Source organism: Fistularia commersonii, chromosome 13 (genome assembly GCF_037954325.1).
Source record: "Fistularia commersonii isolate RoL2024-O1a breed Wild chromosome 13, RoL_Fcom_v1.0, whole genome shotgun sequence".
In the NCBI taxonomy this organism is placed as follows: Eukaryota; Metazoa; Chordata; class Actinopteri; order Syngnathiformes; family Fistulariidae; genus Fistularia; species Fistularia commersonii.
This window is the reverse complement of record NC_141296.1, coordinates 16,029,368-16,172,943: the sequence shown is the minus strand read 5'-3', so window position 1 is coordinate 16,172,943 and position 143,576 is coordinate 16,029,368. Positions and strand designations below refer to the sequence as shown.

At 50.8% G+C, this 143,576-nt stretch overlaps 3 protein-coding genes across 8 annotated transcripts; all 3 read left to right on the top strand.

Annotated features, from left to right (window-relative positions):
* The first annotated feature begins 49,505 nt into the window (after positions 1-49,505).
* On the top strand, positions 49,506-120,914 carry frmpd3 (FERM and PDZ domain containing 3). 5 transcript variants are annotated; one of them, XM_086158351.1, is made up of 17 exons: positions 49,506-50,084; positions 82,870-83,018; positions 101,443-101,555; positions 101,658-101,812; positions 101,918-102,020; positions 102,291-102,336; positions 102,868-102,972; positions 104,599-104,706; positions 110,254-110,385; positions 110,606-110,725; positions 111,078-111,214; positions 111,652-111,778; positions 112,305-112,394; positions 112,598-112,777; positions 113,136-113,271; positions 113,842-114,726; positions 115,512-120,914. In XM_086158351.1, exons 3-17 carry the CDS (start codon positions 101,515-101,517, stop codon positions 118,406-118,408), a joined length of 5,262 nt encoding a protein of 1,753 aa, XP_086014477.1. In that variant the 5' UTR covers positions 49,506-50,084; positions 82,870-83,018; positions 101,443-101,514; the 3' UTR covers positions 118,409-120,914. The 5 variants fall into 5 exon arrangements, with proteins under 5 accessions (XP_086014477.1, XP_086014473.1, XP_086014475.1 ...); XM_086158347.1 differs by lacking the exons at positions 101,443-101,555; positions 101,658-101,812; positions 101,918-102,020; positions 102,291-102,336 and having other exon boundaries at positions 49,506-49,717; positions 49,797-50,084; positions 113,103-113,271; XM_086158349.1 differs by lacking the exons at positions 101,443-101,555; positions 101,658-101,812; positions 101,918-102,020; positions 102,291-102,336.
* Positions 120,915-124,735: 3,821 nt separating this feature from the next.
* On the top strand, positions 124,736-129,513 carry prps1b (phosphoribosyl pyrophosphate synthetase 1B). Of its 2 annotated transcripts, none has more exons than XM_086158345.1 (7): positions 124,736-125,720; positions 126,003-126,192; positions 126,708-126,806; positions 126,930-127,054; positions 127,214-127,387; positions 127,515-127,674; positions 128,331-129,513. In XM_086158345.1, exons 1-7 carry the CDS (start codon positions 125,599-125,601, stop codon positions 128,421-128,423), a joined length of 963 nt encoding a protein of 320 aa, XP_086014471.1. In that variant the 5' UTR covers positions 124,736-125,598; the 3' UTR covers positions 128,424-129,513. The 2 variants fall into 2 exon arrangements, with proteins under 2 accessions (XP_086014471.1, XP_086014472.1); XM_086158346.1 differs by having other exon boundaries at positions 125,450-125,720; positions 126,003-126,186.
* A 7,186-nt stretch (positions 129,514-136,699) lies between these two features.
* Positions 136,700-138,579, top strand: LOC147227997 (solute carrier family 25 member 53-like). The gene has a single exon (XM_086158237.1). The coding sequence runs from the start codon at positions 136,854-136,856 to the stop codon at positions 137,697-137,699; it is 846 nt and encodes a 281-aa protein (XP_086014363.1). The 5' UTR covers positions 136,700-136,853; the 3' UTR covers positions 137,700-138,579.
* Positions 138,580-143,576: the final 4,997 nt, after the last annotated feature.

The window sequence follows — 143,576 nt, the reverse complement described above, 5'->3', positions numbered from 1 at the left end:
GTTGACACGGTCTCAAAACCGCCACGGTGATTGTTTGTCTACCGGGTTTCCTGTTCCGGTTATGCCGGAGCTCATCTGTTTGCCGTTGATCGTGTTACGTCACCGTAAGAAAATCAAATCCGTCAGATTTTACGTGTTTCTAGACCATATAGCATCTCTGGTCTCGCCGCTGTCTCCTCCACCTTTCCGTTCATTCTGGCTGGTAGTCCTCGATCTCTTCACACCCCGACACTTTTCTCCACCCATTCCAACCGCTGTTTGTGGACCATGCAGCATGACTGGTCTCACCGCTGTCTTGTACACCTTTCCTTTTATTCTGGCTGATACGATCCTGCAAGAACCTGTTTCTTTACCTCTTCTCCAAACTCTCCACGCTCTGGACGACTGACCCGCAGTGCTTAAAATCCTCAGCTTCTTGATCTCCACTCCCTGTAGCCTCACCGTTCCACCCGGGTTCCTCTCGTTCACACACATATACTCTGTCCAGCGCATACTCCGCCTCTTTAGAATGTCCTCAACCTGTTCCCTGCTCTCACTGCAGATCACAGTGTCATCTGCAAACATCCTTTCTGACCTCATCTGACAGCCCGTCCATCACCACTGCAAACAAGAAGGGGCTCAGAGCTGATCCCACCTCCACCTTGAACTTGAACACCGCACCACTATCTCACAGCTAGCATACATGTCCTGCACCAGTCTAACACACTTCTCTGCCACTCCCTACTTCCTCATACAATATACTGTACTTGTTCCGCATACCATTTGCATTTTAAACTTTGGTTTTAAATTTTCTTTGCGATATTTACATCTCATTGCAGAAATACACTTAATATTTATTGCTGTTTTTTTTTTTTCAGTCTTACCTTTACTTATCTTTACTTATCTTGCTTTACTGACAACAGCAAAAAAGCTCATTTAATTGTAGAGGGAAACAGCATACGGAGCTAGCATACATGTCCTGCACCAGTCTAACATACTTCTTTGCCATTCCAGACTTCCTCATACAACACCAGATTCCTCTCTTGGCACCCTGTCCTATGCTGTTTCTAGGTCTACCAAAGCGCAATGCAGCTCCCTCTGGCCTTCTCTGTACTTCTCTGTTAGCATTCTCAAAGCATATACTGCATGTGTGGTACTCTTCAACTCAAATTTTTTCGCAATGGCAATTGATAAATAGATTGAATTTTGAAAATGTGCACATGTATCTTGAAGGTCGAATTATCCGACACCAGCAGATACACGCCCCGATATGTCAACATAGGGCGGTGTGCGCCAGGTTTGTCCTCGTTTAGTCCAACACGGAGCGAGCCTTCCCCACTCGTGGCCGAACAAAGCATCCTTCGTTCCGACAAAGGCTCGGTTTCTGCAGCGCGATCCGGATGAACTGCACTCCCTCCGCTCCAACGCTTGTCACCGAGGAGAAAATCGAAATCTTCGCCTCGGCTTGTCAACGCCTCGCAGATGTTATCGGGCTGCCCTTTATTTTGTTTTTCTTAAAATCAAAAGAAAGCTCTAAATATGGGAAACGTACAAACCCTTTCACAATCGATAACACCGGAGCGCCATCATCGCAAGAGCGAAGAGTATGACAACAGCGGCCGTTAGGACGCATGGAAAGTCGTACTCGCTGTTGCGGACGGTGCTGCGGCGGCGTGGGCGGAGGAAGCCGAAAGTCAGAGGACGCAGAGGAGGCGGGAGGAGCAGATGCGACGCCGGGCGACGAAAGGGCGCCATTGTTTTTTCTCCCGTTCACAGCGACCGTTTCAAGGTCTCTGACTCAGAGGAGGAGGCCTCTCGTATTTTGTTCTTCCCAGCAAGATGGGCCGACTATTCAAGGAGACGGTTGGTCCGAGGCTAACTTTCTACGCCAAGATTTCGAGATAATTCTTGAAATACCCTTGAGAAAAAAAGGGAGGGGAGGAACGGGAAGACAAATAGACGAGGACCCGGAGGAGCGAAGTCCATCATTGTCGCAATTTAGATGTCCGATCACGTAAGGCTCAGCCGTGTCCCACTTATCTGCAACTTGACAGCGGATCAATAAAATGTCACCTATAATCAGAAGCGTGGTGTCTCATACCAACCCGGCAAACTCAGAGGTTACTCGTCACGCCCTCTCGCATACCATCTGCACACGTTTCCTCCACAAAAGTCAAATGTCATCCTACCTCATGCGAACCCGGGGCCTTTATTTGGGTCGCGACTTTGAAGGCGCGGTCCGAGCCGAAGGGTTCGAACCGCTTCGGACCACGTCAGTGCAGCCTGTGCTCTGCATGCACACCGGATTCATTGTGTCTACGTACTTCTTTTTCCTTCCGCAGTGTATCTAGAAAGTGTGTCGCTTTGTTCCCTCTTTCCATGCATGCCTTTTTGCAAAACATGAAGCGGGTTCACATATGCACCCTCTCGTTCACACCACGCATGAAAACACAACTGTTCCCTCTGTCGTTCGCACATCAGGGCAATTTCGGGTCACCAAAAAAACAAAACCCTGCGTGTTTTTGAACCGAGGAACCCGCAGGAAACCCAGGCAGACCGGACTCGGGAACACGGACACTCCGAGCACCTTCTTGTAGCGAGGCGGAGGAGCTCGCCGCTACGCCGCCGTATCGCCAACTGTCAGGATTGAAGTTGATCGAATGATTTCTGCGAGAAAGCGAAAGAAAAAACCCCGTTGTTGCTCCTTCAACACCACAGCATTCACTCTCAAAGTCCGTACATTGGAGGAAAGATGAAGTAGTGGACCGCAATGCTGCGGGAAGCGCCGCTGCACAACCGCTGCGCGACGCCGGGCTGCAGAAAAGCCGACAACCCTTAAAAGAAAAAATTAAAACAACGAAAATAAAACATAAGCGGCGATTAAAACGTTTAAGCGGTAGTGACTGCCTCATTCTGAGTGGGCGAGTGGAGAAATTTAATCCCGACATAATGGAACGATAAGTAATTAGGTACGACACATCGCGTCGTAGTAAATACCGGGTTTCTCGTGCCTGTGATCGGAGTCTACCGATATTTTCGGGGGAACACGCGGTCGTTACAGAGCGGAAGAAAGAGAAGGCGAAAGCTGCGGCTCTGGTGAGACCGGTGAGATAATTCGACTTCATCCGCTTCCTTTGACGAAACGCCACGGGCCGGCTCAAGAACAACACGGCGGCCGTTTGCGGAGAGGAACGTTCGATTCCCGTGACCTCCGGAAAAACTTTGCGTTAACCATCGATCGCGCCCGTCGGTGAGGACGCCAGTACCGAGAGACACGGGAACAAACTTTTATCTCGGGCGCCGTTTCGGCCGAAGGTCACAACTTCCGCGAATGGATCCCAGCAGAGCAGGATTTAAAGGGTTTGGAGCCGGCGCAAGAGGGAAAGTAAAGAAGTTCTGGAGCCGTAATGGATTCTGCTCCATCGGTTCCCCGTTTTAACATGATTGATGCTACATTCCGGCGCTTTTGATATCTTGAAAAGGGGGTATTTTAACAGGAAACTCCCGTGGATGAACAGGACTGTGAACAGGCAGTTTTGCACCTGGGGAGAAAACGATCAAAGCGAAATGAAGCGAGCGGCAGGCGGACGGGGCGTCCTATTAAAACCTCAAAGCAAAGTTCGAGCCATTATAATGAACCAAACATCTATTTTTGACCATTTTTACATGTCAGATTTGCGCAAAAGGAGCCAATTAATGAGTGAATCCAAACCCTATAGACCTTCCTCAAAATGGGATTTGACCACAGCGGGGCGTATAATTCTGGTGTGGAGGATAAGCGCCGAGCTCTGCGACCGCAAGCAGACTGTGAAATAGCAGGAAACCGAATGACGGTTTTCCGTTCGTACTGAATAATTATGAGGAACCGGCAATGCGCGTGCCACCGCGAGGTCAACCGTGTAAAAATGATATATTCCGTTTTCAAATGCACAGCTTAAATCCAAGAAATGACAGTGATGAAAACCTTTTTTTTTCTTATTGTACCGCTTTGACAGTCAGCGCTTTCGTTTCCACGGTTTGTTTTAATTTTCCCTTTTGTATACGGCTGCGCGTTGTTCTTGAGTGTGGAGTTAGGTTAATACGTTCAATAAAATGGATCAGTGTTATTACTAAAGCGGGTCCCAGAAATCTCATTTCATTAAGTCTTCTTAAAACCGGCAATAATTATGGTAATATTTAGGCAAAACACTGCCGGAGCGGCATTTTCATTCATTCGATAACAGAATGGATTCTAAAGAAGTTACGTGGTCGTGAACGTCACAAGAAAACACGTCTAATAAAAGCATTTTTTTAACAGTAGGCTTTTGTCCGACCTTTCGTGCCCTTCAGCCAGCGTGGCGCTCCTGCTCATAATGCATTGTTTCTCACACGCTGCTCCACAATAAAAGTTAAAACAAGAAGTGAGACTAAAGTTCAATATTCTGCATTAGATATGCCGTCATCCGAGAAGCAGACAAAAGCTTTTTACTGATTTATGGTTGCAGTTTGTGGCAAAAAGCACCTTTTTTTTAGGCTGCCATGAGAAACTATTGTGTGATTAATGATAGAGGCTGCTGGCGCTCAACCAGCCACGTCTGAACCAGATGAACACCGAGAGAAATTAAAAAGAATGAAGACAGAGTCGAGAGCGGGATTTTCCCCGAGGCCCGTAAGGCTGCTCTGACAACGGCGTTTAAAAACACCACCGCGTTTTGCGTGTCCGCGGCGACGCCAACATTTCATACGGGTTTGGCGAATCCGTGAGAAATCAGTTGATTTTACGGCGCGACGACTATTTCACTTCCTGCAAGTGCATCGCCTTCACCTTCTACCTCACCAATCGTCAAGACTCTTCCTCCACTGCATGCTTAACTGAATGAATTAATTCTTAAGTACTTCTTTTCATTGTTTCCTACTCTTATTTCTACTGGTATATTTTGATGGAAACGACAACAACAAAAATCATACCGATGATAGCGACAACGATAACAATAACAATAACAATCATCACCATCATAAAATGTTGATTCAGGAGCAGCCTTAATTTATTCCGAGTCATCTTTCAATACACCTAATATTTACCAAATGCAAATGCGCGCCTTATGCAAATTTGACCACTCTCGTTCCGGACAAGACAATCACCTTGAAATGTTCACACACACACATTACGCATTCCATCAGAGTACTGGGAATAAGGAATAAAAATAGCTTCCCGATTACATTTACGGTTCTATCTGAACAAATCGGCTACTTACAGGTGACTAAATTAAGGCGGACGTTGAGATTGCGCTTGATACCGGCAGCGACCGTGTGTTATAAATGTCGTAATGAGGGGCTCGGGTGACCGTTCACGTAAGGCACCATCTCAATGCATCAAGCGTTGAACTCTCCAACAGAGCACGCCTTCTTTGCGACTCTATTTAACCGCCTTGCAAATAGTTCACGCCGCCTCCTCGGTTACGGAGGAATGGACGGCGGCGATTTGTATTCGGAGTTGATTGGCCGCGGGCGGGAAATCAGCCAAAGCCAAATGGGCTCGAGCCGTCTCTTAGCGGCTACCTAGCCGCGGTCCTAGCCTAGCGTCGGTCCGACTCCCGGCTCCGCCCGACCGTCCGATCCTCGGGCAGGACGCCGAACCCCAGATGGTCCGGCCGAGGCCTTGCACGGCGGCGGCGGCCGTCGGCCCGTGAATGTGACATCCGGCGTAAAGTGCTTTGGAACAGCCGGGTGATAAAAGTGCCATAAGCAGGTAAGTGTAGACCGTTATATAACCCTCGAAACAATCTAAATGGCATTTCCTGAAAATGATCGAGCGTGAAATGACGTAAACATATAGCTGTTCTGCTTATATCAGTAGCCCGAGAAGTTGCTGTCCCAGATTAAAAGCCAGCGTTTTATCCTCCCTCGCAAGACAGGATCTTTACATCGCGACAAACCGCGTGTTAATGCAGGCGCCGTCGCGCGCGCGAGCTTCGTCAAGCGGTCCGAGTTTCGTTGGGATAAAAATGCGCCGAAGAAGTAAAGCCTGTTTACTGAAACACCACTTGAACGCGGGAAAAAAAAAAAGTCCGCCCATTGCTGGGATATATAAGTTGTAAAGACACGCATGCACCTTGGGATGGGGCTCAAGGCTCGCCTTCGCCGCTCGCTCGGGCACTTTTTTGCAGGAGAATTTCCAACCAGAACTCCTCCACCGACTAAAAAAAGGAGGGTAAAGCCTCTGACCTTCCCGGCTTTGGGAAACGATCACAGGTCCCCGTGGATCAACGCATATATTCTTCACCACGGCCGCGGGTCGGAGATCACACGGAGGAGCAAAATGTCCCGGGGATATCGGCTCACGGGGTCGCTGGAGGAATCCATGTGTCGGGCGAACCTCGAGGCCCCGCGTTACAATGCAAAGCTTCATATATATATAACTGCGCTTTTTCTGCCGCGCCCACGGTCAGTATTGAGAGAAAGGCGACAGGCTGATGTAGCCGGTACTCACTGTGACACTGGGGGACAAAGATAGACCCAATCAAATCACAGTCATATAATTGAAGAAAACCGAAGATGCTGGGAAGCGCCACGGCATCGAAATAAACCAACCACAGAGTCGGGAAAGAAAGGCCCGGAGAAGAGGAATTGTAACGACACAGTACGGTGCAGATTTTTAAAACACGCCGATGGAAAAACCAGAACAAAAAACACAAGAAATGATTCCAAGCACCCCGGAGATAGCGCGGCTGTAAAATAACAGCCGGGCGTTCAAACGGACGGTACGGAAAATACCGGATCCGCATGGAGACCAAGACGATCGGGAGGCTTGGTCCGGCTCCACCCTGCGGTCCCTCTCGAATCACCGAGGCCCGTGGCCGTTATTATTCTCAAGAGAGCTAAGCTTCGCGGTTGCGTCTGGGAACTTTACTGACTTAGCCAGAGGGCTTCTTCCTCGAGCGTGGATGGATCTCTGATGGCCGGTCGTCCGTCAGACCCGGAGGCTCTTCTGATTACACGGTCAAGCAGGTACTCTGTAGATAAGCTGCTCACCGGAGAAGATGATGGAGAAATGTCAAGTCTGGAACTTGGAGGAAAATGAACCTGAGAAATGTTTCGCCCCCGTGACAGATGTGTACTTCTTGCGTTACCCAAGAAGTCGCGATCGGCAGGATGGGGGTTAAGCGTAAGCTTGCCTGAGGGAACTTGTCAACCCGAGCGGCAAGTGCAGGTGAACCAGAAGCAACTGGGGAGGTGTTGCCCCATCCAAAGGGTATTTAAAGCTCCCGTCATTTGGGGTAGAGCTTCTGCCGGAGCTTCTGCCGGCAGAATCGGGAAAGATAAGTATGCCTCGGCCCGGTCGGGGTGAAAAATTAAAGAGGACAAAAATCTTCCGGTTAGTGGAATGAGCGCTTTGAGCAACTTCAAACTCCCTGATGGAGGTCACAGAAATTGCTCATGCCTGCGTGAGCGGACACCAGGCGGGGTCGGGATTCTTCCAGAGGTGTCGGAGGCTCGAGATGTGGTGAGGCTTTCTCGGACGTCTCCGGGTCCGGCACCTCTGAAGTGACGGAAAGGAGCTCGGCTCCCGTTTTCCCAAAAGGTTTGCCCGGGACCTAAAGATAGATTCAAGTAAGTACTGGCAGGCGGTGCTATGGGACAACGGCAAACCGGGCCCTTCGTCGGGACCCATCAAGTCTCCGTCGGACCGTCTTGAGAGTCGGGACCTGGGTGCAAAATCAAATACGATTTGACTCGTGGACTCCGACTTGGCATTTGGGATTTTTGAGGTCTTCACGGGCAGGATCCCGAGCACGGGAGCAAAAAGGCCCTTCACGGGGACGCGAGGACCCTCGGCTGGACGAACCGCTCGGTATTTTTTCGCTCCGCCGACGTGACGTTCGTTTAATTCGATAACGACCGATTTCAGGAACATGGTGGGAATGGCGTCCCGCTATTGGACTCGGCCGCCGATCAATACCGACGTGTATGAAACTGTACAAGATGGACGAAAACACGTCTTACAGATTTTTGAGAAAAAGGCGTATTTTCGGTATTTTGGAACGGTATTTTGGCAGGCCGCCGGCGCTCTCTTACTTCGCCCGTCACGCCAAGTTTTTCTTATTCCGACCGGGTTGAGGTCCTACCAGTCCCCCCCGGTCGAACGCTCGGTCTGCAGCTGTCGATAACGCCGCCTGGGAATTCAAAAATTAACTGATAGAAACCAGAGCAATTCGCATCGGCGACGGAGTCGGCATTTTCCGACGCAAATTGGCAATTTGTATTGACAAATTGCCAATTTGCGTTGTCATTCTGGCCCGGCACTGCCCAGCTAGAAACTCTGTTTTATCAAAAAACCAAGAGTTGTTTTCGACACAGACATGGGGATTACACAAGCGGACTGTGCTGTAAAAATGGATTTACGGTTCTACATAACCAACGCCGGGTGCATCTCTGGGTTTTGGCGGCTTGCTGGGGAGCCACACGACACCGCGAATAGGAACCGGTTTGCCTGTCGGACGCTCTGGTTTATCGCTTCGCCGACATCGAAATGGTCGTTGTCATCTTTATCTCTAAATATCCTCATAGAAACCTACACGTCAGTCCCGAAGGTGTAGAAATACACAGACGTTCTGCTCTCGCCGGCCTCCCTGCGATAGCGTCGAGGCCGAGAGAATCAGATAGGAGACGCCAGAAATATGACATTGTTAGCGAGAGTGGAAAGGCAGCGCCGCCTGCACATACCAGGAAGACGAGGCGGATAAATGTAAACCGCACTATAGTGCGGAAAGTTACCGTAGAAAATGCTTCAAATACGCACAAGTGAATTGTAGAAAAAAACAAAGAATGTATTAATTTGTGGAAAACAGTGGTTCTATGCGTTACATATGAATCATCAGGCGCGGAAAACGAAAATCTGAAAAGATCCTCGAAATCAATAATTCTATAACTCGTAAATTGACGGTTTTGTTTGTTGTTTTTTTTTAGCTGTAATATACAGTAGAACCCCGGCTCGCAAATTTAATTTGCTTTCAAACCGGAAAGTTTGCGAACCGGATCCATTTTTCCCGTTGAAATGAATATAAATCACTGCACGCTTTTGAAACATTTTCATGGGTGTATTTTTTGAAAAAATACGGATGACAATTAAAGATAACCTTTATGTGTTTCTTTTCTTGCTTGCACGTGCACCCGGCGTTTCCTTCCCTAAATCAGCAAGGGGACGAGTATCAAAACACACCAAACAATAACAATGACCGTGAATAGAGGCATCGAAAAGAAACAGACACAACAAGAGTTGGTTTCTGATGGCTTGATGGCGGTTCAGGGGCCCAGAAGCACCGATGATGTGGACCCCGAGGTTCTTGCACGATTCCACCGTCTTCGCCTTCTCACCCGAGTATCGGTCTCGTAACTCACAATCAGGCATCCGTCTCGCATGTGAGACCCTCGCCGAGGCGTTCTCCGGCACGCCTGTCTTTGATTAATCAAAACAAACACCTTTCTTGTAAGACTTGAGATCTTTGCGTCGTCATCGGAGTCGCCTCTTTAGCCACATCAGCCGTCTTTAGCGCTTTTTGTTCTCGGTGGACCGGTAGCGCTGGGCGAGAGCTGTGACGCAGAGGCCGATTTGTTCGTAATACGGGGCTATATGGGGTTCGACCGTATTATATTTACCTATTTTTGCCGCTATCTTCACTTCAGTTATTGAAGCTCTGTCATAAACAAGTATGTTTTTTAACTCCTTTTATTAACTTACTAAAGTAGTGAGTAACAAGACCTACAATGGGCAGATATTTGGAGGACAAGTGTGCTAAACCCCCGATAAAAAGAAATATATAAAATGATACAAAAAACCTGGATGGAATAAAGGGAATGAGTGACTCATTTGTCCTTCAGCAGCTCCCACAAACCTGGATTTGTCCTGAGAACAGCAGCGAGGCTGCAGCTCCCTTAACAAGCCTCCCGTGACACGCCTCCGTAGCGCCGGACCGCTATGAAGACCAAAACCGTAATCCCTGTACGGATGCAGGCGAGCGCCGGATGAAAATTGAGGACGAGGGACGACGGACGGGGGGCAGCCAGCCTCCACCTCACCCTCCGCCTCAACAATAAAGAAGCTACTTTATGCTGCCAAAGTGAGTCTCTGACAGTTTGATAAACTAAACTGCGATTGCTATGGGCATCATCGGGCAGGTGTCCTTTGGGGGAAAAAAGGACCGCGTACCGTTCCTTCAACAAAACGGTGGTGTCGTAGATCCGCTGCCAACAAATTGTACCCAACAGAGGCCATCTGGAAGCTTCCTCACAATCCCTGCAGCTCATATCAGAGGTCACGGCGCTGCATGTCCCTTTTGTTTTTTTTTCCTTTCGTCTCAATTTTCAAAGCCTCTCCCGAGTGTGAATATATTTCAAAACGACATAATGCCGAGACACATTTGGCAACTCTCGTCCTTTTCCGGCGTCTCTTCGTTAAGCCTGTAACGAGATCTTTGCGAACGGCTGTCGTGACAGTAACCCGCCGGCCTCTTCCTCTTCTTCTCCTTTCGGCTTTTCCCTTCGGGTGTCGCCACAGTGACTCCACCTTCTCCATCGAACCCTATTCTCCGGATCCTCCTCTCTCACACCAGCTACCTTCATATCCTCTCTCACGACGTCCATAAATCTTCTCTCTGGTCTTCCTCCAGACCTCTTGCCTGGCAGCTCCAACTCCAGCATCCGTCTACCAATATATTCTCTATCCCTCCTCTGTCCATGACCCAACCATCTCCGTCTGGCTTCTCTGACCTTCTCTCCAAAGCATCTGACATGTGCCGTTCCTCTGATGGACTCATTCCTGATCCTCTCCGTCCTGGTCACTCCCAAAGAGAACCTCAACATCTTCATCTCTGCAACCTCCAGCTCTGCCTGCTGTCTTTTGGTCATTGTAACTGTTTCTAGTCCATCCAGCTTTGCTGGTCTCACCATTGTCTTGTACACCTTTCCTTTTATTCTGGCTGAAAGTCTTCTATCACATAGCACCCCTGACACTTTTCTCCACCCATTCCAACCTGCTTGGACCCGTCTCTTCACCTCTTTTCCACACTCTCCGTTGCTCTGGACTGTTGAACCTAAGTGCCTGAAATCCTCCAGCTTCTTGATCTCCACTCCCTGTAGCCTCACCGTTCCACCCGAGTTCCTCTCGTTCACTCACTTATATTCTGTCTTGCTGCGACTAACTTTCATTCCTCTCCTTTCCAGAGCATACCTCCACCTCTCTAGATGTTCCTCTACCTGTTGTCTGCTCTCACTACAGATCACAATGTCATTCGCAAACATCATGGTCCATGGGGATTCCTGTCTCACCTCATCTGTCAGCCTGTCCATCACCATTGCAAACAAGAAGGGTCTCAGAGCTGATCCCTGATGGAGTCCCACCTCCACCCTGAACTTCTCTGTTACCCCCACAGCACACCGTACCAGTGTCTCACAGCTAGCATACATGTCCTGCACCAGTCTAACATACTTCCCTGCCACTCCAGACTTCCTCATACCATACCAGAGCTCCTCTCTTGGCACCCTATCAAATGCTTTTTCTAGGTCTACAAAAACGCAATGCAGCTCCCTCTGGCCTTCTCTGTGCTTTTCTATTAGCATTCTCAACGCAAATACTGCATCTGTAGTACTCTTCCTAGGCATGAAGCCATACTGCTGTTCACAAATGCTGACTTCTGCTCTCAGTCTAGTTTCCACTACTATTTCCCATAACTTCAGTGTATGGCTCATCAACTTTATCCCTCTGTAGTTGCCACAATTCTGCACATCCCCTTTATTCTTAAAAATAGGCTCCATCACACTTTGTCTCCATTCTTCAGGCATCTTCTCACTCTCTAAGATCCTGTTGAATAATCTAGTCAGAAAATCTACCGCTGCCTCTCCTAGACACTTCCACACCTCCACAGGTATATCATCATCAGGACCAACTGCTTTTCCGCTCTTCATCCTCTTCAATGCCTTCCTCACTTCACTTTTACTAATTTGTGCTACTTTGTGGTCTACAATAGTCACCTCTTCTACACTTGCCTCTCTTTCATTTTCCACATTCATCAGCTCGTCAAAGTACTCTTTCCATCTTCCCGTCACTCTTCTAGCATCTGTCAATACATTTCCCTCTCTGTCCTTAATCACCCGGACCTGTTGTACATCCTTTCCATCTTTATCTCTCTGTTTCGCCAACCTGTATAGATCATTCTCACCCTCCTTACTATCCAACCGAGCATACAAGTCATCGTACGCCCTTTGTTTTGCCTTTGCTACCTCTATCTTTACCTTACGTTGTATCTCCCTGAACTCCTGTCTGTTCTCTTCAGTCCTCTCAGTATCCCACTTCTTCTTCGCTAACCGCTTTCTCTGTATACACTCCTGCACTTCCTCATTCCACCACCAAGTTTCCTTATCTACTTTCCTTCGAGGTAACATACTAAGTGCTCTCTTACCTGTCTCCCTGATAATACTAGCTGTTGTTGTCCAATCATCTGGAAGCTCACCCTGACCACCCAGACCCTCTCTCAACTCCTCCCTGAAAACCATGCAACACTCCTCCCTTTTCAGCTTCCACCACTTTGTCCTCTGCTCTGCCTTTGTCCTCTTCATCTACCTTGTCACCAGAGTCGTCCTACAAACCACCATCCTATGCTGTCTGGCTACACTCTCACCTACAACTACTTTGCAGTCACTGATCTCTTTCAGGTTACCTCGTCTATACAAGATGTAGTCTACCTGCGTGCTCCTACCTCCGCTCTTATAAGTTACCCTATGTTCCTGTTTTTTCTGGGAAAAGGTGTTCACTACAGCCATTTCCATCCTTTTTGCAAAATCTACCACCATCTGTCCCTGTGCATTCCTATCCTGGATACCAAATCTGCCCATCACTTCTTCATCCCCTCTATTGCCTTCACCGACATGTCCATTGAAGTCTGCACCAATGACCACTCTCTCATCTCTGGGAATATTCTGCATCACTTCGTCCAACTCATTCCAGAACTTCTCCTTCTCTTCAGATTCACATCCCACCTGCGGGGCATAGCCACCAAAAACATTGAGCATCACACCTTTGATTTCCAGTTTCAGACTTATAAGTATATCAGACCTCCCTCTCACCCCAAGAACATTCTGAACAAACTCCTCCTTCAAGATAATTCCTACTCCATTTCTCTTCTTGTCAGTACCATAATAGTACAACTTAAAGCTGCTCCTAAGCTTCGAGCCTTACTACCTTTCCACCTGGTCTCCTGGACACACAGTATATCCACCTTCCTTCTCTGCATCGTGTCCACCAACTCTCTACCTTTTCCTGTCATAGTCCCAATGTTCAAAGTCCCTCCTCTCAGTCCCAGACTCTTTCCCTTCCTTCTCTCTCTGCTTCCGATCACCCCTTCCTCCACTTCTTCTTGTTCTTGTTCTTCGACCCACAGTAGCCCAATTTCCATGAGTACCCTGTAGGTCATCAGTACCAATGGCGGTCGCTGTTAACGCGGTCCGCGACCGATTCCGGTATGGTATAGTCATGGTTGACTCGCATGTTTGGTTTTGCCAAAAGTTTTACGCCGGATGCCCTTCCTGACGCGACCCTCTGCATTTATCCGGGCTCGGGACCGGCACAGGGAGACACTGAGGTAAACCAGGATATTTATTTCATCCACTGGCCTTCTCCTTTCATTACCGATGCCCTCAGAGCCGTCCTAGACCGTTGTTTTGGACGAACGCGATGTTCCTTCGGTCGGGTTTCACCCGTGCGGTCGGAACTTCGTAAACAGAGTTTCCCCGGTGGGCCGCAACGTCAGTCAGTCAAATCAGATAGTGCAGCTGTCTTGTTCCCGGCGTTACTCACACAGTAGCCGAGGGAGCCGCCGCCGCCGCCGCCGGTGATTGAGGGTTCCTCGCACTTGTCAGTCAAAGCGGCTGCACGCTTGCAAATGAAAATTGATGGCATATTTCCTGGCCGTGAGTAAATCTCTGGGAATCAAACCGAAACAGCGCTAAAATATCAAGGGAGGCCTCTGCGCTCGGAAAACAACTTCAAACGTAACCCGCGCCTTCCAAAACACTCCTTTTCCCGTATATTTTTCCGCAAATATGGCGGAGAATGAATTACGCTTGGCGCTTGTTGAATGATGAGGGCATTGAGAGACTTAATAGGAGTCGGCGGCGGTGAGCCTAAAACCAGAAGACTTCTCCGATTTTAAAAGCCGAGCTGCAAAACCATCATTGACAGGCTGCTTTTCCCTGTCCGATCCCCCTTTCGTACAGAGACTACGTTTGACACTCACGACGACCCCCAACTCCGAAGAGTACCGCAGGTGACAGGGTGAAATATCCCTGCGGCCTGATGACATATTTCACTATTTTTGCATTGAGATAATGGCAAAGTCGGCCATGCATACGGCACGCTGTAATGTGACGGTGGAAATGGGTTCTCCCCTAATGGTGTATGAGTGTGTGTGTGTGTGTGTGTCAGTGGGGGCAAAAAATAAAAGAAAAGAAATACGAGTAAATGATTCAGTAGCTCTCTGTGGCCGTGATAAAGGTGTTACGGCACAAGACAATCATGAAGGGTGACAAATTTTCAGCGCGGATTCTCCCTGCCGACGGGACTAAACCGATTAAACTCAAGTATCGACTCAGCGAGACCACACGAAAGACTCATATCTAGATTTTGAAAATAAAAATGACGCGATTGACACTTTTTTGTGGCCAATGGCAATGTTCCTCAAGTGTTCCACAGGGACATATAAACACGGGCATGTCAACTTTTGGCATGCTCTTCGATGTGTCTGCACGCCCCGGCTCCGATCGCGCATTTATTTATCCGCAGCTCGTCGCTGGCCTTCGTCCTGGTCGCTCTCGGTACCGTGATCGGTCGTAGAAGATGTTTCGCAGCGGTCGAACGCATCGAAACGATACGGAAAAAGCTGGGGACGGATTCATCTCCGTGTCAAGCTGGACCGCGGGCCAGGAGGCCAACTGTTCTCTCGACTCAAAAAAGAACGTGAAACCAAAATCAAACGGCGATATCTTCTGCGCCGTGCGTCCTTTAGCCAGGTTTGTTCGGGGACAATATCTGGCGAGTCCGGCAGCCGGCCATGTGATTCAAAAGGCACTCGCGAGGTGTGATTCTGTCAAAACAACACCTGTTTCTCAGCCGAGCGACGTCGTCACAGCACAACGCAGGACGACGCAAGGGGAGCTCTCTGCAGAACATCTGGGCGGAGGGAGTCATGAATAAGTTGGCATAAAGTTGGGATATTTAAAAACAGCTATTCTGGATCCCCGCGGGATCGAGGTTGTTTTTTAAGGGTTTGTCGACAGCGGAAATTTCCTCGGGTTTCGAGGAAAACGGTGCGCCGACTTTGGATCCGATGAGAAAAATGCCTCTATAAAGGTGCCGCAAGAAGAAACCGTGAGGCGGGTGAAACAGGAAGAGCCGGCCAGGATGATTTCAGTGGACCGGCAGCAATAGTGACACGGGTTTTAAAGCACTGTTTGACAAAATTAATAGCCATATCGACCAAATAAAAGTCTCATTTTGTTCCCTAAACCCTTCACAAAGACAAGGAACGGCCGGGAATGAGAGAGCACCGAGAAAAGCGAGAACAGACACAAATGCAGTCGCGATCACTCCAGCAAAGCCACCCGACTCAGAAAAGCCGCGCCGATGATGATCTCCTGATTTTACTTCTACCACGGGTCTCGTCATTATTGTTATTTTGGCCGACTACAAGTTAAAACAAAGGAAGCGTATTCAACGGGGTCACGCCGCCGTTCATCTCTCTTTGTCTTCCTTCCGGCAAACTTCGATGACCCCGAGGGGTCGGTGTTCTGAAGTGTAAATGGAAAGGATGTTATATTTATGCTGAGCACAGAGCCGTCCCATTCTAGATGAGAGGTGAGATTTCTGACTGCCAATTACTTCAAACCGCTGAGAGGTCAAGCATGGCGGCCAAGATCTGCCGGGCTCAGCCGGCTCTGTGCAAATGACCCCCGGGAATGTCTTTGCTGAGTTTCAAATCCAAGGGGTGCTTTGAAACACGGCACGACGGACGCTTTATTTTTTCCCTCATCGGACCGAAAATCCTCGCGCCCTCGCGCGAGGCTCGATCTCAGAAGCCGGAGCTGCTTTGAAGGGCGGCGTTTCTTCTCGTTTCTTTCGAGTCGTCATATACCGTGCCGATGTTCAAGGTGGCGGTCGACGTGGACGTGAACCGGGACGTCTGACGCAACGGCGCAGTCACGCTGGCTGTCGACAAATGATAGATAAAATCGAAGCCTTTTCAACAGTCGCGAGAGGTTCGACGATAATCCGAGAATCTCGGAGACCGAGACCGAGGCGGAACGAAACGTAGGATCGGATCGGACGTCTTTTATCTGCCCCAAACCGGAGGGGGTGCCGTCCGCCGTCCGAAGACAGAATATCGATATCCTTTCAGATTGAACCTCTATTTTAAATCCACGCCACAGGTTCCTACCCGGTGCTTTAAAATCCGCGCCCGGTCTGCTCTGCGCCGTGGACTTCGCCGAAACCGCAACGTCGCCGGAGACTCACTGACAAGTTAGTGTTTTGGCGTTGTGATCGCCGCTCAAAACAGGAAAGAAAAATCAGCCGACCGCACGGCCCCTAATTTGCATCGGCAACAGCGCGGGGTCTGCTCGGAGCTGGCAAAGAAGCATTAATGAACTGTCAGCGCCGCTTGAAGTGGCTGCCGCGTTGGTGGGTTGAACCACGGCTGCACTCAGCGGCCGCGTCTATTGTTAGTCGGTATCCGCCGTTTTTCCGAAAGTGAAAATTGCCGGTCGGAATGATGATCGGTTTTGTTTTTAGCGATCCAATAGGATTAAATAATTACTAATTCAATTTGGTATTCAATGTGATCATATCCGATTGTGTTCAAGTCTCATTCAATTTACAAAGCAGCCTCAGGTTGCCACCCTTCAGGGCACAGAGACGGCCAAATCGCCCAACCGCCTCCTATTAAGCCGAGTTTATCAATATATGCTCATCAGAAGCCGGAACCGTAATGACCGGATTCGGTATTTTCAATGGATTTACTTCAACACTTTGGGACCGTCCCTCACGGCTGAAGGTTGCGCGCGGAATGAGGCGTTTGCACGGACGTAAGGTATGTGACGAGACCGCCAAGTTTACACGTGAACGCGGACCGATCGTATCCGAAGGTTGGACTTGTTATGAAAGAGAGGGTCCTCTTCGGCGAGGGAACCGTCCTGCATACCGAGCCCGTCGATATCGCTCACCGGTCCGGGGTTTATTCCCCGAACACTGTCATTCAGCGAAAGCAGAAAAGAGAGAAGCCGTTCAAAGAACAAGACCGGAGAAGCGACCGACCGACCGACACTCGCGTCTCGGACCGAGGTTTTTTCCTTCCTGAGTAATTTGCGGTCGCTCGGACCGTCGGACATTTACCGGCCCTTCGTTCATCATCGATACCCGGATCCGTACGGCCGGGAAAAACGTCGACGTGTGATATGGGTTCAAATGAAAGTGCGCGACGAGGCCCCTCATGTCCGCATCGTGCAACTTTTAAACTTCTCAAACGTTGCCGGCGCCGCTCTGGACCGCAGCTTTGCCCGGATGCTGAGTCACAGGCCCGGCCGTGAGCAAGGTGGTGTTTGGAGGCCCCTGTTCGGCCAAAGTATAACGGACAGAGCCGCTGAAATATCCACAAAGATACAAAAAATCAATTGCATTTGAAGAAGATAGCGGTCGGGAGTCACGTGAACCCGAATAAACCGACTGAAAATGACAATACAAGGTAAACAACGTGGATGGGTAACAAATGCCACGTAAATCGTTTGTTTCGGCAGACGTCCGGCGTGGAGCTCCGTGCCGTCCGACTCAACGCTTTCCAATGTTGTTTGGTTTCTATTCGGTGTCTTTCCAAAAAAAAGTCTCAACCTTCACCGTGATTTACCCGTTCAGAGGCTCGCATTTGCAGACTGCTTTTAGCTGGAAACGAGGGCCACCTTCCCTGGTTACGGGGCGTCACTTGTCTCTACCTGAGCCTAATTCAGCCTTGACCATGAATTACAAGCATCCGGCCAGGCGTCGGTGACCTTCCTACCTCTACCTCTGGGAACCGCCGTCGCAGCCGCGGCGCGATTCAAATCAGCAAGCGATGAACGGCGCACACGATTAATTCGAACGGCAAATTCCCGTGTCCGCACACGGTGTCTGAAGATGCAATTACAAAGATAGATCGCGCTCTTCCCTCGGTGACGAGGAAGCACGCCGGTCACCCGCAACGCTCCACTCGTCTTCGGGCAAAACGGTTGTTTCTGTTTCGAGCGCCCGGCATTACATCAAGACAGGGAGCGAGAACACTGATTTTATCGATGACGATAGAGAGGATCGCATCCGAGCTTCGGCGGTGAGAAGAAGCGTCTATCGGCGCGTCTGCATCCCGTGTTGAAAACGCCTTCCTCTGTGAATTTCTGCCCCGAGACTGTGAGAACAAATCGCAGATGCGCCGGCGATGAATGGATTTCCTCTTTCCCGTCTTCATTTAAATCCATATGCAAAATTCATCCACCTGAAAGCCATGCGCGGGGATTATTTTCCTAAATCTGTTACTCACATAGCCGTTTCCCTTCATCGGGGTCACCTTCGGAAATAATAAAACCGGCCCCGGGCCGATAGTCTCGGCGGCAGCTATAATCCGAAAGACGGAGTAAAAGTCATCCGGAGATTCCTGAAATTAAACCGGGGACATCGTTACCGTGGCTTCGCTGCACCGAAGACATTTTCAACAGTACGAGTATGAGCCGGAGGAATGGCCAAAGTCAAACTCGTGTGTTTGAATTACAGCTGCCGCCTTCAATAAACCGCTGTCTGATCTGCCACTGGAGCCCGTCGGAGCCAACACTTCTTCCACGGTGGCTTCTGGACTCTGAAAAAGCTTCACGTGACAAAGATCCTCCGCGGCAGCGCGGCCGTAAACTCATTCATATTGGTTACTAACGCAGCCGTAAAGGAAACGACTCCTGCGCACCGGGACAGACGTCGTATCTGGAAACCCGCTCGTTTAATGGCCGATTTGAAGTCTTTAGCCACCCCGTCGGAGGATGCGGGTCGCTGTTTGTTTCGTCTTTTAAATACACCCGCAGGAAGATATCAAAAGTACAGATATGTTGGCGCTGATAGCGTACGCCGTCATTTTGCATCGCCGACATCTGCGGCATTTAATCAGAATATAAACATTTCTTCACCCCGGCGGCGCGCAGAGGCATCCATCAGATGAGGCGGCATTTATATGTTACAATTTCAGCGGCCGTGAATCAATTCTCGGAGGCTCGCCGCACCGCGGGGCAGTTGTTGGCCCTTCTGTCCAGAGAAAGCGTTTGACGCCCTCAGTGGCAACGAGCAGAGGCGGCCGTTCGTTCCTGCGTTCCCTCATAACGCGCCGTAATTTCTACTTTTCTTCAGATTTTTGTGCATCTGGATCAGTGCGTTTACCAACCCAGGTCGGTGAGTAGCTCTAGAATGGGTGCCGCCAGTCTTTTTTTGGGTGGTACGTATCACTGTTTACGATCGCAAAGCTGACATTTGCAAAACTGAAATGATTAAAATATACCCGAGGTCTTGCGCGTCAGCGGAGCGACTGAGCCACTTTATTTTGATAAGCATTGAAAAAGAATTCCTCCAGCTCAGGTGAAAAAGTGAAGTAGTTCAGGCGTTTTGCGACGGGCGCCGTCCCTCGGGGAAAGGAACTTGATTGATTTATATTCAAATCAAATTAAAGTTTTCCTTTCTCACGATACTTTTTAGCATATTAGGCCTTATATTTGAGTCTGAAGGGCGTACGACTCTCCACGTCAACTGTTTTTTTGTCTTCCAAACACATGCACGCCAAAGCATAGCCATTGAAACCGTGCCGGTTCCCTGTCCAGGGGAATCACAGCAGTCAGATGTTTGAAGGCACTTTCTCGCCGAAAACTGTTAATTACTGCGCAGGACGGACATGCCGCATCTCGGAGGCGTGGCGAGGGCGAGGAATTCTCTCAGAATTGACAAAACAATACCCGCTCTTCGGGTCGGGGTGTGACGCGGCAGGATTGAAGGCGAGATCTTCGTCCTGCCGGAGAGGCGTAACCGATGACTAGAAGGTTCATAAGAGGCGAGCGGGAACTCGCCTCGTCACGCAAATCCATCCTGTCACCGCTATTGGTCATCCTGAGCCGCACGGTAGGACGTCCGTCCTACCGTTAATCACAATGTCGGTATTTACACGCTAGCGACGCCGTTAGCAAGATAAAATGAGAGGCGGAAGGGCTGAGCCGATAAGAACATCAGATGTGCATCGTTACGTTTTAGCACTGAAAGACGACCCCGTTCTGTTCTTCGTCTTCACACCTGCCTGTCCCAAACTGTTTTTTGTTATTATCTATCCCGACGTGTGATGTGACGGTTTGCTCTCCCTCTTGTGAGGAAAGCAGTTTTACTCGTATTTAGTTTTTTCTTCCTATGAATGATAAAACGTATCACTCGAGCGGCACAAAACGTAACGACCAGGACGTCAAAAACTTTAATTCCGCCCCGAATGCTGCTGCTGCTGATTTCAAATCTAAAAGCACATTTATCTCAATTCGACAGCTAACGCATACCTATACACAAAGAACAGATTTTAAAGAAACGGCACAGAAAAAAAAACCAATAAAATTGTGATTGAAAGGATTTTTTTCAATGCGAGTGTTTTTGTCATTCAGGCCACCTGTGCCCTCACGTGAGAAAAGTTTGCATTTCTATTCCTCCCCTCTCTTTGAGAGCAGGAGGAAGGGGGTCGAAGCCGAACAGCCGCAGATCGCCGCCAGAAAATTGTGCAAAATTTTCGAGGGATGAGGGAAAAGGAATACGGCAACACATGAAGAAACACGGTGCGGTAATAGTAGTGTTTCTTCTGTTCATTTCCGTTCCCAGTGGTTTTTTGGCTATTTGCCTCGACTTCCCTTCATCAACGGACCCTTTTTATTTTAGGTTTCTGCATGTTCTGCAAGCTGATCCGGCGTCCGGGTCCGCCGCCCGCCCTCGTCTCCGCCGGACGCCCCGACGTTTGTAAAGTCCGGAGCCGCGGGACGAAGGGAGGGCATCGTTTCCAAAGGACCAAGAGGTTCTGATCTGTCTACTGAACCGCCCTGACGTGAACCGCTGACCTCCCGACGGCGCCGGGATGGCGTGTCGCTTCGGTGTCCCGAGGAGACTCTCCACGCAAGGCGTTATGAGATTGCGAAAACAACTTAACGAGCCGGGCGGAAAATCTTTTTTTAGTCCCCCCCTTTTGGAAGTAAATGTTGCCCGGAGGTTCGCAAACAGGGCTGAATATTGTCTGTAACCCAGAAGGCAACATCACCCAGTGAATTTCAATGTGAGAATTGTTTACGCCGGAGTTTGAGTGACTAAAACCTGTCCAGAGACCTATGCATCGCCATGGCAACCACAACCTGCTCTTGAGCAGCTCCAGATAGCGGTAAGAGATCTGAGTCGGGAAGCCGCCGCATATGTTTTTTCCCCCTCCTCCTTTCTACTCCCGCAACATTTCCATTTTTTCTCGCTCATCGCCTTTCACTTTGTCACGTTTTCATACCGAAACATGTTCCCGTCGCCAAATGCAGAGGAACAGCCTTTCGTACTTGTCGAACATCCGCGAACGTCGTCCACTCGTGTAGATTTGTGGATTTTTAGGGCGGTTGGGATGATGAAAAAATAAAAAATAAAAATAGCAGCTCTTCTCTCGCTCCGGCTCTTTGTTCACAATATAATGACCGTCTCTGTGTTTCGGGCCACTTTAAAAGAACATCGCGGCTACTCTCTCTGTTTACTGCCCTTTCCAGCAGGCGTGATATTGTAAGGATACGCGGACGATGACCTGTTTCACGACTGCACCGAGCTCTGGAAATCTCCGCAACGTCCAACAAAGGCATGAAATATGCATCGAGTCTCGGTGAAATCTACGACACGCCCGCCTCAAGGGAATACGTGAAGCGGCTTCGCCTCACGGCGAGTCGCTTCCCTCCGAGGAAACCTGAGATCGAACCGCATCGGATCGGACCGAACGCCGGAGTCGCCGGGAGGCGGCGGTGTTTGTCGCACGTCGGCCCGCGGATCTCAGAAAGGTACGTCAGCGTCGCCGCCGTCTCCGGAGTCACGACTTGTCGAGCTCCGGCTCCAGAAAGCAAAATGGCCGCGGGTCGGCGCCGGTTCCGTCACTCAGGCGCGACTCTGGGGAACGGGACTCGGAGAGGCGTGCGCGCTTCGTTCTGGAACTGGAAACGAGAGGATTCGTCCGATAAAAGACAGAACGCGCCCGGGAATCGAACGCGTTTAAACCGAGGAGTAATTGAGCTTCCTGCCCTGCCATTTTCACGCTTTAGGGGTTTTTCATATCTAATTCTAAAAGGTTGAAACCGCTCGTTGGCAGTCTGTCTAATGTAGCGAGCATCATCATCATCAATGACAATTCCCACCAGAGAGTAAAAGATAAAGGAGACTGATTTCCAGCCCGGTTAATACCGTGGTCCGTATTTTACTTTCACGATTGTCGAGCGCGCCGACAGCGACGGTCTTACCCAACGGAGGCGTCTCCTTGTTTTTCTGCCGCGGCTCCAGACATTACGAGGCAGAAATTCGGATATAAATAAGACAAACTGCACATTCTGTCACTGTCCGCTTACTTTTTCCAAAAACAGATTGGAGTGCTCCAGCACGTGTCAAAAATGCAAAAATTTATTCCAGTGTAATCGCGAAAAAAAGTCAAAATCCCATCTGCACCCGACCGAATCGGCGACGACATAAAAACCGTCGATGGCTTCCGAGGAAGGCGAAACTAATGAAAACAGAAGCTACCTGACGAGGGCTCCCCAGACGCGCTGTTTTTTAGCGGCCTGACATTTGGAAGCACCGAAATCTAAAAGGCAAAAATTGCTCGATAAACCGAGTTGATTGTGTTTTTCCGGCCGATCAAACTCCTCGCCGGTCGACGGCGGTCGGTCGAATGAACGAATGAACCGGACTTGGGGTGTCCACTGCAATACGCAGGTTTTCCCTCAGAAATAAAAAGTTTGTTTCTCTTCTCCGGTAAATTACACATCCAGACTGTTTAGTCTTAAACCCAGCGGGAGGAAAGACGATTCTTCCGAACATTGCCGAGATATTAAAATCAAGAGAATGCAGAACGTAAAGGGACCTCCGGCGACGGAATCCAATCACCGAACCCTAAAAACCGCTTCGGTCAAATTTCCTGAAGGCCCGGCTGAGATATTACATCGACAGCAAATGGAAAAAAAAACAGCCCGGAAATGGACTTCTCTTGTTAGAATTCAGTGAAAAAAAAATAATTCGCAAGAAACTCAGGACGTTAAAATCAATACAAGACAACTAGAAAACGTCTCCTCCGGCGTTTGTGAATTTCGACGATGTCGAACAAACGTCGCCGGGGTCGGGAATCCAGTTTTGTCATTTGTGTTTTTTTTACACGTGAATCTTTCACGGGGGCGAGCGTTGGGAAGAGAACACGATAAAAATAATGATAATATAAAAATTATACTTGTATTTAAGGCGCCTTACTCGACGCTCAAGGACAAATATTTACATAGACGCAGAAAGCTGATTAAAGAGAAACAATAAAAATCAAAACAATAAAAGCGACGATAGAGTGGCGATAGATAATTAATGAATGCAATGTCAAAAAAAGGTACAGTAAACCTAAAAAAAATCAAATTTATATATCATATTATACATTATTTAATATGTATTATTTAATATGTATGCACCGTATAGGTTTCTAATTATCTCCCTTGGTTTCATTTGTATTCAATTCAATTCGATAAACCAAATCCACTTACGGTTTACCCGGCAAAAACCTTGTCAAATAAAATGAAATAAAATGGTTTCTTACTTTGTGCCACACGTCTGGCGACGAGCTAGCTAGCTTTCAGTGCACGTTTAGAGTTGCCGGTCAGCGACGCCATCCATCTTTTCCGCATCTGCAGCCCATCTTCTTTTCTCTTGAAAAATTCCACCGGCTTTCCCACAAGCGTGGCATGCTCGGTCTCCAGGCGCCGCTGGAGTTTTGACGTTTTAAGTGCTTCGTTAGGCTGCGTTAACACACACTCCACACACTCCACACACTGGGCTCTCGCTACCTCCGTTTACCAAGCCCTACTTCATGAAGTCGGGATTGGACTTGCGCGAAAATTTCCTTTTTGGCGGGGGGTCGTCTTCATTTTGTCGTTTTAAATATTTCTCCGTCTTGTTTGCTTCCAGCCAGCTGAGTGTCTCCTTATTTATGGAGCTGGTTAAAGTAACAACTGACTGATGCATCAGCGCCACCACATGGTCGGAGGTTGTTATCGCGTCCCGCAACCCTACGGTTAAGAATCACTGTCGTAGAGGACACGGCCTCGCCGCCAAAAGGGGTTTTTGCCTCTGCTCAAGACCAAGAACATTCTTCTGTTAAAAAGGCGTCATTCAATCGTTCCTGTCACACAAACACACAGACTTCTTATATTTTTCCATCCCTTTACCTCGGAAGCGACATCGGTCGTTCCCGCCTCGTCCTTCCAGCGGCGCCCCTAGAGGCCGACCGCACCGGTGTGCACGGGTGTGCACCGGCGTGCACCAGTGTGCACCCCAACCCCCGCCAACTCCTCCCTGTGTTGAGAACCGGTCGGACTCACATTTTTCATTTGACAACGAGGGACAACAACTTGATTGGTGCCGTCCTCCGCTTTCTTCCCTCCTTTCACCATGTTTATCTTCATAAGTTGACCTGTCGCTATTCTCTACACACACACACACTCACACACACACACACTCACACACGCTCACTTTCCTGTCCGTCTCCCCCCCCCCCCCCCAAAAAATCTATAATTTCTAATAGATCCAGGCCATGATTGAGTGCAGGCATCAGTTTCCCACGGGCCGGAGGGGAAAGTATTAATCACTGAAAGTCTTTTTTATTATTTTCCACCATAGGAGCCTGTCGAGAGCCCGAAGCACAAAATGGTTAAGTGTGTGTATGTGTGTGTGTGTGTGTGTGTGTGTCATATGTCCGTGTCTGAACGCACAATTATTTGTCTCGCGAAATCCATTAAAAACTCCTATTAAAAACATGTTGAGCGTTAACACATGTAATCAGCCTTAACCGCGTTTTTGTATTCAAAATCAATATAATGATTTGAAAAAAAGATCGTCTAACGGCCTTGTTGCACGTGTGCACGTTATTCACGTTATTATTATTATCGTTATTATCAACGAAACGATTCCGTCACCCCTTTTCACACGAGCTTTTCTAAACACAGCCAGGCAGAGCTTTAATAGTGATAATTATAAATCACGATTTAAACCTTGACGACTCACTGTTCTGGAATAAACACGCGGGGCATTCATTGGACAGAGTATTTGTTTATTTGTCATTTTTTCCGTACTTGAACTGCACCTTTGTTTCATGACAACGTGACTGTCGCTTATTTGCCTGCAGAGATTTAATCCCCCGCCAATTAAAATGTTCGCGCCTCTCTGACCGTCATTCATTCACTATTGATGCAAACGTATTGGGGCGCCGCGGCCGCCACCGGGCGAGAGACGGGGTTCGCGGCATGAAGCCATTTGCCGGTGTCACAGGTGAGGGAAGTTCATGGTTACCCAATGACCTCTGCAAGAAACCGGAGAAACCCATGCCGACGCGGGGAAAACAAGGAAAGAATCCAACGCGGGACCCTGTTGCTGCGAGGGGAAGACCTTCGTCCAATCGCCAACAGACGGACAAATTAGAGTTGAAACGGCGGTCGAGCAAACCGCCTCCCAGCCTCCGAGCCTCCGACCCCGGCGGACGATATTCGGGCGAAGCCTGAAAACACTCTCCTTCCAATCGATCTGGTGATATGAGGAGGTTCGATCTTTAATTGTGGACGTACAACCGAGATGAAGCGGATGCGGCGACCGCAGACGACGGACGTGGCGTTAGATTCGAGGCCGACGCTTCAGCAGAGGCGAGACCGGAGAGAAAATCGAAGGTAAGTATCCGAATACGCCGACGATAATTTCACGGCAAAACTCTGCAACGCAAGTGAAGGTGCCGAAGCAGAGGACGCACAGATAAGCGTCGTGCGAGCCGGAGGCAACAGGAGTGGCAGGTTCTCCCGTTCCACAGGTTTCCACGGCGTGCGGCTCGATCTACTGCCCTGCGGGGCGCCGCAATTATCTCCTCCAGGAATATAAAAGCTGTCAGCAAGACCCGCGTACCCGTCAGCTCTGCTGTTATTATAACTATGAGATGATGAGTGCCTGTCCCTCACAGCCCTCCGGCGCACTCCATCCTTTTCTCTATTTTCATCCCGGCTAGTCGAGGCAGAAGGCCGACCGCATCCGGCCGAAGTTTCTGCACCGGCGAGGCGCTGCCGGGGGTCTGCGAAGAGTGCGGTTGTCAGACACGGCGAATCAAAAACATTTCCGGGTCAAAATTCAACGTCGGCCGGCGCGGCAAGACATAGAGAGGCGGGCGAAAGAAAGAGCTCACCGGTTGCGGGAAGAGGAAAAACAAAGACAAAAAAAAGAGAAGAACAAGCACTCTTGCGGCTCAGAATGAAACTGCTTTGAATAGAGTGAAGAAAAAAAAAAAAAAGAAGAAATAAATTGATTTAATCTTCTGGGCCCATTATCCACAGTTCACAGAAGCAGAATAAATCTCCCCGGCAAATGGGCGCTCGCTTCCCGGGCCGATCGCACACTTCAAAAGGGCATCAAAGCTTCGCGCAAAGTAAACGGTGCTCCAGAAACAAGCGGCGACCGGCAGACGCCGGCAGACCCGGATCAGATTAGCCCGGCGGGTGATCTCGGCCGCTTACGCCCGAAAAGGTAAAAAGGGCCGCGCCCCGCTCGAAGGCCCGTAAACACCATATTTCTTCCCTCTCAAGCCTTTGCCGGCCTTTTTGTTTATCTATGAAAATCAATGTACCGACGCTGAAATCCGAGACCCTTTGACAGGAGCGGCTACCTCCTGTTTGCAAACATGCCTCCGCGTTCCCAGGAGCATTCTGATTCCTTTGCGGCTATTAGCTCGTTCTTCTATTGAAAGCCTTCCTCTGTGCGATAACCGGTCGCGATTGTCTCGACAGAAATCGGACCGAATGTGACGGGGGGACGGATAGGGGTGGGGATTAAAAGGAGGATCCCCAGAAACCCCAGAAGGCAGCCCGCCGCATCTTTATTTTTTATTTCCCGAGCAAAAGTGACATTTTTCGTCAGCTCGCGGCTCCGGAACTTTCATTCTTTCATTATCTGTAACGCCCATCTGCCGGAGCGAGAGGCTGGGATCAGAATCAAAACAGAGAATTTGTTGCCGCGAGGCCGGCCGGGAGCGCCAAGAGCCGCCGCCGCCGCCTCCGGAGCTTCCAGTCTGGAACGGTAGATGACTCTTCGTCCTGTCGGTATCGTCCGTTCTCCTTCGGTCAAAACCATGCGATATCTTGGCATTTTTCAAAAAATTCCTTTTTTGGAGATTCATCTCTGTGAGAACTGAGATCACTCACCGGTTTACTACCGTCTTTGATTCACGATACAAACGGGCGATCGATTCCCCGCTCCGAAACCGTCGCTCGCCGTCCTGCCGCACCTCCACCGGCAGCTGCTCTTTGACTCGAAGGCCGACGCCGAAATGTCAACAACATGGCGGTATTTGTAGTTTCCCTCCGAGGGGATCGGTGTGGCCGACCCTCGCTCGCGGCACGACCGGATCTCAAACGTGCATTTTTTATCCTCATATTAGATGGACGGGCGATAAGGTCGTACGTCTTTATGTCTCAGAGACGGGGAATGTTTTTTTTCCTCCGTATCCTAACAATGATACTATTATCTGACAGTCTGATCGTGTCAACGAACGACATCGTCTTCACAAAGCGCCAACGAAAGAACGATCTCGATCGCCGTGCACGGGAGCGGAGAAGGCGGAGAAGAGTAAATGCGTGCACGTTAACGGTAAGGTGCGCCGTTACGTTAAACCGAAGACATTCAGCTACGAGCGATGAAGTGCACGCAGTTACAAACATTTGAGGGCATAAAGACTAAACTTAGAGAGCAGCAGCAGCAGCAGCAGCAGCAGCAGAGGGGTTTTGGCGCACGGTTTAGCACCGTTTGCTTTGTCTACCATAATTCCAGAACAAGTCTTTATTTTTGTTTTCAAAAAGATGCACTCCTACTCGTCTCTGAGCTCTCAACGCTACCATTCAGAAACCCCGCGATGAGATTACGAGCTGGTTTCACGTGACGGCAGATTCGGCCATCTAATTAAAAACTAGCGTTGTCCATTTGCCCACGCCGCCTTCAAAGACACCCAGTAAAAAGTGGTCCGAGGGTTGGAGGGCCTGAATCGAAACATCTCCAAACACCTCCTGTGCATGTTGCCTGACGCTTATCGCAGCAGGGCCGCAGGAGAGGGAGTTCAAATCATCCGCACGGCAAATCAATCAGTCTCACCACAAATCGGAGTCACTCTTAACCAGACGAACGGCATCCTCAGTGGCTCCTGCCAACATTGCTCATTACCCGCTGGGCGTGCATGCAGGGCACAAGGTTAAACTAACTGATCTGCTTGTCTCTCATCAAGCCTTGCTGACTAAACACATACAAACAGCCAGAAACGGCCGACGCCGCCATAAACCACGCCGTCAGCGAGCCCGCATAAATAAATCCACGCTACAAGTTTGATTGTCGTGCATTTTCAGCGCACGGGATGTCAAACAGATCGGGAGAGCCCGAGTTGCCGCTCGCATGTAAACAACTCCGTTGTCAAGCTGTCCCGGCGTTAGCGTTAGCGTTAGTGCCGCCGCCTCTGTGGGATGTCTCTCGGCGGTTCCGCCTAACCGCCGTTCTCTCCTCCATCATTTCTCATTTACGCTGCGCGAGAATGATTACAGGCTGTGGGGAGCTCGGTTGTTTTCCACGTCACCTCTCACGGAGCCACAGTAAGATGAGCATATTTTTCATTCCCCGACGTTTCTCCGAAAGTATGCTTCCTGCCCGTCTTTGCCTCATCCCATTCTCCCCTTCGATCGCTCGAACCCGGCTCTCGTATGAAGGGCGAAGGGTCGTACGAAGGAGGATACGAAGAAGGACACGGACCGGATACGAGGAAAGAAGACGAGAGACGAGAGCAAGAGCCGAGTGGATGAGCGGGCGAGACACGTAAAGAGACCAAAGATAAATTACTTGAATGGAAATAAAGTCACCCATTTTCATGTATTTGTCTGTAAAGTCGTCCGTATCTCTGAAGACCACTGAAAATGTTGAGGCATCTTCGGAGTCACAGTTTGAATTTTCTTTCCGACTGTCTTGCAAACATCGGAGGTTACTTCGTGTTGTCACGTTGCTTCATCATGAGATGAGATGAGACGAGAACAACTTTATTAATCCCGAAGGAAATTGTTGTGCCAGAGTTTCAAGTAAAAGCATAACAGTAATAGATAATAGTGGAAAGGAGGAAGAATAAGAAATATAATGAAATATGAATTGTCTTGGCCGTTAGCAGTAACTACAAAGATTGAAGATTCCCTGCGGCTGAGGGAAGAGGAATTAAAAAGTCTGATAGCCTCAGGAAAGACCTCCCGTGGCGTTCAGTGGAGCTCCTCGGTGGTATCAGTCTACGACTGAAAGAGCTCTGACAGGACGTCAGTGTCCGTGCAGGGGGTGATGGACGTTGTCCATGATGCCGAGGAGCTTCTCTGACACCTGCACCACAGACTCCAGCTCCACTTCCAGGACAGATCCAGCTCTCCCGATGAGCTTGTCCAGTCTGTCGGTGTCAGCTGTCTTGATCCTGCTGCCCAGCACACAATGGCGTAGAAGATACCAGCGAGTGGTAAAACATCTGCAGCATGGTCCTGCAGACGTTGAAAGATCTGAGCCTCCTGAGGAAGAACAGGCGGCTCCGACCCTTCTTGAAGATGGCATTGGTGTTCAAGGTCCAGTCCAGTTTATTGTCCAAGTGGACACCCAGGTATTTATAGGTGTCCACCATGTCCACATCATGAGCACCTTCATTATTTCAGCTGCAGACCGCAGCGAAAAAGGATCTGCCCAGTCCTTACTGACAACCAAAACAGTGGAATATATCAGAGGGACAAATGATAAATAAATACAAATATTTACGTGTTTGTGCAACCACGGATTTCAAAGCCTTGGTGCACAACGGCGCTACTTTTGCAACAGCGGCAGATATCGTTACCGGGGGAAACGTCTTATGCACGGCGAGCCGGGGAAGCCTCCGAGGCGCCGTCTTTAAGGTGCGTCCAACGGAGCGGATCCCGGTCGGCGGCGCCCGAGGTGGAGGCGGGGATGCGGGCGGGAGGCGTGTACCCGTTTGAGAAACGAGTCACGCCGTCTCTGCGATCGTCCTCCCCGGCCGGGCCCGCTAAAACACAACGTTGTCGCGGCGATCGATGCGTTCCCACAAATCACAGTGTTGATGGAGCGGGCGCCGAACGCTCGAAGTTACTTTTTACTCCCAAATGCACACGCAGACACCGCCGAACACATGCGTAGATCTTTCAAAAGCCACCACGTGAGTTACGAGGAAGGTCAAAAACACCAAAGGTCAAAGCGGCAAGTTTATGTGTTGCGGGAAACTTTATGATGCCATTATGCCGCTCGGCAGCTTTTATTGTCTTGTGATGAAGGTAGTGTTGTGCCACCAAAGCATAATTCACCCGAAGAGAAGCTGTGAAGACCACGTCCTAAATTCCGGGGGGCCTCGATGAGGGACGGATGCACGCCGCTGCCCATTTGATCGGATTGAGACAACAGACAGCAGCTTCGCCGCCTTCCCGGCTTTAAATTCACACGTCTCTTTCGTTAATGTGGGAGGCCGGCTTCGATGATCTTCAAGGCTTTGATTTTGGCAGATCGTGCTACGATGGATATGAACCCGGCGTTCGCTCGTTGGATTTGCAGGAACGACACGAGGCGGCGATGGACAGATGTGCAGCCGCGCAGTCGTACAAGCGCGGCAAAAACACGTTGAAAAAGCCTTCAATTTTCCCTGCCTCTCCTTCCGGTGGTCAAAGACCTGTCATTACTTTGTCTCGGTCATACATGTCCCGCACCCCTGTGAAAAATTCTTCTTTTCCTTTGGGCTTTCCCCTTCGGTCCAGAAGTGGTTTGGTTGTTTTTTTTTTCTGGGCAGTTGCAGAATCGCTGTCACCTCTAAACCTCAGTCTATCGCCGAGCCGGCCCATTCCGGCCCATTTCCACCACGTACGGCTCCAGGCCTCATATGTCGTCTTTATCCAGGAATCCTCAGAATCCTCTGTCCCGTACGTCGGGCGGTACTGGAAATGTGCACGGAGATCCAGATAGAGAGGATCACCCTAAAAGACCGGGTTTTGAAGCCTTTGTTGATAAGTCAAAAGGAAACAGAGATAAGATAAAGATGGGGGCGAATGTTGCGGCCGTATGAGTTCACAGCTTTAGAAGCGTCCGTCGAGCCGGACGCCGAGCAAACACGGCTCGAAACTGCGAATGCCAAAAATGGTTCGAAACCGACAGAGACGGCACAAACTCGTGTCCTTCTTTTAAATACTTTCGGGGTTGAGAAACCCCACTGCTCCTTCTTCATCGTAGGGAAGTTTTGAGAAATGCCCTCCTACCAATTGAATTGACGTCTGCAGCACCTGCGGACTCCCAGACCGCGAGGCGCCAAAACAAGTCTCGTCCCGTCTCGGGAGACGCCTCCTGACTCATTGCTTTTCTAAAACCGGCCACGTTAAATCTTTTCGCCCAGTCGATCATTCTGTTGCTTTTAATCTTATTGGGTTGAATCCAATCCAAGCGGCGGGTACTGCTGATGAGGCTCTTCTATCCCTCTGATTGGAGTAGCTTCTTTTTTCCGGCGCACGGTATTACAGGTGTTTCTGTGGTGGGAAACAACTTTGCCCTTGAATACGTGTCCATGACACCTTAATGCGTCAAACTCCTGCCGAAGTAGCAAACACCAGAAGTGTTATCCAGACTGCTTAGTGACCCCCCTCTCAGATGACACTGTATTTAAAGTCCACCTCTACATTCGGTGGAAATGTGGCGGACGCCGTCTTGGCAAAAGGATTTGGGTCAGCGTGGTTAAGGTTAGGGTTAGGGTTAGGGTTAGGGTTAGGGTTAGGGTTAGGGTTAGGGTTAGGGTTAGGGTTAGGGCGTGCTTTGACGAAGCTGAGGGAGGGAACGCTCGGACGGCGTCCTCGTCGGAGTCTCCTTGAGAAGTTCGCGGCTACTTATGGGGAGAGCGAAAACAAGTCTGAGAGATTTGACCTCGCGGGCAGCGTGCCGATCTGAAAGTGAAGACCTTGCGATATTTCTGCCGCGGAGAGTCGAGTGTACATAGAGTGTCACAGGGTTATCAATAAGAGATGCCTCATGTGGCCCCTTAGGACATCCTGAAGCATTAGAAAGACATTGAACCCTCCAAAGCTTGATGGAGGTGCGCTTACTATTTTGTGCCCTCGTCACTTTCGTGTCGTGTTGTGGAAAAACAAAACTTGAACGTACGTCTTACTGCCGTGCCTGTGATGGAAGAGATATTCATTCAAGCCGGAACCGGTCTTTGTCGTCTTTTTCTTTGCCTGAAACCTTGAAGGGTAAAGGATTTATTCCGACATCGGTAGCCGTACCCGCCTGAGGTTCTCTCTTTGTGAAACGTTAAGGCTTAAAACACAGCAGAGGCCCTTGTTAGTTTCTTTTTATTTGCTTTGGGTTGCAAAACGAGCGCGGCGTGGCTACATTGTAAATTTTGTCCTCGGTTTGATACTCGTGGTGGTTTTCAAGCTGTCAAGTCCGCACATTACTCCCAGACCCGAAGAGCTCTTGAATGTGCGCGTTAAACTGACAGGCGATTGGGAAGACGTACACCGCGCCATTCGCCCAGGAGTCTGCCCTTAATTGCGCTTTGGCTCCGGAAGATGCTCTGCGTATGAATCAACAGACTCGGTTGCTTCTTCGAGAGCCATCCTTCGAGTCTATGGATGACAAACAAACCGTTTTCTCCTATTAAAAACAAATAAACAAGGAAAGACGATTTGATTGAAACAGCTTACGCCGACGCAGAGTTTCACAGGTGGTGTTACTTCTTCGTTCTCGTCCAGGCGACGCTCCGTCCTCGGCCTGGCTCCCGGAAAAGCAGCGAGGTCATATCATACGGCGTCAGATACGTGGCCATCGAACCATCCCTCTCCTCTTGGGTGTGTTCTGTGAATAGAGAGCATTTCTTATAGGTGGCTTTTTTTTTTTAGCCTGAATGTTGTTTGTCCGCTCTGCTGTTTCATAGGTTGAAGTCCATCTCTGGCCGCCGTCTGGCCGCTTTACAGGTTCCCGCGCGAGCCGATCGATTCCATCTGGGCAGCGCGGTTGTTCGAAGGCAGGCCGGGAAGCGCGGTTACTGAAAATCCTTCATAATTCAATGCCTGATGAGGTGAGACTCCTCAAGACTTGTTCGCTGCAAATTGTTTATTTAAGAAGACAGGCGGGTTCTTCCTTGCTTTGCAGATATTGGACTCGCTGTGATTATTCAAACTATTCGCCGTCCATTCGTTTTGCACTCGCACCGTTGTCCTTTTCTTAGTTATTCGTGAGCATATTTGTGAACGCGACCCAACACGTTTGCTTCGTCCGCGTCGTGTATTTATCGCCTCGGGATGCCGCAGACGCGTCGATGTGCTATTGCTGCGTTTGACCCGAGCCAAGCCCGAACGGGACGATCGGGTTCATGCAGAATCACACCGGAGGCCGGCGTGCAGACTGGAGTTTCGTGCATCGAGGCTCGAGGTGGCGCCGACTCTTCGGGGCCTCGTCTTCCCTCTCCGTGCTTCGCTCTCCGGCCGCAACTTTGCATCATTCAACAAGAGCTTCTTTCAGCTCGCTGAAATGACAAATGCCAAAAAGTCTGTTTCTTACGAAGCTCAAAAGGTGGATAGCTACGCGTCAGATAAGTAGCCGTGTAGATACAGTGCGACAGAAGATACAATAAAAAGGCGAGTTACGCATGTCTCATTTCCCGAGGATAACGGGAGTTCCTGAAATTCGTAACAAACCCCTCGTGGCAAATAGAGAAGTAACGGGAAGCGAGTGATGGAGCTGAAGGTGTTGGATGAACGAAGAGGTAATAAATTCTGTAATTAGCTTCCGCATTAGATTTAATTTGAACGGCGTTGCACGATACTCCTGTGATTTCCAAGAGGACTGCCGAGATCATTTAGCCCGGCTCGTGCGAGCGCCGCAACGAGGCCTTTTGCGTCCGACGTGGATCGCAACTATTTTCGGAAGCGTATCCGCGTCGCTCTCTGTCTTTCCGAATTATAATCGGACGCTCGGAAAAATGAACATACAAGCGGAAGCGGTGGCGTATTTGGACGGCGGGGTCAGAACCTCAGGCCAACGCCGTGTGCTCGCTGAAGTTGTGAAAAATGAAGGATTTAGATGCGAGTGACACCTTCGAGCCTTGTCCTCGTGGCTCTCGGACACAGAATCACTCACAGCTCTCAGCCGCGATGCCGGGTTGAGCAGAGCGATTATTAAATAGCGTCTCCGCCATAGTAATTAAACAAGTCGGCGAGCTAATAAATTCCGATTAGCGGAGCATATTGTACAATGCAGAGAACAGGCCGATGGGACGTTCCTGTTTAAAAAGCATAAGTTATGGGCGCATCCGCATTTTCGCCGGGAGAAAAAGCCGATGTTTTCTGGACTTCGGGTGAACCGCAACGGGGAGGGATCACGGGGGTCAAGGGACCCGCGGACCCGGACGTATTAAGACCCATCGGTATTAAGATACTGGATAAGAAGACGCGGCTTGTCGAGTCAAAACAGTGCCTCTCCCCCCCCCCGGGGCGACGGACGCTTCCGCAATTTGCACGAAAAAGCCCTTGAAAAGGTGGCGGGGAAGTGGACCGAAGGAGCGTGAACGCAAGCGTCGGAGGATGGAGGGGATTGAGAAATGAAAAGCGGGATACATAGAAAGGTAAACATAAGCGGAGAGCGGCGGTCTGCCGATCCACGGAGGGGTCGTCGCCGTCGCCATCAAAAACGGCCACGACGCGGAAGGACGGAGGAGGAATGTCAATCCGTTCGCTTCCGTGTGATCACGGTTTTTCTTACCCCCACTTCGGTCTCGTTTATCGTTTTCTTCATACCTCGCGATCGCGCCCACGGAACTTAAAGATGCGCTCCCTCGGTCATAAACACGGCGAACGTAAACATCGGCCCTTAACATTAACGATGCGTAGGGATCCGCTCTCAGCAGAGCACGCTCGTTCTGTTCCTCTGAGCGTTTACTTGGAAATACATTCTGGATGTGTTGCGCACGGACTCGGGAAGTCATTTTACATGCGCTTGTTTACGGAGACCCTGCCGGCTGAACCTCAACATCGGCGTGCAGAATCGTCCCCCGTGTGAATTGTTCTTCATTTCCCCATTTTTCGCTCATTTCGCCGCCCCGTCTGAACGCCCAGCGGGCTCTCAGTTTCGAATGAAACCCGCCACATTAACAAACCTACCGAAAAATGAATAATGGCTCGACGGGTCTTGTCGGCAAACGGGTGCGGAAACGGTCAACCCGGCGGACGCCTCAAAATGTACAGCACGGCGAGCCGCCGGCTTGTACTTCGACCCGTGGCTCCTGGACCTCACCTTTGTGAACGAAGCCTCTGGAACTGTGGAATCGCTGGCTCGTGCTTCACCTCGACAACAGCTTCACGGCATAAACTGCAGCCGGCGCTGAAGCCGGGAAGGCTCGGCCTAAGCTGACCATATTTGGATTCACCCCCAAAAAGAGGACGCTCTCCCTTGAGAAGAGCCTTCCATGAGTGAACCTCACTTAAGAGGCCTTCATACGTTAACATATTTACAGTATGCCTCCTCCGTGTGGATAGAAAATACAGTTGCACAACAAAATGAATCATTAATTGTTTTGTTTTTTTTCATTCATTTCGTCTAAGAAAAAAAATCTCTTGGACATAATGATACAAATGGACCTTCTGTTCTTTTATATATTTATGTTTATACACTGCTCCAAAAAAATAAAGGGAACACTCAAAAAACACATCCTGGATCTAAATGAATGAAATATTCTGATGAAATACTTTGCTCTTTACACACTTGAATGTGCCGACAACAAAATCACACCGAAATGATCCATGGAAATCAATTGTATCAACCCGTGGAGGTCCGGATCAGGAATCACACTCCAAATTAAAGTGTAAAAACAAACTCCAGGCTGATCCAACTTTGATGTAATGTCCTTAAAACAAGTCCAAAGGAATCTGTGTCGCTTCCTGAGTGGACGCGATGATTTCACACGAGTGGGATTGACTCGGAGTTACATTGTGTCGTTCAAGCGTTCCCTTTATTTTTTTCAGCAGCATATGTATATTTCTATTCAAATTTATATTCGGATATGTTCTATGCAATTATGAAATGTATAAAAAAAACAGTAGCCATATAACACACCTGAAAGCCCTTTATATATCGTGACCGTTTATCCATTTAAAACGTCCGTGTTCATTTCTGTTGTGTTTCTCTTTGGTGTGATGGACAGACCGCCAATAAATCAATTTGCAGATCATCCCCTTTCGCTTTTCACTGCAGACCATGTCTCTGTCTTTCAGAAGCCGGCCGAGGCGGCTTCTGGGCAACTAGTCAGCTGGACCAGTCGGCCGAGGAGAGCCAAGACTAGTTCGAGGTTTACTCCGACTGAAGGTGGAGGCATGAACCATATCCAAGGTTAAAGGTGAACACAAAACATCCAGGCTTGCAAAATAATAACCATTGCAATAGATCCAAAACTTATCTTATCTTATCTTATCTTATCTTATCTTATCTTATCTTATCTTATCTTATCTTATCTTATCTTATCTTATCTTATCTTATCTTATCTTATCTTATCTGTGTGTCGAGCCATTTTCACCGAGGCCCAAGTCGAGACCTACAGGTTGATTTTCAGAAACAATGCATTTTGATTTGTTTGCTTAACGCCGTGGCTGATTTGATGAGCCTAACATTCATTTGTTATTCCGCTTGGTTGTCGCGTCTGTTTACCGTCGGTGGTTTTCTAAGGCTGCCGTCGCCCGCCAGGTGCTAATTGTCTGCACGCGGCTCACAATGAATGTATCTCGAGGAACTTTTGGAAAGACAAGCTGAATAGCTCCTTTAATTAAAAGCAAGGAGTAACAAATGTCAGCGAGCCGGTCGTAGGACGGGTGGAAACAACGGAGGATGATAGCAGAGGAAAAGGGGTTTCTTTGTCTTCAAAAACATATTTCGAGTTGCTGGAATTTGCATACATTTGCAGATGAGTCACACGGACGACCGTTTTCCCTTCGTCCATTCGAACAAAAACGAGCCGACGAGCAAGTTCTCGAAGCGACGCTATCGGCTGAAACGGATGAATATAAGCATTTCCTGTAATGATATTTTCAGGATGAATAGATTGCTTTGCAACACAGCTGACTTTGCAAACCATATTACCGCCACCAGTACCTGACTTCATCTAGTGGCCTTTATCCCCGCGGTTCTGCACACCGGTTATTTCCCATTACAAGCGTTTCTACTTCTCGGGAGCCAACCTGCCCAGGCAGCGGTAAGAATATGAATCACTCTGAAACCAAATTGGATTAACAACGGCTACGGGAGCGGCGGCCAAAGAAAAAAAAAAAAAAAAAAAAAAAAGCCGTCAACCAACTGCCAGTCGCCCGGCGCACGGAGACTACAATTTGGATTGCTGCGAGGGAATTACTTTCAGTCATTTCATGCAAAATCACTGAGTAATTAGGCAGAATGGCTGTGTTTTTCGTCGGGTTTTTTTTCCAGCGAGTGTCAGTCTAATCTACAGAGGAGGAGATTTGGAAAAGGTCTAAAGCGACGCCCGGGGAGCGGTAAACAAAGACAGATAAGAAAGGTTATACGGGACATAAAAGCTACATTTGTGAAAGGAGGGAGTCTAAGCGGCTTTGTCATCTGCCGACGTTTAGACGCGGCGTATGTCCGAGCGCCGCCGAGATATGCCGCTTGGGAACGCCGGGGCGGGAGATTCATAAATGAATAAATAAACATTGTGACGCCGTTGACTTATTCATGCTGAGCTTTCAGTCGCCGAAATCTCCTCTGGGTTTCCACGTGCTCACGGAAGAAAAAAACCCTCGAGATCCAAATGTGCAAATATAATAAGTCCGAGGAAAATGAATCTTGGTCTCCAAGAGTTGGCTTCAATTCTGATTCATAAAAGAACACACACACACACACACACACACACACACACTCGCACGCACGCACGCTTTCGAAGCATTCTTAATTTTTCATTCAGTGTGAGCAGGTCGTTGAATGTTCAAGTTGTAACTCTGCTTCACCACCGGCAGTGGGTTTTTTTTTCCCAGCGCAACGCCAGTGATACTGTGTATAAAAGTATGATCCGTACAGAGGCTGTGCATTCCTCAGTACTGACCCCCGCAAGGCTCAAGCAAGCCTGTTGGAGGGGAAAAACAACTCACAAAAATAGGGGAAAAACAAACCAGATGTGAGGCGGAAAAGGCTACGCGCCTAAAAACAGAGGATGACTAATGATCGTGTCAGCATTTGATTTAGGCGCCTTATCGCACCCGGCTGAGGAAACGGTGGATTATGTGTCCGTGCGTCCGGAATGGCGAGGGGCGAGTCTTTGTCCTTCTGTCGGCGTGCACGATGGCGGCTTATGTTACTCCATGAAAGGCTGAGCGGCGTTAACCGCCGACGCTTTTCCAAAGTGTCCCGGAGCATTTAGATTAATATTCATTAGACAATCATTTGGGTTTTGAGGAAAATGTCATCTGAAGGATTAAATGTCAAGGGCGTTCAGCGCCGGGTTTCACGCCGGCCCGTTGCACACAGATCCCGTTGCGAAACGTTCGCCGATGGGATGAACCGTAAATTCCGATGCCGCATTCGCTCGATCCCGACGTCTCGCTTTGCGCGATTCACACGGGCGGCTCGTCGGCAGTCGCGTCGCTTTCACACGTTAGCCAGATTAACCTCTGAATTCAATTTGTATTACCGACATGAAACAATTACAAAACTAATTTCCATATGGCAAAAGACGCCGATGACAATAATCAGCGGGGCCGAGACATTCATTCGCTCGCGGACCCTAAAGCTCAGCGATTCGGCCGACTTGAAAATTAATCAACTTGGATGAAGTAAATAAAAAAATGTGCTTCCAGACCGTGTCTGAGGTAAAAAAAAGAATTGGAAAAATAAGCCTCCGGCTCCGGCCGACACCTTCTCCGCCCGCCAAGGTAATGTTGTTTTGATGATAAATTATCTTCTCGTTTCTTGTCCGTTTGAGTTTAAATCTTACGTGTTACTGAGGAGCGTTTCTGTATTTTTTGGATATATCCGAGGCCCTGCCATCGCCCGGCGACCGTCCGGGGCGAATCCCGCCTCGCGGCCCGTGACGGCAGGGACGGAAACCGGGATGACCCCGGAGACGGACGGACGGAGGCTGAAAATACCGAGGTCGGTAGATAAAGAGAGAATTATAGACAAACCGAAAAAACGCGGCGAGGGAAAAGCGCGAGTGTTCACGTCTTGTGACGCGAAAATGACGCGAATTATGTTTTTTTTAGCATTCGATCGATCCGTGGGTGTGAATTAATGCACGTAAATGAGGTCCTTCTTAGAAATGGATTTGCCGATCGGGTCGGACGCGGACCGCTGACCGAGAACGAGGAAGGACGGGTGCTTTTTGACCCTCTCGCCGGTTTATGTGCTAAATCGTACACAAACCTCTCGGTTCGCCGCCGCGCAATTTACGATCGGCGCGAAATAAGACGGCGGCCGTGTTCCCGTATCAGAGACGCGCAACGATCGATAGTGATTTTGCACGCTTCACAGTGTTGTTCCAAAAGAGAGAACCCCGTTGCTCGGTAAAAAACTCACGCTAAATAGAGCGTATTAAAAAAATAAACATGAACCCGACAGTCGGCGTTTTCGGCGGACGGAAGGGATGACTTGCCGCTGACACCAATGTGAAAGAAAGCACCAGAGTGCTTTAAGACTTGATGGGGTTGGATAATTAATAGGAGAGCAAACAGGAGCGGCTCATTGCTGGCCCTCTTGTTCTGCGCTATTAAAGGCAGAGAGCATCGCCGGACTAATGTGCCCGTAACAAGTTGCAGAAGAAGAAAGAGCTGATCCGAGTCCGCGAGGACTCGGTAATGAACCGCTTTTAAAGATACAGGCCTGCGAGTGGCCAACAGCTCCCGGCTTGAGGGAATAACGGCGATGAACCAAAAGAAAAAAAGCGAACGCAAACGCTCACAAACGCACGTCCGAGCACATACACAAAGAAGAAAGGACGGTTAAATTGTTCACCGGAACCGAGGCCGCGTCCTCGGTTAATGAGAGCGGGAGGAGGGGAATCATTCGAGGAGACGGGAGGATAATTGGAAGAGCGGGCCGTCTGAGAACACGCAGCCCGGACGGCGGAAACAGCGCTGGTTGTCGCTTCGCCACCGATGGAAGACGAAGCCCGACGACCGGGTCTCTCTCAACCCGGCCTCGGGATTTACCGACAGATTTATATTGTCCTTCTTAGAGACGCCGCTAATGATGACACGTGCGGGAGCGACGACGTTTCGGACTGCCTCCGGCTCACGGCTCTACGTACTGAGCCCAGAAAAAAACCCGTTGTTAACGGATGCCAAATATACAAAAAACTGAAGGTAACAGCCGCCGACGGTATCATTCGGCCATTCATGCATCCGGGTCTGGGGCCGGACGCCATGTTACGTCACGTTCGGACGGATCCCAGCAAACGTAATTGCTGAGTTAAAGACACGCGTTGTGTTTACGATGTCAAAGTGACAAAAATAGCATTTACGATATTTAGGAAAGACCGAAATGTATAAAAGTCCATTTTAGATCCGAGGAGCCGCATGAGGGGGTCCAGGCTAACGGAGGCTAACGGAGGCTAACGGAGGCGCAGACCTTAAATCACAGCGCGCTAAAGCCAGAAGCATACATTGATTTATCAACTATTTTACTCCGAACGAGACCATAAGTTACGTAAATGAAGGCTATGCTACATTGAACAAGACTTTTGCACACAGTGATTAGGGCCATAAAGTAAAAAGGGCAGGGGCGGGTTAGGCGGCAAATCCATTCGTATTTCTTTTTATTTGACAAGCTTTTACAGTAAAATCGAATGAGCCGAGCGCCGAGACAAATGAACCGGGGTTTTTCGTCGTCCACTTTGACCTCCTGTTGTGACGCCGCCTCCTCGGCCCAAACCCCACAATCTCTCAGGCGTGACGCTGCGACCTGCGATTCTCCTCGGACATTTTATTCCAAAAACAAGTGAACTCTCATCTCTTCTGAGTCGCGCCGATCGGGAAGCACGTCTCTGCTCGACCTTGAAGAAAAGACCCGCGACCGACCCCTCGGCCTCACTCTCGAAGAGACGGAGGTACATCTTTTTCCCCTCTCGGACATCTCTGTCACCGCTGACGACATCTGAGAAACCGTCGCGAGCCGCCCGGAAGCCTCTGGGACGTCCTGACGACCGGCTGCCTCGCCCTGGACCACGACGGTGACAACTCTCTCCTGTGCTGAGCCCTGGACGAGGAGACCACGGGATCCCGTTCGCCTCAACTCACGAGCGAACCGCGAGTCCGAGGTATTTTTACGAATCAAAATAAGAACGAAATGAGTCGAGCTAATGACTGAGTGGATTTATTCGATATCTCGGGAGTCCTCGGGCGAAACGCCGAACCCGACGGTCCGACGAACGCTGACCTTGACCCAAAGTGATGAAAGAGATAGAGACCTACGAACAGTCACTCCGTCGTTCATCTCAAATGAATATTTTCAGTCTTCAGCGAACGCGGACGCGCTGACCCGACGCAGACAGGCCGCTGTCGGCAGTATTGCTTTGACTCCCGTACGGCGGCGGATGAATTCTCCAACATGTGCGTAAGGGGGTGATTGATCGCGGACCACTGAGATGCCCGGGGGTTCCTCGGCTCCAGGCGACGCACAAAGGAACGGAAGAGTATCAGTGCAAGATCCGGGAAATTTGAAGGGGCGACCCTTTTAATGCCTTCAGACGCCACGTTACGCAGACGCAGTCGGCCTTGGCTTTCTATCGTAAGATGTTCGGACATCTTTTCATCTCTGTGAAAACTCCGGAGTTACTGACAATCCCACAGCGGAGGACCGGCCGCACGTTAGTGAAAATCAATTTTTCAATGACGCGCGCTAAATGCTAGGAAGGGAATTCGCCCTTCCACCCCCGAAAGAGCCTCCGGACCGAGGAAAGCGCCCCGACACAAAGAAACATCTTCTGTCGCCGCGCCGCACAGCCTTCACGCTTGTTTGGTCCCAGCGGTTACAGAAAACGTAATTACCGCCGGTATCGGCCGTTTCGCCGCCCGTCAACATCCAAGGGGTTCTCTGTCTTCCGGCGGCTCCGAGCCACCTTCTGTAATTTATTCACAGACCAGTAGATTCATCAAAATTTGCATCGTCACAGTTCGGCACCGCCCGCGGGGAAAATTCCACTTCGTGCGGGATAATTCGGGAGCCTTCGAGACCAACGCAGATGTCGGGCACGGAGGACGACGGCTTCAAATTCACCATCGCCATTACGTGACGTGTGGAGGCGGCAGTTTCACTCTAAAATCGCAAAGCAAAAAGGGGAACCCCTGAGCTATCACCTGTGAATTACCAATAACAGGACCGTCGATCTCCACTAAACGTAAGATCTAATCCTAAACTAGAAAACAGACAGCACTAATAAAAAGAAGGCGTCATTGCAACTTTTCTCTCACATCCGATGCACTACAAATACATTAAATAATCATTGGGATGTTTTCGATGAGACGTTGAATTTCCTCCTTTTCTACTAAATTGCCTCTCCCGCACAGAGGCTTGGCCCGGCTCAGAGTCTCACCTCGGCCCGGCTGCTGTTTTGGGTAGGTATCGCCTTGGGAAGTTCATATTTCTATGGCTTAGTGGACGGCCAGAAGTTACGGTTGCAAAAAAAAAAAGAATGATTCAAGGGGAGCTGACGATATTCTGACGGGGCGGCCGAGTCGGGTGGGAGGCGGATTTAACTGGCGGTCCATCAACACCGTAAAGACGCATGCGAAATTCACATCCGACCCTCAAAATGCCTGTTTCACGAACATAATCGATCCGCTCGGTTTCATAATCATATCCTCTTTGTATGATTTTAAAAGCCTTCCATTCATTGGTTATCCGTATCACATGTTCCGATGGAACCGGAGCCTCGGTCAAACTCGGTCAGTCGTACGCCGCTTCGTCATACGACTGTTCGCTCGTCTTGGTAGTTTAGGCTCTCCGTCAACCTCCTGCGGGTTTTTCTGGGACCAACATGGAGACTCCACGCAGGAAGGTCTCCTGCCAGAAGCCGTCCGGGGAGGTTTTCCATCTCTGAGACGGTTCGTCTCGGAGTGGCCGTCGAACGCTCGGCTCGTCTTTTCGTCGCTTCCGCTTTAATCCGTCTAGCGCGCAAGTCCAACGTTTTACATTCTCCTCGGCTTTCGTGGAATAAACATCAATTAGACTGCGGTTGTGACCTTGAAGGACTATTAATTTTTATCTGGCGATAACAAGATAGTTAAGACCGGATGTTGAGATTAAAGAAGAAAGCGTGCGGAACAATGGCCATGTACAGGACTGCTGAGGTCAGATGTTTGGCTGAAAGCGGCGCTGAGTTCACTATCTGCTTAATAATGAGCTTTCAATGAATCATCTGGATCACCGTCCCAAAAAACAGCTATATTATCGTCGGCGATACGAGCTTTTGCCATTGATGATTAAAATGCAAATTAGACGAGTGCGCGATATCCTCTGGAAGGACATACCGCGCGGGCGCTCCGATGTTGGCTCTGAACTTCCGCCGAGGCGGCGCGGCGTCCAAAGGCAGGCAAAAGCAAGGAATGGAAGCGGCGTTCGTCTGGCTCTCGGCTCGAATCGCGCAAAAGAAACGATACTGAAATAATTGCATCATGAATTTGATCCACGCCGCCAAGTCTTCATAACAGCAGTTTCTGTTGTCATGACGACGCGTGACGGTTTTTCCATATTGCTTTCCTAGTCGCTCTTCATGTGCCTAAACCTGACTCGCACGTGTCGGAGGTTGGAGGCATCTCTCACAAGCAAACGCACGGCTGCAAAGGCTGCTCTCTTAATATCCCAGTTTTAATGGAAAACACAGCCAATCTAACAGATACAACATACTGCAATCTCTTCGAAATGGAAGTGACGCCGATGTCGCTTTCACCCTCAGCAGAATTGACCTGCGTTCCAACCAACATCCATCCATCCATCCATCCATCTGTACACGTAATATTTAAGCTCAAGTGAACAAGAAACAGTCAATCGCAGGGCCACGACGCGCCACCGCGCTGCTCCTTCCGGCCGACAACCGATGTTTGTTTTTCAGCGCGTTAAAGTGAAAATAGCATTTGTAGAAGCGATCATGGCGCGCTCTACCTTCGCGGGTTGCGCCTTTCGATTTGTCATTGCATGTTTCCTGAATCGATATCAGAGGATCGGCAGCCCGGGGACGGGACAGATTAGCTCTCCTACGAGGCATGCATGCCGCCGGCGGTAATCCACTACCTAACGTGGAAATGCCGCATAAAGTGGCACTTTAAAGTGCGCGGACTTAATGAGACGGGGGTTTGCAGCGCCGTCACACCGGGACGCCTCCGACTTATGACGCTCCGAGAGGAAACACCTGGCTGAGGAGGTTTTGGGTCTATCTCTTTGAATGGTGTTCGGAAGGCTCCTCCAAACACCGCTCCACAGGCAGGCACATTTCCGTGAGCGAGTTGTAGCGCAAACACATTGCGGAGAACCTCTAGGTTCGTTCGGTCAAATCCAGATGAAACTTGTCAATTCTCGTTGTCTCAGCATCGGGGTGGCGGGATCCCGCGGGGCCGGCGTTAGCGTTTGCTCTCGCTCCCGCATCGGTGAAGGCACCGCAGGTGTTTGGACTCCGGGGCGGAAGCACCGTCCCCCGAGCCTGCCGGATCTCCGCTGCCGCATTTATTCCAGCACGGAAGATGCGCTTCTCGGACGGCGGCGCTGTATTCGACGCGTCGTCCGACGGCGGGTTCGGACGGCGCGATTTGAAAGGCGGAGATCCGTAGGCGAGCCGGTGTTGACTCTGTCGTGTCACAGAAGAGGGGGGGGGCAAGAATGCTCCAGAGCTGCTAAGGAAACTCCCAGGAGTTCAGGGCTCTGCGCTTACATGGCCACTGCGTCTGCTTCTAATGTGACACTCTTAGACCGGGTGCTGCCTCACACACTGTTTTTACACCCCCGCTCCCGTGGTAATAACACCCAAGTCTTTGATACGCCCAGAAAAAAAAATCAATTCAATCAATACATTCGGACGGCGGCGATGGGTTCCTTGCAAAATGGTAACCCTTGGCCACGCGCTCTCCTCTTTGGAGCGCGGCGGAAAAGGTTTGAGAAAGAAGCCTTCGTTTGCGGGAGCCGACCCGCATTTACGGGTTTTTCGGCGATACCGTTCTAAAAATAGCGATGCCAAGAGAAATAAAAAGAATATCGATGATCAATTAAGAACACATGCATATCTCATGTGAAATGAGAAGAATTGCCGCCACGATCAGGATCCACGGCGCTCGGAGGAGGACTCCTTTTTCAAGGCTGACGGCTCCCCCTCTTCTCTTTATTTATCCGTTTCTTTCTTTCTTTTACCCGTCTCGTAACGAGAACAGAGGTTCGATATGTTATTAAGCGGCGCGGCCGGGCGTCATGGCAGTTAACCTGAGATCAATGCGAATATCAACACTCTTCTTTCTTTCTATTTTCATTGCTCGGCCAATCATGAAATCCAGCCATGCATAACACTTGACCCCCGAGGACGACGGAGATAATGGAGAAAACCGCCACATGTGTCCGTAAATCCGCCGCGCAAATTCGCCCGCCGCGTGCCATGATGAAGCTATTATCTGGCCGCGAGGTGTGCACGCGCACGGCGTGTCCCTGCCGTGCGGCCGAGGTCGCGAACGGCGGGGATCGCGGGGTTAATTTACCGTAAAGCCGTCGAGCTCGCAGCGCCGCCGTCCTGCGATGGCGATCGGCGGCGTCTGCGCGACCCGCGGCCACATCCTCTCCTACAAGGTTGCGGATGATAAAATGTTTTATTTGTAAAACGTCTCCTTTCGGTGTAAATCTCAGTCTCGGTCTCAGAGCGAGAGATAGCACAGAAATTCAGACCGACGGTCGCCCAGCCGTTAAATCTGTTTCGGCTCATCGCCGCCATTATTCATTTGATGATCCGGGGCTGATTTAAACATCTGAAACACTCCAGTTCATCAAACGTCAAATCTATCGGTTCCTAGCGAGAGGCCGATCGCGTCCGATTGTTTGGATTTAGTGTCTCTAATGGGGCCGCTGTTGCACGGAGAGCCACAAATCAGCGATCCTTCATATATTTAGCCCGCCGAGGCGACGCGAGTCCTTCCTTTGCGTTAGAATGCAAGACGCGAATGGCGCAAGCTTGTTTATTTTTAATATTTCAGCGACCTCAGAAGACGGGAGAGAAAATTCGCACATAAGTACGTTGCAGACAATGCTCTCAACACCTTAACGCAGGGGTGGGCAAACTTTTCGGCTCACTTTTAAAATTTGACAGACGGGCCGCGTCAGCACAGGATACCATAGATAAAATAAAAAGGCATTCGTTAACGGTACATATCGGACTCGCCTGACATTTGCCTTGAAAATAAAACCAGCTTGGTTTCGAAAGCCCTGACGTTTGCTTGCATTTCATTCCCCTGTAGCTCCACGTCCAGCTCATTCATGCGTGTCGGTACGTCCACGGTAAAGGCTAAATCACAAAGCTAATCTGTGTCATTCAGCTCGGGAAAATTCTCAAGTAGCTCCAAAAATGAAGTGATCTCCTGTTTGAGCTCCAACATTCATTGATCCAATCCTTCAATCGTTCACATCAAGTATGAATTCTGTACCGATCTTTGGCGGGCCGGATGAAAAAGACCAACGGGCCGGATGTGGCCCGCGGGCCGTAGTTTGCCCGCTCCTGCCTCGATGGGATGGCAAGATGTCGTATTCGGGCCTTTACTGAACATATCGTCGCGACAGAACTCGAGCCCGACTCGCCCACCGAGACGCTTTGGCCACGTCCCGTCACGGCGCCGGACGTCTGCGTCCGACCAGGACCGGAATCCAGAATCCAGAATCCGTCCGGCGAGCGCGAGCCTCCTGCGTGTTTACCGACGGAACCCATTTGTTTTTGCCGGCCGAACTTTGAAAACGTACGCTTTCGGCATTCGAAATACGGTTCTTGTGCCGGAAAGGGACATTTCTGCAGCGGACGTGAAATGCGGTGGACATGAAATGCGTTTCAGAAAAGACCCGGCGGAGTCCCGGGGCACGGCTGGCGAATCTGTAAAACACATGTTTCTAAAGAAAATGGAAACACGGCTGCGAATACTCAAAGCAACATATAAATGCTCAGAGTATGCCTTTCTGGATGTCCGGCGACGCCGCGTCGATTTTCCGATTGTTTCTGTCGGGCAAAATGAGGTCTAACGCCAGACTTTCCGGGCTGGAAAAACCTCAGAATCTTAGAATCGTTTAATAAATCATCCCGAATGACACACTACGGTAAAGTGAGTGAATTCCATCAAACCCCTCTGGTTAGACACGTTCGGCTGACGGACAGTTCAATTAAAAAAACGAGGTTGCCGAAGAACAGATAAATCTCACGCCGCGGTAACGGCGATTATGCCGGCCGGGGGGGTAAACGTGTGAAGGGAAAGTCTTAACAAAGGAGTCGGGGGAGATTTCGACTGCCTTATCTTTGACTGACAGGTGCGGCGGTCGATGCCGAATCCGCGATTGGCAAATCTCGGATCAGAAATGGACGGATGTAAAACAGCGCCAAAAATACCACTCGAGCGAATATATCAATTTTCCACCATAACCGCACCTCCTCTTAGCGGGTTCCCGGACCGGCTGAAAATCCGCATTTCGCCTCTCGGTCGTCTCGCCTCGCGTTAAGTGCGCGTTCGTTTCAAGGAAAGGTCTGCCAGCAGCGTAAGAGCGAGTGGGCATCGCCATCTGCTAATCCTCTGCAAACAACCGTCTTCCTCATGCATAATTACCCCCCGACCCCTCACCCCGCGCACACGCGCCAACGCGCACACACACATTGGCGAAGACAGTCACGCCGCCGGTGAGACGGGAGCAGCCGCTCGTTGTTGAAGGCTGATTTAACAGCGGCGGCGTCACACGAACACAGCTGGGCGTCAGAGATGACTGTCGGAACCACCTGCTCTCTTCGATGAGCCTTTTGTGCAGGGATGTCGCGCGGCGGCGCGCCGAGGCTCGGCGGTCCCGACCGAGTTCCCTCGTACTCTTGGCAGGTTTTTTCCGGCTCTTAATAAGCCGTCAGGAAAACGAGGCGTCGGACTGTCGTCGGGAACCTCGTCGCCTCTTGAACCTTCGGCGATTGCACCGGGGGGTTCCGCAGCCCCGGAAATCCAAAGTTTAGCTCGCGCGCGTTCAGTTTGGCGAAGAATCGAGGGAGATCGTCTAAAAGCCGGCGTGTCGTTTTCCCTTCTCGTGTTTCTACGCGATTCTCGGATCGAAGCTACATTCGGGCCCGTTCGATTCCCGGCCCGGCCGAAGGGAGGTGGGCGAGAGAGCTGAAGGGGTCGAAACAAAAATGCACAAAAAGAGGGAAGAGATTTGAATTTCTAAAGATGAAGAAGTTTACCGCGCGCCTTCTGCGCTTACGCAAATGTCCCCGCGCTCTTATCAGATGGAGAGTGCCAGAAAGCCTCCTCCGCTCTGGTTTCAGAAACTATTCCTCATCCTATCTCCCCATCTCCACTCTCCTTCATTTTATCATTCCCGGCCTCGCTCTGGGGTTCTCCAGGCAGCCAGACGGCGCGCTCGGAGAACAAAACCGAGCAGGCGCTCTGTGAAACTAAGCCTCGACGGTTCACCTCTCATCCGGCTCCCTCTGGCTCCTGGTCGTCGCCCCCACTAATCAGATACGACAGCTGCCTTTCGCTCGTTCGCGGCGGGAGTTTCTTGGACTTATTCTCCCTCCGTGAGATTTGCGCCCGGGTGTTTTTCGCGGGTATACGGTTCCCTCGGGCCTTTCGCAGAGGAACGATACTTTCCGTCGCCGCGTCGCCCACGTCCGGATCGGGGTTTCCGACATCCGTGTACAAAACGAGCTTTTGAGCGCGGGCTCGTTACCGACTCGCAAGCACGTAAAGGAACCGTGAGGCGAAACGCCACTGTCGCCTCGCGGCGGCGGCGGCAACTCATTAACTCGGGCGGGCGCCGCGCATTTCTGATTGACCGATTGATTGACGAAGACGAAAAGCAAACAACCTTTCCCGTCTTCTCCCTCCCCCGCTCTCACATGCAGGCTCCTTTTTTTCCTCCCTCTCTTGCTTTACCTCCCGCACTCCCTCTCTCTCTCCCTGTCTTTCTCGCTCTCTCCCTCTCTCTCTCAGATTGCCTCGGCATCTCCGAGCCCGTGGCCGCGGGCGGCGTCGACGCTGTGTTTTCCCCTCGCAGTGCGGAGCGGAGCCGGCCGTGAGACGCGAACGGGGGATGGAGTAGCAGCGGGGATGGCGTAGCGTGTCCGGTGGCCGCATTCTGACATGTACGAGGAGGAGGCGCTCTGCCGTGGGTTTTTTTTTTCTTCTTTTTTTTCGTCCTTTAAGCACCTCCCACCCTTCTGAACGCTCGCTCGCCGGTTCCGCAGTTGCTGAGGGGACGGCAGGAATGACCCGGGTGAGCAGGAGACGCCGGGAGACGCGCCAGACCGGGCTGCCGGCCGGGACGACCGTCTGATCCCCCGTCCCTCCCGTTCAGCCGCCCGACGGCCACGGAGACGACCTCGGAGCTTCCGCGCAGATGCGCGCACATGTGGGAGAGCATGACCGTGTGGCCCCGGCATCTTAATTAACCACAGCCGTGGTGGGAAGGACTGCCGCTGCCGCCGCCGCCGCCGCCGCCGCCGCTCTCGCACACACAAAAAATACCAACCCAGGTAAGAGGCAGCGAGCCGGAGCCGCACGGATGTATTTCCGCGGATGTCGATCCGCACGCATGCGTCGTCATTAATTCATCTGTTGCGTGCGCGCGCGCCGTCGTGCTGCATGGTCATCGATGAGCGAGGTGAACGGGTGTGTGGATGAGTGCCGCCGCGGCGGCGTGGTAACGGACTACGTCTCCCGGAGGACGCGGTCCGATCTCCGTCACACGTCTGGGGAACGTCGGCGAGGAAATGAGGAGACGAAGGGAAAAATAGAGCTTCGACGTCCGTGACGTTTCCCGTCAATCCCGTCCCGTGGGCTTCGTCCGTTATGAAAGGTGACCGTTTGGCCGTTTCGTCCGTGCGTCATTTGTGACTCGTGCATGTTTGGAGTTTTTCGGTCCGTGTCCGGAGGACGCACGGCGGCGAGGATGCGAGCGTTTGAAAAAATTCCGACGGAGAAGTCTTTACGCCGCTGATAATAGAGAACGGTGAAAAGGACTCGGACTAGAATTACTAACGGGAACGAATCGACACGGTCGGGATGTAAGACCGCCGTGGAAACTTTGGAGCGTCCGCACACCGAAGAAACAAAGGCTCGAACAGAAGGTCTCGCTCTCCCGACATCCTCCCGGAATCATTACGTAACAGAAATTGGTTCCGGCGCGTCGGCTTTTCTGCAGATGTCAGTGACGGAGCGGCGGCGGCGGCGGCCCCAAAGTGCATTTCAGAGATTGGCCCGGGCTGGGTGTGCTTATTCAGTGGCGCCTATGGCTGAGAGAGATGAGCTGTCCGGTGCTGTCGCAGGGAGCATACATCACCGGGCGCAGGGCTTCGCTCCACAGAAGGAGGGCCGTTACTTCCACGCCGCCACCGATCTCATCGTGCGGACGAGCACGTTATGGAGCCGCGTGTAGACGGAGGAGCGGTCGGAAATGGGCGGACCGAAGAGCAAAGCAAGACTTTCGATAGCCTGATTTATCCCGGCGGCGATGCGTCCGTCGCGCCAAAAAACATCGACACGTCCCATTACGAATTGCGCTTCGCGGTGGCCGCCGCTTGATTTACGGCTCGATTTTAAAGGCCGTATTGCAACATCTGTCCGGAGAGCCCGGCGGTGAGGGTCACTGCTCGGTGGGACGGACGCTCCGGGCTGATTAGATCTGGGCTTCGGTTGCATTTTCAGGAATCCCGCGGCCGTGTTGATTGTAGACATTCCTCGATGCGGGTGCACAAATACGACCGGACTCCAGGGGAAGTTACTTGGTCTTTTCCCTTCGCGTGTATCGCCGCTCTACAAACGCGCTAATGCCATGTTAGGGTCTGGGATGCCATCCCCGGCACACTCACAGCCCCCGCAAGCCGTCCTGTACGTTGCACCGACGCACACGGCCGTGGTTTTACCTCGACTGACGATTTCGCTTAGTCACCGAAGAGGCAGAGCCGCCCCAAGGTTGTAGAGACGGAGCGCGTCGCATCAGCGTACGCTTCGGCTTCCGCACCGAACAAAAACATCGTTGAAATCCAATTCCGAGTCCCGTCAGAATGACGTCGGACGGTTTTCCGGAGCGAATCGCTGAGAAATGACAAGGCGTGCCTTTTCGAGAGCTCATTACACGATCGTCTCCTTCAAATCGAAATGCCTTTTCGATTCAAAGGCGCCTTTTGGCGCCGAGGACCGCCGACGCGGGGTCCGTCAAAACGTCACGCCCCGCGGTTTGAGGCTCCCGCTACAAGGGCGTCGCCCATCTGGCGTCGGCGACGATAACGTCGGCCGTGTTGCGTTTCGTGAGGGCGGACCGGCCCGTGACGACCTCTGTGAAATCATACGCAAAGAGTCGGCGTTGTGTTTCCGCAGTGCATTTGATGGGGCGTACCGCCGTCCCCACACACACACACACACACACACACACTCGTGTCAGGCGCCGCCGCCAAGATCATGTTTATAATCACAGCAATCAACAATCTCGTCGGCTCGGACGCCAACGATTGTTGCTGGAATGCACATCGAGCAGCTCCGGCAGAACTCGTGTCGGGAGGATGTTTTCCTCCCCTTGTTGTAGAAAACTCTGTAAAGCCTCGCACGCGTCGCTCCCGCAAAGGAGACCATCTGCTCGACGAAACCAAGCCCGCTCTTCCCCTATTATCGCGTTTCCTCGAAGGTATCGATACTTTCGCCGCTTTTCCGTCGCTTTCAGCCGAAGCGTTTATTGTTTTCACTTTATCGAGTGATCGTTGTCGATAAGTACGATAGCCCGCGTCTTCCAAACGGCGGGCCTTTGATCGGAGGCTTCGTCTTCCCTCTCGGTGCATCCGGGACCGAAACTAAGAAACTCCGCTTTGCAATCCAGGATCATATAAATGTTTTAAAATCCCTCCGCGAGCGACATATAGACGTTTTCCGCGTCTAATTGCAAAATCTTGGCGCCTTCGGCTTGTTAATGAAGGAGCATTGATTCAAACACAGAGAACGTTATCCTTCGGCTGTAAACGGGCCCTGGAAGGGGACAATTGACTGTCTGGCATTTAGCTTCAGTAACCGCCTCCGCCGCTGCACCGTGCAGGCAGAACATCAGCTGATATGCAAGTCTCTCTATCCACATCATCTGCGCTGGTAAAAAAAGTTAGATTTTATGATGCTACTTGCTCAAACTGAACGCGGCGCGGGAGCTGCGAGGGTCCGGGATGCACGCTCAGGTAAATAAAGAGGAAGTTGGCGGCGGCGGCGGCGAAGCCTCGCTCTCATTCCGCAAGAGTTGCGGTTCGGCGGGCGGCGGCGCCGCAGCGGTGTTTGTCTTTGCGCGTCCTTTGGTCTTTCTCTTCTGGGATCCTTCCCCAGACGGGCTACGTCGGCCTTCATCGTAGCCGTCGCGCTCTCAAACCCGTTCTGAGCTAACATACGGGGGTTTGAGGATCCGGGAAAGAATCGGCTCGCAACTGACAAGATGAGACAAGATGCTCCGTGGACGTGCCCGCCGGGTCGCGTTCGGAAATGGCTCGACAGAAGCGGCGATGCTCTTGCGGTGCAGCCCGTCTCACTCTGTCTCCGAATAAGGCCTGTCCATGCCGGTCATCCGGAACTCTGAGATGTTTCCCGGCTCAGACAGAGGTTCATTCGATCAGATGTCGTGGCCTCCGGCGTGGGGTTACTCGGCGCACGCCGCTGCACGGGGAGAGGGTCAACGGGACGCACCTTCTTGCTTCTCTATTTAAGGCCAAACACGGAATTGGTCAATAACGTCCTTTTGGGGTTTTTTTCTCGCTGGAATTTAGCCGTTTTCTTTTGTCTTCAGCGCGTTCAAATCAACCTCCCCGACTCCTCTCCTCCTCGTATTTTGGTTATGAATCACGGTTTAATGCTTATATAACACGTGGCGTTTGGGAACCTACGGCCGCGTTGATTCTTGCGCCCTCCGCTGCTCCTCGCCGGCCCGCCGATGCGCTCCGGCCGCTCAGTATTCAGAGCTGCCGAGCCGGAGAGTGAGTCACTGTGGATTCTTTGACCGTTTACAGGATGTGTCATGTTTTGCAGATACAATGAGGACAACACGATCGCCTCGTGGCAAATTTCAATCTGCTTTAAGTAACATTAAACTGGTTGAAATGAAAACAACTCGCGATGTTGTATAAAAGATCGTTATTATCGTTATCACTATTTGTTCATTATCTACACGATGGCCCGCAGCCGATCCCGGACGCGATTGGGCGAGAGCGGGCTTCACCCCGGCCAATCGCAGGGCCACATGCAGAGATGTGCGACCGGTCACACACTCATTCCCTCAAACGCTCGCTGTCACTCGCACGTCACGCAGACGTACGAGCGTCGCCCCTTTCATTCCTGCGTCTTTTAGACCTACGAACATTCGGCCTCTCCTTCACACATCCGGGAGGTGTGCGATCTCCTGCGTGAACCTCCACGCGCCGAGGACACCATGCAGACATGCAGAGGACAGGGAAACTCCGCCCACAAAGGCCCCCAGAATGCAAGCGGGGACCTTCTTTCTGTCAGGCGGAAGCACAAACTCCTGCACCAGCAGCGTTTTGCTGCTGCTGCTGCTGATCTTCCAGTCTGGGACTGTTTGTCCAGGCTTGTCCTCTCCATCCTGTCTCTGGTGCACAGAGTTGATAATAGTTTGTTCCAAGTCGGTTGAAAAGGAGGCTGAAATTGTGCCGTAACTCACACTTTTGAAAACACCTTTTGGGGAAATTCATCTCTCTGAGAACTTAGTTTGGTTTGTTTTCGCTATATTATTCTTTTCATCACCCTAAACTGCAAAGCTTGCAGGTCTGCTCTGCTCTGCATGCAGACCGCACCCTCACACACCCTCACACACCCTCATACACCCTCACACACCCTCACACACCCTCACACACCCTCACCCTCACACACCCTCACACACCCTCACACCCTCACATCACCCTCACACACCCTCACACACCCTCACCCACCCTCACACACCCTCACACACCCTCACACAACCTCACACCACCCTCACACACCGTCACACAACCTCACCACCCTGACACACCCTCACATCACCCTCACACAACCTCACACACCCTCATACCACCCTCACACACCCTCACACCCTCAAATCACCATCACACACCCTCACACACCCTCAAACACCCTCACCCTCACACACCCTCACACACCCTCACACCCTCACATCACCCTCACACACCCTCGCCCACCCTCACCCACCCTCACACACCCTCGCCCACCACCTGCACTAAGAGGAGTCTTAATGTTATTCAGTGCTTCCATTTTCTTATTTTGCTGGGATTTTTCATGCTCTGCCTTTGCTTTAGTTCAGTTTGTTTGCCACGATTATCGCTCCACTTTTCTTTTCGCTTTTCATTCCCAGAGAAGAGAAGGTTACATTTAGAGGTCAATGCGACAAATGCCTCAAAAAGTTTCAACAAAGCGGTAAGGTTCATAAAAGCGCGCCATAAAAACAGTCTCTTGATAAAACGTAGAGTTTGCACGGATGTGCGACGTTGGCGGAGGTCGTCGAGACGCGAGGCAGAAACACGGATTACTTCAGCCTTGCAAACACATTACACCGACCGTTAAGCAGGAACCTCGGAGGGCCAAGTGAATGCACAACCTCAAACGCGCCGCCTCCCCCGCCGGGCTCGCGCTTCAAATCCAAGCGCCGATCGCTATCTTCAGTCTTATTAAGCGGAAGGATTTCGATCCGGCGTCTAAAGCGTCGCGTCATCCGGGACGAAATGTGCGGATAAGAAAAGAGAAAGGACGAGGTCAGACTTTGCAACAAACAAAATGCTTCAGAAAAGCATCCGCAGTTAATGAAGTGTCGCATAAGTGCTTGTGATTGACGATAGCGCACGTGAAAAGGCAGGCCGACTCTCTGACGAAGACAAACGTTTCGTCGACGTCCAGGCTTTTTCGGAAACAACGGCTAGAAGACGGAGCCCTTCCAGCCATGCGGCTTCATATTTCTAATCCCTGATTTATAAGGATTGAATTCATCTTCGCCAGACCGCGGTGTTCTGCTCTGCGTGAGAGACGCCGATCGCCGCCGACCACGTGAACGCCATCGCAGAATTCTTTGTTCCCGTTTCCTGTCCGTAACCTTTAAAAGGTTACGCTACCTTCATCGCTAAGCTGTCACTGTGAGGGACCTCGGCGGTTTACGACGCCGTCGCCCTGTTGAAACCCAAGGCAGGAACTTAACGGCAGCCTCCTTTGGCAAAGCTATTTATTTTCAAACCCGCCCGTTTTCACCGCAAAAATATTCTGCCACTGAATGTATTTGCTGCTGTGTCTCGAGCCGCTCCACGGCCGCTTGAACGCAATTTTTCCTTTTTTGGCCCGACGCGGCCGTTTCCGTTCTGTCGGACGATCCCCGGCCGCCATCGAGCCCCACAACCTCACGTGCACGCTCCCGACGGCCGATGAGACTTAAAACAGGTGTTCACCGTGCAAAACGGAAACAAAAATCCAATGTAGTTTCCATGGAGACCATCATCCCGAGCAAGATTTATCAAAACCGGCAGACGGAGAGCCGTCCTCCGAGTCGCCGCGAGTTCTACGGAAAACGGTCCGAGAGATAAAACCGGGACCGGCTGGGCGAAACGTCTCACTCGCCGGCGCTCGGCTGCTCTCGCGGTCTCGCGGTCGCCCGTGACAACCGGCTGTTTCAGCCCGCTGCGTCTGAGAAGCAAAGCGACCGAGCTTGAAGTGAGATCTCCGCCGGAGGCAAAAAAAAAAAAAATCGAATTTGGAAAAAAAATAAAAAAGGAAATACAGTAATAAGATGCCGATGTTACCGGGGCGAGAAATATCGGAGTAACGAGATGAATATGAATGAATCTTTCTCCGGAAACCGCGCGTGCCCTTTACTTTCACAAATTCCCAGATGTAACGGGCAAAGCGGCTTTCCAACCGGGACAAATTACAGGACGGCAGAAGGAGAGAGAGCTCATTCCCGGTCCAACGACAAATAAAGATTTATGAACGGGGCGTCCGTACGATCCTCACGTCATTTAAAAGTCGGGCTCCGGATGTGTGCCCTTCGGAAAAATACCGGACGCAACGGCGCAAACCTTGCCGCTCGGCTCAACTTTATTTGCTTTGTTTTGTTTCAAACGGTGCAAACATAGTGTAGCTGCGGGCCGTCGCATCATTTCCTCTGCCGGAGCGGGAGTACGTTTTCACCGCTGTCTGTTTGTTCCATCTCGCAAAAAGCAAAACATAATATCTAAACAAATGGGTAAAGAGCTCGAGTCTGCGTGCGATTTCTGGGCATCGCGCGTCCACATACGTCCGCCGATGAACGAATCCGTCGAGATCGTTGTGACCGATAAAGAGTCGACGCTTCGGCACGTTTTCTCCAAGAACGCGTTCCGTCGTCGACGATCTTGACGGCGTTTCCGTCTAAAAAGCGTGATGGCAACTTATATCACCTGAAATGTTTGGAGAGGGTCGGCGGCGCCCACAGGGAGCGCGATGATGCACCGCTCTAAAATAAACCTCTGTTTATCTTCACCGTCACGGTGTTCACCCTTCACCGGAAATGTTCTGCCAGAAAAGGCCCTTCCAGACAGGAACATAAAAACAGGACTGTATTCAATTGAAGTTACTTCCAGACATTTTTGAGGTTTAAAAAAATACTCACCTCTCCGTGCGCCGGCATTATTACAATCAAAACGGGGCGACTCGCGGCCGTAAATAACCGGAGGAAGGGTCGAATCGCCCGATTTAATCTCGAGGTATCCCGGCGCCGACCCTGTCGCGGCTCTAAAACGAGGCCTTGTGACACGCCGACGTTCCCGGCGGACGCCGACACGGATCCGACGAAAGCGTCCGTCTCCTCCTTGACGCCGGCCGAAGCCCTTCGCATCCGCCTCCGGGTGAATGTCCTTCTCGCGCGCCTCGCTTTCGCTGTATTGATTTTACCCGTAGCGGTCCGTCCGACGCACCTCTGCCTTTTATCGTACCTCATGCGGTCAGAAACCCAAGGCTGCTCTACACAGTAGACACTTCCGCCGCGAGTGAACACGGCGTCCCCTCGGTTGACACGTTCCCATCACGGCCGGAGGCGTTGCGGAGGTAAAGTCATTAACCAGCACGTGAAGCGCACGGTCGGTCCCGGACATTCATCATTGCCGACGCACAACCTTGCGTGTTGCCGGCGTCAGAGGCGGCGATTACTATTCTGGGACTCCTCTCGGAGCGCCGGCTCGTGAAATCCATCGGCGAGCTTGGAAACGAACGCGTGGAAAACGCGAAAACCACGCACGCTATCGGCGCGCCGTTTCTCTCGGAATAATTGAATCGCCCAAAAAATAAATATGTTTATTTTCCTGGAATTCAATTTCCCCGCCATTAGAATCTTCCGGACTCTCGGGACGAGCGCTCGCGTCGAGATGTTACTTTAATGTCCCCCGTCGGCCGGGCCCGGCGTCACCGAAATCCCTGCTCCACCCCGGGTGGAGGTAATAATGTGGAGATTTTCAAGCCATTAACCCCATTAATGCATTTATAAAGACTCGGCGCTCCCTTTGAAGTTCACACCGTATGAAAGGGAGGCCTTTTCCAAAGGCAACAATTACATTTATAGATGAAGTGCCACGTAGTTTCTCCGGCGGTGCCTTTATCATCAGCGCTTTTGCCTCGCTCGTCGAAAAACAATACGAGAAGACGAAAAAAAAAAAACACTTTCCGGTGAGACGCGACGCGCCGAGGCAAAACATCATCATTTGAACCCGACTGAAATCAGAGGAACCTTTTCTCGGGTAAACAGAGACGGCGGGTGAGCGAGATCCAGGTTCTGCAGGGGAGAGTCTCCTAAAAGTACATGAGACGATACGTTCGGGATGAAAAGAAGGAAGCTCGGCGTATAAATAGCTTTCCGACGTCGACGTAGACGGGTTTTAAAACGCCTTCGTGAAATATTTATACTGATAGGAATTAATTGCGATTATTACCGGGTCAGAAACCGTCCGGGCCACCGCCTCGCCGTCGCAACCGCCGATGCCAGACGGATTTTTTTTCAACCCGCCGTGCGCCTTCTTTTTTTTTCTCTCTCTGGTTTCAAGCCTTTGAATTAAAGGAAATCTCCGTTCCAAAGATGAAACCGACGCTGTAGATGTTATGTCATCAGAACCAGGATACGCAGAGGAGTTTTGTGTGTGTGTGTGTGTGTGTGTGTGTTTTCTGCTCAACTCTAACTGCTAGTGACACTGAAAGTGTTTGGTGTGCGACGATATGACAGCTCAGACTTTATGCCGAAAGCCACAAAATCGTGTCTGCAACAGTTCCGGGGTCCCCGGGCGGCGAGACGTGCGACACTCGCGCCAGCCTCGCCCAAACCCAGAGCAGCTCTGGGGCGAGGGAAATACCTCCGCGGCGGGATATCACGCTGGAGGCGACGGTAGCGACGCGCCAAAATCTGCATTATGATAACAGCGCGATCGAGCGTCTTAGCAAAATCCACAGAAACACACAATGCGAAACTAAGAAACTAGCAATGTGACAACGGCGGGCCTGGAAGTGTTCGGACCTCCTTTCCTTTGGAAAAACACCGCCTTAAAGCAAACATTTGAAGACAAAACGTGTTAAATGGCATTTTAGTTTCGCCTCCGCCGACCGCTGTTTGGTTCCTTCCAATCTGAAATTGCAATGAGGGCAATTTCAGATCCGCAGACGGAGTCAATAACACCACGGCTTTGGATTATTAATGGGAAGATCCTGGCTCGGAGCCACGCTGCCACCACAAGATGGCCGTGAGCGTCGCTGCGCCACTTCCACGAGCTTTTTTTTTTTCGATTTTGAACTAGTAAGAGCTAAATGTGGGGGTCAAATGAATCTGTTTGTAGAAATGTAAGCACAGTTTGGCACAGATAAAACCCCGATGACCTGGCCGCTGACACGAAGGAAGGGCTCAGCAGCACGCCTATCAAGCCCGATGATAATTACGGCACCGGTTACCGGCCAACAGACTGCAGACGGCTTCGGGGTTTCTTTTTCTCTTGCTTGGCTTTCTAAATGAACCACCAAAAAGCCAAGTATCGCGTGACAAACAAAACCGTCCGCTTGAGTCTCGGATTGAGTCCGGCCGCAAACCGCATCTTCTTGTTTGATTGTGTGTGTGTAGAAACAGTAAAATGCAGAGAGAAAAAAAAACATAACCTTTGGGAATAATCCGATTACTTTCCTCCCATGTAGCCAGCACACGTTAGATGCGCAGTAGGTTATGTATTGTGACGCAGGGCAGACAAGAGGGGGTTTTTTTTTCTGCTACTTGGACAACACCGACGACACAATTCCCTCGCAGATTAGGAGTTTTTTTTTAGAATTCGCGTCGCCGGAATCTTCTGTCAACACGACACATCTCTGCACAAACAGGAGCTTCAGCCCGAGCAAAGCGGGATGATTTGTGACTGAGCCGGAATATGACACTCTGCCTTTTAATCTGACTGATTGCTTATGCCGGTGACGCCGCTTTAGAAATCTGCACCGACAGGGTTTTATGTTAATTCACTCGCCGTTTTTTGACCGAGAGCGCCGACGCAGCGAGCCCTGCGTGAGTGTGTGTGTGTGTGTGTGTGTGTGTGTGTGTGTGTGTTTGCGTATGCCGGCGTATGTGCCGGTGTGCCATCATGCGTGTCAATGTGCAGCTTACAAACCTTTGTCAGAATATGCAAGATTCCATCGAACCACACCCACACACACACACACACACACGCACACACACACACACACACACAGGGATGTCAATGGCTGTAGACTCTTTTAGGAAAATAGAGAAAGGTCCTCTTTGTCCATCACCCTGCAACCCCTCCACCTCCACATCTCTTCTGTCGGCCGGTGAAATCATTCAGTGCGATCTGCTGATCGGTAATCAATACCCATACGTTCAGTCCTTTCAATGTCTGATTTTCTTTTTTGGACACGCTATCTGGTGTGCAATGTCCCCTTGTGTCCCGCCCAATCGCGCCACGGAAACACGCCAACGACAGCGGTTGAAAGCGTTTAACGTCATTTAGTTTTACGCAGCGCCGTCCTCATCTGGTGTATCTGATAGTGGAGGGAAATTCCTGAAAAGAAACGAACGACGCAACGATGCAACGGTCCAACGATAACATTTAAGGATCAACATCGTGTTCTGTCAACCGCTAAATTCGGCTAATCGCTGGATGTTCCCAGTCCTTCTGCAAACTGTTAAATATTATAAAGGCTTGTGTTCCAGGAGACGAGATTCGAGAGTTTGATGTTTTATGAAATGATTTGTTTTGATAGAAACACTTTCGCGAAACACTCTAAAACGGCAGATAAGGAGGAGGACGTGAACCAAGTCTCCCTTCCCCTTATCGGTGGAATCCGAGTAGCTTGTGAAGGAAACGGCGAGCATCATGAGGACATTCCCGCTGAAATTTGATAAAATAGGATGATTGGGAATGAAAGGATGACCTTATAGTCACATGTAGTCTGAGCGAATGTGCTTCTTCAAGACGGGCACCGACGTATTCTTGACTGTTTCAATACCTATTAGATGTTTGACCGCATTCCTCTCTGCAACAGTGCTGAACAAAAGTAACACGGAAAAAAGGATCCTGCACAAAATAAAGGCTAAAAAGAATGAAATAAGGATGCGCAGGAGTCCATGATGAGTCTGAAAATACCTTCCAAAGTTACGTTTACAAGAGAAAGAAGCATTTTTTCTTTCCACCGCAACTCGGGATTCCCTTGACCTCCGAGGAGGAGGACTTTCTGTTTTTTTCTTCTCTCGATGTTTGCCGACGGCGCCGCCGCTCGCGACGTCCCGCCAAACATCGACGGACGCGGATCATCTCAACAAAGCTGGCGGCGCAGCGGTTAGCGCTTCGGCCGCACGGCTTCCGGTTTCATCCTGCGGTCCAAGAACACGCGAATAGAAGATGGGCGGAGGATGTCGGCTGGAATACAGGTCAATCCTGAGTGGAACAGAACGGTCGTTGTGTATTGAATGAGACTTCACCACATCCTGCCTTCAGTCAAACGATATCCAAGAGCGCCGGTCTGCGCGTCATGCGCGAGTGTGTTTCTGCACCCGTCGATACTTGGATCGTTACCGCATTGTGGACAAATGTTCGATGGTAGCGTAATCAGCCAGCGGCCTGTCGACCCCAGATGCTTGGAGGGTGACGCTGTTCGTCTTTAACCCCGAGAGGCGGCCGGCTCGGAACCGAACGGCGGATTCCTCCGGCGCCGCCGAGCCGCAGTGTTGTTGAGCGAGACGCCGAACCCCGAGCCGCTCCCCGGGCGCCGCTCATCGGGCTGAACGCAGCCGTCCAGTTTCACCGCGGCTAAGCTGGATGTACGGCTTCTAATCCTCCATCGACCCTCCGCTCTGCACACCGACTGTCTTCATTTGATTTTCCCGGAAGCCTCCGGCCCGGAAGGTCCGACCTCGGCGTCCTTCGCCGTCCCCCCTCCGTACGTGTCCAAACCACCTCAGTCCGCTCGCCGGCTCCAACCTGCTGTACGTTTCGCCGGATGTGACCGGATGAGCGGCTTCACCTAAATGCCGCGGTTTTACATCCGAAGACACGACGTACGAAGAACATTCCGCGTCCCCTTTTCGGCATTCTGTCCTCGCCCGCGGAGTTAAAACCACAGCGGCGTAAGCAGAGAGCCGGAGGAACCCGGGCTGAATTTTAAGGTCTCCCTTTGCCGTCTCCCTGCATGTCATTCGCTTTACGTCTCCCGGTTTGAGACTCAGACAGTTATTATTCATCTCCTCCTGAAATTTCACAGAATGTGACGCAGCGGCTCGTGGAGCCGAAGGAGCTGGAGGAGCTTGAGGAGCTTGAGGAGATGGAGGAGCCGGAGTCACCGCTGAGACGGAGCTCTCCTGTGGTTAATTAATGGACTGCAGGTGTGGGCGGCCCCGTCTCAAGCTGCAAAGTACTTTCTGTGACGAGGGACCGTAACGAAGGACACTTAGACACTTAGCGTGGAAACCGCAGCCACTATCAAAAGCCACGAGAGCTTCCTTCGGCGCCGACGGATTCTCCCGCGTGCCGAAACACCCCGAAACGCCACGTCGTGCCGCATCCCGCGGCGGACGAGCGATAAAGAAGCCACGTTCGCTCTCTACCTCGAGGTCGCAGAGGAAATTTCTGGAGAGAAACGCTAAATGAGTCGAGCGCTGCCCCGCCTCGCTTTTTTCTCTGTGTTTCGCCTCCGCCACGGGCTCCGAGGTGGAAAGTCCGGATTCGGACAAATCCTTCGTCGACGGCCCGTCGTACCTCCGAGGAACAGCGTTAGCACGGGCTCAGTGAAAGATATTCCACGGCGGAGCGCGTCTTTCCGACAAATCTGCCGACAACACGGGGCATGACAAGCGTAGAGCGCCGGCACCGCCGTCGCTGACGGAAGGGAAAGTGGAAATAGAGTCCGGTGGAATCCGCGCGTATACGACCGCTAAACTACAATCACCATTCAGCTTTTGCAGCTGCAAAACGTAGACGCGTCCAACACCGACGAAAGGGGTTTAATCTAGCATTGTTCTCCAATCTGCCCATGATATTTAGGTTTTTGTCCTTTTTTTCACGACACAACGGGATTGATTGTGCCATTAATTATTACCCATTGTCAGGGAGCGGGGACAAAAATAGCGTACGCCAACCTCACTGGGATTTCTTACACATTTTGAATTCGAATTATCCTCAGGGGAAAATTTTCTGCTCAGATTTAGCTTCATGTGAAAACTGCTATCGTCTGCGAGCCTTTCAAGACCCGCAAAGACTAACGAGTAGAGGGATTATTGCAAAAAAACACGTAGTTATGCGAAGCAAACGGGGGGATACATCAGGTTCGCCCGTTCCGTTTATCTTAATGTGTCGCTTTTAGTCCGGTTCCTGCAATGTTTCGTATGCCGCCGCAGCTCGACGTGTCCCGTCGCTCTTTTCGGGTTCCCGTAAAGTCCCAAAAGCCGTGATTTTTCGAGGGACGCCGATCGGAGATCCATCGTTTCCCGTACGAGCCAAGGAATGGGTTTGAAAAACAAAATATCGCCCGATCCGATTTCACGGCGTTCGACGTAACAGCGTTAATCCGTTCGGCTGCCGTCGCGGAGGTTCCTTTCGGACTTGTTTCGCGACATTTCCCATAATAACCCGATGCAACGAGAACATCCCGAGCTCACCAGGCACCTTCTTGCAGCGAGGCAGAACAGCTAACCTCTATGCGCTCCCTCTGTCTGTACATATACATGCATACATATATACATGCGGTACATCTATACAGGCACTCGTAGCATGTTTAGCGTGAACAGCTAATTCCACTTTGGTTTCCGTGCCAACGGTGAAATGTTCATCATATCAATATTGTCCTGTGCAGTTGGGTAAAAAATGCGGTCTGCACGAGTGGTAACGCCGGCGTGTGGAAACGGAGGCTTCGGTGAAGTGTTTACTTTGAACGCTTGGTATTCCGATGAGTTATGCATTTCAGGGTTTTTTTTTTTTTTGGCGAGTCGTCGCGTGCGGTGAAAAAACAGTATCGTCGAGGAAGATGAAGACCAGGGGGAGGATCCGGCCTCAGCGACGGCTCGTTTTCACTGCCGTCCCTCCTTTTGTGCGATACTTTGCTTCTTGAACCGATGGAAAATGTTTCGGTCTCAGCCCGAAAAAGGGAACATCGCGTAAATTTGCCTGTTGGTGAGTTTCCTCGAATGCCACGGGTCTCCCCGTTCCCTCTGGCTGGCGGGACGGACGTTAAATCGGCAAAGAACCTCGCAGCGACACTGGAGATGCGTGTCACACGCGCCAATTTATACCTGATACCTTCCCGCCGACCCCCCGCCTGCCGGGGATTTCCTCCCTCTGCGAGAGCAGAGCGTGTTGAAGGAGTCCGCCGGGTGCATTTTCAAAGATACTATTTCCCCCACGCTGCTTTGCAAAGATGTCCGAAATGTCATTTTGATCATGCATGATGTGAAAGCAGACAACAAAAGCGCCTCAACCGAGGACTCCTGTGTGAAAGAGTCGGTGCGGCTCTTGTCCTTTTGCTTGTTTATTTTTGTCAAAACGTCGGGAAGAAACTCGCCGGTGTCCGCTGCCGGTTCGCCTCCAGCCGTCGGAGAGGATCCGATCGCGAGCGACCCGACGGAGCCCCGCGTCCCGGCGCGACCCGTCTTCTTTACTCCGGAAGGACAGACGCTCTCCGGATAGCCGTCTCCGCTCGGAAAGCATGGTGAGACGGAAGACGTCTCCCGCGATTGCGGCTCGGCGTGCGGCACGACGGTGACGCCACGCTAATTGGCTAATGTTTTTATCTCCGGCGCGCCGGCTGTTTGAAGTCGCAGCAGAGACGTCGACACTTATTTGCTTTAAGCTTCGAACCGGCCGAGATGAACGCGCGCGAACCCCCGATTTTGAGACGGGGAAACTCCGGAGCGAGCGTCGAATCCCCACCTCCGAGCCGGAATCGTCCCCGGCAGCTGGAAGCGGAGGATCTGAGCGCGCCGCCGACCAGGTGCCGCTCCGGAGCAGGCTACGCCGTCTTCTCCGGACTGACGATGGCGCCGTTTGTGCGAGAGGGAGCTCCTCGAGCGATAAGTTTAAGGGGGAAGAATGGGAGTTTAAACATCTCGCCAGGCTCATGCTGACAAGCCAGCTGCCGCACTGTGATGCACGGAGGAGGTGTGACTTAATGCGGCTGAGCGCCGGAGGTTTTTGGCTTCCGCCGGCAACGCTGAACTGTAAAAGAAGAGCGGTGGAAATAGACGATCTCACTGCGATGAGGGGAGAAAAGACGTCCCTGAGGACGGAGCGAAAACCCCGAAGCGAGATTCTTCAAACGCGCTCCGGGAAACTCGGATTACGTAATGCTAGCGTGGCGCTAAAATGCGCTTTGAATATGTGAGATCGGTCCCATAATGATCACGCCGCCAAGAATCAATATGGGTTTAGTCTGTGAGTTTATCATAGCGTCTTTGTCTCTGCGCAGCATCTGCTTTCTGGAAACTTTCCAGCGTTGCGCAGCGGTGACGAGTTTAAGGCTTCTGCCTTCTCCGCTTCCATTCCATGCTCGCTTTCCTCCGGTCCTGGTTCTCCGCTGTCCTTCCAAGGCCAAGGGCATGCAGGACCTTCACCGCACACCAGAAATTGTCCAGGAGGAGTGAGGAGTGACTCGTTGTTTCGTTGTCCCTCGCCCGCCCTAGCGCAGATTTAAAGTTTTCTATCTGATTTTATATTGCGGATTTCTGCCACATAAATGTATTCTTATATATTCATTGTTTCAATTGTTTTGATGGAAAAAAGAAGCGTTTTCCAGGGTGGCGACCGAGCGGCTGGTGTTTCTAAGAGTAATAAGGGTGCGGCACAGGTTGATGGGAGTGTAAGGAGGGCCAGAAATAATGAGAACACACGCGGCTGATACTTTGCAGAAGTCCATAACGACGACATCTGAACGAGAGGAAGCTCTATGAGTATTCTGAACGGCTGTTTGTCTCCGTACGTGGCCGACGACCGGGGCGGGGGGAACCTCGCCTGTCGCTCAGTGACAGTAGAAAAGCAATATGGATGATGAATGAATGAATGAACGAACGAACGAATGAATGAACGAATGAATGAATGAATGAATGAATGAATGAATGAATAAATGAATGAACGAACGAATGAATGAACGAATGAATGAATGGATGAATGAATGAACGAACGAACGAATGAATGAATGAATGAACGAATGAATGAATGAACGAATGAATGAATGAATGAAACCAAAGCGACTGCAGGATTGCGATTTTCCGGAGAAAATCCGGCTGCACATTAATAACAGAGAGAACGAGACTTCGGCTTTTCAGCTTTTGCAATTGTATTTGTTGCTTTGTCTTTTATTGTTTTTCAGCTGTTTATTTAATTCTTTCTAAAATGTTAGATAAATATAACAAGCTGTGTTTTAAAGCCCGGTAAGTCAATGAACAGATCTGTGCCGCTCGCAGATGCGCTTTGCATCGGTTAAGCTCTCTAATCCTACAAGTTGCGGCGGTGAACATCCGAGCGGCGGCTCGACATTAAATCCTCGTGTCTGTTCGCCACAGAAATGATCCTTTACCGAAACGCCGTCTTCTTTAGTCATTTGTGAGTTTGTATTGGTGACTGATTGTAAAATATGGATTCCCAACTGCCTCGCGATTTGCAGCGTGAGCATTTAGGCACTGAAGCAGATGTTTGCGGGAGCGTCGGTAGCCCGAATGTGGTTTTGTGACCTGTAGGGATTTCGTGTTGATGCAGATGTTCTTTTTTCATGATAATTAATGCAATTTTCTTCACGGCCTGATGCTCTCGAACAGGGGCGGGCCGTTGTTTTGGCTGGCACGCCGCATTTCTTATTTCATTTTTCATTAAACTCGGTCAACTCCGTATCATGTCAATGAAACAAAATGAAAATTGCAATTTAAATATTTAGACTTTGGGGCATTTCATTGATCACATCATGCGCCGACATGATTTCGCACGCAATCATCCATACAAAACTAAACAAAAGGAAAAAATGAGGAGCATTCAAATTCGATAGCGATAGAAATACTTCTTAAAATATTCAAAGAAAATAGTTTCACGGGCCGAATGAAAAAGCAAAACGAGCCGGATGCAAACCAGCGGGCCGTAAAATGCCCGGGTCTGCTCTGGACATCAGGAAACGGATGCATATGTACAACCCAAAGAAAAAAACATGTATGCTAGAACGGTGGCGTATATGTTTCGGGCTGAGACTCCGGCATCTCAGATCCGACGACGCGATTGTTTCGTTTTTTTTCCGGAGCTTTCTGGATAGCCGTTCCTCACCTCTGCACGTAGAAACTCTTTTCGGCCCGATCGCCGCACAAAGACGCGCTCATCAACATAACAAACCCTTTCGGCGCAGATCGATGCTCGACTCCGGCTGTTATACGCCAGAAACTGCCCGCCGTCGGCCGGAACTGAAGGAGCCTCTCGCATGCTAGCGGGAGCATCGAGGAGAGTCGCTGAGATCTGACGCCGGCGGAGCCGACGCGACGGTAACGCGCCCGGAGACGGGACGCGCCTGAACCGGCGCCGAACCGCCCTGCCGCTGTGAGCGGCGCTGATTGTCGTTGGCCGAGATGCCTCTTGGCAGAACGCCGTCCGTGCGCAAGCGGGCCGCCGACAAGCGAGCAGATGTGCGGGATTACGCTTTTGTCGCGGCTCTCTTCCATCGTACGACAGGAGACGGGGCAAAACGCGAGCAACATTGTGTATTTTTGAAGCGCTTCGGTTTTGATCGGCGGCGCGGCGCTCTTTGGACTGCCGGAGATTTGCGGCGACGGACTACGCAAAGAGACGTACCCATGTAGATTGGGGGCGTGACCCATCCTGCCGCAACTAATCAATTTCTTTCACCTCGACCTTCGGGATCACCGGCCCGCCTCGCCCGCCGAGCCGAGATCTGCGACCGTACTCGTTCCCGTCGAAATGAGAGGTGAGCTTCGGTGATCCGGCGCGGAGGATTTTAATGATCCCGGCTTTATAGCGCGACATAAAGTACGGCGTAATGATTCCTGACAGGGATGCTGAGGCGGCAGAACTCCGCCGTGCAGAACCCGACCCCGTCCCCTCCCTTCCTAATCACGAGCCCGGTGGGCTCCTCCTACTTCGTCACGTCTCGGTGAAAATTTACGGCCCCTGCTCGGCGCAGACTGAGCTTTTTTGCATATTACCCATCCGCCCTCGGGGACGGAGCCATAGATCACCGCGTTCGTTCGATGGTTCGCGGCGGGACGGGACGGGAGGAGAGTCGGCGGAAAGAGCCGCGGGCTCGGCGCCGACGCGCCGCGCGTGGAATCGATGGGAACGGAGGAACGCCGAAGTCTTAATCAACCGAAGTTCGTACTCGAGCAGAAGCGTGAAATAAATAATTTCATTTTAATCGATGATGGGAAAAATCAATACACAATACAAATGTTATTTGAATGATAAATGTTCTCGCCCTCGCTCTCTACATACGTACGGACGGACGGAGAGAAACCGCTAAACTAGTCATTCGACAGAAACAGCCAATCTGGCTTTTCAAACCAGCGCCGGACGGCTCACCCGCGCCGCCGCGTCCTGCAGCTTTTAAGACGCGGCTTCATTACTTATTCTGGAGCTTGGCCTGTCACGGTGGAGAGCGATCCGTTTACAATGGAAAGCAACGCCGCCCGAGTCGCCGAGCCCTTTCAGAGCGGCGCCCGGTGGAGATCTCGCCGCCGTTATCGGTCCGCGTGCATTGCCTCGTCCAAACCACAACTTTGTCCTCGAATGGAAGTCGGGGGCTTTTATTTATTTCATGTTTATCGAGAGGAGGCGATATAACGCCTTCGGGGGCTCCGTTGCAACTGATCGAAAAACCTGGAAAAACAACAACGCCGGCGAGCCCTTCGTCAAAAACCAACCTTTCCAAAAAGGAGAAGGTTTTTCCCCTGAAAGAAGCCGTCTTCAAACCCGAAATGAAAGAGTCGACACCTTCGGTACGCCAAAGTAACGCAACGCTCGTATCAATGATCATTTCTGTGCGTTTAATATCAAGCTCCGTGTTATATGCATACATGTATAGAGATAGATAGATAGATAGATAGATAGATAGATGGATGGATGGATGGATGGATGGATAGATAGATAGATAGATAGATAGATAGATAGATAGATAGATAGATAGATAGATAGATAGATAGATAGATAGATAGATAGATAGATAGATAGATAGATAGATAGATAGATAGATAGATAGATAGATGTTTTATTTTTTATTTTTTTCCAAATGTGACACAAAATTACACATAATCCAGGGTTCTACCTGAAGTTTGCATGTTCTTTCGATGAGACTCTTCATCCTCTCACTCACTAAATTGTGAATGAGAGGGTAAATGGCTAATGGTTGTATGTTTCTGATGGTTGTATGTCTCGTGGTTGCATGCAGTTGAAGCAGTAAAGTATATTCTAGCATTCATTGTTCTAGAATGTGCTACGTGGGTGATTTACATGTATTTCCAATGATTGAAGTCTTCATCGGCTCATGTTTAGCACCAGTATTCTGGTGACAATCATGCATCCCCGGTCGCCCCCGTTCACTTCAAGGTTGAAGGCTGGGACTCTCTGGCTTTTGTCATCCTTTTATTTGGATCCTGCTTCCAATCAATGTTCGGAATTGACTATGTACACACACTGCGACACACACACACACACACACACACGCACAGCCTCGGGCACGCGACATAATCGGAGGAGACGATACGGTCGCTCTGGCCAAAAAACATTTTAGGCAGAATGGAGAACATGTTTTTGCATATCGCGAAAGCCGGAGTCACAATGCGGAAGATGGCCGGGGCTCATTTTTGCATCAAAACAGGGTGAAAACGTGCCTGAGCGGAGGGCGTCCCGGGGTCGGGGCCGATTATGCAAATGTAACATTTATGCCGAAAGAACACAAAAACAACGAACAGTTAAGTAAAGCCACATGAGTAATCGCTTCCCTGATTCACATTCAGATTTGGGCAAAACAAGATAAATATACATTTAAAGCATCTTAAATGCTCATCTTGTATGCGAGGGTGAAATGTAATTGAATGACTCCAGGGCGAACGCCGTACACGAATGTCATTTCCCGGTTCTTTAAAAATCAATTCAAACCAAATACGTGTGCGGACGGACGACGTTCGGCCGGAATCGATTCCTAACATGTCGTCTTCGATGCATTCGAGCGGGACGAAGCTCACGCGTGATGCTTTCTCTGGGCCGGACGCCCCCGAGCTGCCCCGCGGGCCGAACCGACGCCGAACCAGCTTTCGGCGCCCTCGCCGGAGACGTGACTTTCGGACACGGCGCCCTTCGACGCGGAAAGAAAGACCCGCGGGTTCGGGATGCGAGGATACCGCGGCGGTGAGCGATGGGATGGATGTTCCCCGGCGAACCAGAGGTCTTACCATTCGTCTGTTTCATCTGCTTCATTTACAACCGGGCGGCAGCGCGTTCGGGTACGGCAGGCTGGCAAAACTGACGGTTCGCTTCGGCGGACTTTCTCCGCTGTACTTCACCTCAGACAGCAATCAGCTTTAGCTGAGAGGAATCTCAATTGGCTCTAAATCCTACACTCTTGTTCCTGCTGCAGTGCAGTCTTCTGACGTTTCTCCCATCCTGCACAGCCTCTCCCCGCTTTTTCCATCATACTTGAATAGATGGTTATAGCCCGACGCCTTTCAACTATAAATTGCGTAATTGAGTATTTGACATCTATACGGCATCGGCACACTAACAAACATCTGTTTGCCTCCCTCTGTTTACTCGGCTTTTCTCGATCACCTTGATGTCTACGTGACTATAAAAAGGGAACGTGCCGCGATCTCTATTCGAAACGCTGACGATGACTTATTGCCCGTCGGGCCGACCCCTTTCTGCGTGCAGAAGAAGTTTTTCTCTTCGTATCGTGTCTCGCGTTAGCTCAAGGCCAGTCTTAGAAACACGTCCGCGAAGGCTCACGGTCCTCCGGGTCACGGCGGATTCTTGTCAAAATCGTGGCAACCGGACTCGAATGTCTCCGCTCGAAGACGTCCCGGCCCTCGGCCCCGGAGGCTTCTTCAGTTCCGATGACCTGCGGGGAGTTCCACGGTGTCACCGCCGGGGTTCGGGCAGGTCTAGGTCATGGCGGTTTGTCACGTAAATGGAGACGTTGTCCACCTACACCTGAAGGCTGAGGGTTCTTTCAAAGAGATAAATGTTCGTATTCTGGCCAGAGAAAACGGAGATGAGTCAAAGCAGCCATCTTTGTCAAAAAACCATCCAAGCAACCCGGAAAGATCCCCCACCAGAAGCGGCCCCCGGTAACGTCCACCTGAGCCTCAGTCCATTGGACTCCTGTGTCTGGCTTTAACCTTTCACATTCCAATCCACGCAAATCCCCAAAAGTTGCTCCTCCGTCCCCAAAGAACGGCACCCTCCATTAGCATAACAACCGCGATTAGCATAACAACCCCTTAGCAATAACAGCCCATCAGTTTTTACCATTTATACCATGAGCCGCCCACAAGCCAGACACTGACATCGGGAAACTCCCCGCAGGTCAATCGGACCCAGAGAAGCCTCTGGGCGGAGGCCTGGGGCGTCTTCAAGTGAGGAAATTCAAGTCGGGGAGATTTCGTCTTCGAAACAGAACGCGTTTCATATCTGTGTATGACTCCAGAGAAAGACTTTCCCTTTGGGGTGAGAAATAAAAGGTGACATCTTTCCATCGGCGGTTCTTCTCCCGCGCATACAATATTGCCATCCCGCAAGTCTGCAAGTTTTACGGCAGCGCCAGTCGTATTGGTATCATTTCTGTCTCCTTTGCAGAGCTACTCTTTGAGCGCAGATATACGGAGTCTCCAGACTATTTAGTGACACGCCGCAATGAGGAGCAGAGGCTCATCCTTCAGGCCGCGAAGGCACACGCTCGTCGCTTCAGACCGGAAGCTGTATTCATTGCCGGGATTCGCTCCGAGATAGAAAGTTCAGAAGAGGTAGAGCGGGTGTCTCACGCCGCTTCTTGACAGCTCCTTTACTTTTGGAATTCTCCCATTTCAGTCGGGAACGTTTCGTTTGATAACGTCGCAAACCTCAGTTGCAACCTCCATTTTTCTTTATAACCCCTGTTTGCTTTTTTTTGTAATCGACTCTTTCCCGGTATTTGAGTCGCTTTTCTTTTATTTCTCACGCCACCCTTTGTTTGAGTTTCTGAACTAACACGCTCCACGCGGTGCACTCGACCGGGGCGCTACCGTTCAAACTACTCCGACGCGTTCACGCCAAAGTGCGTATCTCAGGGTAAATATCTCATCCGAGGCCGCGGGCGGAATCCGACGGCGCTCGTCCTCCGGAAGCATGCGGAGAACGCGTCCGTCCCGCCGCATCTCACTCATTTTCTCATGGTTTCGGTCTTAAAAATCATCCCACGGAGGATTCCCTGCCAGGCGACGCCTCAGCGCCCCTACTGACCCGTGAGGATGAGTTCCTGCGGAATCCTGGGTGGGCCCATTACATGGAAAAGCACTTCCAGGCGGGGAGCAGCATTAAACCGTCACCTACGTTTCTTGCCACATTTCAGGGCTGTGGAAATGAGTTTGTCGCAGAGGCGGCCTCCCGGTGCGCCATCCGTCCCGGTGTCTCCCGAGGAAACGGTCGACGACGACGTCACTCGGGTTGAAATGGCTCGAGGACACACACCGAGAGGGTCTCTGCTCCGGCTAGCTTTGCTTCTGCCTTGCAGGAGCGTGACTCGCTATGCTAATTGGAACGGTTACTGCCATCACCGTGAGGAAGGGATGTCATTAGATTACAATACTATTAACATATTGCATAGTCATTTTGCAAGTCATTGGTAGCACAATTTGATGTACACTTTACAAAATGAAGCAAGTATAAATATATATATGTGTGTGTGTGTGTGTGTGTGTGTGTGTGTGTGTGTATACGCATATACATATCTATATGTTTGTATGCATATATGTATGTACACTGCTCCAAAAAATAAAGGGAACACTTAAAAAACACATCCTGGATCTAAATGAATGAAATATTCTTATGAAATACTTTGTGTAAATGTGCTGACAACAAAATCACACCAAAATGATCCATGGAAATCAAATGTATCAACCCATGGAGGTCCGGATTAGGAATCACACTCCAAATTAAAGTGTAAAAACAAACTCCAGGCTGATCCAACTTTGATGTAATGTCCTTAAAACAAGTCCAAATGAATCTGTGTTGCTTCCTGAGTGGACGCTATGATTTCACACGAGTGGGATTGACTTGGAGTTACATTGTGTTGTTCAAGTGTTCCCTTTATTTTTTTGAGCAGTATATATATATATATAAACATATAAATATGTAAAATTCCTGAGCCACAGAAATGTAAAATATATATATGGTGTTTGCAGTAATGGGTGATCATTTGGATGGGGTCGATCATTTGTCATGGTTTTTCCCCCCAACAAAATTAAACAACTAATAATGTGTGGGTAATAATTACGATGAATCCACATCTCAACACGTCGCGCACGCATTTATGGAGCCTCCGAGACAAACAATGCCATGATATTATAGATTGTGAAAGGACTTATGTCGCTATCAAACAACTGTTACAACAGAAAGCAGGATGATGCCGCTCCCAACCGCAATGTGCTTTGTTTATATGCCACTGTCAAGTGCAGCATGAATAATAAGCTTTTTCTGAGTGCAGAGCATCTAAGTGGCAGTGGTCTGGGGGTGTATTTTTGGCCCTCTTTGACATTAAAAGAGAAAAGGGGAGAGCGCAGTGAAAGACATGATTAGTCACAGGTGTTCCGGGCGCTGACGTAAACTACTTATGCTGGTCACAGAGTACATTAATATAATAATGGACAGATTCCGGAGCTGAGTGGGCAGCAAAAGACACGCCGAGGTACCAGCGCTGGAAAACAAGAGATCGGAAAAACGTCGCCGGCTGCACGGCGCCTCGTAACGTTCGAGATGAGTTTATGCGCAGAAGACGGGTTCCTGGATTTTAACCCGCCGACACCCGAACGGTTCGTCACCCCGCGATCCGATCAGAGATCAGTGCGCGAGAACCCGTCCGGCGGCTTGTCAGACGGCTGTAACGCAGTAAGATGGTGATATTTGAATGGACAAACATGACTTTCACGGGCTTATGAACCGTTCCGTCGCCGCTAAAATGACATCGATAGCCGTCCAACTTTGTTTTGAGGTGGGAACACGCGGGACCAGTCGTGGCGTTGCTGTGCAAACGGTCCCGCGTCCTCTCCTGCGTTCGCGCCGAATTACTCGTCCGACAGACCGAAGGCACTCGCGTATCTCGACGTGCGATCGGGACGAGGTGTCCCGACATCGTGGCGGTCGCCGTTTCCCTTTTTTTTTTCCACTCCCTTTAAAAATTTGTCCTTGACTTGCCAAACTGGAGAAGAGCCATTGTAAATCACTGAACCTTTCACCGCTTATTCAGAGGAGATGGGGATATAATCACAGCCACCTTCAGCTGTGTGCTGTACTCTGAACTTTTAAAGATACATATATTTATATATATATATATATATATATATATATATATATTAAATAAGATGTCACATTAGTACAGCGCTGTGATTTATGCATTAAATAGGGAGCGTTACAGAAACTAGACAAAGTGAAGAAATAGCGCAAGGATAGAAAAAATATTGTGGCAAGGATCTGAAAAGACAACAGACGATAATAAGAATAAAATAAACATGTTACGAGACGCCCCGTGCATTATTATTCAGTTATTATCATAAAAGCGGCGCTTATTTGCATGGCTGCAAAGATAGATCCATCAGCTTCGACGTTGAAGTTCCCCGCCGGCAAAACAGCCGTGACCCGGCGAGGCGTGGTCGCCCGAAGGTCCTGTTGTGTCTGGCGCCGGGACGTGAGCGGAACATCTATTACGTCCCGCGAGGTGCCGAGCCGGGCCTCCGCGGACGGCTTTCTCGGCGCAATCTCTCCGATATCCGATTGGACTGAGACGCGGACGTCTCAGAGGCCCGGGTAGCGCCCGTCCACCCGAGTAGAGCCAAAAGTCCCTGTTCTGCAACAGCGCTCCAGTTGATGGTGGCTGTCACGATACGTCACGTGAAATCACCGCCCTGCATTCCTAAAGAACCCGGTCCTGGCATGAGCAGAAAATCACCCAAGATGACGTGATCTATCGATACGTCTCTCTCTTTTTCTCTCGGAAAACTAGACACCGTCGCACAAAACCAAAACTTAAAAATCACCTATATATGCTGCTCAAAAAAATAAAGGGAACACTTGAACAACACAATGTAACTCCAAGTCAATCACACTCGTGTGGAATCATAGCGTCCACCCAGGAAGCAACACAGATTCCTTTGGACTTGTTTTAAGGACATTACATCAAAGTTGGATCAGCCTGGAGTTTGTTTTTACACTTTAATTTGGAGTGTGATTCCTAATCCGGACCTCCGTGGGTTGATACATTTGATTTCCATGGATCATTTTGGTGTGATTTTGTCGTCGGCACATTCAACTGTGTAAAGAGCAAAGTATTTCATAAGAATATTTCATTCATTTAGATCCAGGATGTGTTTTTTAAGTGTTCCCTTTTTTAATTTTTTGAGCAGTGTATATATCTATCTGATGCAAATACATATATGTAGATCTATAAGGACCGTCCCGGTTGTCCCTCTGTCACCTGCAGTGTTCCTGTCCAGGTTTCCATCAGAAACCCGTCACCTGTCCGGGCAGCCGCTCCCCGGTCGGATCCCGGCGGCTCAAGTCCGCCGAAACGCCGCGGGCTTTCTCTTCGTGCACGTCGCTCGCTTTTCTCGCCGTGCGGCTTCTGGCATCAACAGCCCCGCTAATTGTTCCAATGAGGTAGCATTCGTCGGCAACGACTAGATTTGCATAACATTTGTGGCGTACCGCCGACGGGCATCCTTAACGTTCAAACGTGACAAACGGCGCCCTTCAGAGGCTTCATTCACGCCCATCATTATCTCTCCGCTGACAGACGGACCCTATAGAGAGATGAATAAAGAGATAGATACGTTATTACATACGTGCTCGCCGTATCAAACACGCGCTCTGATCACGGATCGTGTGCCGTGACCCCGCGTGTCTCCACCTTGTCTCGCTAATACGAATCGTTTCAAAGACGAGCCAGGATCCGTCCGATACCGCCGGCGAATTCACACGATCGCCGTAAAAATCAGAAATCATCACACAGAACTGAAGGCCATTAGAGTCAAGTGGGTGTTTTTTTTTTTTTTTTTTTATCCCGGAAGAATACAAGGCTTAGTAGCCGCTTTCACCATCAAACCATTTATCCCTTCGTATACGTCGGATTCATGTACGATTCCCCCGGGGGGCAAACATCAAGCTGCAGGGGAAATTATAATAAGGAGTCTGGCGGGATCTGTGCAACTTGTCACGCGGGGAAGGAAAACACCATCGCTATATCTATAGGTTACAGTTTCTGTTGAGTTATTGGTAAGAGTGAGGAATCTAAAAGGCTAATGAAACACATGGCGGATAAAGATAACCAGCAAGTGGACGTATGTGTCAATAGAAGACGGGCACTGTCACCTCGCTCAAACTGATGGCCGACGGTCTCAGAGTAGCAATAGAATCTGCCTCGCCGTGATCATTCTTCTGGGCCGGCAAGATAAATTTGATTGAATATAAATTGCATGAGGTTAAATGTCAACAATATTCGATTTTTTGGTCAAAAAATATTCTAAAATGCTCCGGATGAGAGCTACGGCTGAGATTTGAGTGAAAATGTAATATTGCGATACACCGTGGGCACAATTTTTAGGCCAGCGATTATTTCGCCCGTATCATCATTTTATCCATCGCTTCACTTCCGAGCTCTAGAAACGCATGGGATTGAACGCCCGTGAGGCGGTGTGTGTTTGTGGAACGAGGGACGGCGTGGCCTCACGAGATCGACACCCTTCATCGAGATGTGCAGAATTACCGGGGAGATTCTTCTCCTCGGAAACAAACGGGCCAAAAAAGAGATTCAAGTGACTCTGAAAAGGCAAAAATGATAAAAAGTGCATCAGAGGGATGCAACACTCTTGAACTATCTCAGATATGGGGGTGCGATCACAGAGCCGTCACACGTTTGGCCGCAAAGAGTCGACGGGGTCGCAAGAAAGGCGTCGAGAAGAGAAGACGCAAAATCCTCAAAAACACAACTTGCTTCATAATGTTGCACGCAGCGTGTATTGCTGCGATCTAAATACGCAATTTATATGTATATTATATACCGATAATAATATAGCTGCGTGGCTGAAATGATCGATAATGATTGAAAGGCCTTCGAATAATTGTCGGCGTTTCCCTTACGCAAGTTAATTTACGGCTTGAAATGAATATTTTCTTATCTCCGCACGCTACTAAAACTGCCTGCTTGCAAAAAGAAGGCGCTTAGCAAATTTTAAAGTGATGTAATAGATTATTTTTGTGTGAGCGCGTGTCCTCTGACTGCCGTGTCTCGGTGTTTCCGAGGTCACCGGTGGTGCCCGAACAAACACGCCTTCCGCACGGATTCTGGCGTGACACGCGTCCGACACAAAACGCGACCACAACAAACTGCGCTCTTCGACACCGCTTGAAATTCAATGTAAAATATATTTATGGGAATGGCTGAGAGAGATGTTTGTGTGTTTTGGTAAATATCATTTTCATTTATTAATCGCCGCTTGGCTGCTCACGTTGTCTGCAAACACTGAATGGCCATTCAGTGAAGGACTGGGTGGAGGGGGGGGGGGAGGGGGGGGGGCGGCGCGCTCCGGGTTTTGACATTTCTTTCATAATTCTCACAGATTCTTTCATTTAGGCCCTAATTACAATACGAAAGAGAAACTGATGACTCGGATTATACTTTTGAATATTCATGGCTTCATTTACTTGGGGAAAAAAAAAGTCTTGTTCACATCCTCTCACATTTATTGTCAGCATGTGTTCTACTGCAAACATCCTCGCGACCCCCGAGTCGCCGGTCTCCCGCGAATCGGTCGTAAATATTCTGTTTATCAATCCCAGATATCGATTCCTCACCGCAGACGACCCGGACGCAACGACAGCGCTGACCTTATTACCGGGTATAAACATGCGACGCGCTCTGGCGATGTCATCCCTCCCAGATGCATCCTAGTCCTTCAACTTCCCACCCACAGGTTTCAGATACAAAACCTAAACAAACTTTATTACCTGTGTGTGTGTGTGTGTGTCCATAGTCAGTGGTGGAGATGGATATGGTGGAAGTAAAAAGCCACACGTAACAGATGAATTGGAGAATAATGTGTGTTGGGACGTGACAGATGTAGACTAGATGTGCCGCTTCGAATCAATTTAGAATTGACTGATAGGTCAAGTCACGTTCGGTGATCTTCAAACAGCCCGTTACCGGGATTGTAGTAGAAGGCATCGCGCGACTTCCCTTGTCTCGTTTCGCCTTTTTGCTTTGCGGCTGTTTGAGACCTGAAGCTAAATCATTCGGCCTTCACCGGGTCTTCAGGACACGATCGAATCCGAGAAGCGGGTTTTCATTTTCAAAAAAGCGCGTCGAGATCCGAGGGCGCCCCGGAGAACGGCGTAAAGAGCAGATATCGGCGCGATCTCGGACACGTTTCCATCGGACGGTCGCTCTCCGAGAGTCGTCGCCGGACGGGGAAGTCGTGAGATTCAGCAGCGATGAACGGCCCCCGTGGCAAACATCTCCACCCCCGCTGCCAGCGCCATTGTCACACCACACACAGTCTCAACCTCTTGATTTTCCTATTTTCGGTCCAAACGGTTTCGAGCGCGTAGGCTAATGGACTGAAATTACTAGCTACGGTAACCTGCCGTCATACGTGTCATCACGTCGCCATGGATACGGCCGTCGCCGGATGGGAAGAACGGATAGGGTTTTAATGTAATGGTATCGTGCGCACCCCGCCGCGTGTTTTGTTCATTCATTTCAATGCGACTATGCAAGTTATGAGAGGCGACAGAATGTAACCCATCAAAAGGCATGGGGTTTCATCTCTCGCTTCGCACGTTTGCCCGTTGGTTTTTCATCCGTGGTCATTATCCTAATTAACCCACCGTTGACGTGCGGCAGAAAGCGCGAGATAGCCGGGCAACGACAACAGAGCCGGCTTGTGTTTACTGTGGCCACAGTGAGGAGGTGGGAAGGAGGAGAGCGCTACGGACACAAAGGGGGAGCTGTTTGCACACTACAAATAAAGAAGCATTGCTTTGCGTGTCCTCGGAGAGGGCGGAAACAAAAGAATAATGCAAGTGGCGTGAACAGAAGGGGTTGGGGGACGGGACGGACGGTATGCCCGGAAGTGGTGTATCGGCCGATGAGACGGGGATCGAGAAAGCGCAATGATAATCTTGATCCCGGCTATAGATCCGACTTTCTCCGATTGGCCCGCGGGCGCACTTGAGGGAGCAGAAGTTGTATGTCTCTCTCCGTGCGGTCCGGCGATCTCCTCCGGCGACAGCCGGGTTTGCCTCCGCGATCCTCGAGCCCGCGTGTCGGAGGAGCGGTACGGATGCCCAACCAGTGTATTGCGATGGCGCTTTTACGTCGATAAGATAAATTTGAAATAAACAATGGAAGGAAACTGTGAGCTATGAAAGGCATCGCACCACAGGTAAACTTGAGAAGAGAGTTTGTTTGGTTTGTCGGCCAAAAAAGGGGGATACGAGGGCCTTTCATTTTGGTGAATCAAATAGCCGGCAACGAAGTAAGTGATTTAACGTCGACTCCTTGCCGCTGCTCGTAAAACCCGGCGGGCTGAGATCCGGTGATATCGAACTACTCGTTTGGAGGACAAATTTTGTTTCGGCGATTAAAAAGGTAAAAGCGAGGTGCGAAATGAAGGTACGAGAAGATATGATAATGTCAAAGAAGGAGGTAGCTGGGTTACTACCTCCCACAAGGGGAACGGCAAAATCTCGCGATTTGCTTTGGGATGGATTGAATTTTGGAAGCGGTCCCAAGATTGACTCGCGATACGAGCCGCAGTCGATAAAAGGGGGGAAATCGGGGCGACGTGCTGCGGTTGTTCACGGACCCATAAAACCCCCTCTTAGACAGATAAAAAGAAATAACCCTCCAAAGGTGTTTTGGTGATCCCCGCCCCGAGCCGGGCTCCGTCTGACGGAACGCCGCCATCGATCGTATCAAAAGCCGTGCAGAAGTCTGGGATCACGAGGATCGGGGACGTGTCACCGTCAGACGTTATCCAGAAATAGGCCTCGACGGCGAGCAGCGCCGCCGCCGCCGTCCACCACCGGAGTCCACCACCCAGTCGCTGCTGTGTCCTTTGCAAAAAGAAGGCGTTTGGACAACGTTTTTTTTTTTAAATTTGATAGCTCGTAGCTTTAATTCAGGCAGCTCAACGATTTACTGTGAGGAAAGAGCATCGGAGACGGCGAGATCGACCGTGGGAAGGACACGCTCATTTATTTCAAGGGAAGAAATCAAGCAAAAGCTACTCTTTACTTTTGATTCATTGAAAGGACGAGGTGATAAAACGCAGTGTTTTCCAAAGTCAGCAAAGAAATATCCTCATCCGAGGACCTTTTTCGCCGCTTCTACTTGAACGTGAAATTAATATTAACGACACGAATGACGTTGCATCATTTCCACGCGATACGGCCGGATGAAGAGTTGCAAATCTGTCGGACAGTTTGAGCATCTGGAGGAACGTTATGGACGCTATAATTCTCTGCTTTACATTACGTGATGCTCCAATCCATTTCTTTTTTAAAGGAGTCCAATCCTCATCCGGGAAACAATGACATGACTCTATACCGTGCTCCACACACATATAGATATAGATATAGATATAGATATAGATATAGATATAGATATAGATATAGATATAGATGTAGATCTTACCAACGTGGCCTATTTGAGACTGACTGGTGTTAGCATGGAAGCTAGTGGTTTGCCGACATCTTTTCTGTCTTTCTAATGGCGAGGGAATTCCCAGAGCGGCACGAGGCTGCAGGGGTGGCGGCAGCGAGGAGTCCGTTCAATCCCTTTCTTCAATCCCTTTCTAGCTGCCATTCATAGGACGTATGAAGGAGAGGCGACTGAGAGAACGAACGCTCCCGTGTCTATAAGACGTGGTGAACCTGCCCGATCCGGTTCCATAGATGATGGATTGACTTTGTTCAAGACGACAGAATATCTGAAAGGGAAAATGTTGAACCGATTTACCGTTTAATTATCGTGTGAGTAAACAAATGGGCCTCATAGGATGAAATCTTTTGACCCAAATATCGCGTCGTTTCTACACAATGCGGTGAATTCAGCCGGGGGGGCGACGGAAAGAGACGGGCGGGTCACGCGTCGCCCGAGCGGCATCGTCATGTTGATTGTCCTCTTCGCTCACGGCCGCCGCCGCCGCCGCCACCGCCGCTCTTGTATCTTGCACAGTAGATGCAGCCCTCCCACTGTTTTGTCCATCTCTGCTGTGCCGCCTCTTTCCCGACACACAAAAGCCTGGCGGCAGTCAGAGCATCTTCTATCCGCTAATGCACGAGCCGTCGGCTCCCGCTCCGCGCAAAGGAATGAAACTTTTCCTCGTACTACAGGAGCCACCTCAGGGGCTTGTTAGCACTAATTAATATCCTGCCGCTTTCATGTCAGCTGTGTTGCTTGTGTTCCCATTCAATATACAACGCGTATCAAAGAGGAAAAAGAAAAAAATGCTCCCGGGTCATTTCGGAGGAGTCGAGGGAGCCTCGACGGGATGAGTTCTTCAACTTCCACTTGCTCTCCATCACGCAGCCTCCTGTGCTCAAATCTGCAGGGACCATGCTTTGGAAATTTGCAGAATTATTCAGTGAATATAATGAATATATACTGTATATATATATGTGTGTGTGTGTGTGTGTGTGTGTGTGTGTGTGTGGACTCCACAGGGTTCTCCCCTCGTCTGCCTGGGTTTCGTCCAGCGCCTCCAGTTTCCCTCTGCACTCCACACATGCAGGAGGTTCTTGGAGACCCTCAGGAGACCCTGAGCTGTGAATGAGAGGGCGAATGCTTGTTTGGCTCAGGATCAGCACCGTAGAAAATGAATGAATGAATGAATGAATGAATGAATGAATGAATGAATGAATGAATGAATGAATGAATACCATAGTTCTCGATGCTAACTATCGGTAAGCAAAAGGAACTACGATCACGGACCCGCGGCGTTCGGTCACCTTCTTCAAGTGATCGCCAAACTCATTTGTGGACATTTTTTCCCCCTGATTTAACACACGGCTCAGTTTTTTGTAAGTTTTCTGGAAAAAAAAAAAAAAAAAACGGCTCGGGCGATTCCTTTAGGAGGGCTCTAGTTAGAGGTCGGAGAAGGACGTCGAGCATCCCGACCCGGGCGATGGCGGCGGCGGTGGATTATCACCACGCTTCACGCAGATGTACAATTATCGTCGAGTGCTTAGAAACGTTTAGCTCCTCGCGACGCATTCGTCCTTCGCAAATATGCGCCGCACTTATGGGATGCAACTATTTGCGTGCCGGGTTGTCGTCCTTGTGTTTGGCTTGATTTTGCGCGGCCCAAAAGACAGACGGGCGACAAGAGATAAACGGCCGTGGAACTCTTATAAACAATATAAAGATGATATAAATCTGCTCCGTTTCCCCTCGGGCTGCGTCTCCATCATCTGTCTCGGAGGGATGTTTGATTTTTCATGTGTTTACCGAGCGTTAACTCCGGCGAATGTTAAAGCCTCGCTGATTATTGCCCTTTTTTCCGTCTCTCAACAGGTTTCCGCAGCACAGACCCGGCGATCAGCGGCGTCTGAGTGCGTGGGCGAATCCCCGTGCGTCTTTGACGGTGTGAATGTAGGAGGCTATTTATGCGCGATCCCGAACCAAACGGAAAAGCCCGGTATAGCGTCCAGCACTCCGATGCCGTAAGTACACTTTAAACCCTCCGTATCTCTTCTTTCGTTGCCGGGCGAAGGCGCGTGGACCGACGCACGTGAGCCGACAAACCCGACCGTTCCTCCTTCCGTCATGTAACAAACGCGCAGAAAGATCAAAAAGTCCACGGGCGAAAGAGTCCTATTTTCTTTTTCGCTGTGATACATATTCTCTCTCACGTTCCGCTCAAACATGCCATTTAAAATGAGTCACACATAATTATTCCCCCCGACCTTCGCTTCATCTCCGAGAGACCGAAGCGATCGTCCGTAAAAGGTCGGTTTGTGGGAGGCCGCCGTTCAACGCCGTCGCTGTGAAGGTGCGATCACACGTGCGATTGCGCGAGCGTCCTGTTTAGAGTCGCGTTTTCGCTCCCATCTGCAATTCGGCGCCGACGCCACGGCGGCGAGCGTGGAGCGGGAACGGAGCGGCGGATCGGTTGTGTGCCGGGTACATCGGCCGGTGGCTGCGACAGCTTTGCAAATGACCGCGGTAAATACGATGCTCGGGCTTTGCCGCGATCATCCGCGACCGTTTGTGTTTTTCTAGACGCGCAATAAATATGCGTGGCTTGTGCCTCTCACAAAAGCTCCCCGGTCGGTTTCCTACGGCAGGCCTCTCTGGAGCGCGGGGGCTCCTCCTGTGCGCTCCATGACAATAAGATGCTTGCACGTCCGTAGGACTTTTGAATAAGAGACACGACTCATTTGAACCGTTGCGCTCGGAGGTCATAAAATGTGTATAAAAACACCCGTGCTGCTTTGTGACATAACTGAGCTTTTCTCCATCAACGCAGCAAAAATGACATTGGAAAACATCAAAAAATGTCTAAGCCCTGAGCGATTCAGGAAGATGATCAGCCTCTTGTCCCGCAGAGGCGGCGTCTCGCGCTCCGCGTGTCGCGTCACATCGCCAGCCTCGACAACCAGTGGCCGTAAAAGGTTGCGCTCCGATTTCTTGGGACTCTGCAAAGCTCTCACCCGGATCTTTTTCCAAATAGGATATTTTTATTTCCGAGGCTTTCCTCCGAGTCCTCCTCCCGCGGGAGGTTCACTGGAGACGCCGCATTTCCCGGACGAGTGAACGAAAGGGTGAATCGTGCTTGACTGGCGGCCGGTACGGGTGAACTCGACCGACGAGTGAATGAACATTCATATATTGACATATCTTTGTAAAAGCCTCATATCTGTGCAAGATAGAATGCGTCTCCGAAGGCTCCGTGTCCGCAAACGTCCCAAAACATCTGGTTTTGAGCAAATGCGTCGCGGTTTGTGTCATGAGAAGTGAGCGCACCAATTCCTCTTGCCGCTTTTCAAGACACACAGCGTTCGACTGTGAAATGAAGCCGCCGCTGCTCACGCCGCAACATACGGCGTCCAAGGCCATGACGGATAGATTATTCAATAAGTGTCAATCAATTCAATTGATTTATGTGTTAGTTTTTGTGCAAACGCTCTATGAGAATGAGTGTAAAGTTAGGAAAATACATCGTCGCTTCATAAGCGTCACTCTGTCGCGTGAACAAATGAAGGAGGCGCCACGGACGCCTCAAACCGCCAGCCTTCCCATTGGACGGACACCCGCTCCGGTGCCACGTGAACAAATCATCCATTCGTCTATTCTTTACATCGTGATGGCGTGACGTTCAAACTCTGGTCACCCGTCGGGAAAAAGACGAAAAAGACGGTCAAAGTCCCGGCTCCCGTTGGCCGACGGGCACTTATGGGTTCAAGCCAGCGTTCGGTCGACTCCTCTTATCCAGACGCCGCCACCCTTTATCTCTACCTTTTCTCTTCATTATCGCACTTGACATTTCCTCCCCATTTCTCCAGCAACTTTGTCCTTTGCCTCTTCTTCTTCCCACGCTTCCCTTTGAACAGCGGATAGCTGTATTTTTATCCTGTGAGAACCCTCGCACGGTGCTAAACGTACAGCGGCCTTCAAACAAACAGGGAGGGTTCTCGCCCGGACGTACGGCCGACCCGCGGTCTCGGCTCTCCGGCTCACAGCGAGATATGCGAGGCCACGGTGTTGAGCGAGCGCGGATCAAATATGAGCGGGGAAGAAGTCGACGTTACTGCGTACGGTTGGATCGACCGTCGCCGATAGCATCTATGCACTTCTAACTCTGACTCCAGACTTGTTCACTAACCCACTTTGGGAACTTAGAGGGAGATTTTTGATTCGATTACGTTTACCGGCGTTCCGGTCTCCCGTCAAAAGCGTCGTCTCGGTCGGCGGCTCCGTCACACTCGGAGACACAACATTACTCGCTAGTGGACTTATTAAGAATGTCAGTTTGGCATCCGCTTATCGGAGTGTTTAGCGCTCTCACCTCACAGCGGCTCCATTGGAGCCCGCCTTTTTGGAGTTTGCATTTCCTGTAGGATAAGCAGTGGAGAGGATGAACAAATGGATGGATGGATGGATGGATGGATGGATGGATGGATGGACGAGCAGATAGATGGACGGATGGCAGTCATATTAAGTGATGTTAAGTGATATTAAGTGGGCGCTGTGGCTGATTCGGAGGATTAGTTCATCTCTGCAAGTGTTCACATAATACTTCTTCTGTTTCCATTTTATTTCCAAAGATTTTTAATGACTGAATGATTTAATGTTACACTGGCTATCTGTCTTGCCTTTTAATTTTAAAAGCCAAGGAACTAAGCGCTGTCCGTCCACTATCGCGATTGAATATCGGTACTCCGAGGCTCTGGGACCATTTTAATGGTTTTAAGATGGGGAAAGTTGCACCTCAACGGAGGGGACGTCGATCCCCGGCTCCCGGAGTGTCCTCGGGCAAGACGCCGGACCTCCTGTTGCCCTTGACGGCCAGGCTGGCGTCCGGCATCGGTGTGCGAGAGGGTGAATGTAAAATCTGGTGTAAAGCGCTTGGGAACACAGGGTGGTAAAAGCAGGATATTGTACACCGGAGGCGATGTGAATAAACGCGCACTCATTTCACAACGAAAGGAAGTAAAGAAAGAGTCAGGGTGTGTTGTGTTTGCCTGCCCGGCTCTGTTTTTTTGAAAATGGAAAAGAAAAAAAAAAAGATTGCATTGATTAAATAACACAGCTGCTTTCGCTCGGCCATATCATGTATATGTTTTGGACGTCGGTCGGCAGCGCACGGATTAGAAAAGAAGGTAAAAAATATCGTATCTCGGCCTTTTCACCTCGCTGTTTGTAGCAGGCTTGTAGCGGCGTGGAAACGCCAGAGAAAAATATGACTTCAATAGCGAGGCCGCCGGTGAAATTCGAGGAAAATATTGGCAATCGTCCTCAGACGTGAAAGAGAGGTGTCACACTGAGAGGCGCTGCTGCTGCTCAGGCTTCCGTCCGCTCACACGTTTCCACATCCATTCCCGGGGAAACAGATGACGCTAGCATATCACACTGCAAAATCATACACATTCTCGGGTGAAATGTCCCCGTTTGCTAAGATGTTCATTTCGGTTTCAAAGGTGCCGTGTTTGGAGCGGCTGAAGTTTTGTACAATTTTGCATCGCTATAGAAACCGGCCCTCTCTTGACATTTCTCCCGCGGCTAAAGATCCGCGAGAACGCGATTCTGCAGCGGCGCTCGTCGGCGGCTCGGCGCAACCTCTCGCTCGTAACCCGCCTTCGCTCTTTAGCCCTCGGGCAAACAGCTGCCGCATTGTCGGGAGAATACGATGCTCCTTCTGCTGCCGGTTGCCATGGCGATCACTGACCTGAGCAATGTGTAAATCACAACAAGAAGACCCAAAGGATTTTTAGAAATAAAAAAAAAAAACAAACACCGTGGCATTTGCAAAATAACGACCGACGGCATGAGACGGAATAAAATCTGAGGTTGTTCTTTTGAAAAATAACATAATCGCTTTTTGTGGCCAGGATCTGGCGGTCATAAGAGCGGTAATTCCAGCTTTATCGTCTATTTTAAAGGGCCGTGGCTCATTTGGAAAGTAGATAAATGGGGGGGGTGGAAAAAATGGGATAACACGCTGAACAAATAAGCACTTGTTGGTCTCAAAAATAACACCTTCACCTCAAATTGTCTCCAAACGCACCGGCGACTGTCGGTCGGTCCCGACGAGACGGCCGCGGCTCGCTGATGCGCCCGCGGACGGACGGACGTGCGCTCGTCGGCGAGCGTGCACGTCTCCCCGGCAGATTCTCATTAGTGACTATCAGATGGCCGGTATGTCTGCTGCAGAACAACCGTGTTTTCCCGCGGCAGGAAAAGCGTGCACAACTTTGCTCCATTAGGCCGGAGTGCTATCCTGATGAAAAGAGACACTGGACGGAATCCAAAAGGCGGAGCTCTTAAATTTGCAGCGAACATGATCGGGGTCACGCCTACCGCCGCCACGTTGAAGGGTATTCAAAGCCTATAAAAGTCACCCCTGCAAACGGACGTCTTTAACGGTGAAGTCAATAAACACTTTTAGCCCGCTTTTAGTCCCGCGTCGGCTTTCACTCTCCAAACAAAGCAAATAACTAAGGAAATAATAGTGAGAAAAACAAATAATAATTCCTGCGTTATCTCGTCAGGACACCACCTTGACCCGGAGTGAGACTCTTAAGTGCTCATTTTGAGATGAAGTGTTACGACTTGTGGTCAAGTGATCTCTTTACATCCGAGTAAATGATTAAAAATGATGACGACGACCATTTTGTTACGTATTGTTCAACCCGGCTCCGTGCTCTGGTGCCTGCGACTGTGGAGAAATGTGATACGATCCACGACATCCAAAAACGAGTTTCCTCCCGTTTGTTATTCGGGATCCGGTCGGGTTCGCGTGAAGCTCTGGAATCCAGACACATACGTGCTCGCTGAAAAGGCTTCCTGGAGCATGAAATAAGCTTCCCATAGACGCTGCGAGGACGAGAGTAGCTGATGACCCCTGCTATTTCTTAATTAAGCGCACGCCGTTCCCATCTTGAATCTGTAAATCTCACCTCAAAGCCTCTTGCCACTACTGCAGTTTTTCTCCCTCTAAGTTATGGCCTATTTCGGGAAAATAGCACATAGCTTGTTAAGAAACTGAAGGAATCCTTCGGTGGCCGGCGGTGCGACGCCGCGAAATTACGGCGATACATTACCTCGCTTGCTTTCCCTCTTTTTTTGTAACTAACTGTATCACACGCAAGCACGTGTGTGTGTGTGTGTGTGTGTGTGATGCTGCAGAGAGTTTTGCATGTGCACCGGGCTGCGGCGGGCCCACGATAAGAAACGTATCAGCGCTCTGCACCTGCTTGCCTCCACACTGACTGGCTCCAGAGGCCTTTGCATATAGAGTTTCCCCTCATTGACAGAAAATCCCCCAGATGAGGAAATAAAGCGGCGAGCGAGGGCTCGCCGACGACGGCCAACACCCGCCGATGAACGTGCGTGGCGTTCCCGCGTGGCGGAAAGCGGTCATATTTTGACCATGTGTTGCTTACGCTTTTATTTTGTGATCTGTTCTCAAGGAAGAGAGGATCGCGGGGAACCTTGCGGACTTTGCCGCTCCCGGCCTCAACACACACACACACACACAATCTCTTGTTCCTACTCCAATTCAACCGTCGTTTCCGAACCCGACCGCGACGGCGACCTCATCGTGTCTTCTCCCTCGCGAGTGACTCCCTGGCCTATGAGGACGTTGAAGACTTTTTGGACACTCTTTTGCTAGATTTTGAAGAAAACGCACCGTCCCAGATTGGTAACATTATTCAGAGAATGTGGAAGGGTTGAGATCTGACCTGCGACCAACCCGTTAACTTTCACACCGGAGATCTACAAATACTTTTGGCCTGTCTTTTTCCGCTTTGCCGTGGAACGTCAAAGATCCCAGAGGGCGCTATCACGCAAAGCGGAATGACGCGTCGCTCCGACGTTTTCTTGACGACGCGGTCATCCAGCACGGCGCCCGAAGTCGGCGCAGCTCGGCCCGAACGCAGGCGGAGGCAGAAGTTTAGCGAGGCACGGCGGCCTCGACAGTAAGTTCTAACCGGTTCAAGAGGTCGCATCCACCTTCGGATCTTATTCGAAGGAGACGAAATAGCTCATGTGCCACGTCGCCCGTCGAACCGTCCGTAATTTAGACGGTTCTCCTGCGCGCTATTTCACATTGGCTACCCCCCAAAAAGCAGCGTGTTCGGGTAAATGCGAGCCGGCTGAGACGGGGCTGCCCGGAGACAAATGTAGATTTCTCTGTGCCAAGGATCTGCGCGGAGGCGCCTTCAGAACCGGACACGTGCTCTGCAGGGCGCCGAATGACAGCTGTCACAGCGCAAAGTTGGCAAATAGTGCCATGTCGGGGAAAGAAAATCCCGATTGTGGCGCACTAATCTCCAAAGTCTGGACCGGCTCTTCTGCACTACTGCAACACTGGAGGTCACCGCTTTTATGTCACAACACGGGCACCGTTGTGCTCCAAGTATCGTAATACATCTCGAGAAAATACGACTCTGACCTTTGCGGACGTAAAATGCAATCATATTCCCCCTCGGAGTGAAAGGTTTGAGCGCAGCCCTAATTGCCTGCCATTCTGTCTCCGTTGCTACCGGAACGCTGCGCCTGTATGTCTACGCTTCTTTCCCGGAAAGGAACGCACATACAGAAAAACAAGGCTATTCATTTAGTCTCCGTCAGACGTCCGACTCCAGGGGAAGAGAGTCTGTCCTCCGCTTTTCATGACAACCGTTCTTGGCAACCGGCTTCACTGCTGGGAAACGCAGTTGGGGTTTAAATGGTTCGGGCGGTGCGATTCGAAGCGTCGCATAGGTGTTGTTTATTCGGTGTTTTTATTTTGTTCCGGTCCAATCTCTGATAACGGCGCAGGGGATACTGGCCAGGACAAACGCGAGAGGGCGCGAGCCGCTACGAAGCTGTTCTGGATTCCCGTCTTTGGTCGTTTTCAGCCATGAATCGGCAATTAAAGCGTGAGAAGGGGAAAAGTTTGCACGGGCACTTCTATCTCCAAACAAGCACAAAACACCGTAACCTCTGTCGTGCATGTGTTCCCCTCCTCCGCTCAGCAGCCAGCTTTACTTGCTGAAACTCGACAACAACGGAGCTTCTACTGCGCTTAAAGGGCGAGGGGGAGCGCCGGGACCGCGACCCGAGACACGAAGCAATTATCGGACAAGTTACTCGTCACTTTATGCCGAGTCACAAACAGACCAAGGCTCCTCTGCCGACGCAGACGGACGGAAGACGGACGAGATGTGCAATATGTGCAATGGGCACAAATCTTTTGACAAATTAAAAAATGACCAACATTCGTCTTCGCTCGAAGCAGCGAACCCACCCGTCTTAATACTTTCAGACACATGTTGCCTGTCACTGCCACGGCAGCACACCGGGTGCCTTTTTTGAGGCGGTAGAGACATGAACGTTCGGGAACGATCTCTAAGACTCGGCCCCTCAAGGGGTCCAATTTGGCGGTGGAGCCAGGGCGTAACCAGCCAGCGCACGGATTATCTCGCTATTCACATCGACCGTCATGCGGCCCTTCCCTTCCCCCCGGGCGTGGCCATCGCCCCGAGGCCACCGAGATGCGGCTACGTTATCGATCCGGGTCCACTGACAATGGTAAACGATCAGACGGCGGACCGCCTTCACCTGCAGCCCGAACCGGAATCCTTCTACGGACTCCACGCGAGCCGACGGCCGTCCGATGCAATCGAAGAGTTTGCGGAAGCATTAAATCTACGGCCCCGTTCAGACACGGCGTGATCGGACCCCGAACGGAGAGCCCTCAGTAGCTCCCATTTCAATAAGCCGTTTGAATGCGTCTCCACACACATCTTCGATGAACACTTGTGATCTTATCGGGCTCGGCAGCTCTGCGAGCAAAGAGATGCTTGCGTCCTTTTCCCGATCACCACATCCATTGTTACTATTCGCCGCATTTGCCTTTGAGAGTCTCTCCCTCCAGGATACGCCGCACACACTGGCGAGTCCAAATCCAAACAAGAGAAAGAGGGAAATAACCAGAAACCACTTTGATGAAGCGTCCATCGGCGTACTTCGCGAAAGACACTACACCTGACCGGTCTCGCGCGGCCGGTGAACCGGGATTAACTTTCCCCGACACGGTCGATGCGACCGTCCTTTACTGCCGTGTCACGTTTGCTCGCGCGCCGCTTATCTCACGCCGCCGCGCAGAGTTACGAGCCGTCGCGAGGATCACATATCGGCGCATCCCCCACGAATTTACTGCTGCCCTTTGAGTCAAACGCATCGGATCCCGTCACCCGGGGATTCATATTGGCGCCGGGCCTGATAAGGCACCGAGGCGTCGTCCGTTTCCCGGGGAACTGAGCCGCGGGTTCAAAGCGTACGCCGAAAAACGACGGAATTCGACCATCTGATCCGGCCGAGCGAGCGCCTGTGTCCGACAAGCAACAGCTACGGGCGCCGCCGCCAAAGCGCTGCCAGACTGTCCAAATAAAATACATTTGCATTTTGCAGTTTTAACAGCTATATACATATATATATATATATATATATATATATATATAATTTAAAAAAAAAAAGATGGTTTGGAATGAAAGGAAATTGCGTTGTAAGTATGTCAGACGCGGTGCTTTTCAAACCCACTGTTTTAACTGTCTTCCAAAGGCTCGTTGGAAATAAACACAACCAAATTGTTGCCGGTGAAACGGTGCCAAACGGTGCAACCTGAGACTACGGGACCGCGACCGAAGCAAAGGACAGGCAGCCGGAGCACGGCGCCTCAACAGGCTAGATAATTACACAACCTGATAGAGCAGCCACTTGGTATTCTCAGCACACCCTCTAAAGCATGTGATGAGCCACCGGTGGGAGAAGGAGACGGAGACAAAGAAAGAAAGGGGGAAGGGGTGCCGCCGCCGCCGCCGCCGCCGCCTCCTGACAGCCCGCCGGCTTCTCGGATTTAAGACCGACACGTTACGGGATGCAGAAGAATGACATCGTGTGACATTTCAAGGTCTGACGTCCCCGTGGAGGGGATCCGTAGGGGCGGCGACGTCATCGCCGCCGAGGCGGATCGCTATTTGGCGAGAAACAGAAAAGACGACAGTCAGTAAACCGAACGCTGAGATGAGCGTGATGGCGGCGTGGACCGGGGAGGTCGGGCCGTCCGTGAGGTGTTGCGGCGGGGGGCTGAAGCTCGGCGTGGCGCCGCACGAGGGTGCATCGGGTCGGCCGGGCGGCGAAACACCGGCTTTTCTTAAAATCACGATGGCGGAGTATGTAAATGCGTACTCGAGAGGTGTTTCGAACATCCAGCTCGGGGGATTTAGGAGGACCGGTGGACGCTTTCCGCTCGGGAGGAGCATCGGGATGGGCGGCGGCTGAGTGAATCTCAGAGTTTCACTCCGTCAGGCGAGCTTCCGCCCCACCCGAGGGCGACGGCGCCACTCTGCCGCCGTCACGGACACTCTTCCTCTGGCAGCTCATCACAGGAGTCGAGGCGCTAATTATGCCATCGGTGTCTCTGGAAGCTTTAGTCATCGGGAAGCCCCGAGCCTTCTCCGAACTAACCGTGTCGTTCTTTGAGAGACACTCGCACCGAAAAATATCTTGGGAAACTCCCATCGGCGAGTTGGTAAAGGTCAGCTGTTCTAAAACCATCTGCCACGGAAACCTAATGTTATATTTATCCCGCATGGCTAATTGGAGCAGTTCGTCGTTGATTTTTCAGTTTCGCGAGCCGCCTGCTCGGCCTTCGTCGCTGACTTTTATATGAAATTTAATGTATTCCCCGTTTCCCCGATGAGACCGTTTGTTAAAAAACGCGCCGTACAATTACAACACCTGAGTCACTGGCACATCGCATTCTTCAGGAAATGGCCAACAACTCCTTTGGGACTCTTCCTCGGGAGTAAAATGGGACAGAAGCTATTCGGAAATTTTAAGAGAACGTTAAGAGTTTGGGCCCGGGATGGTGGGACTGCACCGTGCCGCTCGTTCTTTCTTTTCTTTACGGCCACGGATCATTTCGGCGTCGCCCCTGTGCGGGACCTATTACAGATAAGCCAAGGAAGGACTCGGGAGTAAAGGACAATACTCGTTTTTGCTTTCATCTGCAAATCCTCCAATATTTACAACTTATGCAGGGCCGCTGCTGTCCTGAGGCAGCAGGACGCGTCATAAAGGCGTCTTTATGGCGCACGAAGAAAGGAAAAGTTGTAATAAGCTATTACATGGATGGCCGCCGTTTCTTAACCCCGTCCAACTTTTATCTCCGGAGATCCTGCTCGGTGACCCGCAGAGACGGTCAAACCCGACAATCTGTTTGGCTAACCCTCTCCGCCCTCCTCGTGTCCGTGACGGGCCGGCCCTGACCGCCGCCGCGGTCGTCCGTCACCGCTCGTTGTCCCTCCCCATAACTTTCTCTCTCCCGGGCTGTTGATCTCAGCTCTTCGTAACAGACCCGAGGTCCTACCTGAAAAAGCCATTTTGAACAGACTGGCCTGTTTTCAGACAGGGTTGTCGCCGTACGCACACCATCTTTGCCGCGCCAGCAAGAGCAGAACATGGATGTTAGCTGTGCAGCTTAGCTAAACATGTCCGATGACGCACGCTAACGCTAACAAACAGATTTACATGTTTGAAACAGACAGCAAAAATCTACAACTGAGGAGAGCCAAAGGTTCTGACTTGGGTGTTACTGGTTCACAAAGAAGAGCGGTCCAAGTCAAACACACACACACACACACACACACACACACACACACACACACACACACACACACAGTCCAACCCACCGCCTGCAGCAAGCCCTCACCACCAGCCCGGTCCTGGACCTCATTTTCACCAGACTCATTACTGATTGTTATCGATTTTTGGGGAAAATGTACTTCTGTCCTCTGTACTTTTGACAGATAAAACAAACATACCGCCCTCGTGTTCCTCACACGGATGAACGCCACGACATGTAGCTTTGTGAACATGCGTACGAAAGCACCGATATATCCCATTCAGTCCCGGAGACGTCTTCCGCGCCGAGCGAGGGCTGCCAACACTTTGTATCCCACGGAGCAAATCCTTGAATCTGCAAAAAATCCTGTTATGATTGTGACACAGGCAACATAATCATCCCCCCGGAGCGCTGTGAAATTAGCCTTTCTGGACAAAGATATGCTCGCTTTCACAGCCGCAACCGGCAGAGTCGTCCTGGCAGCGGGGTCGCGAGCGCGCCGCGCCCGTTTTGCGTATGGACCGGCTGCGGCGCCGCTAAATTGCGCCGCTAACGTCGACGTCTTTAAAAGGATTTGAAATCTGTGACGTCTTGGCAATTTCAAGCGGCCCTGTTCCCGCCGGCCGACACGGGAAAGACCCCCGGAAAGTCGCTCGGACGATCTTATCGCCGAGGTGGATATGTAAATGGCGGGCATGGATTTCCTGATAAACCCTGCTTTGTGTCGTTTATCTTCAGGACCGGATCTCTTAATACCTCGGGCAGTCGTTTGACTCAAGACGGAAGTGGAGCGCATTCGTTTTTTCATATTTCATTTGGGAATCCCTTCCTTTCCTCTCAATTTTACTCCCCTTATCACGGATGAGGTTTATATTTTAGCCATTTAGCGAAGCCGCCAGTTCAGCTATCTTCACTCGTCCTCACGTCATGCCCCACCGCGACTCTTGCGGGTTGTTTTATTAACCTCTTCGACAACAGGCTTCTCCCTCCGTATCCGCGAGCCTCACTCGACACGATGACGGGATCCTCGTTGCTTTTGTATCATTTCAAATATGGATCCGAACCGTCGGACGCGTGCAGCTGCCGGGCCGATCTCGCCGTCTGTCTTTAGCTCTTCGCTGGCTAGCCTGCCCGCCAGCACGGCTGCACTCTTTCCTTTCTTTACACAACCGGCATCCCTGGCAGAGCCAGATGGCGGCCATTGAGCGCGGGCTGTCGGCTCATTTCTTTTCCGTGAAAGCGATTTTCTCGGTGTGTTCGATTTTGTTTGTTGGTCGGGTCGGGGCACGAGGGGGGAGGCCGTAAATCACTTCATTCATAACCTTAATGCGCACTTTTTTCTGTCCGCCCGTCTCTTTGCGAACAGTCTCATCCCTCCGGACCCGGAAGCCGTGAAAGACAATTACATGTGCGTTTCGGTATTTGTTTTCTTGCCTTGGGCGATAAAAGCGTGTACGCCGAAGTCGTCCGCATGCTCTCTCAACAGCGCCGCCTCGACGGATCATCCGCCCGCGTACCGACCGGTATTCGATGGCGCCCCGCATCGTGATCACCTTCTCCATTAAGCGACTGATTCCGAGAGCTCATCTCAGCGACGACACCAGGAAAGTGGATCTTTTTTCACATCGCTAACCCCGAGCCTCGTGGATATTTTGGAGTTTCGGCCGACAGAAGAGGTTGACATAAAAGTCCCGATAGCGTGGATGCGCTGACTTTAGCTCGGGCGCGTCCGTCCGGGCAGGACAGAGGAAGCTACTGTGGAGGGTTGGGGAAATATGTTTCTCTGCTGGCTGTGGGTGAGGGAAGGCTCAAGGAGGCTCATTCACTGGCTTTCTCAGCAGCTTGCAGACTCAAGAGGGAGCCTGCGGAGGAACATAGGTGGGCTCGGCAGCAAACGGGGACGCCTCGGGCGGTCGGGGAAACGCAAATCACCCGTGCAATGCAACCCATACGCAACGGCTATATCGAAGGATAAAAAGAGCCGTCGTATTCCCTGGATGGGGGCGCATTTAAATTGCTCGATATGAACCCGCCGCGGATAGAAAAAAACAAAAAACAAATAAACGACGCGCCGAACTTTTCAGATCGACGGATCATTTCAAATGCATGAGCGATTCATTTATTGGCCCCGCGAAAAGCCACATAAAAGTTATGATTGCAGTCAAATGTTTTCCTCCTTTCCAACTGGAGAGCTCCAGGGCAAGTGCTAAAAACATAAAATAAAAAAACAAATTGGAAAAAAAAAGACATTTATCACCACGATGCTGGACCAAATGAAACTGTTAATACCGCATGCATATTTTATGAGCACTTCATCTCCTCGGTTAAAGAATTAGTCGGCGACTCCGACGCCGCTCTAAACTCAGGTAGAATTCAGGTTGCCGTTTCTCATTTAACATTTGCAAACTTTTGCAAATTTAGCATCTGTTCCTCCTCATCTTTCCGAGCCCTTTATTCAGTTCCTCGGTTCCTCCAGAATAGCATCACCGCCAGTGTCCGTCTTTCCAGATGAGTCGAAAACACTCAAACCGCGCTTCCAGAATCAATGAAACCACGTGCGCACTTTATCCGCATCACATTTGATTGTACCGTGCGGTGAAAAGCTCATCGGAGCGCGGGACGTGAAACACGCCGTCCACCTCCGTGTCACTCGTGAAGGTCGTTTGAGTTAAAAAAAAAATAATAACGAGACAAATGTTGACAAACAGATCCGGCTAGTTATTACTCGTTTCCTCCCGGAAAAGAAGACGCCGAACAAGTATACAGTAAAAACAATCGCAGAACCAACATGTGTCTTTTCAGCACTGTTTATGCGGCCATTTTTTGGATTAACCCTTAAAAAAGCGAAATCATCTCCTCCCACATTTTCCATTATTGCAAGAACTTCACCAACAATCAAATTGACAGAGAAATCAGATTTCGATGGGTAACTCAGCCCAACAGTTGATTTCTAAAGCGGTACAGAGGACGGTGTCCATCGGAGCAAAAATAAATAAACACATTTTAAATGTATTCAAGAGGCCCTGGGAGTTGTTGTCTAAGAGATAAATATGCCGGAGGGTTGGGAACGCGGGCTGTCGCCCAGCTTTATAGTGGATGTGACATCTTTAAAATGGGGTTCGTGCCCCGGAAAGAAAGAAAGAAAGAAAGAAAAGAGATCTGCTTTCCTTTCCAAATTCCAGCACGTGACGGAAGTTAGCAAAGAAAACACAACTTCCCCGCAATAGAGCAGACAGTCCAGTCGGCCGAGACAAATGAAGATGAATGATAGCGGTCTGGAATTATAGCTCTCCGCCCTGTCATGTTACGCGAGCGGCATTAGCAGATGTATCTAATGTGTCGCGCGCTGATGAAATTCCCATCTCTCTCCGGCGCAGTCTTATCATATTTGTCTTGTGTCAGAGGCTCGAAACATCCTAAATTAACTTTTTTGAGCCCGCATGCAAAGTGCCCATTTGCATACAATGAATGTGAAAAGGGCGAGCATTAGAGACCGGCAATAAAACAAGTCAGGAACGTTAAAATGTTCAAATATGACCGACAAATGATTGAATGACCGGTGCTGGAACGGCGACCCTCCGAGGTGGCTAAATGTGACATAATAAGATGGATCATTTCACCGGGAAGGTAAGAAAATCATTGTACCGCCGGCTCTCGCGCTCAAAACGGAAGCCTAATTTTCCGTCTTGGCGCGAGCGCTCCGCCCACCGACCCGCCCGCAAAGTCTCATCTGTGATCGGTTGTGGACGACCGCCCGGACGGGATCAACGTTTTCGCCAATTCGTCCGCGTTTCGTCGGGACGGACCAACAAACGGATGCACTTTCGGCTCTTTCTCGTTCGACCGACCTGCGGAGTGAGCGGACAGTGAACCGGTACGCCCGCGAGGGTTACCGCGCGGGGGCCGAGCTGACATTTCGGTCAAAGAAATTAAAAAGGTTTGGGGAGGAAACGCGAAGGAAATCCACACGGACTCAGGGAGAATCCGCCAATGAGAGGTCCAAGCCAGGCGATAGGCCCGAGTCCAGAAGCCCCCTGGACTGGAGCCTCATCGCCCTCCCGGTCCGACGCCGTCTACGGCACAACCTCCTGCGGCTGCCTTCCGCCGCCTCCCCGGATCCGCCGGCTCTTCCTTCCGGACCCCCGGCCCCCTTTTCCCTCGTTTCATTTGTTTTCTTTCTCGCGACGCCTATTTGAGAGTCCAAATGTAGAGATGTGATGTATTATCATCGTAATTGAGCTGTCAGGGGGACCCGAAGCCGTTTAACAGCCTCACGCCGTCGGCCGTTCCCGGAGTAGGTGTGCCGCGTCGCTATTTCCTCCCGGAAGGAACGTCGGAAAACTTCTCTCCGAAGCGCAGCTCGACAAATAGAGAATCGGGATGTGCTCGCGCTCTCCTCGGGATCACTTCTCGACAGTTAATCGTGCGCGTGTCCTCCAAGACTACGCATTTGTCGCAAGGTAATTGAGGTTACCGTCTGTCTGGATGTATTCCAATTTCAAAAAATTAATTCTGGGCCCCTTGACCGGGCCTAGCGAAGCGTCAAGAAAATGGCATTGCTCTAATTGAGCACTCTTTTCTAATTACATTAATGCTGCCTTAATGAGCTTGACAGATTCGCGGTTCACGGGAACATTTTGTGGAGACGTTTTTCTCAGCGAACATACGTTACCAATATAAAAAGGGTGTGTTGCATGCGAGAGACGTATTTAACATTCGAATCCCAAGAGGATGAGAAGCATCAGCGTTCGCCCAGCATTCATGTGCCTTCCTTCGCTAATTGTTTTACCATCGCGCTCCGAAACGAACGCACAACGCCGATGCTTCAAACTCCTTACGGGGCAGAAATAGTCACGCTGTCGCTGGTGGAATTCACTTTCACTCAGCGAACGAAACACACCCTCCGGGCGTTTGCCTGTTTTCCGGCCGAAGGTGTGTGTTCATTGACGACGCCCTTCCAATTCCAAGTGAAGACGTGCAGCCGGAACCTATAGCGTTACGGTGCAATGGGTGAAAATTCCACGCAGCCGAGTCATTTTTCACCGGGATTGACTCGTTTACTCCAATTAAGCGATAATTAAGACTCAGAACGTGAAACAGAGCAGCCAGAAGCCTGCCTTACAATTCAAGGCACACCACCGTGTAGAAGACGGGCGACGTACGAGTAAAAACAATCTCCATTTGTAAACTACTCTACGGCCCCGAAATTCAGTGGCGGGGTTGAAAAATCCCGTCTTTTTTCAAGTTGGTGTTTACATGCGGGCTTTGCGTCGATAGCGCTTTTTATTTCGGCCGGTACTTCTTTGGCTTCACCGTCTGCGGGTTCACTTTAAATAACAGAACAACCGGACCGCTCCGGCCGGCGGAGCTCATCTACAATCCGATGAAATCCGGCGGCTTTCCCGGTGGTCTGCTGAGTTCGGCAGTTACGACGCATTTTCGAACGGACGGCACTTCCTACGGCTTCTTCCTTTTTGGGGGTTACGGGATGTGAGAAGACACGCCGGTTTCCCGCACGTGAACATAAGAGTTCACGTATGAGACCCTCCGCCATCCAGCTACAGGCGTCATCCACCGGCCGCTCAAACGAGTGTGCTCCCGCGGTGCACGTGGCACGTAAAAGCACGTCATCGCTCTTCCCGCGTTTGTAATTTCCTCCCGTGACGTGCGGTCACATGATAAATCGTTCAAACAGCGGGGGGATGTACGGAGCATTTATCAGCGATAGAATAGGGCGTCTCCCCAGAGAGGGATATTGGATTTAAATTACCCGACGAGAACGTAATTTCCGTGTTTCTGTTTGGTTAAAGGTCTCAAAGGCCGCCATTCCTCTTGTTGTTTGACCAGAGCCTCTGGAGTGCCGCGTTAAAAGCGCCGCCGCCGGCCGATGAGAAAACGGTGACGGCCGAGAGCACGGTTAGTAAAGGTCGTCCTTCCCGGAATCTTCGGTCAAGTGTCGGGGAGCGAGAAGGCGAGCGGTGCCGGGAGGAACGCCGGCGACGCCAGAGGGTTCAGGACGCAGGTGCCCGGCCGTTCCTCCTCCGTGGCGGCCACGCCATCTTATCAAGACAATCGGTCCGCGCCGGCTTGGACGGCGGCCGGGTCGGCCGAAGCCCCGGCGGATGCTTCCCGCACACGATCCCCCGTTGTCCTCTCCAAGCAGAGGTTGGCGCTTTGCTGAAGGAGTGCTTATCTTCGCACTTGGCTTGGTCCGAGTCTTTTCGTGGCTAATTTTATTGCTCCCACTTGTTTTCATTGATTGTATTATGTTCTCTTCAAAATCGGGTCTACAAAGCTTTGACAGAGCGGAGTTTTTAGCCGCAGCATCAAAACAGGCCGCCACTCATCCGGCGATGTACTTTTGCACGGTGACATTTTACGGACGGTTTAGGCGGTACGTAGTCACCTAGTTTGTTTTTCCGTTTTAACATTATCTCTCGCCTTGCGTGATAAAGAGAGGGGATGAAAGGCCGTCCGTGACCGAACGCACTCTGCCGATGTCGGTCATTTGGTCCACGAGCTCTGTCGCTTTGCATTCGAACAGGAAACCGGAGGGTCGGTTCATTTCGTTTCGTAAGTCGGGTTCACTCACTCGAAGGCCTACGCTAATTCTTTATAGCGGACGACAAAAATTGTGGCTCACAGCAGAACGATGACATCGAATCAGTTTAGAGAAGCACCGCCGAGGAGTTACTAACCTTACGACCGAGGGGGAAGTCGCTCGGGGCGGATGAATAAGGGATCGTTTACACCTCCTCGGAAATCCAAAAATGTCCTTCCCGGAACTGCGGGAGAGAGAAACAGACGGCAATTAAGAAAGCCATTAGACGGAGAGAACGTCTCGAAACGAGCGAGGACGAGACGGCGCCCTCGATATCCTCGTCGGTGTTGAAAGATAAGTAGATACTAAACATTCAAAACCGAAAACAGGAAACGCTGCGGTGTCGCATCCGTAGCTACGACGTTGAAAGACTCAAAGAGCACTCGGAAGTTTACCCGATCCGGGATTCAAATATTTATCCACGCGTACCTTTCTCAGTTTGACGGACGGATGCGGCGTATTGTCCTTTTAAAAACAGACGTGATTCATCAGCACACTGCGGCTCAAGGGAGGGATCTGCGACGCGACACCGGGATGAGACGTCCTCCCCCGTCGGAAAAACAAAGTCGCCTGTTTTTTCGAGACCGACGTGACTCGGCCTCGTCTCACCGCCGTTTCGTTCGCCGCCGTCGTATTCTGAAAGGTATCGGTTCTCAATCCGTGCACGGAAACCCGCGCCTCGGTTCGCCTCGGCCTTTCGTCAGAGTCCCCAGTTTAAGATCCGCTTTCTCTCGCGGCCGCAGCTTTTCCCGTGTTTGCCGCGCGGCCGTGGGCAGAATGCCACGTTAGCCGCGAGCGGTCTGCTTGCGCATAGCGTTCCGTGCTTTTACATATTGTGATGAAAGAACACCTAAAATGGGCGCCACTTCGGTAATCTTGCTTTTACTGCCTCCCACACACCGGCCTCTGTGTGCTTCTCACAACGGCAGAGACAGTTAGCCGCCTCGCAAACATTTACGTGTAAATATTCCGCGGCTCGATTTTTTTTTTCCATATCAACGAGACGTTTTGTGAAATATCGTCAAACTAAATATTTACATTTTGCTTCGAGCTCACGTTGAGCTTAACGCCACCGGAGAAAACGAACGCTTTCTCGGACGCGGTTTAACGTTCTGCTTTTATTCCTTTTGTGCCCCGTTCACTCACGCAGGTGAATTACTGCGAAACGTAGAGCGGCTTTCGCGGCCCGACCTCATCCCATGTTGCTCCCTCCTCTCAGGGGATGGCCAAGGTCCAGGATGGACATCCGAACGCATTGGAAAGGTACTCCGCGCCGCTCGCTCGCTCGCTCTCTCGCTCGCCGCCGCGCGGTCACGCGCCATCCGCACGATTGTCACCGCCGCTGTCGACCGTGCGTGTCCCCAGCTCTGCCATGTTAGAGGAGATCCAAGATGGCGTGGACAGCGGCACCCTGAGTCCTGCCTCGGCGCGACAGGTCACCGTCCGGCGGCACCCGACTCAAGGCTTCGGCTTTATCGCGGGCAGCCAGAGGCCCGTCATCGTTCGCTCCGTCTCCGCCGGTCAGTGCTCGCGCCGGAGCCGTGGCCGTTTCCCCGGATCCTGAGATGACTTTGCTGAAAACATGTGATTTTGCACGGCGGTGCTGTGTCCCATCTCGCACTCAGACGGCCCCTCCTTCGGTAAGCTTCTCCCGGGAGATCAGATCTTGGCCATTAACGAGGAGACGGTGAGCGACGCGCCCCGAGAGAGAGTCATAGACCTTGTAAGGTAACATCCTTTACTGTCCCAGGAGGGAGGGAGGGCGGGAACGGGAGGGCCGGGGGATCGGCCAGGTAAGTGCGAGCGAGAAGGAACCCAGGTTTAGAGGGTGGAGCGAAAGGAGCCGGCGCTTTCCACGTGAACGCGTCGACGCCGATCGGTCTTCCGGCGGCCGAACGACGGCGAGGAAGCGGCGGACGTAAACGGGAGAAGCTCTCCAAATACCTGGCCGGCGGCCGTGTTATCTAACGCACTGCGCCCTGTGTGGTCTCTCCTCAGACGCTGCAAAGAAACCATAGTTCTCACTGTGCTGCAGCCCCATCAGGTAGTACCGCAGAACAGCCGCTCGCAATACTCGTCCTTTCCTTCGGAATCGTCCAAAAGCTCAGCCCGGTATTCTGCCGGGACGGTACGCTTCCGGACGGAGGTCGGCGTTCGCGGCCGCGCCCGCGCACGAGCACGAGCTCTTTTTCTGCCGAGCTCCTCCGCAAAAGGCCTCGGCGCGGGGACGTCGATGCGCCTCGGATTCCCTATTTAATGAAGACGGCGCGCGCGTCCTGCCGCGCCACGACAACAATGTTTATGTAACCGACTGATGCGACGGGATACACAGCCGGAGGACGAACGTTTTTATTTCATTTCACGAACGGCGTTGATTTTTTTTTCCCGACGACCGTATTTCACCTATTTCCCGACGACGCCGGGACAGGCCTTCGTGTTTACGGCACAAATCGAGCGTTTATCAACGGGTGAATTTCACACGGAAAGTCGCGGCTTCTCAACATGTTGCGCTCTCCCCGCCGGTTCTCTCTTATCAGAGGGGTTTCCACATGTTCGCCCTTTGTGTTCTCCGCAGTCACCTAAGTCCGCCTTCATAAGCGCAGCCAAGAAGGCCCGCCTGCGAACCAACCCGCCCAAAGTACGCTTTTCAGAGCAAGTGTCCATCAGCGATCCTGATACAGTGAGTTCATCCAGACCCTCGGCGTTACTCTCTCATTCCATTTCAAATGCAAATGTCTTGTTTCAGCAGCGTTCCCTGAGGCAGGCGTGCGCATGTGTGTGTGTGTGTGTGTGTGTTGGAGCTTTCAAGTCAGGATTAATAAGGCCGACTTTCACCTTGAAGGTACGTCGGGTTCAGCGTGACGATCCAAACCAACATGACGTGGAGTTTCTAACCTTTCCTGGTCGATGCGGACTTTCCCACTCAAACATTGACCGAGTGACGGCGCCGACCGGGGCGAAGATAGTGGAGAGGGAGGGTTCCTCCTTTTGCTCTTCCGACAGACGAGTCCTTCGGACTTTGTACACGAAAATCTCAACGCATTTCCGGGCGCTGATGATTCCACCGGAGCTCGTCCTCCAACGGCGACCCCGGCAGATCAGGGTGAACCCGCAGGCTTCGGCCTGGACGTTGGTTCTTCTCCACCGGCCGAGACCCGCCCTTCTATTCGTCCGGCTCCCTTCCCGGGCCGGCTCCAGGAGGCAGCCTCGCCCGGGCGAGGCGCCCGGTCGCTTTGTATGGCGGCGACCGGGTCCTTCTGGAGCGTTCCGAGTCGACGCCGCCCCTTATCTCCCCCCGAAAAACGGCCCGACGAGGTTCCCGAACGCCTCCGTTTGGAAAGGCGGGAGAACAGGGCCATCTGCCGCGGGCAAGGCTTCACATGAAAATAAGCCATTTTTCTCCACCGCACCGTTAGAGCAAACCAACATCTGTACGTCGGCTCGAAAACATGTTCGGATTTATCTGGGGTTTTTTTTTACATATGTTTTTGAAGAGAATAAAGGGGAGTTCATTTTGGATTCAATTTACTCTTGGATATTTTCCTTCCCGCTAGCCATCTCTTTGGATTTGTGCAAAATGGATAATTCCTTGAACAAAATCCATCAGAGGAAATGAAAAGCCAGCACGGTGGCGAAAACAATGACTGAACTGCACGCCAAAGCTTCTTCCAAGAAGCACTCTGACTAAAAGCAGCAGCCTCGGCTCCTTCACGCGCCTCCCTTTAAGCGAACCTGCGGTGAACCGTCGCTGTCGAATGGAAACGGCGACGATTCCGACTCCTTCCCGCTTCGGTCCTGATACCACGAAGACGCAGGAGAAGACGGGCCGATGCGCGTCGTCTTTAAGATTTTTCCTCGCGACGGTGTCGTCGTTTCCACGGCTCCTCCGGGAGAGAGAGCGCCCCTTTCTTCAATATGACGTTTCTGTCTACTTTTATGGTCACCGGCTGATTAAAACCCCTCGTCGTTTGACCGTCCGTTCGCGAGAACGCGCATTCAAGAGGAGGCGAGTCGAGGAAAATGTCGACGTGCTCCTTGAACTCGCCTTCAGTTATTACCCGCGTTCGGCCTCATGGGCTTAAGGGATACTTGTCAGGTTTTCTTTTCGGCTCGAAAAACCGTTTGGCGACGGAAGGCATCATCACACTTTTGTCATCATTTATGTATTTTTTTCTACATTGCAACCCGACACACACACACGCACACACACACACACACACACACTATCCCTCATGCGCATGTACGCTGTTGTGCATCCTGAGAATCTGCTGCTGCCTAAGCTGTTTTCTCCCTCCCTCTCTTTCAGACAATGATCAAGGAAGACTCGTTGCTACTCATACCAAACGTGCTGAAGGTGTTTTTAGAGAATGGGCAGATTAAGTCGTTTACCTTCGATAGCCGTACCACTGTTCGGGTATGTATTCATTCCCGTTTGTTCTCTTTTATATAAACTAACGGGGACTTTGGCACGCTCAAAGGATCATCCGAAGGAGAGGTTTCGTGCCGTTCGAGCGCGGTGGCTGGTGGATGTTAGTCGCCGCTTTGTGAAAATCCTAAAATATCCCCTTCCCTCCTGGAAGCACAGATAAGAACAAGGCGGGGAAAAGCTCGCGTAGCGGAGGGGTGTCCATAAACCGTAAATCGGAATGACGTAAACGCGCCGATTGCCATTCAGCGTTCGACGGTCGAGGACGAGATCTTCGGGAAAATGCACCGATTTACACGGAAAAGCCGATAAACGGTCCCGAGCCGATACCATCCATTACGGAGCCGTAAAAAGATCGTCGCTCGAGTTGATTTTTACGCCCGGACGATGACGACGCCGGTTGAAAAAGCGATCGAGAGTCATTCGAAAGCGGAGGATCTTCGTGTATATTTATGCTTTGTGGCTTCCCGATGGGTGACGAGAGTGGGATTGATTGACGGCTTCTGCTTTCACACGTGGCCGATGTTCCCGATCGAAGGACGAGCGTTCCGGACGTCTCCATGAAACGGAGAGCATTGGCGTAAACGCAAAGAGGCTCCCGCTGCCGCTTGGCGTTTCACAATAACGCATTAAATGCTTGGTAAAAACCGGTCGGCCGGCAATTTGACCAGCCGTCTTCCCATGTGAAAAAAAAAAAAAAATCCAAAAATCTTTTTTCTCTCTCTCATCCAGACACAACTATAGACATCGACATAATTGCTCACACGTGCAACAGCCTCAGCTGATGCGTCATCGCATGTATTTGAATACAATACAACAACATCACTTATTCCGCTCGGGCGTCCATCACGCCGCCGTCTCCTTTTGGACCCGAAATCCCCGCAGAACATTAATTGTAGGTCGTCTAGCCGCCGTCGTCGGCACGGCAGGGTGGCGCTAAGCGAGACATGCTGTTTAGTCCGACACCTCTTAATTCTAGCCCTAAGCGCAGGGAAACCGTGAGCGTCCCTTTTCTGTCTCAGGTCAACGGCAACCTTTACATTTCAGAACGACGTCCGCTCGTTTCGCCGGCGACGAGCGCAGCGGCTAACGGCGGCTGTGGTTTACGCCGACGACATCAGAGGGTTTTCTAATCTCGTCGATGTTAGCGTCTCGCTCGGCCGCCGCCGAAACCCCAACGACGAGTTCCTGGGAAACAACAAACGCCCTCCCCGCTCAAAAAGCGACGTATCCACGTCCCTCGCCGGCGCGGCATTAAAGACGCCCTGTCGTTTAGAGCTTAGCGAAGCGGGAAAGGACTCCTGCCACGAGAATTATTAGACTTTTCGTTCTTCTTTTGTCTCTGCCGGAAATAAAAGCCCGTCAAGCCCGCGTCTCTCCTGGGCTCGGCCGACCCGACAGCACATGGAAATCATACAAACGCCTCCTCTGCGCTGTGACGGCGGCGCGCGATGGGAGGAACATAAAGGAAGAAACCAGGAGTTGGAATAGAGGAGGTGACATGCTGCATGTGCGCAGAACAGCACGACTCGTTTCTCGCAGATGCGGTCGCGATAATGTGGATCTGTAAGAAGAAGGACTTTGTGCCGCCGGTCGATGGAAGTCACGAGAAGTCGGGCTCACTCTTTGCTTACCGCATGCACATTTCTTTCAAGTTTTACACCGTTTTTGCAGGCGGCAGCATATACGCGTGCTTTCGGCCTGTTTGGCCTGCGTAAATTAAAACAAATATATATCGGAAACCTTTTTAAAAAGCAATGAAAAGATACATGAATTATTAAGCGCATATTGAATCCCTAGATCGACGGATGGAAGTAAATGAAGCGCTAACCTAAATTAGCATCTGAATGATTCATTCTTTCATTATCTGTCCTGCTTATTCTGGCGCCGCTTGCGAGGAAAGGTTCCCCTGGACCACGGAGACCTCCGACGACGGGGCGCTCGCGGCCGACAGAAAGCCCTCAGCTTCTTACCTACTAAATGACAACTCATAGAAGAAACTATCATTGGCATCCCAAAAGAGCGGGCCCTTCTGCCTCGTCCGCTTGCCCCGGACAAATCCCCGTTGCCGTCTCGAGAGTTAACTGACGTGGACTTTCTGGAAGCGGAACGCCCGCTTTGCGACCACGTCCTTCCGAGAACGCGTTCTGATCCGTCGGCTCGTCTTCGTCGCGTGCGGATCAGCGTGAAACCGAAACCCCTCGGGGGGTCCCGTGTAGTTTTAATATCAGAGACCCACATCTGGTTTTGAATTTATTCAAGCGCGACTAAAACTTAAGGTTAATTTCAGGAACCTCACAACTTCATCTTTCATCCCGGGTTATTTATATCTGGCGAAAAACGGTCGGTATTATCCGGTTTCGTTCCCACGTCTTTTTCATTTCCGGCCCGAAAGGGCCGTCGCTTTGCGACACGTCGCTGACGGCGTGTGAACGGACTTGTCAAGCCGTGGAAAGGCAGCTCCGGCCGGGAACACCGAAAATCTTTTGGTCGGCGCCGCGCCGGCGGGGAGCAGGAACCGGGAACAGTCACGATATTTTAATGATAAAAGTCTAAACGGTCAAGATGTGGAGGTTGAATTTGAATCCATCCATCTGTTATCCAGACCGCTGATCCTGCACACAGGTTGGCAGGGAGAAGAGCAACGTTCACACGGAGGCATTTACCGTCTTCGATAGCTTGACAGAAACTTTACATGCTTCTTTATGAGCCGTGATTGATTTGAGCGCAAACAGTGGCGCTCGTGCAGAGGCTGTAAAGTGAAAAATGTTTACTTTTCCTCTTTATAAACTGCTGAACAATTACACGAATTAATACCTCAGTTCGCGTCAACCGTGTCATTTCAAAACATTTACTGCTTTTTATGACTTTACTTTTCCTCTTTATAAACTGCTGAACAATTACACGAATTAATACCTCAGTTCGCGTCAACCGTGTTATTTGAAAACATTCATTACCTGCTTGACTCCGTAATACACGTGAATATATTGCATATTTTGTAAAGAGCCACCTGGACGTGTCAAAAATAGGAACGCTCATCATAAAGATGATAAACAGCAAGTCGATGGTGTTCCCTTAAATCCGACATTTAATCCATGAATCCCTCGTTTGACGTCACAGATCAAAACATCGATAAGCGCGGACAGAATGCAATTATTTATTCATGACACACTTTTACGGCGCGAGGAATCTCAAGCGTCAACTTTTTCCCGATAAAACCCTATTTTCCGGGCGAACCGGGAAGACCGCTCCGACTCTGTGAGATTTGCTTTTATCAATTACCGGGATTTAAAATCCCCGCAACGGCGTCCAAGACATTAAGCAGTAAATACATTCAGGCGGGCCGAAGACATTTTGTTCCGGGTGTCAGCCTGGAAGAGGAGACTCAAGCAGACTCATTAAACAGACTCCGTTAGATTTCACAAATCTCTCCTCTGCTCACGGATGAGGAGCGCCGGAGAAAATGAAAAACACCGCATCAATTAAAAAAGGGGGGAATAAGCTTTCCCTCGGCAGCCTAATTAAATGGAATTTCGGCATAATAATACAGCAGAGATTAAAGGGGGAGCAAGAGCGTCGGAGTTCCACGCGCACCTTTCTGAGGAGGCAGTGCAAGGCATCGCCATCCCCTAATGCAGTTTAGAAATACTTCATCGAAACATTTGCTTTTTTTAAAGAACGACTTGACGCGTCAAAGCTCCCAAAAATACATACATATATGTATGTGCACACACGGTGCATGTATCATGTACTGTGTGTGCAGAGTATTTGATACACTTTTCAGCTTTTCCCACTCGCAAACTGTCATTTTTATCAGAGGTACTCTTCAACCGTGAGCGACGGAATCGAAAACAGAAATCCGGAAAAACACGTCGTGTGATTTTGAAGTCAATCGTTTACATTTCATTCCGTGACATAAGTAGTTTTTTAAGAATCCCTCCTGTTCTCCACTCATTACGTGGATTAACAGCTGCAGTTTGAACTCCTCACCTGTCCAAAAGACACCCGTCCACACACTCAACCAACCAAACTCCAACCTCTCCACCATGGCCAAGACCGGAGAGCTGTGGAAGGACGTCAGGGATGAAACGGTGGGACGGGCGACAGGACCAGAGGCTCGGCGAGAAGGAAACAACCGTTGGCACGAGGATCAGAAAATGGAAGAAGTTCGAGTCCGGGGCTCCGCGCAAGAGCGTCGATGATCACGAGGAAGGTTCAGGGATCAGCCCGAGACCACACAGCCGGACCCGCTCCGTGACCCCAAGAGAGCCGGGACCCTGGTCTCGAAGAAAACCACGAGTAACACGCTACGCCGTCATGAATGAACATCCTGCGGCGCTCGAGCCAGCGCGTGTTCTGGCCCGTCTCAAGTTTGCCAGCAAACGTCTGGATGATCCAGAGGAGGAGTGGAAGAGGAGGTCATGCGGTCCGATGAGCTTTTCGGTCTAAAGGCCACTCCGCGTGTTCGGAGGAACGAGAAGGACGAGTCCAACCCCAAGAACACCATCCCAAGCGTGAAGCACGGAGGTAAAAACATCATTCTTCGGGGATGCTTTTCTGCAAAGGGGACGGGACGACCGCACCGTATCGAGGGGAGGATGGATGGGGTCGTGCATCGCAAGATCTCGGCCAACGACATCCTTTCCTCTCTAAGAGCCTCGAGATGGGACGTGGCCGGGTCTTCCAGTATGACAACCACCCCAAACACACAGCCGGAGCCACCAAGGAGCGGCTCCGTAAGAAGCGTCTCAGGGTCCCGGAGAGGCCAAGCCAGCCTCCAGACCTGAACCCGATAGAAAATCTTTGGGGGCAGCTGAAAGTCCACGTTGCCCGGCGACTGCCTTGAAACCCGAAGGATCTGGAGAAGATCTGCATGGAGGAGTGGGCCGGAATCCCTGCTGCGGTGCAAACATGCTCAACACCTGCAGGAGACGTCCGATTCTGGAATCGCCAGCAAAGCTTCTGTACCAAATATAAGTTCTGTTTTTCTGATGCATCAAATACTTACGTCACGCAAATGTGTGACTTGAAAATCATATCCTGTTTTAGATTCCGTCACTCACAGTCGAAAAGTAGCTCTGATAAAAATGACAGACTCTACATGCTTTGCAATGAGGAAAAGGTGAAAAATCAGCCGTGAATCAAATACTTGTTCTACCAGCGGTGTGTATGTGTGTGGGTGTGTGTGGGTGTGTGTGTGTGGGTGTGTGTGTGGGTGTGTGTGTGTGTGTGTGGGTGTGTGTGTGTGTGTCTATGCTGCTCAATGATTGTTGGTTGATCTAAAGCCCAGAATACATTCTAGTGTTCAGCTGATTCCACGGGGCACGGAATTATCAATATTGACAATAATATCATTGATATCAAGAGTATGATCTTTCCAAAATATCTATTGTCTTGAATAAAGCAGATGTTTCCGGAGCACCTGAGATTCGCTCGGGAACAAAATCGGTGTATCGGTGTACAGTGGATGTTATCATTGAGAAGTCTGCGCCTTCCGCTCAGCGTCGGACCCATTTCCGCCTCCTGTCTCTCCAGGATGTGATCTCTTCCCTTCAAGACCGCCTCTCACTGCGGTACATCGAGCATTTCGCCTTGGTGCTGGAGGCGGGCGGTCTGGACCAGAACCAGAGGCTGCATCTGCTGCAGGACAACCAGCCTCTGACACACGTAACTAACGGCCAGAAGACTTTCCAATCAGCTGAATGTGACCGCATTTACGGGCGGGTCTGTTTCCGGGGAGCGTAAAAAGCAGCGCTCCGGTCGGGGATTTGCCGCGGGCGCACCTGAAACGACGCCGACCCTGTAGACTTCTACAAATGATTTCGTGACACGCCGGGTTTGAGGTCAAAGACGCGGTTTTCCAGGTCATGCTCTCGTATTCCCTCAGGTGGTGCACAGAACCTACTTCCAGGGAATGAAGTGTCTGTTCCGAATATGCTTCTTCCCCAAGGATCCCGCGGACCTCCTGAGAAGAGACCCGGCCGCCTTCGAGTACCTCTATATACAGGTAAGAAGCCGCACGGAGCCAGGATTCACATGAAATGACAAATGCGGAGGCGCGCCCTTGAATAGCAAGAGGGCTTCGCGAGGCGGCCGGATTGCTTTGACTTCTACTCCTTCTCCTGTGCCACCGATTGCTTTTTTTCCCCTCCAGATTTTAGTTTTGACTCGTCAGATAAAGATCCGAGCTCGCGTCGATTCCCGACGCCAAGCTGCGCTTCCCATCGCGGCGGCGGCGGCGGCGGCGGCTCTCAATTTGGAAGTCTTGCCCGGCGTTTGCGACCCCGATGTGCCTCGGGGAACAACTCCTCTCTGTAATGACGCCGTCGCCCGTATCTTATTTCATTCTGTCTTTCCAGAGCCGCAACGACGTAATCAAGGAACGATTCGGAATGGATTGGAAATCTGACATCACGTTACGACTCGCCGCGCTCCATATCTACATCACCGTGTCCTCCGCGCGGCCCAATCAAAAGATCTCTCTCAAGCATGTGGAGTAAGTCCTTCGTCAACCTTCAAACCAACACGCGATGAAACGCGGGCGCATGTACAGTAGATGTGTCACGCATGTTTCCCCGCGGGAGGTCTCACGTGCACCGGGGGGGGGGGGGGATTCCAGCCACCGGAAACCAGTCAAAGATACACCGGTCTTTCTGAAATCCAACATTAGCCGTGTCGTCCGTTCAAAGCTCAGCCTACTGGGTGATTAGCGTGTCGCCGGAGCCACGCGGGCAGAACAAATCCACCGCTTGTAATGACCTCGGGTGATCGTGTCAAGCGAGGAGTCGGAGGCGTAAGCCGGGATCGCCGCCGCACCTCCGGGGTCCTCTTATTCTGAGATGCGGACGTCGTCCCCGGACATTCTGGGTTTTTTTTTTTTTGTCGTCGTTGCTGTTTCTTTAACCGCACCTACTTGTGTTCTCTCGACAACAGAAAGGAGTGGGGACTGGAGCCTTTTCTTCCCCTCGCTCTGCTTCCGACGGTTAAGGAGAAAAATGTGTGCAAGACCTTGTCGCAGCTGCTGAAGACGTATCAGCATCCGCCGCCGTCAGGCAATAAGGTGCCGTACGAACATCACGACCCCGACATTCACCCCGTTTCGGTGCGGTTCTAGAGGCGGTAGGGCCGAGGGAAAGACGGGAGACGGCGAAGACCGAGACGCCGAGGCGGTCTTCGGGAGCGGCGCAGGTGACGGGATCGGCGGCGCGAAGTCAGGGAGGCCGGAGCTCGGAGGAGGGGCTCCCGACGTACGGCGAGGAAGATGCAGGAAGGCTAGAGGGGAAGAAGGTTACGTGGAGGCCGATGATCCTCGGGCAGATTTAAAACCGCCGGATCCGTTCGAACGCATACGCCGAGACCATAACCGTGAGAATCTGTTTCCGACTTAAGTCCCTGCCGGATTTCAAGTCCTCTTGTCTATTTGCCAGTCACGTATCTCCAGAGAAACCCCTCAGACGGTCAGCTCGAACTGTTGCGTAAATCGCCGTCCAAACGTACGGAGCGCAAGAGCGCCCCCAAGTGGACGCAGGGAGTCCCGGCCGGGATCGTCCCCCCGAATGACTTCCCGTTTCGTTGTGTGTCGACAGGTTCCTCCTCTCCAGGGGAAACTGCAGTACATGCGGGTTCTCAATGACCTCCCGCCTTTCGGCGGGATACTGTTCAACACCGTTGGAGTGGTAATGCGTTCGAGTCGTTTTCGCAAATGCACGATTATCATTTGAATGTTTCTGGTGTCTTCAGCATGTATTTTGTGCAAGTTATACAAGGACAAGCACCCATTTAACGTTCTAAAAAAAAGGAGAAAAAAAAGAGCCATCCGATGGCACATAAAGAATCATAAATCTACAGATTTTTGCTTTATTTTATTTTTCAAAAACAGGATGAGAAACAATCGGCAACTACGCTGCTGGTGGGTCCTCGACACGGGATCAGTCACGTGATTGATTTGAAAAACAACCTCACGACGGTCTTGACGGAGTTCAGCAGGGTCGCCAAGATCCAGCTCTACAGGGAGAGCCAGGGAGTGGCTCGGGTCGAGGTGACCATCCACGAGGGAAAGGTAATATTATTATGATTATGATTATGATTATTATTATTATTATTATTATTATCATTATTATCATTATTATCATCATTATTATTATTATTATCATTGTGTTGAGGATTTGACCCACAGTATGAATACGTTAAGCAGAAATAACTCGGTACCAGGAACATCTTGGTGCTTGCAAATATGCGTAGTGCACGCTGTGATAAACAGCTTAAGGATGCATTTTCCATTTGTAAATAATGGCATACGCTATCATTCAATAAGATGAGAAATTGCATTTCATCAGGTCATTACCGAGTGAGCGGGCAAGGCTTATTGCCTGCCTTCTAAATAGTCTCCTAATTCCCTTCCCTGCCACCCCCTGCAGCCTCTGGTCCTACTCATGGAATGGCCAGATGCCAGTAACTTTGCATGCCTAATCTCTGGCTACTACAAACTGTTTGTAGACCCTAAAAGGACCATCTACTTCCGAAACCCCGGTCAGTCTCAGCTGACCAAGGCAGGTACGTCACGTCTCGCCGGCGCCTCACACGCTTCACGCAGATCGCGCGGCGTGCCGTTCGGGCCACGCCTATCAAGCGCCGCCGTGTCGTTCCAATTCCGTCGGCGTCGCAGCGGATCCCCTTCCGCATTCGATCCGCGCCGCGACACGCCGACCGTGCGTACGAGCGCACGACGTTCGACGTTCGGGGAGTCGTCTCCGTCCGTCACCGATTGTCTGTCGCCCGCCGCGGGCCGCCCGAGAGTCGCCGTCCCATAGCACCCTCTGCTGTCTTGCTTCTCATCTCCGCCTTTATTCATCGGACCCAGAAACTCGCCGCCTTCGCCAAGACAAACAAACACGAACAGATCTCCCGCCATCTGCCGATTCAACTCCGAGGATCATCATTCCATCACATTCCACCAGAATCTAACCCTCCGACCTCCGACTTAAACTTTCAACATCCATTTCTGAAATAACAAATAATCCACGCCCGCCGGCTGTCGCATCCGCTTTCCCGTCTGGATCTTCTCTGTTCCCGCTCGCGCCTCTCCGTTCAATCTGTCCACTGCTCTGACAATTCTGTCCTCAGATTACAGAAGTTCCCACCACGTTCAGCCGCGTTCCGGGGCGAGCGGCTTGCCGAGCGGAGGTCGGCGAGGAGAGGAGAGGGAAAGCTCGCACAGAGACTCGGCCTCTTCCAGGACCGTAGCGCCCGCGGAGCCGCAGCATCTCGGATTGTGTCACGTCCACCTCCGCGAACAGCGACGGCAAATTCAAGGGTTCGACGACGACGACGAGCTCGACGTCAACGAGAACTTCGTCCCCCGGGAGCCCCCCGGACGGGCCCGCACCAAGTCCGACCCGACCCAGCAGAGCACGGAAGAAATAGCGGAGGTTTCCGGGAGCGCGGCGGGGGACGACGCCGGCTTCAGAATCCGAGCCCTCACGCTGAGTCAATCGCAAAAAGCGTCACGGTACTTCTGCGACTCCTGCAAAGCCCGGCACAGGGCCGAGGGCTTGTCGGTAAACGCCGGCGGTAGCGCAGGAAAATACTGCTCCAGAGCTTGTGCCTCCCGGGACGGAGGGGCTGTTGATCTGATGGCCCTACCGCCCCCAGGGAACGAAGAGGAGGATGAAGAGGAGCCGCCCGACGGAGGAGAAAAGCCGGCGCCGCCGCTCCCCGCCATCGCCGCCCCGCCGCCCGGCTTCAGGGACAACAGCTCCGACGAGGACGACTCCAAAAGGGGACGGAAGCTCCGGACCAACGCCGGCCCGGGCGTCGCCGTCTCCAGAAAAGCGCCCCAAGCGAAAGAAGACGTCCCCGTGACGCTGATCGACAACGTGGCCACCAGAACGGTCCGAGATCACGCCCAGGAGCTCGACGACGCTCTGGTGTCCACCTTGCAAGCGCTAGAGGCTCTGGCGGCCTCCGAGGATTACCCGCATCACCATCAGCAGCCGACACAGACTGCAGGTCAACAGCCTGAGTCGTGCCGCGGCCCGCATCGCGCACAAAGAATTTAGAGACGCGATCGAACCCGTCCGGCTTTGAAAACACACGTCTTTCTACCATCCGCCGACGCCGCGGCGCCCCTCGGGGGCTTCCTGTCGAAATTGGCGCCGACAAACGACTCGCGAAGCGGCGGCCGTTCGATCGCTTCCTTTTTAGGAGACGTGTCCGAGCGAAATCAAATCACACCGTAACGGGGCGAGGGTATCGCAGGATGATAATTTGACCCGCGGAGCGGCTCAAAGGAAGTTAAGTCGATGGGAGAATTGATCCGATCGAGTGAAAAGAATCGCGACGTAACACCGAGCGTAGCCTGCGATTGAGGAGCCGAGCATACGCGCTTCCAGACAAGTTAATGCCTAAGAGGGAAAAAAGTAAATACGCGCGAGCGCACACACACACCACACACACACACACACACACACACACACACACACACACACACACTATGCAATGTGTCCGCCGAAAAACGCTATAACGCGGACTAGGAAACTCTTGGGAGCGACGCTTCGATCGAGAACGGCCACAACGTTTGTGTCCGAGAGCACTTCGGGATCGACGGTGAAGACCCTTAGAGTCATCTCAAAACACTTTGCGGGTTTTTACGGGGGAATTACGACAAAACCTTACAAGCCGCACGTTTCTGGACCCGTAGCGATGAATCCTCGGGATAGAATTTTGGCATTCCTGTGCGCTCCCCTTTCATTTCTTTCGCATCCTAACGGTGTCCTTTCTTGCCTTTCCCTCAGGGCTGATTGTCTTGGCTGCCATCACGCCCGAGTCGTCGCTGGACTCGGGCCACGAGACCAACTCGTCCGAGCTGACGGACGTTTCCGAGATGGTGTCGGCGATGAAGCAAAACCAGAATCAGGCCTACCTGCTGGCTCACCACATCAACAAGGAAAGCCGCCTTTGTCGGCGAGACTTTCCCCTGGCCATCCCCGGATGCACCGCAAAGACTATCGGTACCGGGGCGTTCTCCGTGGGTCCGATCCGTGCCGGCTGTCCGCCCAAGCAGGTAATCCTCAGCAAGACCGTTCCTTTTAAAGTGAACCCGGGTCCAGACTCTGCCGTGCTCAGCGTCGCGACGGAGCAGAAGAGCAATCGAGACGCTCCTCTGACCGAAGAGAAAACCAATTCCGTTCCCAAAGCAAAACAGCCCGACCCGTCCTCCGACTCGCCGGGAGAACGTAAGGAGTCCGATACTTTGGCGGCGGCGGCGGCGACGGCGGCTCGCGTCAGCAAAGATCAGCCGTCGTCGTCGAGTTGTTCCGGGGAGACGGCGCTCCGAAATGCTTGCGAGGGCAAAAAGGGGAAGTCGGCGGCGCCTCTTCTCACAGACTCCAACAGCAAAGCCTTACCTCTCCTCTTGCCTGTGGACAGAGTCGCCTCTGCCAAGATTTCACTCACTGCTATGTGCCAAGATGCCGAGACTGCCTCTAGCGAGACCACCAAGCCTTCGAGCTCCGCCGACTTTTTACCGGTCGATGACCTTTTCTGCACCTGCCCCGTGAAACAGGAGCCCGGCTCGCAGTTGAGAATAAAGGACCCGCAGGTTCAGAAGGTTGTGGTTTTTCAGTCGTCCTCCCCGACAGACGACGAGCGCCTTCGCGCCAAAGGCCTCCAGCTCGCCGACGGCAAAGAGAACGCCGTCGCGTTCGGAGCCGAATGCGGCGCCGTCAAGCCGAACCCTCAAGTCCCCGTCAAACACTCGCCCCGTTTGCCCGTGAAATCAGACAGGAGCGAAGCCGCCGAAAGCAAGATGGAGAGCGCGCAGGGGAAATCCCACGCCGACTCGCAGAAATGCCCCGTAAAATCCTTACCTATTTTAGACGATCCCACCACGTCGAGTCCTTCGGCGGAGAAGGTATCCACTCTGCCGACGAGGGACTCCAAGAAAGCGGGCCACTCGAAAGGGAAGTCCCAGCGCAGCGCCCCCTTCTTGAGCTTCAGAAACCTTCTTTCGGCCACGTTCCCGGCAAGAATGCGAAGAGAAACGGACGAGCGAAGGGCTCAGCTGCAGAAAGTTCGCCAGTACGAGCTGGAGTTCTTGGAGGAGCTGTTGAAACCCAAGTCCTCCCAGGGAGATTTCTTGCCCCAAGGATCCTCGCCGGTGCCCTCGGGGACTCCGTGCGCCTGCCAGCTCCGCACCAGCCCGGTCCTCAAGGCGCCGGGTATATCCAGGGAGCAAAGACGCAGCTGCGACTGCAAGAGGATGTGCAGGGGCATGCGACTTCCCGACACACCCGTCGGCTCCACGGCGGAGACGCAGCAACAACAACAACAACAACAACAACAACAACAACAACAACAACAACGAGGCCGAGACAGGACGATCCAGAAGACCCCTCCCACGGCGTCCAAAGCCCCTCACGCCCACGGCGTGACGAGGAGACCTCAGACCTTGGAAATCAAGACGACGCGAATCCGTTCCATCAGCCTGGAGTCCAGAGAGCCGAGGGGCGAGCGGGCCTCCCTCTCTCCCGTCTGTACGTCCCGGACGAACTGTAAGGGAGCCGCGCAGTACAAGAAACTCCAGAGGCGTTACAGTATCGGCGAGCTGGACAATAGCTCTAGCGCGCCCGTTTACGCGGAGGTGAAGCCCAAAGCCAAGAGCCTAGAAAAGGAAATGGAGAGGGTGAGGGCCACGGGGCTGAGACTGCCGACCCCGGTGGAGCCCGTCCACACACAGGCTCAGCAGGCGGACGGAAAGGGCAAAAAGGGGGTGTTTTTTATCCAGGGGGAGGAGTTACTGCGCGATAGCAAAGAGGGGACCGGAGAGGTGCTGCTGACGCTGCCCGGCGAAGACGGCGACGACAAGGACAAATGCTGCTCGTTCTGTTTTTGCTACAGGAAGTGCGAGGCGGCGGACGAAAGCAGCGAGAAAGACGAGCTTTCCTACTCCATACCGCTGCAGGTTCTTCCCGGCATGGAGCTGGACTCCAGCACCTTCCCCGTGGTGAGCAAGACGCTCCAGGTTCTCAACGCGGAGGACTGCAGCGGAGAAGAGATTGAGATGATGGAGGAGGAGGAGGAGGAGGAGGAGGAGGAGGAGGAGGAGGAGCTGCAGGCGCAAGAGATCGACCTGCGAGCCTGCGGCACTCTGGAGGGGAGCCTGGCACGGGTTCAGGCGCTGCAGGGGAAAACTTTCAGCTTGCCCGATGGCTTTCTAAACGCACAGCTGGACGCTAATGAGCTGCTGGCCATCCTCCGCCAGTGCGCTAACAGCCCGCAGGCCGAGGGCGAGGCTCGCCTTCAGCCCTCGCGGATCGCGGAGTACAAGCAGGAGCTGGCGGTGTACTTTAAGGAGTTCCGAGCGTCCTGCAGGCGGGTGGCCAGCGTGGAGAAAAGCCCCACGCGTATGCTCGCCGTGGTGTCGGCCAGCTTTCAAGTGCTGTGCGATCTCACTCAGACGTTCATCAAATTGGTCAGAGGGGTCCGCTCGGAAACCCAAAAGCTGCAGCTGCTGAGGAAAGTGGAGGAGGTGGCCATTAACTACACTTTGCTCCTGCGAGCGGCCGAGGAGTCCATGGGCCATTCCAGCAGCTTGCCCACCAAGACGGTGAGCCCTCAAGTCTCCTCCGCCGCGAATAACATGAGCTCGCTGACGAGACCCATCAAAACTCTCCCCGCGCAATGTAAATAAAGCCGGCGGGACGTCGTCCGAGTCTACTCCGATCCATTGTTTATTTACTTACCGGTCGACCCGTTTTGCTTATGTTCACGAGAGCGTGCGACGACTCGCGTCGGTCCGATATCGTGAAGCAGCTGTTCCATCCCGCGTTCACGGGCCCCCCGAAAAAGCCTGGTTTCCCACCGGTAAGACACGCCGACGTGCCGCGCAACCGGACCGGGCGACACGGGGCTTCTCGCATCTCGTCGCCTTCCATCGTGTAAATACATCACGACGGTATGATATTTTATAGCCGATGTAACGTATATTTTAGTTGTGTCTACCTAGAAGATAATATCATGTTTTGTGAAGAAGAAAAAAAGAAAAAAAGGCGACGGATACGTTTGAAACGTACCGAGTTACGGTTAAGATTAAATCGATCGAGATATATATATGCTCGTTCAAAAGAATAAATGTATGCTCTGGTTGAAAACGTTTCAGATTTTGTGAAGTAGCGAATTCCGTAAAATGCATTCTCTGAATTTCACCGACCGATTAGACGGTGACGTGTTGGTCTGTCGAATTTTCTTGCTGTCTTAACACGGAATTGGAGATTTCCGTCGGCTATGTCTGGTGTGGCGATGCAAGAGCGAACGTGCGGGCGGCGGTGTCCGACAACGCCGGCCGCCGCAAAAAAATAACCACCTGTTTAGCTACGCTGATGGGCAAGGACTATAACCGCGTTAGTAAAAACAAAAAAAAACAAATACAAAACACAGGATACATCTGCACGTGGCAAACAATGTAGCAGAGACCCAAGTCACACCGCGGTGTGGCGACGAACCGGCGGGGGGACGCGTCCACAACATACAACGTACGGTGGCTTTGACGCCTTTCCTTTCCCGCGTCCTTCGCGGCTCGCCGCTTTTAAATATACAGAGTTGCCATGTAAGCCCGATACAAAGTACCACCCAAAGTTTGCACGTCTCGGCGAACGGGATCCCAAGTTTAAAGACGTCTCTTTTCACGTTTGAACGAGCGATTTAGAACGACAACCGCCGCTGGAAAAAAAAAAAAAAAAAAAACCAACCCTAACTCGAGTCAACCCGTTTCACACAATCTTTTGTCTTATTCAGGTTTTTGGACAAAGAAAGATCAAATTTGCTTTCTATGTGCTGTTATACATTGTGCAATCTAGCAAATATATAAGAAACACAAAGTAGTTTTTTATGTATTTTAATAAAACTAACACATCCATTTCCTGTCTGAAATCTTCTTTGTGTCTCACCCTCTTTTATTAGACAAAACTGACACCGATATATATCGATATCTTAATATCTGTATATAGATGGATATACAGATATCATACACTGCTAAAAGAAAGTGCTCTCGAACTGAGATTACGCACCGCCGACTGCCATGACACTATTTTTCCTGATCGAAAACGTGCGCGATATCGCACGCGTGGCCACAAACAACAATATACCATAGTTGATGGTGTATAGTGGTCATTCGTGCTGTTTGGAGTCGCCCTAAAAGCGTACGTTTTTTGTTGTGCACATCTCAGATTTATTCATTTCATTTTACATCGGTTTTTTGAAATGAACGAGTGAATAGTTTCACGCCGTTTGCCTCTCTTTATTCTTAAACTTTAGTTACCGAGCCGGGCTAAAGTGAACGCGTCGACCGATCGACGGGCGGTTTTGCGCCTTCTCAAAGGGGGCCTCGCGACGTCTGCCCGGTTTTACGGTTTTCCTCAGTTTCAAAGTAAAGCGCGGGCACTCTCTTTTAGCAGCTTTCCTTTTTCTCTGGTTGCGTCGCTTAGCTGTGCGTAGCTACAGGCGGTTCCCTCCCTCCCTGCACTGCATGCACTCCCTCGTGTATCACACTTCCAGGGCGCTCACTCGCTGGACGCTGGAGTAGAAACTGTCCTTGAAATACCATGTCATGCTACGGCAGAAATGAAAATCTTTGGAGGAAATATGTAAATATTTTCAAAATTATATTGTGAATGGATACCTATTATTCTACAATGCAAATATTAAAAAGTATTAGAGGATATCAACCACTTCTAAACACATAACTTGCAACGCGACTTATCCAACCAATTCAAATTTTTGCTAAAAACAAAAAAACAAATGTAATTCTGATGTATTTCTTTATAGTAGTAATGTAACATAGATAACAATAGCAAAACGTATATTTTAATGAGTATACTACAACAAAAAAAAAAGCATGGGGGACATGACATGTTTATTTTTATAAGTCAAAATATGTCCAGTCATCCACACCCAAACATTTTCAAATTCCGATGAACACCTATGTGGTTGTCATTGTTTTGTTGCTTTGCCAAAACCGTGTGGATCCGTCCGTTTCACTCACATTATAAGTCCACCCTGAATGATCCATGTTTTTATGTGCACCTGGTCATTCCTGTCATAAAGTACTGTCGATTATCTTGTCATCGATGTAGTCTCCTGTCTGTGTGAAACTGTTTTCTCATGTTTTAAGAGCAATAAAGTATATTGTATTAACTCTGTAAGAGAATTTGGAAATTACATTGCATGCAGTGAATGTGTTGAAATCACAGGGTGTTGGGTTGATTGACTGAGAGCAAATAACGTCATGCAATATGTAATTACCAAACATCACTCTAGCCGCAAGTAGGTTCTCGCAGGTGGCTAAGCTCATTTGAAATGCTTTGTCGTGCTAAATCTATTGGATTGAATGTGTGTGTGTGTGTGTGTGTGTGTGTGTGAGAGAGAGCGTGGCAGAAAGACTCACTAAACACCAGGAAGGAGAGTTCAAATTAATAGCACTTGTTTCCTTATGCATTCACCACCAACTGCAACAAGTAATGGCAACGGGCCACCGCAACAAGACAATGTTAGCAGCGTGAAAAGGGCTTCGAAAAATTAAAAAAAAAAAAAAAATCATCTCATTTAGGGGCAGCACTCGTCATTTTTCTCTTGGCCACCTGTTTAGAGCACGTTGGGGGTGGATAGTTTACTTGAAAAATTGAAAGATTTACTTGAAAATTAAAGTGAAACTCTGGCACAACAATTTCCCTCGGGATAAATAAAGTTGTTCTCATCTCATCTCATAGTTGTATATACAACATCAAACTCTTTACCTAACTCTTGTCTACCCCAGGATTTTTTGACAAGCATGGCAAAAGTGCTGTTTTCATCTTTTGATGGTGCAATATTGAAAAAACATGAGAGAAAACCCCAACGTCAAAGTGAAGGAGCTGAGCCGGTACTCACTCCCTTATGCTCAGTTGCGTCTCGGACGCCGCCTGTCCGAGTCGGGCGTGTTCACGGCGCCAGGCCGGCCAGCAGCCTCTGGCAGCTTAAATGCAAGATTGAAGTCGAGCCATTTGCAAAATCTCTTCATTGCGAGACGGACAAAAGCCCGGTGAGAAGATCTGTTTGTCGTCCTTCGACCGAAGTTGCAGAGCTGAACTGCACCTTCGATGTGCGGCCTGTCCCGTCAATCAAAGATCCGCGGAATGTATGTGTCAGAGTAAATAACACACTTCATCTTTTCCTAGCCCATCCACTATTACATCCAGTTTTCAGTCTCTCTGACCCCGGATAGCGCTCTCATGTACCGTTCCATTTACACAACCGGCAACCCGCTGTCGCCCAGACGTTTTCCAAAGCGGCCCTGGAGCCCTGCCTCGAAAAGCAGTGTAGAAGACATGTCACACAGTGATTATCCACAAGCGCAGATTACTGGATGTGCTATGCGAAATGACAGACCTAGTTTAGGCCCAAGAGGCCACCGCTTTTAAGCTTCGCTCAAGTTTGACGAAATAACGCTGGTACAATTCCCCCACGTGTTTGACATCTATGTGGAGACGCTCACGAGGAGACGGTAAATGCCAGTTGTGAGCTGGGCTGTACTTGGCTGACTCTTACATCTTGTAGAGCTTTCCGTTGTTTTGGGGAACTCGTTTTCTCTTTTGTCGACATTTGGTGTCCTGTTTCGATCACAGCATTGGCTATGACTAATGGACAAATACAGCTTCACCTTCATTTGGCCGGTGACGCAAAAAAAAAAATGAATATCGTGTCTCGGAACCAAAAATACACACGCGTGAAAATGTGTTTTCAAGACCGCATGCGTTTACGTGTGTGTATTGTCAATTTAATAAGAACCCACTTACGACTTTGGGTAGCCCACTATTACTGTGTGGTTATGAAATGCTGAAATTGTGCCGTAAAAACAAATAAAAGGGAACGGCAATCTTGCTGCCAAACCAATACCAGCCGAAGCCAGGGCCGGGAACTAAGGTGAATCCACGTGAGACTATTACGCGTCACTGGTTCATACGAATGTAGTTTGTATATTGTCTGATTGTGAGGAATGAAGAGATTTTTTTCCACAACTTGATCTGCTGTTCATGTTATGCTCAGGCGTCGCAGATGGAAGAGTTAGAAGAGTAATGTTTGAGAACACATGCTGTCTCCATCAGGCTTTTTGTGCAATTCTACCAACTACTTTGTTCTGTTTTCAAAAAAAAAAAAAAAGAAACCATCCGTCACCCTGCCGCCAACTGTTGTACCGTAAACGATTCTCGGGAGTTCATCTGGGATCGCCACGGCAGAGTACCGGACCGCTGACCTATGCCAACTGCACAAAGGATGGGAGTTGTCCGACAGGCAAAAACACCGTAGGCTGACGGGTCAAGTGCGTGACTGCGCGAGAAGATCGGGATTCTACCATCTCACAGAAGAGATGAGGGTGAAAATATTTCAAACAGATGGTGTAAATTAAGCAGAATCAAACAGACATCGCAACTTTTCTACAGAGGTGACTTTTTTCACCAATTCCCTGATGTAAATAGCAACTGGAACAGGGCCACAAGCTTTAGGACGCACACGGATACCACTGCAGGGTCAAAAGTGGACGCGACGCACTCCACAATATTTACCAAACGATGGCTTCCAGTGTGTTTAGAAGAAATTTCAACCAATGGAATGATACGTTTGGCAGGGAGCTGTGAGTTTATTGGTGAAAAGCTATCGCCAGCGAGCAGGGGTGACTTTCTTCCTGATGCATCTCCATACTACATCTCCAGTTAATCCTCTGGCACCAAGCTAGAATCAATGCCTTGCAATTGTTCTGAAAGTCCAAACTTTCCAAAAAGTTGTACACTGCATTCAAACACCCCAAAATCTTGAGCTCAATCTGGACCGAGACCATCTCTTTTCAACACACTGATTTTGGACCTTGAGCCAGAAGAAACAATTAAGGTTTTAATGCATTTAATTCTTACATTGTCCTTGAGAGGACAAAATAACAAGTAATAATAATGCACCCGGTGGCTCAATTTTTTTCTTCGAAAATTACACACAGGTATAGTTGTTTACATATATTTTCACCGAGTGCGACTAATTACTTTATTTCCTAACAGGTTGCGAGGCCAACGCATCAATAAGCATTCATAAGCATATGAATGGAGTGGATTAGTTGACAAGTGTTTGTCATTTACTGTGTTACATGAAGGATTCAGCAGTTAGGAGAAGGTAAGTTTGAAGAGACGGAGGAGGGTCAGGCTGTAGATGCATTGTCAGGTGAGTAGCGATCGTTCGAAGTCGATCCTGGAATCTGCAGGCAACCAGTGGAGCAGCTGGTGGACCGAGGCCACGCGTTCTCCGTTAAGGGTCCGAGTTCTGATCCAAACCGCAGAATTCTGGAGGAGCTTGGGTTTGTGGAGGGATTTATTGGATAATGTTTCATTCTTTGGAGGACATCATCTCATTCTTTGACACGACTTGGAGCCATCTTATTAGATGGGAAGACATCTTCCTTTATTTTGTTTCATTTGTGTGTTAGTTTTCACACACAAACATGCTTTTCACAAGTGTACAGAGCCTGGGATAGAAATAAATCAATCAAATGATCTAAGTCCTTAGTCATGTAGGAAAACAAAATAAAACGACTACTCTGATTATATTTATTGAGTATGACAAATTTAATACATTAACTCAGCGTCAGTGAATTCTACCAATGTTTGGAGTCATTTTACACCATCTTACACAAGACGTAATCCTTCGTAACACATCAAAATGTGTATTTCGTTGAATTAGGAATTGTTACAAAGTCTGAATCAATGTCGCATTTGCATGGATTTTCACCAGTAGGACGAGCCTTTGTTACACACGGTCTTGTGCACATCAGTCTTAATTTTGTGGGGACCCGTTGTTTCTACAATGTAACACGTCGGTCTTTTATCAAACCTGAAAAGCCCGTCTATTTTCAGAGCAGCATGAATATCGTTATCTAACGTTTGGTTCACACGAGAAAAGCTCGAACTCTTCACAAAGTATGCACTGTGATATAACGGTCGCCGGCGTTAGCAGGGTAGCGGCTCACTCCGGAAACCGGAAGCGCCGTTGTTGCTAATCGGAATAGCCGGTAGTGTAACACCTCGTTCTTATGTCAAGAACGAAAAGCCCGTCTATTTTCTAAATCAGCACGACTATCGTTATCTAACATACGAGAGAAGCTCGAACTCTTCGCAATTTAGCCAACGTGATAGCGGGCGCTAGCGTTAGCAGGGTAGCAGCTCAACCCCACAGACCGGAAGCGCCGTTGTTGCTAATTGGGATCGACGGTAGTGTAACACGTCGCTCTTATATCAAGAACGAAAAGCCCGTCTACTTTCAAAAACAGCGTAATTATCATTATCTAACATATAACGGTAAGCTCGACCCTTCACAATGTATGCACAGTGATAACGGGCGCTTGCGTTAGCGGGCTAGCGGCTCAATCCACAAAGCGGAAGCGCCGTCGTTGTTGATAGTAAGTGATGGTCGTGGAGCGCCTCCCCTTACACCCGGTGTTCGCTTTCTTCGCTACTTACTAACTCACGGGCAGCGCGTCTCGGTCGGCTTCGTCTTTTCGCTCGCAACGAGTGCCTCGATGCAGAAACGTGACGGCACCACAGTGGGCGGTCACCTTTAAGCTCTGTTGTACAATAAAGGAGGGCGGGGTTCCTTCCAGATTGACGTCATCACGCCACGACGTAAGTGGCAGCGTGCGCGCCGCTCGGCGAGGAGGCGCCGCACGCGTAATGTGTGGGACATAATGGTGGATAGGTAGGAGCACACTTCTGTGCGCCAGCAGGAGACACTCAACTGTTGACTCGTTCTTGCAGTTCTCTCTCCCGTGTGACTCGACGGCACCTGGAAGACGCCCCGGACCGCAGCGACATGCCGAATATCAAGATCTTCAGCGGGAGCTCTCACCCCGACCTGTCCCAGAAGATCGCTGACCGCCTGGGTCTGGAACTGGGGAAGGTGGTGACCAAGAAATTCAGCAACCAAGAGACGTGGTGAGTTGTTGGCCGCCGCGATCTCCGGGTCGGGAGAGGAAAGGTGGGCTCGCCGCGCAAAGGTCGCCTCGCTGCGCGGACACCTAACGGCTCACTTTAACTGGTCCCTCCCCCGGCGTGGCTGTGAAAGGGAAACTAGTCAACAGCTGCTGAGCCGGTGCCATCCTAGGACGTGGAGATGCACCGATCCATGCGCTCGGAGATGCAGGATCCCGTTGTGTCTTGGGGTCGCATTAGCCCTGTGGATCCCAGTGTTTTTGTCCTGTCACCGTTCTCTGACAGCGTGGAGATTGGCGAGAGCGTACGCGGGGAAGACGTCTACATCGTCCAGAGCGGCTGTGGTGAGATCAATGACAATTTGATGGAGTTGCTGATCATGATCAACGCCTGCAAGATCGCCTCCGCGTCCAGGGTCACCGCCGTCATCCCCTGCTTCCCATACGCCCGGCAAGACAAGAAGGACAAGGTGGGGGTGAGGGCTATCTGTCTAATTACTCTTGTCATGCCATTTGCCATCCGGCGTCATGAGAAGAAGCCCGCTGCCATATCCATCGACCGCCGCCGTCCTCTTCTTCATTTTGCTCGAGTCACCGACGCCGTCCCCCGCCACCCGCTTGCCCGTTCACAAAGTCCTCAAATGTCCACATCGCATGGCTCGAGTTGGAGTACGTTCCGCTATGTTTGTCCGTCGCCCTGAAAAGCTGACACGCTTCTGTGCCTTGCGAGGTCGGTCTTGCTCAGAGCAAAGTTGCCGCACGTGCCGGCCAGGGTGCGTGTGGCCTTCATGCGTGAGGGCCGGTGGGTCTCCGCCGTGAGACAGACGATGTGAATATGTGGAAGTGCACTTACACTTTTGCAAAGGTAGTGGAGTGGTTTGATGAAGTGAGATATAAATATACAACTTTGAGGCTCTCCAGTTGAGATTTATTTATAGAAACAAGCCCCGCTTCTCCTCCACGTGACTCAAGAGATCAACTTTCGTTGCAGAGCCGCGCGCCCATCTCCGCCAAGCTGGTGGCCAACATGTTGTCCGTGTCGGGCGCCGACCACATCATCACCATGGACTTGCACGCCTCTCAAATCCAGGTGAAGAATCTTTTGCGCGGCGGTCGCTTCCGAAAGGCGTCGTCCTCGGGAAAATGAGCCTTCTCCGGCCTTCCGACCGCGCTCCGCTCCTCTAACGGCCCTCTAACGCCCTTCTCCCCCCAGGGATTCTTTGACATCCCGGTGGATAACCTGTATGCGGAGCCGGCGGTGCTGAAGTGGATCAAAGAGAACATACCCGAATGGAAGAACTCCATCATCGTGTCGCCCGATGCGGGAGGAGCCAAGAGGTACGTCGGTCCCGCCCCGGAGTGCCTTCGTCACGCCTTGGGATTGACTTGACATTAAACCCGTTGTGGGCTTTTCTTATCTGCGGCGAGGCTTTGATTTGACCAGAATGTTTGCTCGCTTTAATTCCATATTCTGCTGTTTGTTTGTTTGTCCGTCAGGGTCACCTCGATAGCGGACCGGCTGAACGTGGACTTTGCTCTTATCCATAAGGAGAGGAAAAAAGCGAACGAGGTCGATCGCATGGTACTCGTCGGAGACGTGACCGATCGGGTCGCCATCCTAGTCGACGACATGGCCGACACCTGCGGTACGATCTGCCACGCGGCCGACAAGTAAGCGCCGACTCTCATTTAATGGGCGGAAGCGTTCGGTGGGTCGGAAGGGCCTCGCTCTCTGAGCCACGGGGAGACGTGTTAAACATTTCAGCGCTTTCCTCTTCTTTGTGTTTTTTCTCCCCAGGCTAATTTCTGCCGGCGCCACCAAGGTGTACGCGATCCTCACCCACGGCATCTTCTCCGGCCCGGCCATCTCGCGCATCAACAACGCCTGCTTCGAAGCCGTCGTGGTCACAAATACGATCCCGCAAGAGGAGAAGATGAAGCACTGTTCCAAGATACAGGTCAGCGTACATGACGGAGACGAGGCTTCCGGAAACCCCGGCAGTCGCGGCGGCGCGAGTGAACACGACCGCCGCAGGATCAGAACACGGAATGTCTCGTTTCTGAAATGCAATTGCGCCCCGTGCGTGACTTTTCAAACATTTCATAGCGATAAATGAGTTTTGCCTGGGTTTGACTGTCTGCCCTTCTGTGGCTGCCATTCCACCAACCGATGCTAGAGATTGTTTCTTGCATCATTGTGCGAAACTTGTGTTCTACCAATGAAAAGCATTTGTGCGTGTTTTTTTTGGGGGGGGGGGGGGCAATAAGCCAGTTTCCACCGAATCCAGGACGAGTCTGGTTTGTTCCTGACTCATCCTGCCTCCGTCTCATCAAATCACGTGACAAATTGGGAATTGTTCATTTTGACTTTTCATAGATTTCTTGTACCTTAAGTCGACGGTGACGACAGACGAATACAAAAGCCTTGTTTTCCTCGAACTGTCCGATTCCTTCTTTTGCGTCGGCGTCTCGTTACGGCCGCGGGGAAAAATTGATCCTCGGTGCCCGAGACGCAGACGCCGCGATGTCAGTTCGTGTGAAGTCACACGAATCTCTCAAAAGCACATTTTTACTGCCCGGTTTTCATGCTACTATTCTGTTCTGTTTTTTTCAGGTTATTGACATCTCCATGATCCTCGCCGAGGCCATCCGTAGAACTCACAATGGCGAGTCCGTGTCGTATCTGTTCAGCCACGTCCCCTTGTAACAAATGGTGACCGCCGCCAACGATTTGCTGTTACGCCAAATAAGAGAGGGAGCCCCGTCGTAAACACAGCCATTAACAAAGAGATCCTCTTGAGTAATCAGAAAAAAGAAACTCTCTCTCTCCCCCTCCCATGTTATGTCTGTTACTGAAGCCCCACCTTTTCCTTCGAGCGGTGTCCCTCGTGTCGGGGGCACCGGAGCAATTACAAGCTGCCACTTGAAGTCAGCATATTTATTTTGTTTCCATGGGTAAGTTTTTATCCACTGTGCGTTGTTCTCTTTGCATAACCTTTTAGATACAGAGGTTCTCCTGATCACTTGCCCCCCCTTGCCTGCCAGGAGCCCTGGCAATCTGCAGCCGGAAGATGGATCTGGCATATAAAGCTGTGGCAATCTGTTTTTTTTTTTATATCTTAGTTACCCGTGTTACAATCATATCCTCTATTTGGAAGGAGAGGCAAAAAAATACATGAAGCAAATCTCTATTGACCTTATTTACGGCGTCGCTGGAGCTCCGCTCAACCGAGAGCGCCTCAAAGGCCTGAAATTAAAAGTGTCGCCGTTTATGTTTCGGTTTTATTTTCTGGTTGAATAAAGAACTTAACGTGCGCGGCGCCCTCCCTTGAGTGGGTCTCCAGGTGATTCATAGAGAATCTAGAAGAAGCTGTCTGTTTTTAAGAGTGGGGTTTCTGCAGGCTGGAGCTTCCTCCAGAAATGTTCACCTGCTTTTTTTTTTTTTTTTTTCTTTTGTTCTTCGGTCCGTGTCAAAGGATTTGTTCTAAATGTGCATACTACAAACATTTGTTTATACTTTGAGTAGGAAGAGCGTGGCGGTTGGCTGACGGATGCGTTCTTAATAAAACTGATTGTGTAACTAGTGTTGGTCTTTTCTGTGAATTGTGATTTATCGCCAGGTGTCATTTTCAGTACGTGTATGTATGTATCTGCTATTTAAAAAAACAAACCATGTGTTTTCAGGGAAATTTGTTATTTTCTTCCTCCAGAAGGAATTGAAGCCAGATCGTTTGGGTGAAAGACCACTGTCAAAATATCCGCAAGGTTTACTGTTCGAATAAAGCTATCCAAAGCAACTCTTTTTCTTTCTGCTTGTCACCAAGTGTGTATTTAAAATCACAAAAACATTTAAGTCTGAAAACACCTTCAAGAATAAACATTACAAATGTGCAGTTTCAAATTGCCTCGGCAGACTTTGGCTGAGTGGTCTCAATTTCGCAGCACTTTACACTAGATTGCACACACCAATGGTTTACACACACACACACACACACACACACACACACATATATTTAAATGACTGTTCAATACAACAACTGCATAAACACTTTGTGCATGTCGCACGGTGACCAAGCTGCTCACAAGCATCCCAAAACTTTCTGCACCACCAATCTCTGCTTGCCACTCTTGTCCGTGCAACTTTTATATCTTCTTTGGGCTTTTACCTTCAGGTGTGGCCACAGCAAATGCACCTTCTCCATCCAACCCTATCACCTGTGTCCTCCTCTCTCACGACGTCCATCCATCTTCTCCTTGGTCTTCCTCGAGACCTGCGGTTCCAGCATCCGTCCACTAATATATTCACTCTCCCTCCTCTCCACGACCGTATGGTTTTGGTTGCACAACTTGTGAGGGTTAATGGTCAGTTGTTATGACATGAAGAATTTATTGGCACATTTGGTTTTGGTGTTCCACCAAAGGGATGTGACACAACAAGTGCTTTGCAGCTTCTTCTTGTCACCACGGCAGGGCGTCGCATGTAAGATAAATGTCCAAATAAATACATTCGGACTCTTGGTTGGTAAAACTGTCCCTACTCACGGCTACGGTTTTTCGGTCTTCTTTATACAAGAATTTAAATTGGAATAAAATGTGGCTGACCAGTAATACATTCCGTCTCAGCAATAAAGCAGGTTTCTCATGAAATTGCGCACAACATACACCCGGCGAAAAAAAAACCTCGCAAAGATTTAGGATGGATATCGATGACTCCCGCGGTTTCTGTGGTATACATGGACAATCTATTTTACATTTATTTCACTATTGCTTGTACTCACAAGTATTTTGTTTAAATTACTGAGAGGAGAAGTGGATTGTCACTGCAGCTGCAGGAAAATGACATGTTTCTCTCCTATGAAGGAAAAGGACTTTGTTTCCTTTGTACAACTTGTGTTGCTCGAGGGAAAATGCCGCGTTCACAGAGGGAAATGGATGAACAGCAGAGCAAACGTCAGTGTTTCTAGAGGAAGTGCATCACTACAGCGCCACTAGAAATGGCTTTCAGAATAGGAACGCGGTACGATCGAATTTTATGTCGGAAAGATGTGTTTCAATATTTGGGTGTGTGTGTATCAGCATGGAGAGTTTTTCAGTTATATTCTTTATATAGCTGTCTGATTTTCATATTTATGTATATTTTGGTGTTTCCCCCGGCAAAACAGATTTGTTGTGTATATAGATTTGGTCATGAAAAAAGTGTATCTTATCTTTTTTAAATCTTTATTGAACTTGTAAAGTATAAACAAACAAACAAACATGGCTGAATTCAATCGTTCATCAATGACATTTAGCAGGCAAGAGGAAACATAGGACTTCCTTTTGTATACAATCAATTAACTCTAAGAGTAAAAGCCTATGAGAAATGTATAATTTGAGAAATTGAAAAAAAAAGTGGCAAGGGGAATACAATATGTATTTAGCTCAATGGATCTAAGGAAATATCAGTCATAAAACAGGATAGTTTTTGGATTTTTCCATAAGTTTTAAAGATTGTTTACATCATTTACAACCGTTTATCAAGAACGTAAAATTAGGGGGACATTTTTGCATTCTGTTTTTGCGTATGAAGAACTTGGCCAGACCTAAAGTAACACTGACACAGAGTTCATCTCTTTTGTTGCTTAGAAGTAAACCAAATGTTATATCATCGCTTAAGAAAGAAATCGGCGATGATGGAAATTCGTCTTGAATCCATTTCTTAGTTTTCGCCCAGCACTTTTTCGCACGAGAAAAATATATGAAATGTATGTGATTTCAATGTTGTCTTCACAAAATGTACAAATATTATCTTCAATATTAAAGGGTAACCTCAGTAACTCTTTAGATGTGTAGCTGTTGTCACTTCCTCGAGGAAACACGCTAGACAAAGCTCTCCTGTCACTGATGGATATTTATTTCTTGCTGCAACTTGATTCCGCCGTCAAACTATTAAACAGTAACATAACACATACTGAACAGACGACTATCGCCCAAACAAAATACAAAAAATGTATTATACATCATTTATCATAAAATAGACATCGTTCACTGGGTGCATGCCACTGAGAGGGAAATGAACTTAAATCTTTACGAACCAAACTTTGAACAGCACGCGGCCTGCTAGCCTGAACCACGAGTCCAAAGGTGTCTGATTGTATAGATCGGGGTTTCACACAAACAATCAGAAATATGAAAAATATACATGAAAAGAAAAATAAACACACACCGCAAGCCAATGAAATTCAAAGAGCTACAGATGTCGTTCATCATTATGAAGTGTGTCGCTTTTTCCTCGGGGGGGAACGGGGAGTCAGATACAGAGTCTGCAGCCCGGCAATCGATTCCTTATCAAACTGATTTCAAACATTATTTTTGTTTTGACATCCGGGGAATACATTGTCTGTAAAACATTTTCCAATGACAGAGTTGTTCCTTTCCCTGTCCAGACCTGAGATTCCCCGGAGTGATAGTGGGGGGGAATTGTGCTTGTATGGTTTGGGGCCTCATTATATTTTTGGTCAGGAATACAAATTGTCGCGGTAGAAAAGTGTATGTTACCTGATGTACAAGTTTTACTTCCTGATCAAAATGGATCAAAGAAGCTGAGAAAAACTCTGCATATTTTTGTGGTTCAGAAAAAAAGAGAAAAATAGCCTCAGATCTCTTGATTAACGACAAGGAAACCACAGATGAGCCTATAATATCCTCTGGAATCTTGAAACTTTGTACATTTACTTTTTGTAAACAGAATTTACAGAATTTGATTGTGACTCCTTTCTAACAGATATTGCTCAATACATCCCAAAAATAAACAACAACTACAAGCAAACCTGTGATAAGCATCTGACTATTGCTGAACTGGACACTGCAGTGGGTGGACTATCTCCCAACAAAGCTCGGGGTTCAGATGGTCTCGCAGGAGACTTCTACAGATACTTCTGGGAGGATATAAGGGAACTCCTCTGCCAGGTCTTCCTGGAAATCTTTGAAACTTGGTCGCTTCCGACGACAATGAGACACGGGGTTATCATTTCCATCCCCAAGCCCGGTAAAGACCCTCGCCTGTTGAAAACAGAAGACCCATCGCTCTCAGAAATTGGGATTATAAACTGTTTACCTACATCTTAGTTTCCCGTCTCCAATCAGGAATCTCAGACATTATTGCAGAGACACAATGGGGCTTTCTGAAAGGACCATCAATCCACAGTAATATAAGGCTTGTCATGGACATCATAGAATACAGAGACCTCCTAGAAGATAACAGCTTCATATTCTTCTTGGACTTTTATACAGCCTTTGACTCGGTCCAACATCCATTTATCATAGCGACGCTCGAACATTTTGGATTTGGTTTAAAATTCAGGAATGTGATCCGTGGGCTCTAGGAGAATATTCATAGCTGTGTCACCCGGCCAAGCGGCACCACTCCGAGCTTCCATGTTGATGTGGGAATCCCCCAAGGTTGCCCCGTCTCACCCGATTTATTCATACTTGCTACCCAAATGCTAGCCGTTTATGTTAAAAATAGCAACGATATCCAAAAGTTAGACGTGTTGGGGACAGAAATTGTTATGAGCCTGCTGGCAGATGACACAACCTTAGTTTTGAAAAATGAACATCAAGTCCCAATGAGCGTTGAAAAAATTAAAACATTCTCCAAGGCTTCAGGATTGTCATTAAACTTAAAGAAATGTGAACTTTTTGAGCTTCATGACTCGCCACTAAAGGAAATCAGCAATGTTCCTATCAAATCAGAAATAAAATACTTGAGCATTTTCCTATCTAAGGACCAAAAGTTAAAGCAATCCAGGAACATTGAATCTAAACTGAATCAAAGCCAAGCTAAATTGAATATATGGCACCAAAGAGATTTATCAATATTAGGCCGGATATATTTGACTAAAAGGGAATGTTTATCCAGATGTATATACCCAGTGTATTCCAATGCTGCTCCAAATCAACTCATAAAATCTATTAACCAAATAAATTTCAACTTTATCTGGAGGAACAGACCACACCATCTAAAAAAAAAAAAAATCACATATGGTGAAAGAAACAAGTGAAGGTGTCACGGGACGCAGGGGCGGACTCGGGCAGGGAACCACACCTCGGAGCAGGAATCTGGGTTGAAGCGCTGTATTGGAGTAGAACGGCAGGTAGGGTGTCGCCGGTAAGCCCCTGGCCCCGAGACAGAGCTGCACAGGGCTGGGTCTCACCAGGACGGGCCCCAGGCAGGGTGAAGGCAAGATCTCGGACAGGGTGGGGGGCCCGGTTGTGCCAGGGGTCCGCAGTGGTCTGGGACAATCTCCAGGCCCCAGGCAGAGCGCGCCGCTGCCCTTTATAAGGCTCTTGATTAGCGGCCGCTGCTGCAGCTGGCGCCGATTACGAATTGAACCCGGCCGTGTCGCCTCTCGGCAGCCGAGAGGAGATCCTGACAGAAGGAGGGCTGAAAGCGATAGAGTTGGACTGCCTGAATGGGACATTGAAGGTGAACTGGTTGAGATCCTGGATCAAACATCATCATTCTTTCTGGTATTGTACTCCAAACTACTTATTCAGCAAAGTCGGCGGCCTAAGTCTTCTGCTTATCTCTGACTTGGATATCAACAAGATTCCTGTCCAGTTTTCAGAGTTCCATAAACAAATATTATTATACTGGAAAATGATATATGTACACAATTTCTCACCACACAGTACAATAATATGGAATAGTAGAGTTCCTGAAGTTACGTAACACACAACCCTGACAATTTGTATTCCTGACCAAAAATATAATGACGCCCCAAACCGTACAACCACAATTCCCCCCACTATCACTCCAGGGAATCTCAATTCTGGACAGAAAATGCAGCAACTCTTTCATTGGAAAATGTTTTACAGAAAATGTATTCCCTGGATGTCAAAACAAAAATAATATTCTAAATACATTTGATAGGGAATCGATTGCCACGCTGCAACAGGGGAGGGCAGCAATTCATACCCATTGACCGGGAACAGGGATCAGCTCTGAGCCCCTTCTTGTTCGCAATGGTGATGGACAGGCTGACAGATGAGGTTAGACAGGAATCTCCATGGACCATGATGTTTGCGGATGACATTGTGATCTGTAGTGAGAACAGGGAACAAGTAGAGGAACATCTAGAGAGGTGGAGGTATGCTCTGGAAAGGAGAGGAGTGAAAGTTAGTCGCAGCAAGACAGAGTGTAAGTGTGTGAATGAGAGGAACTCGGGTGGAACGGTGAGGCTACAGGGAGCGGAGATCAAGAAGCTGGAGGATTTCGGTACTTAGGGTCAACAGTCCAGAGTGTGGAAAAGAGGTGAAGAGACGGGTCCAAGCAGGTTGGAATGACTGGAGAAAAGTGTCAGGGGTACCAAGAGATAGAAGAACATCAGCCAGAAGGAAAGGAAAGGTGTACAAGACAGTGGTGAGACCAGCGATGATGTTTGGACTAGAAACTGTTCCAATGACCAAAAGACAGCAGGCAGAACTAGAGGTTGCAGAGATGAAGATGTTGAGGTTCTCTTTGGGAGTGACCAGGATGGAGAGGATCAGGAAGGAGTCCATCAGAGGAACATGTTAGATGTTTTGGAGAGAAGGTCAGAGAAGCCAGACGGAGATGGTTGGGTCATGGACAGAGGAGGGATAGAGAAGATATTGGTAGACGGATGCTGGAATTGAAGGTCAGGAGGAAGACCAAAGAGAAGATTTATGGACGTAGTGAGAGAAGATATGAAGGTAGTTGGTGTGAGAGAGGAGGATCCAGAGAATAGGGTGAGATGGAGAAGGTGGAGTCACTGTGGCGACCCTGTTTAGAGCTAATGTTCATGTCCTCAGTTCAAAAGGTGAAGTGGCTGTTGTTAACCACAGGGAGACGCTGCAGCGACACATGAAAATATACATGTGCGCGCCGTTGTACCTCAGTTTGCATGTGTTGCTGCCACCGTGGGAATGATGTGAGCTCAGCTCAATCAATATGCCACGCCTGGCTAAAAGAACTTTCATCTCCTGTTATTTTCCAGACACAACATTGGCTGCAAGAGCAAGAAGAAGCTTTTAACAGACCCCTGAAGGGAAAGGCTGAGAGAAGAAGAAGACGCTTTAATAGTGAAGATAATATTTGTACATTTTGTTGAGACAATAATGAAACCACGTATATTTCATATATTTCTGTTGTGCGAAAAAGCACAAGGCTTCTGCGCTAAAACTCAAAAATGGATTCAAGACAAATTTCCATTGTTACCGATTTCTTTCTCAAGAGATGATATAACATTTGGTTTACTTTTAGGACACAAAAGAGATGAACTCTGTGTCACTTCTTACAAAAAAAACTAAATGCAAAAAACTCCCCCTAATTTTATGTTATTTACAAATGATTTAGCATTATACAGAAAATCCTTAAAACTTATGGAAAAATATAAAGTTTTATGACTGGTATCCTTTCGATCAGCCGAGTTAAATACATATCGTATTCCCCTTACCATTTTTTTAAATTGTTATTATTATTATTTTTATTATTTTGGGGTATTAATTCTTTTTCCTCCCTTATTTCTAGAATTAAATATTTCTCACAGGCCTGAAATCCTGTTTACTCTTGCAGTTCATCGATTGCATACAAAATGAATGTCTTTATGTTTCCTCATGCCTGTTTATATCATGACATAAGAATAAGAATAAGAATAACATTATTTATCCCGAAGAAAATTGTTGTGCCAGAGTTTCAAGTAAAACATAACAATAATAAATAATAGTAGGAAATGATATAAACAGAAAAAAAGAGGGGGGGGGGGGAGACGACATTCGATTCTATTTAGCTTTATTTGTTTGTTGTCGTGTTTTGTCTGTTTATACTTTCTATGTCTAATAAAAATGTCCTAAAGAAAACCATTTTCCTGTCTGATCGTCGACCCCACCGTCCTGATGGACATGCTGAACATCCAATCACAGGAAAGATGACGTGACGCTCTCGACCAATGATTATTTTGAGGGGGGCGGATCTCCGGTATAAACGGTGTTTGAGGCGGAGGCGCGCGTCTGTGCGCGTCCGTGCACGATGTTCACTCGGAGAGCTACGCCTTGGCGTGCACCCTGACAGCTCCGGAGGAGTCTCCGTCGCAACCGTCCGCCTCTGACGGTCGTTCCGCTTCTTCCAGGCGCCAGGATGGAAGGGAGTTCCCGCCCCGCCGGGCCGGAGGAGCGTCCTTTCCGCAGCTTCGTGCACGGAGGGACGTCCAGCCTGCTGTCCGCCGTGGCGACCTTCCCCATCTACAAGACGGTGTTCCGCCAGCAGATCAGCGGCGCGCCGGTGCAGCGGGCGGTGGCGGGGCTCCTCGGCGAGGGGCCCCTGAAGCTGTACCGGGGCGTGGCCCCCCCGCTGCTGATGAAGACGCTCAACGGCACCCTCCTCTTCGGCCTGCAGGACACCTTCGAGCGGCGTCTGTCCCGCCTGGCGGTCCCCCGCGCCGCCCTGCCGGGCCTCGCCGGCCTCGGTGCGGGCGCGGTGGAGGCCGCGGTGTTCTGCCCGTTGGAGCGGGTGCAGAACGTGCTGCAGGACGGCCGCAACGACCGGCGGCTGCCCACCCTGCGGAGCGTGCTGCGGCGGCTCGGAGAGCGGCGGCTCGCCGCCGGATTCTACCGGGCGCTGCCGCCCGTCGCGGCGCGCAACGCGCTCGGCAGCGCCTTGTACTTCGGCCTGAGAGGACCGGCGGCGGAAGCCGCCCGCGGCTGCGGCGCCTCCCCCCCGCTCGCATCCTTCCTGTCCGGCACGCTGGTCTCCATGGCGACCAGCCTGGCTCTGTACCCGCTGTCCGTGCTGGTGGCGAACATGCAGGCCAAGGTGGAGCGAGATGCCCCGGGGACGCCGGCCTGCTGGAGGAGCCTGTGGGCCTCCAGGCAGCGCAGCGTGTTTCTGCTCTACAGAGGAGGCTCCCTGGTGGTGCTGAGGTCCTGCCTCACATGGGGCATCACCACCGCTCTCTATGACCGCCAGCAGAAGGCCGAGGCCTGACCTGAGGGCTTCGCCGGAGCTTCTCCCCACCGAACGCTCTCCTCCTCTCCTTAAACGCGACTCCATTTTCTTCCCTTTCAGACGATTCGCCTCGGACGAACTGCGGCTGCCGAATAAAAGCCCCGGGCGGTCGGAGCTGCGCCGCCTCGTCGTGTAAGCGGGGAGTGTTTTGCGTCTTTCGCCGGGAGCAAATACTTCTCGAGGCCTACCTGGATTCCAAATTTGAAAAGGTGAGGCCAAAATTCTCAGAGAGCGATACGGGGGCGAGAAAGTCTCCGGCCGTCGCCGGCTGAGGTTTCCCGGCGGGGTCGGGAGGGCGCGGGCGGGTTGCTTGTGCGGGAGCTGTCTATCTGTTTATGTGGATGTGTAGCAACACACACACAAAACCAAAAAATAACCCCATGCTCACTTTGCACACCGATCTGATAGTCACATTGCAGCTGGATACGTTGAGACTCAATGTGCCTTAGCGGCGCCTTCCGGTTCCCACCTCCTCTTTGGTGCTCCGGCGGATCAACGCATGTTCACCACGTGTGTGTTTTTTTTAAATTCCTGGTATCAAAGAAGGAACATTTATGACATGCTCATATTGGCCTTGTAGGCGCCGCAGTTTGCGCGGCCGTCGGAAACCCAACGAGGCCGCGGCGCGCCATGTTATCGCTATCGTGTGTTTGAATGTCTAAAAAGGGTCGCTCACCTCCACGTGAAGTCGAGACATCGAGCCAGAACTTGTCCTTTTTCGGCTCCTCTCTCTCAGCGCGTGTTGTTAAACGTCCGCGGTTCCTCAGGAGCGACTGAAACCTCAGGGTATTCGCCCGCCTGGCCTTGCAGATTTCAATAAACAGAATCAGAGCAGAGCCACGTTGCTGCTCGGACCCTCTCAGCGTGTGTCATTTAGTCTGCGTGGAGCCACTTGCCGGCGTTCTCTTACAATCGGAAGGCGACGCCGGTCCGCCATGTCGTCTGCAGGCCCGTGGAGGCGGCGCCGGGGAAAGGTGGCCTTCTGGAAACGCACCTTTGCCGTCTCTCCCGGCTGCTCCTGAAGGATTCGTCCACTTTAAAGAGTTTGTTTTGTCCCGACGGAGGATATATCATACCCACGTCTACGGGAGGGGGAGGAGGGCCTGGTGCCAGGTGAAATGCGTACGTTCTACCCAAAGAGTAAGATGTTCCGCGGGACGGTGGATCGCGTTCCATCCCTTCACCCGCAAAACAACCGTCTGAGATCTTCCGTCACGTCAAGGATCCTCTCTGCGGACCACGTGAAACGACGACCGCCCCGGGGACGACGGGACAAGCGGAGATCTTCACACGTGATTCACGTCCTCTAAAACGTCATCCGAGCTTTCCGAAGGTCACCAAAACCAAAGTTCTGTGCGAGAGCAAGACGGCGGAGGCGCCGAACACGTCCGTTAGGTCGGCTTCAATGGCGTCCCGGTCTCTTCTCCCGGAGGAGGTCTGAGCGGCTCGGGCCTTTTCTAAACCTGCTTCTCCTTGAGAAGTGAAGACCTGATTTGTGATCCTAGCAGTGGAAAGAAACTGAGCTGAGGATCCGTACAGAATTGCGCGAATATAGATGATATCTCAGGAGCGGCACCCAAACCTGCCAAACATCAGCAGGGCGCGAAAGCTTGGGTGCAGAAGCAAAGCCCCGAGGTGCTTCTGTGGCTGCTCAAGCGTTCCAAGCTACTCCGCCGGACGGAGACGGTTTGGGAGGACTTTTATTAGATCTGGCCGATCAGGACGCCGCGGAAAACAGGCCTCCAGCCCGGAGATCAGCGTGGATGTCAGTAGACTTATTGGACAGAAACAAAAGGCAGAGCAGAGAAGAGTGTGACATTTGTGCAGTCTCATGGGTGAGGGATGACCTTCAGGCTGGAACAAGAAGATCTTCTGGATGAAGAGCAGCAGCCTGGCTGTGAACCCTCTGAACCAGGAGTCACTCGTGTCCACCATTCTCTGCTACATCATAGAAACCTTCTCCCACGTCCTGAAGAACAGTCACACCTTGTGTTTTGGCTGCCGTCTCAGCCCCATCTGCTGGGTTCCGCTCCCTCGTTGTTCTCCCTCGGTGTGTATCTCCTGCCCGACTACGACACCACGCCACTGAACCTCTGAATCCTCAGCTATCCCTGAACCCAACACACACACACACACACACACACACACACACACACACAGGGAGCTGAGGACAGAGGCCAAAGTCTGTGAGATCCAGAGGTGCACGACCTTCACCTCCACCTGCAGATGCTTTTAGGTTCTCAAAGTGAGCAGCTTCGCTGGTGAGGCTCTGCTGAAGTTTCCCTGGTGGTCCAGAGGGTGGCGGTGCAGGCCAACAAATCCACCTCAGAAGAAGAGCTCATCTCACCGCAAACCCCCGCACATGTGGATGAAACCAACGAGTAATGTTCCTCTTTAGCAGAAATAAAGCTTTTACTTCAGAGGTTCTACAAGACAACATCTTCACAACCTGATTCAAGCAGCAGTGCAGGCCTGAGGAGCATCGAGACCAGGAGAAGACCAAGCATGAATGTCGGAGGAGATACGGGGGGACACGTCAGACGGATTTTGTTGTTTCAGGAACGGTCTTCTCTCTCCGGTCGCCAGTTTGTCTCCTGGCCTTCCTCCCTCCGGACCGCAGACCCTCCTGCGGCCACCGGGTGGCGCTCCGGTCAAAGCTGCAGCGCTCGAACCCCAGCGCTCCTCTGCTCCTGCACCTGATGGCGGCCGGCCAGGAGGTCCACGTCCTCCGTGGGACTCCGTCTCAGCCATGGACGCGCCCTTTCCTTCTTTGTCTTCTCCATCCTCCGCAACGAGCCGGATCCTGGAAGATGAAGCGGAGGTCGGACCGGAGGAGGTGACCTCCAGGACACCGGGCGGTGGGACCTCCGGGTTTCACCGTGAAAACTCATCCGTGTACTTTCATTGAAGTACAGCGGGCGACATCGGCTTTGGATGGGTCAGATCATCCCGCCTGAGCCGTGAGACACCTGAGGGACATCGGTACGCCAGTAAAACATTCCACCATACTATAAACGCGGGAATATGAATAAAGCGGCCGCTTTTATCAGCTGATCCTGGACTGGAGCGAGGAACCCTGCTGTGGCACGTGGGTTTACTTTGCCCTCAGTGGCGTCTGGCCACTTATACTGCGTCAACGGAAACACACACACACACACTGACCGTTTGGCCTGTGGGAAAGTTCTCCCCTGGTCTGCAGAGAGGCTGAAGCCTGAATGTGAACGCACTCTGCAGGACTGAGGCCCGTCTTTAGGAGGCTCTGGGTTTGTATTGTGGAATCATTGACTTTAAACACACTCCGTGTGTTTGATTGGCGCTCGATTGTTTTAACGTCGGCGCGTCTCGGCAGCCACGGCGGGATCGTCCGGCCTGTGCGTGAAGCTCCTGGATGCGGAGGCGCAGGTAGCCCGGCCGTGCTGAATGGCGAGGAATGTCGGCGCGTAGGAGTGATGTCATGGCGCCGGCCTAAGATTGTGCTTCGCCGGCTGTTTGCCGACAGCTGCGGCTGTGGGCGGCGAGGGGGCGGGGCCTGCGTGGGCGGGCCTTTATGCCACTTCCCCCTCACTCCCACTCGCCCGGGGGGGCGCCGGGCGCACAAAGACCACTTCCCGGTCACGTGCATTGACGGGCACGGAGGGAGAGGCGGGACGAGCCGCACGGCGGACGGCTTCTCCTCCGGCCTTTATGTGCGTGCGGGGGTCCCGAAGGTGTAGGCGGAAGGCTCTTTGAGAGCTTCTGGATCCCGCCGCCGCCCTTTGCTTCACGCCAATATCAGGAGAAACGCCCCGTAGCCATGGTTACCGCCATCTCAGAGGGAGGAGTACGAAGCACCTGACCATCTCACACCGTCTCACACCTGCTGCTTCGCAAACACGCTCCTCCACCTTCATCCACCCCGGCCTCTGACGGGCCGCCGAGAGCTTCGCCTGCACGTCTCAGAGGGTCCAGAGAGTCCAGAAGGTCCAGAGGGTCCAGAGGGTCCAGAGGGTCCAGAAGGTCCAGAGGGTCCAGAGGGTCCAGAGGGTCCAGAGGGTCCCCTTCTCCTGATGTTACTTGAAGGGAGTCCGATGAGAAGCTATGATGTGATCGGCAGAGGAGCCCACGTGGAAGGAGAAGGTGGACGTCCCTGCCTGGTTGGTCACAGAGCAGCTCCAAGGAGGAGGAGGCGTCGGGCTCACGAGAGTTCTGCGGTCCTCATTAACGCCTCTCCGCCGAGCAGCCGTCTCCAGCGGGTCTCGGGAGGCTTCGGGACCGACCGCCCAAACTCGGATCTCAGAAGAATGATGATGTTCTGATCCGGGCGGACGTTCCGGCCACGGACTGACGTCTCACACCTGGAAAGAAAGGCCTCGCAGAGCTTCCACTCGCAGCTTTCCAAGGGTTCTTTCTCCTCCAGAGGAGCGGGTCGGAGCCCCGGAGAACCCCGTCCCGGCTCGGCGTCCCACAGCGACGTGCTCCATCATGATATATTATTGTAGCCGGCGATGAAGACGAGGGTCTTCGGCGTCGCTGACCTCGGTCGACTCATCAGCGGGGGCTCCACCTGCAGGAGGACTTCAGAAAGATCCGCATCGACGCAGGAGCGCGCGGAACGTCCCGGAGAGTCCGGAACGTCGGGTCCGAGGAGGCCGATGACTCTGGAACGGAGAGAACGCGGCAGAGAAGCTGAACGGATGACCTGGTTGTGACAAAGTGTGCGCACGTGGGGGGGTTTAACATTCTTGCCCTCCCCGCCTGGAGATGCTGGAGCAGCAGAGCTCAGAGGGCCTTGGACCTCTGGGGCGTGGAGATGTTTGGGACTGGATCTCACCGTCCTCCCACGCAGTCACCTCTGCGTGGACCTCCTCCGCAGAGTCATGAGACCCGTCGGGCAGCGTCCCCGGGGGGGGAGGGGCCCTTTGTGGAGGCCCCCTGCCAGAAGCTCTGCCTCAGTTCCTGCCCCCGGTTGAACATTAACAGGCCCTCCATGGCGGCCGGCGTCCTGAGACGAGCGGGTCTTTGTGCGTGGGCCCGGCCCCGACGGGAGCGGGACGACGCGTCAGCTCAAACGACCCGCCGGGGGCTTTTCTGCCGTCGCTCGCAGGAAGCGGAGGTGGAGGAGAAGGTCTGCAGGCACCTCTTTCTGCTGAAGAGTCAATCAAACTCCACGTGTGAATGCACGGACCAGGTCCAGCTGGAACCGCGTTTCCATACTTGTCATCGTAACCGCGGCGACAACCGCGTGACCGTCTTTTCGCGTCGCCGTCGTCCGCTTCACGTGCAACGCCTGATATCTGGGAGGATCTGGGAGACGGCCTCCTCGGAGAATCGCCCCAAAAGCATCGCGGCAGCGCTCCCGGGAACCCGGCGGACCATCTCTGAGAAGCAAGCGAGACTCTTCACCGGCTCAGCGAGGAAACGTTTCCAGGAGACGTTCTCGGACCTCGGCCGGATCAACCGGGCGACCAATGAGAAGGTCCGAAGCCCGGTTCTCCGACGGAGGCCCAGAGGGTCGGAGCCTGTCGCCGAGGCTCCGTGTCGTCACCTCCGTCCGGCCTCGGACACCCCCTCGTCCATCTCCCCCCCCCTTTGTCGTCACGGCGGGACGAGACGGCCGAGACGACTCGTCAGCCCTAATGGCCTCGTCCGGCGTTTTTGCCGGGAGTCTCCTCTGAGGAGAGGAAGCAGGAAGCGGCGTCGCTCCGCACAGAGAGCTGAGTCTGCACGGCGTCCCTCCGGCAGCCATTGTGTGGGACCGGGAGGAACATCCCATAATGCGGCGGCTGTCGGAGGGGCGGGCGACGAGGACGGAACTGTGATCGGACGGCGCTGACCTGCCTCTGCTGGAGCCGGAACATCTGCTCCTTCCGTTTGGAG

Bases quoted from the DNA above. Each gene is read 5' to 3' on its own strand.
- frmpd3 (XM_086158351.1), top strand. From the start codon at position 101,515: ATGGCCAAGGTCCAGGATGGACATCCGAACGCATTGGAAAG. The intron at 111,215-111,651 runs GTAAGTCCTTCG...TCTCGACAACAG, and splicing joins ATCTCTCTCAAGCATGTGGA to AAAGGAGTGGGGACTGGAGC. The intron at 112,395-112,597 runs GTAATGCGTTCG...TTTCAAAAACAG, and splicing joins TGTTCAACACCGTTGGAGTG to GATGAGAAACAATCGGCAAC.
- prps1b (XM_086158345.1), top strand. From the start codon at position 125,599: ATGCCGAATATCAAGATCTTCAGCGGGAGCTCTCACCCCGACCTGTCC. The intron at 125,721-126,002 runs GTGAGTTGTTGG...GTTCTCTGACAG, and splicing joins TTCAGCAACCAAGAGACGTG to CGTGGAGATTGGCGAGAGCG. The intron at 126,807-126,929 runs GTGAAGAATCTT...TTCTCCCCCCAG, and splicing joins TGCACGCCTCTCAAATCCAG to GGATTCTTTGACATCCCGGT.
- LOC147227997 (XM_086158237.1), top strand. From the start codon at position 136,854: ATGGAAGGGAGTTCCCGCCCCGCCGGGCCGGAGGAGCGTCCTTTCCGC.